Raw genomic sequence first — 106,422 nt, 5'->3', positions numbered from 1 at the left:
CAGGGTATACGCTGCACCTTGAAATAAATCGTTTTTTAATTGTGTTCGTGTCTCTGGTGGTAACAATGTGTTCTTAGAGATGAAATGACCCTATTAGCGCGCGTGTACCCGTTCCAGCGCTCGGTTAATACCCTGTTACCTATTCGTTACTTATTCGTTACCTATTCACTGTTAATACGTTTGTTGTACGTTGCACCTTTTAGAAAAGAATTTTCACTTGTGTTCATGTCTCTGGTGGTAACAATGTGTAATTAGAGATGAAATGACCCTATTAGCGTGCATGTACCCGTTCCAGCGCTCGGTTAATACCCTGTTACCTATTCGTTACTTATTCGCTTTTAATACGTTTGTTGTACGTTGCACCTTTAAGAAACGGATTTTCAATTGTGTTCATATCTCTTATGGTAATAATGTGTTCTTATAGATAAAATACCCCTATTAGCGCATATTACCCGTTCCAGCGCTCGGATAATACCCGGTTACTTATTTGTTCCTTATTCGATTTTAACGCGCAGGGTATACGTTGCACCTTGAAATAAATCGTTTTTTAATTGTGTTCGTGTCTCTGGTGGTAACAATGTGTTCTTAGAGATAAAATGACCCTATTAATATGCATGTACCCGTTCCAGCGCTCGGTAAATACCCTGTTACCTATTCGTTACCTATTCACTTATAATACATTTGTTGTACGTTGCACCTTTTAGAAAAGGATTTTCAATTGTGTTCATGTCTCTGGTGGTAACAATGTGTTTTTAGAGATGAAATGACCCTATTAGCGCATATGTACCCGTTCCAGCACTCGGATAATAGCCTGTTAAATATTCGTTACTTATTCGCTTTTAATACGTTTGTTGTACGTTGCACCTTTTAGAAAAGAATTTTCAATTGTGTTCATATCTCTTGTGGTAATAATGTGTTCTTATAGATAAAATACCCCTATAAGCGCATATTACCCGTTCCAGCGCTCGCATAATACCCGGTGACTTATTCGTTCTTTATTCGCTTTTAATGCGCAGGGTATACGTTGCACCTTGAAATAAATCGTTTTTTAATTGTGTTTTTGTCTCTGAAGGTAACAATGTCTTCTTAGAGATGAAATGACCCTTTTATCGCGCGTGTACCCGTTCCAGTGCTCGGTTAATACCCTGTTACCTATTCGTTACCTATTCGTTACCTATTCACTTATAATACGTTTGTTGTACGTTGCACCTTTTAGAAAAGGATTTTCAATTGTGTCCATGTCTCTAGTGGTAACAATGTGTTCTTAGAGATGAAATGACCCTATTACCGCGCATGTACCCGTTCCAGCTCTCGGTTAATACCCTGTTACCTATTCGTTACCTATTCGTTACCTATTCACTTATAATACGTTTGTTGTACGTTGCACCTTTTAGAAAAGGATTTTCAATTGTGTTCATGTCACTGGTGGTAACAATGTGTTCTTAGAGATAAAATGACCCTATTAGCACATATGTAGCCGTTCCAGCGCTCGGTTAATACCCTGTTACCTATTCGTTACCTATTCGTTACTTATTCGCTTTAAATACGTTTGTTGTACGTTGCACCTTTAAGAAAAGGATTTTCACTTGTGTTCATGTCTCTGGTGGTAACAATGTGTAATTAGAAATGAAATTACCCTACTAGCGCGCATGTACTCGTTCCAGCGCTCGGTTAATACCCTGTTACCTATTCGTTACCTATTCACTTATAATACGTTTGTTGTACGTTGCACCTTTTAGAAAAGGATTTTCAATTGTGTCCATGTCTCTAGTGGTAACAATGTCTTCTCAGAGATGAAATGACTCTATTAGCGTGCATGTACCCGTTCCAGCGCACGGATAATACCCTGTTACTTATTCGTTCCTTATTCGCTTTTAATGCGCGGGGTAAGTATACGTTGCACCTTGAAATAAATCGTTTTTTAATTGTGTTCATGTCTCTGGTGGTAACAATGTGTTCTTAGAAAAGAAATGACCCTATTAGAGCGCATGTACCTGTTCCAGAGCTCGGTTAATACCCTGTTACCTATTCGTTACCTATTCACTTATAATACGTTTGTTGTACGTTGCACCTTTTAGAAAAGGATTTTCAATTGTGTCCATGTCTCTAGTGGTAACAATGTCTTCTCAGAGATGAAATGACTCTATTAGCGTGCATGTACCCGTTCCAGCGCACGGATAATACCCTGTTACTTATTCGTTCCTTATTCGCTTTTAATGCGCGGGGTAAGTATACGTTGCACCTTGAAATAAATCGTTTTTTAATTGTGTTCATGTCTCTGGTGGTAACAATGTGTTCTTAGAAAAGAAATGACCCTATTAGAGCGCATGTACCTGTTCCAGAGCTCGGTTAATACCCTGTTACCTATTCGTTACCTATTCGTTACCTATTCGTTACCTATTCACTTATTATACGTTTGTTGAACGTTGCACCTTTTAGAAAAGGATTTTCAATTGTGTCCATGTCTCTAGTGGTAACAATGTCTTCTCAGAGATAAAATGGCTCTATTAGCGTGCATGTACCCGTTCCAGCGCGCGGATAATACCCTGTTACTTATTCGTTCCTTATTCGCTTTTAATGCGCGGGGTAAGTATACGTTGCACCTTGAAATAAATCGTTTTTTAATTGTGTTCATGTCTCTGGTGGTAACAATATGTTTTTAAAGACGAAATGACCCTATTAGAGCGCATGTACCCGTTCCAGCGCTCGGTTAATACCCTGTTACCTATTCGTTACCTATTCGTTACCTATTCACTTATAATACGTTTGTTGTATGTTGCACCTTTTAGAAAAGGGTTTTCAATTGTGTTCATGTCTCTGGTGGTAACAAAGTGTAATTAGAGATGAAATGACCCTATTAGCGTGCATGTACCCGTTCCAGCGCTCGGTTAATACCCTGTTACTTATTCGTTCCTTATTCGCTTTTAATGCGCGGGGTAAGTATACGTTGCACCTTGAAATAAATCGTTTTTTAATTGTGTTCATGTCTCTGGTGGTAACAAAATGTTCTTAAAGACGAAATGACCCTATTAGAGCGCATGTACCCGTTCCAGCGCTCGGTTAATACCCTGTTACCTATTCGTTACCTATCCGTTACCTATTCACTTATAATACGTTTGTTGTACGTTACACCTTTTAGAAAAGGATTTTCAATTGTGTCCATGTCTCTGGTGGTAACATTGTGTTTAGAGATAAAATGACCCTATTAGCCTGCATCTACCCGTTCCAGCGCTCGGTTAATACCCTGTTACTTATTTGTTACCTATTCGTTACTTATTCCCTATTCCCTATGCGTTACCTATTCGTAACTTATTCCCTATTCCCTATTTGTTACCTATTCGTTACTTATTCCCTATTCCCTATGCGTTACCTATTCGTTATTTATTCTCTATTCCCTATTCGTTACCTATTCGTTACTTATTTAATTTTTGATATCCTCACCCTTTTTAATTTTTGTCGAGCCTGCAACTTTTGTTGCAGAAAGCTCGACATAGGGATAGTGATTCGGCGGCGGCGGTGTTAGCTAACTTTTTAAAAACTTTATATTTTAGAAGGTGGAAGAACTGGATGCTTCATACTTTGTATATGGATGCCTCATGTTAAGAAGTTTCTGTCAGTCACATGTCAAATGTCCTTGACCTCATTTTCATGGTTCAGTGACCACTTGAAAATAAAGTTAAGATTTTTTGTAATGTTGAATTCTGTCTTATTTTAAGTAATAGGATAATTATATTTGGTATGTGCGTACCTTGTTAGGTCCCCATGCCCGTCAGACAGTTTTCACTTAACCTCGACCTCATTTCATGGATCAGTGAACAAGGTTAGGTTTTGGTGGTCAAGTCCATATCTCAGATACTATAAGCAATAGGGCAAGTATATTTGGTGTATGGAAGGACTGTAAGGTGTCCATGTCCAACTGGCAGGTGTCATCTGACCTTGACCTTTGTTTTCACGGTTCAGTGGTTATAGTTAAGTTTTTGTGTTTTGGTCTCTTTTTCTCATACTTTACATAATAGATCTACTATATTTGTTGTATGGAATGATTGTAAGGTGTACAAGTCTAGCGTGCAGATGTCATCTGACCTTGACCTCATTTTCATGGTTTAGTGGTCAAAGTTAAGTTTTTGAGTTTTGGTCTTTTTATCTTATTCTATATGCTATAAGTCAACTATATTTGGTGTATGGAAATATCATATGATCTGTATGTCAGTCGCGCAGGTTTTATTTGACCTCGACCTCATTTTCACGGTTCATTGCTCAGTGTTAAGTTTTTGTGTTTGGTCTTTTTTTCTTAAACTATAAGTAAGAGGTCAACTATATTTGTTGTATGAAAGCATTGTTAGCTCTACATGTCTGACCGGCATGTTTCATCTGACCTTGACCTCATTTTCATGGTTCATTCAATTTGGTTTATGTTATCTTGGTTAATGTTAAGTTATGTGACAGTTGTTATAAAGCTTTATACTTAAGACTATCAACATAATATCAATGATTAGTAAAGAAGGCGAGATATTTCAGCGTGTGCACTCTTGTTTATATTCTTATCTCTTGTTATAGATCTAAATTTGTTGAGGTAAAATGACCTTCTTATGACCTATTTATATGTGTTTGTGCTCAACCGATCCTGTTGCTTTATGTTAGATACTTATTTGTTTATTATTTGATTTTTATACGTTCTACCTTTTAAATGTTTTATATTCGTATGTTTGAAGATCTGGTTCTTGGTTTTAAGAGGTGAGCGCTTGTATAAAAATGAACATTTTAGAAAATGATTTTCAATTGTGTTCTTGTCTCTGGCGGTAACTATGTGTTCTTGGAGATGAAATAACCCTATTAGCGTGTATGTACCCGTTCCAGCGCTCGGTTTATACCCTGTAACTAATTCGTTCCTTAACCGCTTTCAATACGCGTGGTATACGTTGCACCTTGAAATAAAACGATTATCGATTGCTTTCATGTCTCTGGTGGTAATTATGTGTTCTCTGAGTTGAAAAAACCTATTAGCGCATATGTACCCATTTCACCGCTACACTGATACCCTGTTACTTATTCGTTCCTTATTCGCTTTTAAAACGTGTGTTATGCGTTGCACTTTAAAAAGAAATATGTTTGTGTCTCTGGTGGTAACTGTCGGTTCTTAGAGGTGAAATAACCCTAATAGAACATATGTACCCGTTTCAGCGCTCGACTGATACCCTGTTACTTATTCGTTCCTTATTCGCTTTTAATACAAATACAAATACAAATACAAATACAAATATTTTATTGGCACAAACACAATTACAATAATTGGCAATGGCCCATACAACTGGTATACAAATAGTAATAATGCATAGAATATCAATAGGCATATTTAGAACAATATCATCGAACGATATCAATATCATCAACAGTAAATGATTAAAAAAAAATATATCAATTACATAGTTGGTCAAACATATTAAGTATTGAAAATAATGACAATATTAATATGTAATATTATGAACAATGATTATTAGCAATTTTATAGAGTTTGTTCTGCTTTACGCAGGTTCAAACTGTCTGAGATGAAAGAGGAAGTTAATTTTAGGATTGTGTATGAATTATTATTTAATAAAAAGATTATATTATTTTCATGTTTTTGAAATTTTGTAGGATCAACGATTATATTTGAAACTTTATGGTAAAATATGTCCCTCTTAGTTGAGTATTTTTCACAATGTAAAAGAAAATGTTTTTCATTTTCAATTTGACCAGAATTACATACAGAGCAATATCTCTCATTTCTGGGAATATTTAGATGTCTCCCTCTTTCAATCATCAGTGTATGAGCGCTTATACGGATCTTACATATTGCAGCTCTGTCACTTCTGTTTTTTAATATATCAACATAGGGTGGTCTTCTGCCCATTATGTAGACACTTTTGAAAAAGTCTAACTTTTTGGATTCAAATATATTTGCATTTTGAACTTGCAAACATTGGTCATTAATTCTTTGTTTAATAGAATTTAAATTACCTTTAACATAATTAAAGTTATTGATGATATAAGACATTCCAAGTTCATTCAAAAGACTCTTGACCTTTATGACCCAAGGGTTTGAATCTACAGATTTAGTGAATATATCATATGCCAAAGAATTTTCCGAAGAAACTATATGGTTCAGGTAGTTGAATATTGAATATAATATTTTATTTTTCAAGGGAATTCTATTAAGTTCAGCTCGACATCCATCATTAGATGCCTTACAGTGAACCCCTAATATGTCTTTGATAAATTTAACATGAAGTTTTTCAAATGGATCAGAGTCTTTAAAATGTGAATCCACCCCCCAAATTTCACTACAATATGTAAGAATGGGAGTAACTAAACAATCAAACAATTTTTCAAGAAGTCTACATGGGTTGTTGAGACCTATAGTTTTCTTTATTTTATAGTATGCCTTCCTGGCTTTTTCCATTAGAGTATTCACAGCAAGGCAAAAATTGCCATTATACTTTAAAACAATACCCAAGTAACAATAATTTGTTACTGTTTCAAGATATGCATTATCATAAGTAAAATGGTTTAACAATGTCTTGCCATTAGAATTAAATATCATAATTTTTGATTTATCAGTATTAACTTGTAGTTTCCATGTTGAACAATATTCATGTAAAATATCAAGAGATTTTTGTAGACCCTCTTTGCTTTCAGATAGTAAAACAATATCATCTGCATATAAAAGAATGTTCAAAGAGGTATCCCCAATAGCAACTGGATCCGTATGTTTGTTATCAAGATTACCTACTAGATCATTTATAAAATAGTTAAAAAGAAGGGGACTCAATACGTCACCTTGTTTAACACCCCTTTCTGATAGGAATGGAGGACTCAACCCATTAGAGAATTTTATTCTACTTACTGTATCAGTATACATTGAATAAATAACATTAAACATTTTTTGGGGGATATTATGTTTTATGAGTTTAGAAAATAAGCCTAGTCGCCATACAGTATCAAATGCCTTTTTTAAGTCTATGAAGGCAGCAAAAACTTTTTTCTTTTATTTTTTTTAATACGCGTGGTATACGTTGAACCTTGGAATAAATCGATTATCTATTGCTTTTATGTCTCTGGCGGTAATTGTGTGTTCTCTGAAGTGAAAAAACCCTATTAGCGCATATGTACCCGTTTCAGCGCAACATTGATACCCTGTTACTTATTCGTTTCTTATTCGCTTATAAAACGTGTTGTAGCGGTTAGTGCATCGGACTACTAACACAATGGTTCCTGGTTCGATTCCCGTTCGGGATGAAAATTTCAGGAACTCAATTTTCGGCTCTCCCATGACACCATTTGCGACTATGGTCTTCAGGAAACGATGATAGCCCGTCGGAAGGGGACGATAAATGGCTGACCCGTGTTAAGAGAGAGCCATATCTCTTGCACGTTGAAGACACCCTTGTAGATTTCGAAAAAGAGTAGGCTGATGCCGCTACAAGGCAGCACTCGCACCCGAAAAGTGGAAAGGGGTACATATAAGTTGCAAAACTTGTTTCCCAATCCACTATACATAAATATGTTTAAATTAAAAAATAAAACGTGTGTTATGCGTTGCACTTTAAAAAAAGAAATATGTTTGTGTCTTTGGTGGTAACTGTCGGTTTTTAGAGGTGAAATAACCCTAATAGAACATATGTACCCGTTTCAGCGCTCGACTGATACCCTGTTACTTATTCGTTCCTTATTCGCTTTTAAAACGTGTGTAATGCGTTGCACTTTAAAAAGAAATATTTGTGTGTCTCTGGTGGTAACTGTCGGTTCTTAGAGGTGAAATAACCTTAATCGAACATATGTACCCGTTTCAGCGCTCGACTGATACCCTGTTACTTATTCGTTCCTTATTCGCTTTTAAAACGTGTGTAATGCGTTGCACTTTAAAAAGAAACTAGAACACACCCGCGAAATCGCGGGCATTCAGAGCGGAGTTAAAAGTATGTAAAGTGTTGTTAGAAGTTTTATACCTCCTCCTTCATTTCCAAAATTCCCAAATTTTGGTTTTCTATCAATTTCAATATGAACATACATTTAGTATGTAATGAACATTTAAGTAAGGAGCCTGTAGTTCAGTGGTTGTCGTTTGTTTGTGTGTTACATATTTGTTTTTCGTTCCTTTTTTGTACATAAATAAGGCCGCTAGTTTTCTCGTTTGAATTTTTTTACATCGTCATTTCGGGGCCTTTTAAAGCTGAGTATGCGGTATGGGGTTTGCTCGTTGTTGAAGGCCGTACGGTGACCTATAGTCGTTAATTTCTGTGTCATTTTGGTCTCTTGTGGAGAGTTGTCTCAACATGGCAATCATACCACATCTTTTTTTTGTAATCAATGAATTTTGTAAAATATTTAATGAATGGAGAATTTCAGAAAAGGTATCAAAAGTTCACATGAATAATTTTAGCGCTTATCTGTATATTACCAATGACGTATGTTAGTTATACGTCCTTGATATTACTATATAAATAAAGTAAAGTGTATTTACTTTCAATTCTTAGTTTAGTAATCGATCCATGGTGGTCAATTGACATAGTATACAGACCCTCTCCATTTAATAAACTCTGAACAGAATTAAAATATACTTTATTCGTACTATTTGTTTGTTCAAAGTATACAGAAAAACGCAAACCGGAAGTATAATCTGACTTAAAATTTCGTCCAATGACGGGACAATATCCGGATGCCTTTTTTCTCGTTTTTCTCCCAAAATAACTCAATCTGAATAATCATATGAATGGATGACAAATGCGACTATGCACTGTACATATAGGACACAGAGTCGTGTTGATTAATTTATTGTGGAAAGAAGAGAAGCGACACCAAAAATGAGGTCTTCTCGTTTAATAGTATAGATATTTGTGCGTTACCTATTCGTTACCTATTCACTTATAATACGTTTGTTGTACGTTGCACCTTGTTTAGGGGTGGGGATGTTGACCGTTTACAAGTTTTCAAACAAGAGGGGGTGGGCTGACCCCTAAGGACTTTACTTTTATTTCATTTCATTTGTTTTATTGTCCCCTACAAGAATATATATGGTTTAGGGGTTGGGATCTGGACCATTTACAAGATAATAGTACATTCTCAAATTGAACGGGGTGCGGGTGACCCCCAGGAACTTCCATTTAATTTCATTTGATTAGTTGTATTGTCCATTACAAGAATATATATAGTTTAAGGGTGGGGATGTTGACCGTTTATAAGTTTTCAAACAAGAGGGGGTGGGGTGACCCCCTAGGGACTTTCCTTTTATTTCATTTCATTTGTTTTATTGTCCCCTACAAGACAATATATGGTTTAGGGGTGGGGATCTGGACCATTTACAAGATAATAGTACATTCTCAAATTGAACGGGGTGGGGGTGACCCCCAGGAACTTCCATTTAATTTCATTTGATTATTTTTATTGTCCCCTACAAGAGTATATATGGTTTAGGGGTGGGGATCTGGACCGTTTACAAGATAATAGCACATTCTAAAATTGAACGGGATGGGGATGACCCCCAGGGACTTCCATTTAATTTAATTTGATTTGTTTTATCGTCCTTTTCAAGAATATATATGGTTTAGGGTTGGGAATCTGAACCGTTTACAAGATAATAGTACATTCTCAAATTGAACGGGGTGGGGGTGACCCCCAGGAACTTTTATCTAATTTCATTTGATTAGTTTTATTGTCCCATACAAGAATATATATGGTTTAGGGGTGGGGATCTGGACCGTTTACAAGTTAAAAGCATATTCTCGAATTGAAGGGGGTAGGGATGACCCCCAGGGACTCCACTATATTTCATGTGATTTGTTTTATTGTCCTTTAATCATTTCTGAAGACTGCATGTATCTATCACTTACAGTTTTCAAGTTATATTCATTTGAAAATTTTAGAAAATAAAATCCCATAGGGTTCTATAGTAAACCCCTCCCTTTTTTCTGCCCCCCAAAATACCCCTTAATAGACCCCAATGCACAAAGGAACGATTGATGGCTCACCTAGACATATTAGTCTAACATTTTATGAAACCCTAAGTAAATCTGACAAGTAATTTTGGAGAAATGCTGCGGACAAGTTCATTTTTAAAGTGGCGGAAGAAGAAGAGGAAGAAGAGGAAGAAGAAGAATAATAAAAACAAGAAGTAATTGTAACAGGATGCTGTTACGAAGTCTCCCAAACAAAGCACCGATAACTCCCCATTCATATGGTCTCATGTTCATTTGATTTGATTTTTTGTCCCATACAAGAATATATATGGCTTACGAGTAGGGATCTCCACCATTTACAAGTTTTCAAACAGGAGGGGGTGGTGGTGACCCCCAGGGACTTTACCTACATTTCATTTGATTTGTTTTATTGTCCCCTACAAGAAAATATATGGTTTAGGGGTGGAGATCTGGACTGTTTACAAGATAATAGAACATTCTCAAATTGAACGGGGTGGGGGTGACCCCCAGGAACTTCCATCTAATTACATGTGATTTGTTTCATTGTCCCATACAAGAATATATATGGTTTACTGGTGGGGATCTGGACCGTTTACAAGTTTTCAAACAAGAGGGGTTGGGGTGACTCCCTAGGGACTTCCCTTTTATTTCATTTGATTTGTTTTATTGTCCCATACAAGAATATATATGGTTTAGGGGTGGGGATCTGGACCGTTTACAAGTTTTTAAACAAGAGGGGGTGGGGTGACCCCCTAGGGACTTCCCATTTATTTCATTTGATTTGTTTTATTGTCCCCTACAAGAATATATATGGTTTAGGGGTGGGGATCTGGACTGTTTACAAGATAATAGAACATTCTCAAATTGAACGGGGTGGGGGTGACCCCCAGGAACTTCCATCTAATTACATGTGATTTGTTTCATTGTCCCATACAAGAATATATATGGTTTAGGGGTGGGGATCTGGACCGTTTACAAGTTTTCAAACAAGAGGGGGTGGGGTGACCCCCTAGGGACTTCCCTTTTATTTCATTTGATTTGTTTTTTTGTCCCCTACAAGAATATATATGGTTTAGGGGTGGGGATCTGGACCGTTTACAAGTTTTCCAACAAGAGGGGGTGGGGTGACCCCCTAGGGACTTCCCTTTTATTTTATTTGATTTGTTTTATTGTCCCCTACAAGAATATATATGGTTTAGGGGTGGGGATCTGGACTGTTTACAAGATAATAGCACATTCTCAAATTGAAAGGGGTGGGGATGACCCCCCAGGGCATCCCCCTATATTTCATGTGATTTATTTTATTGTCCTATAATCATTCCTGAAGACTGCATGTATCTATCACTTATAGTTTTCAAGTTATATTCATTTAAAAAATTTTGAAAATAAAATCCCATAGGGTTCTATAGTAAAACCCTCCCTGCTTTCTACCCCCCAAAACACCCCTTAATAGACCCCAATGCACAAACGAAAGATTGATGGCTCACCTAGACATATTAGTCTACCATTTTATGAAATCCTAAGTCAATCTGACAAGCGGTTTTGGAGAAACGCTGCGGACAAGTTCATTTTTTAAAGCGGCGGAAGAAGAAGAAGAAGAATAATAAAAATAATAAGAACTGAGCAAAAACAATAAGTCTCCAAACTTTGTTTGGGAGACTTAATAATAAGAACTGAGCAAAAACAATAAGTCTCCAAACTTTGTTCGAATAGGTAACGAATAGGGAATAGGGAATAGGTAACGAATAGGGAATAGGGAATAGGTAACGAATAGGTAACGAATAGGGAATAGGGAATAGGTAACGAATAGGTAACGAATAGGGAATAGGGAATAGGTAACGAATAGGTAACGAATAGGGAATAGAGAATAGGTAACGAATAGGTAACGAATAGGGAGTAGGGAATAGGTAACGAATAGGGAATAGGGAATAGGTAACGAATAGGTAACGAATAGGGAGTAGGGAATAGGTAACGAATAGGTAACGAATAGGGAATAGGGAATAGGTAATGAATAGGTAACGAATAGGGAATAGGGAATAGGTAACGAATAGGTAACGAATAGGGAATAGGGAATAGGTAACGAATAGGGAATAGGGAATAGGTAACCAACTTGACGTCCATAACAATTTGTAAATAGTTTAATCAAAACACAACCTGGTTACAAACTTGAACTGAGGGAAACACATCAACTATTAGAGGAAAACAATGGAACAACTGATTGAAAAAAACACCAACATACATATAAACGGACATTTCTCTGGCTATCGATGACTTCTTTACACTAAATCCATGGGATGTTGGACGTGTACGGATTGATAGTTTAGTCTTAGTTGCATGATTTTTTTATTAGTTGTTAGTGGCTTTGAACTAGCTGTCAGATAACTGCGAGTACTCTCAGATCTGTTAATTGTGTCTTTTTGTGTCGGGATGTATAAGTACCGGGCCACGTCCACTTGTATATTTGTCCATCTGATGAGTTAAGCCATTTTCAATTGATTTTTATAGTTCGTTCTTTTGTTGTACTGTTATACCACTGTCCCAGGTTAGGGGGAGGGTTGGGATCCCGCTAACATGTTTAACCCCGCCACATTATTTATGTATGTGCCTGTCCCAAGTCAGGAGCCTGTAATTCAGTGGTTGTAGTTTGTTTATGTGTTATATATTTGTTTTTCGTTTTTTTTTTACATAAATAAGGCCGTTAGTTTTCTAGTTTGAATTGTTTTACATTGTCTTATCGGGGCCTTTTATAGCTGACTATGCGGTATGGGCTTTCCTCATTGTTGAAGGCCGTACGGTGACCTATAGTTGTTAATGTCTGTGTCATTTTGGTCTTTTGTGGATAGTTGTCTCATTGGCAATAATACCACATCTTCTTTTTTATATATGTAACAACTGTCATATTCCGGACTTCAGTCAAAAAAAAGTACAGGATATTACATTTAAGAAATCCTGATAGCAATAATTAAACATTGCTTTAATGTATAATGTTCTTGGAGGATGCCATATCTTTCTTTAGACTATTACAAGTAGAACAAAAGTGCACACGCTGAAATGTCTCGCCTTCTTTACTAATCATTGATATTATGTTGATAGTCCTAAATATAAAGCTTTTATATTTCAACTGTCACATAAACTTAACATTAACCAAGATAACTAAACAAAGACCAATGAACCATAAAAATGAGTTCAAGGTCAGATGAACCAAGCCAGACAGACATATATACAACAAATATAGTTGACCTAATGCTTATAGTTTAAGAAAAATACCAAATCTCAAAAACTTAACTTTGATCAATGAACCATGAAAATATGGTTAAGGTCAGACAACATCTGCCCGCTTGACATGTACAACTTACAATCATTCCATACAACAAATATAGTAGACCTATTGCCTAAAGTACTAGAATAACAGACCAAAACACAATAAACAGCTGTGCCATGAGCACATGATTTGCCCGTCGTCTTGTGTGAAAGTTTTATGCAACAATCATAAATAGTTTCTGAGAAAGTTTTAAGCAATAACCATATATTGTTTTTGAGATACGGCAGGACATATGACCCCCCACCCCTTGCTTTATTTTTTTCAAAAAATCTAAATATCACTAAAATAAAATTTTGAATCAAAACCAAAAAGTATCAAAATATCTAATCTTTAGATTAATGTAACAAAGAACTATGTAAAGTTTTAAGCAATAATCATAAATTGTTTTTGAGATACGGTGCCACATGTAAAAAACCCCTCCCCCTTTTTTTTACAAAATACTCAATAACTCAAAAATGAAATTTTGAATCATCACCAAAAAGTTTACAGATCTTAAGATTAATATAACTAAGAAGTGTGTAAAGTTTTGAGTAATAATCAAAAATTGTAAGAAAAAAAAGGTACGCACATACCAAATATAGTTATCCTATTACTTATAATAAGAGAGAATTCAACATCACAAAAAATCTTAACTTGTTTTTCAAGTGGTCACTGAACCATAATAATGAGGTCAAGGACATTGGACTTGTGACTGATGGAAACTTTGTAACATGAGGCATCTATATACAAAGTATGAAGCATTCAGGTCTTCCACCTTCTAAAATATAAAGCTTTTTAGAAGTTAGCTAACACCGCCGCCTGCTCACTATCCCTATGTCGAGCTCTCTGCAACAAAAGTTTAAGGCTAGACAATAAAAATCTTGGTCAGCCTGTTGATCTTGTACCTTTTATGAAGCTTTCCTCAAATAAAAAATTAATGAACTATATCTTTGATATGTTAATAATTATAAATTAACTGTTAACAAAACTTTGAATTTTTTAAATACTAAGGCTTTTCTACCTCAGGAATATATTACCTGAGCTGTATTTGGCAAATCTTATAGGAATTTTTGGTCCTCAATGCTCTTCAACTTCGTACTTTATTTGACCATTTGACCATTTTTTTATGTGAGCGTCACTGATGGGTCTTTTGAAGACAAAATGCATGTCTGGCGTAAATATAAAATTTCAATCCTGGTATCTATGATGAGTTCATCAGTAATTGGTATTTTTGTGTAAAACCTAAGAAATCCGTTCTACATGCACACATCAGTGTCTTTGTAACTGTTTTACAAATAAATAATTCTACCTTTAAAAATTAAAAGTTCCACATACAAATATGCTGCTCATTTTGTATGAATTACCAAGTATTTTGATGAAACAACAGTTGAAGAGTAATAGAACCAGAGAGTGAAGAACTGAAATTCTATAAAGTCCTCAAAACCAGAACAAATGTACAAAAATCAGATGAGATAATGCCTCAACGGTAAGGTAAACCCGGTTATTCATACTAAAGATACTCAGCCCTCTGATAGAAAAAGCCTTACATATCATGTACAACAAGCTATTTCATATTTTTATTTCTTCTAAAATCATTTTGCATGTGCAATTTATGCACACAGTACATATTAAAACAGTCTGTGCAAATGGTGTAAAATACATAGATAACTTATGATATATATCACCCCTAGTGTTTCCCCATTCCCATTGCACAATCAAATTTGCCTGGGACCCTGAACAAAATACAACATTGCTTATATAAGATTGATATGTCCTATATTGTAATAAGAACAAAGACATTTAATAACAAACATTAACATTTCGCATCTGTCACAAATACAAAATTTCAATCCTGCTATCTATGGTCAGTTTAATAATTTCCATTTAATGGCTATATTACCGGTACATGTATATCTATTGAAATATGGAAGGGATAATACAAATGTAAAAAATTTAATTAACACTAGTGTTGAATGTAGCGGGAATACTATTAAAAATTAAAGAAAGAAATTATAAACTTTAGATTAACCTAGACCCATAATGCCAGGAACACATGCAAACTCAACAAATTGGCACAGTAGAATATTGTTAAATCTTATATAATATGAGTAGCCTCCCTTTAATAACTTGGCACAACCAAGTAAACAATAGTAAGGAAATTAAGATAAATTAAAACTTTGGCATTGCATGTGTACAATAATTAATAAAATGTCCTTGTTTTTGCTTTGTTAAAAGTCATAAATGTTTTTAAAAATAAATTTGGTGTAAAAGAACAAAAACTAAATCCAAGAAATTCTTAAAATTATTTAAGGTCGAAAAAGGCAATCATCTATGTTCAAATATACTGGCTTTTTCCATTAAAAGAATAAAAGTGTTCTATGAAAAGTACAAGAGTACCCTCAAATGTATTATTCTCATTTAGGTATATTAAAATGTCCTTGAAATAAGCTTTAGATTGTTGGATTAAAAGGTCATTTTCCAACCTAGATTCTATATCAATCATGTGATTTTAAGGCCAGGATTCCAAGCTTATATATTAATAAAAAAACAACTTATGATAAAATTGCTGACGTCTGTAATGAGATGAGAATATGCTATATTTCAATGAAATAATACTTCTTGCTGATATAACCTTATGAACACCATTCTTGTATCATGTCTTTAAGAAATTGAATCATTTGCCAAAATGATATTATTTCTTCGTACTTTCCCAATATTTTTTTTCTAGAAATTTTTTGTTGTTCAAACAAATAAACAGAATAAAATTCTTTCTGTTAAATTGTATCATCCTGATTAAACTTTTTTGGAACAGAAACAAACAAATGTGCTGTAAAATCGTTAAATTCTACATGATTCTTTTATATTCTTAATTTGTTAATTCTTATTTTATTTTGATATGGTTATCTACCATTGATTATTATTATGCTATTTACCTAACATAAATGGCTATAACTTATCACTATTATACAGTTGAATATTACTTAAAATGCGTTCACACCATACACAATTAACTCTGCTGAACATGTGTCCTCCCCGTTGTCATTGGCAACCTTACAAGTGTAGTCACCCTCATCTGACTCACATATGTCACGAATAATGAGAGAATGGAGACCATTATGACTTGCTATAAATGAATGTCTACTATCTTCTTTTATTACACTTTGGTCATGCAGCCATTCCACATGAGGTGTGGGATGACCTTCAACTGCAATGTCAAATCGTACAACATCCCCTTTTACTGCTTCACAGTCCACCATATCTTTAATGATTTCTGCCGGTGCAGATGTATCCCCTGAAGACATTGTTTTGATGTGTTTATTATTGTTTTCACAGTTTACACAATTGTCATCTTCACAATCTTCATCCTCATCTTTTGATTGGTTAAAAACCTCTTCATCTGTTTCTGTAGTATCAGAACTTTCCAAATTCTCTCCCTTGAAATCTGTTTCTCCACGTGATGTAGACCTTGATACTGGCAGGACAGACAAGTCACTCTGTGAAGCAATATCGGAATCACTAGTTATAGAAGAGTGGTCAATTGATTTACTATCACCACGCTGTTTTTGCCAGACTGACATGCGTCCTATTGCCCGAATAGCAGTTCCCATTTTCTACACATAAAAATAGAAAGCCATACAAATAGCGTGAAGACTAAGACAAACACAGGGTGAATGCAAATACTAAATCAAAGTCATCATATACATCGTATTTTCAAATCATTTAAATGCAAAAACATGTTATTAATGTTGATTCTTTCAAAGTATAAACTATGGGATATTTATTAAAGCTTTTAAATAATATTGTAGAAATTAAACTATTTTTTAGACATTTCTTCACATCTCTTATCTTCCTACATGGTAGACTTAAATGATTTAAAATGGCTTTGTGCAAAATATGACCCACATCCAATTTCAATAAAATTTGTGTTCTATGATGACAATGATTTTCTAGCACCTTTAGCTCTGGAATGTGTAAATACAAACAATGTCTTATTAAACACAATTAATTTTGTACAAGGCACAGAAACAGGTAGAATTATGTGATGTTTACCAAGCATTGTTTTCCTTGTCCTGACAAAGTACAAAATTAAATTGTATACCTGTATGTTCTTCATGATGTAAGTTTGAAAGTATTCAATGTAAATGCACAGATTAGGGAAAATAATTTGGTGCACTATATGCACATAAAAAATAATGTTTAATATGTCTGGTTCATAAACAAACTTAATCAAATGCCAAATTCCATAACCAACTATTTAAGAAACAAATCAAAAAGTGGCCTGTCAGAATTTTGTGAAAATTCAAAGATCTCCAAAATTGAGAAAAAATCAGCTTATTTAGATCTCTAATGTCATACTTTTGTAACATTTTTTTTTATATTAACATTCCAGCCTTACACATACTATGCTCCAGTTCATGAATATCACCTGTAACTGTTTGAAAATGTGGCAGACCAAATAAAGTAGATTTCAGTAGATGTTCATCCTTATCAGAGATATTGTCTACCAGTCCCTTTTTTCCTTTTTTTCATGTATTTACTCATCTTTATCCTTTTTAAGAAATCAAATTCATAAATTTGTGTGGATATCAAATTAATATTTGCTTGTAATAATGTAAAAATAATAAACAAGAAGATTTATGATTTTTAACAGAAAACAAGATGGAATTTAAATCCCATGAAATCTTCATATATCAATATTTGCAGATATGGATGGATATCTACTGACTAAGTATACTTGGTCTGTCCAGATATGGATGGATATCTAGTGGCTAAGTATACTTGGTCTGTCCAGATAAGGATGGATATCTACTGACTAAGTATACTTGGTCTGTCCTTATATTTTTCTTGATTAATAGAATAAGCCCTTTTTCAAAGAAAACACATGCTAATATGTTTTTTTGTTGGTTTTTTTTGCATCTGCAAAAGAGTTAAAAGCTGAGGCTGAAATTTAATTTTAGCGATATGAGTGTTTATATGTGAAACCATGCAAGATAAGTGTAACTAAGCCTAAACAATCCCTGATACTCTCCAAGGGCTTTGTCATATAAACATACACTGCACCTAGAGATAAGACTCATATCTATAGGTATGTACCTAAACTTTAGAAAACAAATATCTATAGGTATGTACCTAAACTTTAGAAAACAAAAATATTTTGAGAAAGATCAAATTTTTGTATGGAAGAGTGATTTTGATAAAGTTTAAATTTCTTGTATGGAAGAGTGATAGTGAGAAATATCAAATTTCTTGTATAGACATGATAGAAGAGAGTTCTATTTCTAGGCACCATGTATGTTTCAATTTAATTAGCCCTAAACATGCAACATTCAGAAAAGAAAAAAAATATTAAACATAAAAATATGCATAAATAACAAAATGAGTGAATGAAAATTATTATATGTCAAAAATTAAAAATACTGGACTCATTTTGTAATGAGGAAAGTTTAGCAAAATTAAATAGAACGTTCTAAACTTATATGAATAAATAAAAATAAAAACTTATACAAGAAAGAAAGAAAATAATAAACTAAAAATATAAAAGTGAGTTGAAAAGATTATAATTTTTATTTAACCTCAATTATACATATATAATAATGTATACAAACCTGCCACTTGCGTCGAGCCATAAATTGTTTTAAATTGCGTAGACTCTGTCGTAACTTTTTAGAGCTGTTTCTCTCTGAATGTGCCAACCATTTGTGCTCTATACATTCTGATATTGTTATCCTCTTTCTGTATTAATTTATAAAACATGTTTAAATTAGTCAAGTACTCTACATTTGGATCATTCCTGAGGCCAAGAGTATCCATTTATTTACAAGTTCCTGTATTTTGCTGGCAAAAAACATCTACATACCTATCTTTAGTTCCTTAAATTTAAATTCCCATTTTCTTATGTGGTCTGAAAGTTTGTCAAATAGTACATGTCACACTTCATGTTTAAAATTGTGTTACTTCTCATGCATTTAGCTCTCACATTTCCTATAAATATGTATGCACATTTTTCATAAAAGTTTCAACCCATTTTTCTACAAACTTTTTTTTGGGTGTTTCCTTCTGAAAATTTGTAACCCCATGTGCTATATGTTTTACCCAGTTAGAAAAAACCTCATATATACATATATATCATATCAAATGTTTAAATAATGAAATAAATTAATAATTTAATAGACGATAGTAAATAGTATGAAGAGGTAACAAAGACTACTAATCAGATAATTTAATAGACGATAGTAAATAGTATGAAGAGGCAACAAAGACTACTAATCAGATAATTTAATAGACGATAGTAAATAGTATGAAGAGGCAACAAAGACTACTAATCAGATAATTTAATAGACGATAGTAAATAGTATGAAGAGGCAACAAAGACTACTAATCAGATAATTTAATAGACGATAGTAAATAGTATGAAGAGGCAACAAAGACTACTAATCAGATAATTCATTCTGTTTAAATTATTGACCTTCATTTTCCAAATTACTTTTTTTTCTTCTAAATAATAAGTTATTTCCATGACTACAAGTCACTATTCCGAGTAAAATATATAACAATATATTTCAACTTACTTCATATTTTTAAGCAAGCATTTTTCAATAAAATGACGAGCTTCTTCTGATATTTCCTCGAAGGCTTCATCATCAAAATCAAAATCTCCTTGTGTAACATTGGAAAGTGTCTCACCGTCAGAATCACCCATGAAGGGAGATAATCCAGACAATCTAAAATACAAAATCAATAAAATAAATAACTTGCAAAAAATTATGCATATACATGTTCATTAAAAGAGCAATCCTATAAAAGTAATTGAAACTCAAATGGAAAGTTACTCAACATGTGGCAAAATTGACATAAATCATTTTTTTATTTTTTTTATCAAAAGATCGAAAATGAAGCAAACAAAGATTGTATTTTGTTGGGGTTTGTGTTGCCAAGTCTATATATTTCTATGTTGTGTACTATTATTGTTTGTCTGTTTGTCTTTTTCTTTTGTAGCCATGGTATTGTCAGGTAATTTTTTATCTGTGATTTTGAATGCCCCTCTGGTATCTATCGCCCCGTTTTTATGTGGGATTCCAGATGCAGCATCTAATTTCAGTATAAATAAGACAATATTTAAGAACATCTTTCTTTTATGACTTTAAACTAAAGCTTGCATCTTTTCAATTAAATTTATCAGCACAAAGTGAAATGAAACGTTTTACACACAAAGGGAAGTAACTCAACCTTAAAATAATTTCAGAAAGTTTTTGGTGGATAGATGTCTCATTGGCAATCATATCACATCTCCTTATTATCATATGTGTACTGAGTTCAAGTTGATGTGGCAATAAAATGCATGGCAATAAACTACCTCATTTCCAGCCCAGTAGTCAGCACTTCTGTCTTGACATGAATTATCATTGATATAGTCATATTTATAAATTAACAGTTTACAAAATTCCTGAGTTTGAAGATGACAAATTATTTGAATAAATAAGAAATTTTACAGTGACTTTCTACTGTGCTAGTGTGAAGGTATATATCATAAGAAAGAAAGTTCTGCAGAATCTATGGTCATCTTTATCAATTTCAAAGTAGTGTAACCTGCCTAATCTGACACCTGAGTATTCCAACATCCTGCTTTAACCAACATATTTCCATGGTTTCAAAATATGCCTATCCTTGCAGAAAATCCCTGAGTATTACAACTCCCTGCTTAACCTGACATTTTTTTCTGGTCCCCCAGTGTGTCAGATTAGTCAAGTTACACTGTATCACTAAACACAGAACTACTTACAGGACATAACAGATGACTCCAAGACTCCATATATCTGTTTGTAATCCAATCTGTTCATAGTTCACAACTTCTGGGGCTATAAATTCTGGAGTTCCAAACATTACCTTTAGACTTTCACCTGGTGTAAAGCGACGTGCTAATCCAAAGTCTATAATTTTTATCAAATTGCTGTCTTTACGAACACATAAAATATTTTCTGGTTTGAGATCAAGGTGCATTATGGACTTCTCATGCATGTACCGGACACCTTCACAGATCTGACGCATGAAATGAACACAGTCTCTTTCTGTCAACTCTAAATCTTCATCGGCAACACGATCAAATAGTTCACCTCCACCAACACTGAAAAATTAGTGGTTATACATGTATTAATCTAAATTTAAAACAAATGGATCGAACACAAGCTTTCCAATTTACTAAACTAACTTATTCTTCAAAGGAGAGATATAAATAGTAAACATTAGTCAGACTTTCAAAACATACCATATTTTCCAACAGACTTATCAATATGGTAAAGAAATCTTGGACTCAATAATTTACCAGCTAATCATACATCACGTTCATAGATATACATGATACAGACACTGGCATAGTAATCTGAGTAACTATGAATTGTCATATATATGTGATCAGTCTTTTATTTCAAAAATATTATTATGCTGGGAGGGACTAAATTTAACTTGTACAATTATTATTTATTTTACAACTATAAACATGTGTTACAATCCAGAAGTATAGGCATAGACAATTTTATCATTCTAAAACTTGACTAAGCAAAAACATTTTGCTCCAGGGAGATAAAATTTCCGGTATCTAGAAACCAAAAATTTTTACAATACTTTCTTCAGAGTCCCAATCAAATATACAGAAAAATCCTTATTGGAGCATAAACTTTTAAGAAATTGTGCAGGTTCCCATCCCTACAGGTGTGAGGCAAATGACCAGATTTTGTTTTGTTTATGATGTAAAAAAAAATCATTTGAAGGAAAGCATTATTATCCAAAAAGTTACTCTGAACTATTGACCCCAAATCTAATAAACTGTTTCCCCCTTTCCTATGTCTTTCATTCCGATCAATCAATGGAAACTCAAATATACTGAACCTGAATATCATTGCTTCAGACACAGACAGAAAGAAAGATATACTGATGGGAAAAATAAAGTGTGGGATCAGACAAGGACTGTGTGTAGCCTTCTGCCCCCAATTAATATAACTAAGCAGAAATTACAACTTCATGTTTCAGTATGGGAACCACAAATATCAATGTAGCATGTCAAAATAAGACATCCTTGTAGCTTAATAAAGACAAGATTGTTTCATAGGGAAAATTGCAAGTCTATTTCTAAGAGAAACAAAAAGTTTTACAATTGGCTCTAAAATAGTCATTATTAATAATTTCTTTATTGTTTGGTAGTTCCTCCTTAAAGAATGAGACAAAAGTTATACCTAAATGCACTACTGATAATTAAAACTTACTATTCCATAACAAGGACCATGGACTTTGGTGTTTCATAAGCGTCCCGTAACATCAGAAGTTTTGGGTGCGTCAACTCATTCATAATACTGATTTCATTTTTTACATTTAATTTTTCATCCTTCTTTCTACATTTGATGACCTTTGCTGCCCAAGTTTCCTTTTCTGTCTTATGTAAGCACTTGTACACATTTCCAAACTTCCCTCTGAAAAAAATTATGATTTTCAATACACATATAAAATAAAGTGTATTATGTTACTATTAACATTCATTTATATATTTGTTAAAATTATTCCACCATATCTTATTATCAAGGTAAGACAACAAAATAAGAGACCTAAATGCTTATATTCACTTCATTTGCACTTTGGTGGGTAGTTGTCTCATTGGCAATCATACCACATCTAATATTACATTTATAATATTATTTATAAAATTTCAATTTTGAAGTATTTTTTTACTTTTAGACAATGCTGAATTTCATGGTGCTTTTACTTGTTGTAGTTTATATGTAAAACTAAATTGTTTCTTCTACTTGTAATTTGTTGCGACTGTCATACAAGTGAGAGGGTTAGCGAGCTATAAAACCAGGTTTAATCCACCATTTTCTACATAAGAAATGCCTGTACCAAGTCAGGAATATGACAGTTGTCATCCATTCGTTTGATGAGTTTGAGCTTTTGATTTTGCCATTTAATAAGGGACTTTCTGTTTTAAATTTTCCTCAGAGTTCAGTATTTTTGTGATTTTACTTAATACCATGCTAACTTAAATATCATAATACTTACTTGCCAACTTCTGCAATCTTGTCATAGTGATCCTCAAATATTTTCTCTGTAGCAGGAACTACTGTCCTTGGAGTAAAGGGAAGCTCTTCTTCTGTAAACATCAAAAATCAGATTGACTATCAATCAAAAAATAGAAATAATATCTTATATTTCTAAGAAGTAGCACATTGAAATTCATAAATCCAGTTTTCTTTAAACTTGTTTGAGGTCCACTTTTAAAATAGTGCACAAAACCTTTCAAGAATATCTTAATAATTCATGCCATCACAAATGCATACATCACACAGTAAGCAAAAGTCACCCTTTCAGTTAGATAAAAAAATCTTGAACCTGAAACCTGTTAAAATTTAAATGAATATAAGATCATAAGATTTAAATCTTTGATATGTAAACATACTGAGAGTTAAATGTTGTTACTGATAGATTATGAATACTTTAGTCGGTAAGACCTGCAATGTATCCTCAGTATGTCAGACTTACATTTAAATATTATAAATGGTTATGAATATAACATGTGGGTAAGATCTGCAATGTATCCTCAGTATGTCAGACTTACATTTAAATATTATAAATGGTTATGTATATATTATGTATCATACTGAAAATGATAAATGACACAAGATATGATTTCTTGTCTGATAACATTATAAAAATTAAGTTTCTGTTACCAACTATGTCACGAAATCCTTTCATTAATCAATCTTGATACATTTTTCTCTCTTCTTAAGTAGGAGTTCTGAATTTTGACACCATCAGGATTTCTTAATCATTTGACAAAATTGACCTTAACATCTGAATTTATCTACTTGAAACTACAGTTATTGATGTTAGGTAAAAGGCACCAAGAAAGAAAAGACATTCCTTATAAATTAAGCTTGTCATTTGAATAAAGGTAATATGGAAAGTAATGTCAATATCTTTATTATATAACTTGTGTGCATGAGTATAAATACAAGGGGACCCCAATACTTGATGATGGTTCCTATAGAAACAATTACTCACTCCTTATTTGTCCTGTTGCCATAGCATACTTTGATAAATCCAGTTCAGATTGAAAGAGAAATTGCCAAATCTAATGTTTGGATTAGAACATTCTTAATTGCATATTATAAGTCTGGGGATTTCCCAGAACTTGAAAAACTTCCCAGAACTTGAAAAACTTTAAAGTTATTTGTCTTCCTCTACAGGTCACCGTAATTAGTTTTGTTTATATCTCTGTTTCATTTTTTTACTTTACCAACAGTTGGTTAAAATTTGTACACTTTATCCAAAGTTAGTTTTGTTTATATCTTTGTATACTTTTCCAACAGTTAGTTTTCTCTATGCCTCTCTATACTTAACCCAAAGTTAGTCTCGTTTTAACAACATGCACAGAAGAAAGAATTATGTTAAGATATCAAATGGAGTTTCGCAAGTTTCACAAAAAATTAGGACTATAGTCTAAGATTTCATAAGTATGCTGAATTGTACATGACTTATGATCAATCTTATTCTTAAGTTTTTTTTGAAAACCGACTCCTGGACTGTGTAATAATCATAACAGGCACTTAATTTACAAATTTTCTTCTGAAAACTATTTGATGATATGGAATTCAATTTTCTTAAAATCCTTCACTACATGCATTATAATTTAAAGGTACAATTATGCATGTTAGGACATTATTTTCAGTTCTCTCAGACTATACAATCCTTTGTTAATAGAATCACAACAGTTTAACACAATGCCACTAGCTTCCACAAAAGGACAATAGATTAATAGGTTATATAATTCAAATGTAGTTAAATCAGATAAAAACACCAAATTAGATATAGATTAATTCCGTATCTAATTCTGTTAATTACACAATATCATCCACCAGCGATTTGTTAGGCTGGGTATCAACAATCAGCAGTGCTTGTACATCCAGTCTTAAATTCTTACAAAACATCAAAACTTTAACCCATTAATACTCGTAGTATAGTATTTTATTTACAACACTTTGTAAAACATAATAGTCGAGTTGTCATGGTTTTTATTTGCTTAATACCTTGTACCCCAAATGATTTGATATTTTTAATTTTGAACAACAGCAGCGTTAAATTACAAGAATTTCCTTCTGTCTTAAAGCTGTTAGTCTTTTTAATTATTAATTTTTAATTCACCTCTTAAAAGTGACATATAAATGACAAAATTATTTAACAGTGTTTTCTTCTAGTTTTAATATATACATGTATATCATATGCAATAAGTAAAAATAAGAAATCCAAAACTTAAAAAAAAAAATCATGCATACAGAGTTCTGATTTGGTAAAAGGAAAAGAACATGCAGTAAAAAGAATTCTGTCAAAATAGATTATGGATTGATATTGAGACTTGATGAATGAATTTATCGATAAAAGAAATAAATGAATTCAATTTTTAATACTTTTTTAATATCTAAGGTTAAATTATTCAAATATCCCACTTTCGATATGCCTAAACTTGATTTAAATCAACAAAACTTAATTAAAAAAAAAACCTATTTTTTAGCCTACATACTAAATAACAATGAAACAAATATCAAATAATTACTTTGCCTTCACTATGATAAGAGTACGACCCAACCCCATGAAATTCTACAATAAAATATGATACCTTCTTCTTCATCATTATCGAAGCTGGAGTTCAATTTTGATAGAAACATGCTCGCCTCCAACATTTTTTTCTTACAAATATAATCCTTAAATTTTGAATTAAATCTGTCATGTAGTATGGTGCACAGTCCCAGTAAATGTTTTGGTAGTTTAACACTCGATTAATAAAACAGATAAAAATCAATGCATGACAAAAACCTAAATAGTTTTTATAACAGGTGTAAAAATCCAATATAATATTATATACCTATGGCTTTATTGTACTATTGATAGTTTATTCAACCATAATTACTTATATTCACCTTTTGACCAGAAACCATGAAATATTCATTGAAATAGTACTATGTTATTTACGGGATTAAAGTAGTTTATAACAGATTACAATAGAACTTATATAAAACAGAAAACGTAGAGATGACAGATGCCATTTAACAAGAAACTAATTATTTATTTGTTTGTTTCTGCTGTTGTCAACTCAATAATGTAATTCAAGGAAGTAAGAACAAAATTAGACAAAATGAATGACCATGATTTAATAATTCTTACTCCCAACTGATTTCTTGGAATTTTAACACAATTTAAACTAATTAATTAAAATTTTATAATTATTTCATTTCAAAACACTCAATTTAAATACTAAAAAAAGTAAAATATGTCTTAGGTGCATGCATGTTTAGTTTTGAAAACTATTATGTTGTAAGATTTAAAAACCATAAAGAATATGCATATCATGTTGAAGACAGAAACTTTTATAATAAAGCTGACAAAGTAAACAGGTTGACCAGCTGAAATAATATTAAAGGGGACATGATATTTTTTTAATCATCATGACCTACTTTTATATTTATATATTTATTTTTTATCCTTTTTTTTTTAAAATTATTTCTTTACATGATCATAAGTTCATTATTATATGAATACAGCAAATATCTGAAAACATGAGCAACTGGAAACTAGCAACACATACAATGATGGTGATTTGTAGCTAGCGCCTATATGTTTGCGTAAAGCACTGCTGACTATTGGTGCTGTAAAGCATTTCTATGACAAAGACATACTACCTTGCATTGCCCGAGGTAAAAATGGAGAAATAGGTGAATCGTTATCTATATAAGTACCGGTGGTACCAAAAACATCTGAAAATCAGAGAGGTGGCATTCAAATATTAAAATCAAATACATTATACAAAAATTCAATTTTTGGTGGTATTCTGTCTAAAAGTTTTATCATATATCTGTGTAATATATAAGAGAGAGTCCATTTTTACTAAATATTTCTTTTTCATTAATGTATGAAAATTATGACATCATAGAATCCAGAAATGCAAAGATAGATCTAGGCAAAAGAGGTGGTGTTAGAAGAGCAATTACTTTACACTAAAAAAATAACCTTTTCATATTCCTTTATAGAATAGGCTTTGAATTACCGTCCTGGTTATATACCATTATGGTTTTGTCTGTATCAATTTTTGATATAACAGTTATATCTTTAACAACATCTTTTCAATGATTGAAAAGGAAATACAAATGTAATGTCAGCCAAGTAGTTGAGAAGAAAAATAAAGAACTGAAGAAGGCCAATGGCGGAAACGTCTCAAAAAATTGGTTTATTGATACAATTATTTAAAGTATGTTCCCTATTGGAATTTTGAATACAAAGATATTTGATGTGGTCATAATAATTTTTTGACAAAATTTCAAAGCTATTTGTAAGACTTCTTTAGAAAAAAATCATTCAGAAATTACTATTAAGGATGGTCATATTTAACTTTAAACAGAAAATAGTAAATTACTTAATATTCAGCAGATAAAGCCTAATTTTCTGTAAGAGCATTAAATTGGTGACCTAGTGCAAATATGAAATAACAGATCTGTATATAGACATATAGATATTTGACTTTCATGTCTAATTATTATCTGAAGATGATGAATTCTCTACTCAAGAAATTAAGGGGCCAGAAGGGGTGATATTTTTTAACATAAAATAGAAATTAAATAAAAATTAGTCAAATATTTAGGTAAACACAGTAATATGTCAAGTCTGTGTACCTAACCATAAACTTTCAAAAATCATTTATGATGCCAAAGATAATGTCAGAAACTTCGCAGACAAGACAAAAAAACTATGAATTTTTATTTTCTTTTTAATAAGAAATATTTATTCGACAGAGCTTTTCATTTGTATCAGAACTGGTTAATGACATCATAAAATCATGCATAACTGAAAAAAAAAGTTTAGTAAATCAACTGTTTTAAATTTCTCTCTTATAAATTTTTCATGTTTTTTTTTAGTTATTCAAATTAAAGTTTTTACGTTAGAACTTAGTAAAAAAGAAATAATGTCTTGACAGTATATTCATCTGCATGCTTTGCAATGTAATGCTTCAAGCATAATTATTTCTATAAAAAATGGACTATTCAAAGAAGCTTCTATAAATAAATAAAACACAAGCAAAACATGCACTCAAAATAATCTCATTTATAAAACCAAAACTGTGCATGAGTGCTAACCATCACACATGCACACACTATCTTATAGCAGTGTTAAAAAGCATTACTCTGCCTCATTCATAAAATCATATACATATACAATAGGTAATACTGATGCCATAATATTTCACAATGCAATAGGTAATATAAGAGTGTAGATTTGAAAAAAGCAAACTGTACATAAGGGGATATTTGCTAAATATATTTCTGGTTTCCAATAGTATATTGCATTGTGAAAACATATTCATCATATTACCATTTGTGTCAATAGACGAAAGATATAAATATTTACCATCAGAATCGACAGAGAGACGGTGTGATGGATGGTTGTCTTTGGTTACTATGACATCAGATACAGGACTGGGCTCACTAAAACCAATCTTGTTTTTGGCACTGACTCGGAAAAAAAATGGATTGTGACCGGCAAGGTTTGTGGCACAATATGAGGTACTCTGTAAATAAAAAAACTGCTGTGCAATAAAAGGTAACTAGAAAATTAAGTGTTGTTTGCAGGTCATTTTTAGGCACAAAATGTTCTACTTATCTGGGTCATCATGACAGTTTTAAAATCGCAAAATTTACTTAAATATTTGACGTTTAAATGAACCAACACCTGAAAAGGTGATGGTGTGGAAGGGTAAAATCATATGAATACCTCAGAAAGAGTAAAATGATCTTGTTCTATCAGGGGTAACTGTTGTGTAGTTCATGACAAATATATATAAATTCTGTGATAAGCAATAGTCAGGTCGAACATTCTACAATAAATCTAAATATCATAAAAATGGTTTTTAAACAAGGAACTACTAATTTCCCTTAAGTAATCCTTTAAAAATAACTTACAGAACAATTTTCCGACAAAGTTTGCCATTCTTCCTCTTCAGCGTTACACATCTCTACTCTATAAGTTTTGACTAGACTTCCCCCGTCACTGTCTGGCTCAGACCAGGAAAGGATCACAGTAAATAAAGTTGTTTCTGTAGCATATGGTTTACTAGGAGAGCTTGGCACATCTGTAATAGAAACAAAGAAAATACAATGATACATCATTGAAACTTTATGAATAAGACCAACAATGAAAGTTTTCCTTTGTTTTTTAGTTTTGTCAAGTGCAGAAAGGAATGTTGTGGAAAGAATCAACATCATTTCTTGTGCATTATAAAGGAAATTAATATTATAATTCTATAAGACAATCGAAAATATACAACAGAAATAAATTACTATGGCTTGTCATGATATATCCAAAACAAATGATTTTTAATCCCATCAATAAAATTAACAGGTTGAATATCTTCTTATCAAGTCTTATATATATAACTCTTGAAAATTTTTGTTGATACCTGAAAAAGTGTTTTAAATTTAAATATTTGATGACTCATATGCATTTAACACCCAGATATTCTCATAAAATACTGATAGAATACGTGGTTAAATCAATGTCTACAGGAGAAATAATTGTCAGGTGAATTTATCATCATGTTTTAGTCCCACGTAAGATTAAAACAAATACAACATTTAATAACAATGCAGCAAAAACAATGAATAACACCAACTACTGAACAAAAATTTTAAGCAGGGCAATTTAGAAAAAATGTACACGTAATAATTTAGTAACTTAAAAAAAAAAAACAATTAAAAAAAGTCAGTTTGTAGAAGCTATGCATTAACCATATGTGTAGCTCCATAAGAGGAATCCATGCCTTAAAGGAATGAAGATTTTACCTTGCTATAATTCAGAAACCAAAGTATCTTTAGATGAACTTCTGCAAAATTTAAAATTGTTAAAATTATTATCAGACGTATCTAGGACTGTGACTGTAGTATAATGATAGAGTCTGATCCAACATCGTTGTCCACCGTCACAATATATTTTCCACTGTTGCCCCCATCCACCTGCTCTATAATTAACCTACCTAGGACTGTGATTGTTGTATCGATAGTCTGATCCAACATTGTTGTCCACCGTCACATTATATTTTCCACTGTCGCCCCCGTCCACCTGCTCTATAATTAACCTACCTAGGACTGTGATTGTTGTATCGATAGAGTCTGATCCAACATTGTTGTCCACCGTCACATTATATTTTCAACTGTCGCCCCCGTCCATCTGCTCTATAATTAACCTACCTAGGACTGTGACTGTAGTATCAATAGAGTCTGATCCAACATCGTTGTCCACCATCACATTATATTTTCCACTGCCGCCCCCGTCCACCTGCTATATAATAAACCTACCTAGGACTGTGACTGTAGTATCAATAGAGTCTGATCCAAAATCGTTGTCCACTGTCACATTATATTTTCCACTGTCGCCCCCGTCCACCTGCTCTATAATTAACCTACTAAAATGTTCTGTTGTATTTATGGAGTACAATTTATCTGAAAAACAAACATATTTAGAAAATTTAGAGTCTGATCCAACATTGTAATACTAATATATTATATGCATAAATTATTCCCAAGTTTTATATACTTTTTCTTATAAAAATATTCTGTTCACACTTTCTTAAACAAATGACATACCATGTTGCTATTGATAATGCACATTTCAACATTAGCCATGCAATGCATTTTTAAAGGAGATTTAAACTTATTGATTCAGATTGTATATTAAGCAAATAATTAACTGTGCACATTAAAAAACTCACACAAAAAACTTACACAATTTAATAATATTTGTATGTACCTATGTTATATTTATATAATCATTATGTTTTCATGAATTAAGCGAAAAGTAATTTACTGGAAATCAATCCCAATTTACAGAGTAATCTCCCTTACACATATGTATGAGGACTTTTTCTCTAAATTTCAAATTTTGAAGCGGGTCTTAACTTAAACTCTCACAAAAATATTATTGCAAATCAGTTAAAAGTGCTGTGTAGGAATACTAAATGAATTGCAAAAGTTATTTTAGTAAGATTTTGATGTACATGATGTAAGCAACTCCACTTATTAGCATTACTTTTTCCAGTAATAAAAAAAATATGAACAAAAATCATTATTGCATTTATAATGTTTCAACATCTTGAAAATTCACAATTGAGTCAGTGTATTAGGAACTGTTTAGAATGATCTTTAAATACAAATGTAGAGAGAGAGAATTAGAATTCTTATTTACCAAATATACAGTACTTTGAAAAATTTGCGTCATGGATTTAGTTTTCTGTTTAGAAACTATTTCATTTCAAGTCCAATGTAATCAATCCACTATACATGTTACCTTCCCTTGTAGGTACATCATATTTATTTTAATAATTTGAATTTTCTAAACAAAAACAACCAATTTATGTTTAAACAAATATGTATTTATTGACTGGTGTTAAACATTTAAACAATGTCAAAAGTGTGTGTATTTTAAACAAAATCAAAACATACTTGAAATAATTTCGAAACTGTCTCTAAACCATCGGACAACAGGTTTCGGTTCCGCTGTAAAAGAAACTTGAAGTTGTAATTTTTGTCCCCGTTCAGTCACAACATTCCTTGGACTTATTTCATGTATACGAGGGGCCTGTTTCTGAACAGATTCAAAGTCATCTTCAAATTCATCATAGTTACTCTCGTCTAAACTTGTAGAAACAGATGGCATGCTGGGAGTTTTATGTTCATATTGCTGTGACACAGTGATTGGTTGCTGTTCAAATGACGGAGTATATGGTGTTTCTGTGGATGAATAGGAAATTTTCCGTACAGGGTTGTGACTGGAAAATGTAGATGTTTGATTGGATGAGAGATCAGAAGGTCCTTCTTCATCAGTTACTTCATTGGATGGGTTGCTGCTGCATTCTACAAAAACAATATAAAAAATTTAATGTCACATGTACTCTAAATAATCAATGAAGCTAACATATTGCAATGAAAAGTTGTTAAAAAATGCTTTAAACACAATTTTCTAAGTTGTTGAAAAAAAGATTGCCATCCATCTTACTGGATTGGGACAGACACTTTCAATATATGGGCTGAGTATAAACGCTGCTTAAATAATTTTCAATAAGTATGATCAGAATAAAAAAGTTTGAGAAGAAAAATACCTAGAATATTAAAGATTTTACTTTATTGAAGCTACATTGAACTGTTTTAATGAATAATCACAACAAACAGATGATAGTTCTTGTTGCTGATAGAATTTGTGTTTAGACTTTGATTTTGAGCTTAACATATTGCAAAGATGCTTGTCTATAGCTATAGTTGGACTGAATGCTGACTTCTAGATGTATTTTAGTTTTTTAAGGTCATTGTTTTCTGTCTTGTTGGTGCATTACCCACAACTCATTTTATTCATTTTACAATAGAAGACCAAGAATCTCAAGGTTTATTTCTGAATTCTAATAACTAGAGGCTCTAAAGAGCCTGTGTCGCTCACCTTGGTCTATGTGAATATTAAAGGAAGCAGATGGATTCATGACAAAATTGTGTTTTGGTGATGGTGATGTGTTTGTACATCTTACTTTACTGAACATTCTTGCTGCTTAAAATTATCTCTATCTATAATGAACTTGGCCCATTAGTTTCAGTGGAAAATGTTAGTAAAAATTTATGAAAATTGTTAAAAATTGACTATAAAGAACAATAACTCCTAAGGGGGTCAATTGACCATTTCGGTCATGTAGACTTATTTGTAAATCTTACTTTGCTGAACATTATTGTTGTTTACAGTTTATCTCTATCAATAATAATGTTCAACATAATGACCAAAAACAGCAAAATTTCCTTAAAACTAACAATTCAGGGTCAGCAACCCAACAACGGGTTGTCCGATTCATCTAAAAATTTCAGAGCAGATAAATGTTGACCTGATAAACAATTTTACCAATGTCAGATTTGCTCTAAATGCTTTGGGTTTTGAGTTATAAGCCAAAAACTGCATTTTACCCCATGTTCTATTTTTAGCCATGGCGGCCATCTTGGTTTGATGGCCGGGTCACCGGACACATTTTTCAAACTACTAACCCAAAAGATGATTGTGGCCAAGTTTGGATTAATTTGGCCCAGTAGTTTCAGAGGAGAAGATTTTTGTAAAATATTACTAAGATTTATGAAAAATGGTTAAAAATTGACTATAAAGGGCAATAACTCCTAAAGGGGTCAACTGACCATTTCAGTCATGTTGACTTATTTGTAAATCTTACTTTGCTAAACATTATTGCTGTTTACTGTTTATCTCTATCTATAATAATATTCAAGATAATAACCAAAAACAGCAAAATTTCCTTAAAATTGCTAATTCAGGGGCAGCAACCCAACAACGGGTTATCCGATTCATCTGAAAATTTCAGGGCAGATAGATCTTCACCTGTTTAACAATTCTACCCCTGTCAGATTTGCTCTAAATGCTTTGGTTTTTGAGTTATAAGCCAAAAACTGCATTTTACCCCTATGTTCTATTTTTAGCCATGGCGGCCATCTTGGATGGTTGGCCGGGTCACCGGACACATTTTTTAAACTAGATACTCCAATGATGATTGTGGCCAAGTTTGGTTTAATTTGGCCCAGTAGTTTCAGAGGAGAAGATTTTTGTAAAAGTTAACGACGACGACGGACGACGGACGACGGACGACGACGGACGACGGACGACGCCGGACGCCGGACGCCAAGTGATGAGAAAAGCTCACTTGGCCTTTTAGGCCAGGTGAGCTAAAAAATTGACAATTCAACAATACGTAAAACTAAAAGACTAATTGATTGATCGTGTTGCTTGCTAATGTCCAATTGCAAATATTTCATGCATACACTGGACAAATAATTACATTAGATGTATGTTTCATTATAATACGTTGTTCTGATTGGCTACCTGCACATCATGTGTTATTCCTTAAGCAATTGTATCACTCAATAAAACTTATCATTCATGATAACACAAGGTCCCACAATAAAGTGCACAGGTGAATTAAATAAAAAAAAATATAAAATTCGTGTTTTCATCATACTATAGCTAAAAAAGAGAATTATAAGTATTGAATGCTTCTTTTTTTAACTTCCTAGGGTTGTAAAAGCGTTGACCGTGCATACATTTTTAGAATGAAACGCTTTTACATCCCAATAAAGTTACAAAAAGAAGCATTCAAGTTTTAAATAAAAACAGCAATATAAGCATATAAGATGTCAAAAGCAAGATATAGATACATTTGCTTGATGTTATTTTAATTATTCAATGTTGAACATAGATTTTAACTTGTAAAATATAATCTATTGAAAACTTTGCCAAAAAGACATCTTTCTGAGTCCACACTTACCTTCTACATAGAGATGACAAGAACATCTTGCAGTACCAAGACTATTTGTAGCAGAACAGACATATTCTCCATCATCTTCAGGATAAGCCCCGGCTATAACTAAAGTTGATGTGTTATCTTCGTAAGTCATACGGAAAAACTTAGAAGGCTACAAATATAAGGTCAAGTGAATTAACCCACATGTCAGACCTTATTTATATAATGATACTTACATTGATATATGATGGACATTAAAACAAGTAAACACCTATAATTCCATATCTCCTGTACAAACAAATGTAAATTAAATTGAAGAATAATCATAGTCTATATTTAAACATCACATTAATGCCCTATTTCAATTTCCTTATCCATACATCATGTAACAAACATCTAATACATCAAATTATGGTGTTTAAATTAATTATGCTAAATACCAAAAATATTTTTCCTACATACTTCCCATACTGATTTTTTCCCAGACAAAATTATCACAATTTCCTCGATTTTGTAAAGTTACGGTTTCTCAATTAAATTGTTTACTTTATAAACTATCAAAATTTAAAAGTTTAAAATGCATATATTTAGTCAACAGTGTTGAATAACCATAAAATCATTGAACAGAAAAGTTAATCAACTGCAAAACATATTTAAGTTGTAAACTTTAAATTATTGAGTAAATATTGGTAGAAATCATGCATTTAATTGCATGACTGATAATAGGGCATTCAATCTACATGAAGGAAATAAAACTATTCAAAAACCCTAATGTCATTGGATATCCTGCCTTATTCCTGCTCAACCATACAATACGATCTCTAAATTACAGAAAGACCCCCTCCTAAATTGCTGAAAGCTATCATTTTGCATTAACTTTAATATTATGGTAAAAATTAAATACATTAAAAACATTATAAACCAAGCAGATTAATCCCTTCACTTGTGTATCAAATACAGAATACTTCAAATATAGATAAATGAAGTCTAAAAAAAAATACAAATAGAAAGTCCAGGGTATGTTAATCTTAATTTATTGAGAATGGAAATGGGGGATTTTTTAAAGAGAAAACAACCAGACCAAAGAGCATTAACACTCCTAGGCCACCAATGGGTCTTAAACACAGCAAATAAATCCAGCATCCATAGGCAGGCTGCATCCATAGGCAGGCTAGTCCCTGAACAAAAATGTGTATTAGTTCAGTGAAAAAGGAAGTCACACTAAACTAAACTGAAACATATAAATAAACCAAGATTTTAAAATAAACCAAACCATTCAAGACTGAGTAAGGCAAGAGGCTCCTGCCTTGGGACAGTTGCAAAAATGTTGGGAGTTAAATATGTTTTGTGAAATTTCAATTCTCCCCATATACTTCTAGCCATTGTAGAATAAACAAAAACACAGCAGTAGGCATGTATATAGAAGTAACACTAACAGGACACATTTTTCTATAAATGGACTTAATCCTATATTTCCATTTCTTCATTCCTGGTCTAATAACCTGTCATCAAAGTGTCATATTGTCCATAATACTTGTTTGATTTTATGACAAACTTTGACAGGACAATCATAAGACAATCATAACTAAAAGATAAATGATTATAGGTACTTACAATGTAGGACACATACTGTTAAGGACAGATATTTTTGGTTTTTTTATGTGATTTATTTCATTTTATCCTCAGGTGCAATTTGTCATTATAAGAATATACCCACGAAATCAATGGAAATTGGTATCATACTAATAAAATACATCCTGATTCCACAGTAAATTGAAATAACAAGTGAAACTGCGAGCTACTGCTCACTGATGATACCCCCGCCGCAAGTGGATAATTTTAATAGTGTAAAAATATGCAAGTGTTCAGTAAACAGGAAGTTGTTGAGTGATGAATCTGAAAACGCATTACACGGTATAGCTGACTTGTATAAATCCTGAAACCAAATTTCAGAAATCCTTGTATAGTAATTCCTGAGAAAAATGTGACGAAAATTTTCAACTTGGCTATCATATGTAAAATCATACAAGTGTTCGGTAAACAGGAAGTTGTCGAGTGATGAATCTGAAAACGCATCACAGTATAGCTGACTTATATCAAGCCTGAAAATTTCAGAAATCCTGGTAGTGTAGTTCCTGAGAAAAATGTGACAAAAAATATTCATGGGACGGACGGACTGACTGACTGACTGACAGACTGACGGACTGACAGACTGATGGACTGATGGACTGACGGACTGACGGAAGGACAGACAGAGGTAAAACAGTATACCCCCCTTTTTTTCAAAGCGGGGGTATAAAAAGTGTTTAGCCTAACCAAATCTTAATAATAACCCACAGATAGAATGGACTTTCTCCTTTTACTTCGTTGACCATAAAATTGTATGTCAGCTCTAAAGGAAACAACTCTCTTATGTCTGGATCAAATACAGAATTGGCAGCAAGATTATTAGTTATGCAAAAAATATGTATCCACTTGAACAGTTGCAGTCAATAATTTTTGAATACATCAAAATTCGTTTCATTTCTTCTCTTCAATCTTATTCTCATGCTTTTCATAATGTTATAAGAGACTTAAGCATTGTCCTGAATGATAAATTAAAATGCAAAAGACATAAAAAAAACAAAAAAACAAAAATTTCATTTTCACTAATAGACTAGTAATTTTCCCAGCTACAATAACAAATTATACTCATTTAGTTCATTACTTAAACCTAACATCCCACAAGTTGTAGATTTGTTGACTTCAGTCTTATAATTTGACTAGAAAGGCCTATTTTCCCAAGGAGAGTCAGTATTTTTCTCCAGGCATTTTTGTCACCTATATCTGGTATAAGGGGCATATTCAGTGAGAAGAAGGGTGGGGGTTGTCTATCAACCAATAGCAATATATTTTAGTTAACAGGAAAAAAAGACAAATCTAATATACCAGTATAGGCTACTAAAGAATTCAAAGTGGGTCAACGAAGATAAAAAGAACTAGAGAAAAAAGTACATGTTAAGGACACAGTCATCAGAATAATTTATTTTTGAGCAGAACTAGATATTTTATAACAAGCCACCTACAGCCTAAGAATGTATGCAGTTTATAAGTGGAGAGATTATATATGGAACTCTCCCAACATGCAGCTGTGGTCATAGAATAGAGGCTACATATTTTAAAAGATGTCTACATTTTACATTCATTACAGTCAAACAGAAACCTCTATATTTTCAATCCAATAATACAAAAATAAAGCCAAAAGATATATATTTAAGACCATTTGTATTCCTTTAACCTAGATATTGTATGGATCTATAGTGTAGTACACTATTCTTTAAAAAAAAATTAACTGTAACAGACTAGCACACATCAAAAAATTTAAAATATAAGTACCTCCTCTGAAATCATTATTTTTTAAACAGTTTATAGATCTTCAAGTGATACTTCAAAGAATTTAGAAATAAGTATCAAATATTGAAATTGATCCAATCTGATAATAGACAAATATTATAGACAACTTCAACTTTTCCAAGACAGAAATGTCAAGTACACCTGTACTTTAATGCAGAGGACTATAGTACACATGTACATACACATTGAGGACTAGTACTTTGATTAAAAAAAATTAAAAAATCTTATCTTATCCATGGATTTGTATAGTCTTATTATATGAATCCTTGTCTTATCTACACAGAAAAAATAAAATTCAAAAGAAACAACACCTTTTACCAAACAAATTGAAAATCAAATTTTACTACAAATCTTTATCACTGATGAAAAATTCAAACATATCCTATCTACAAAAACAATCAAAATGTCATAACGTTAGATTTTTCTTGTATTTTTGTTAGATCACTCCATTAGACACTAGCAAAGATCTACTATATCAGTTTATAAGCAGTTTGTTAGCTTTCCGACAACACTCACCTGTATACGTTTTGATGTCTGTAAAAAGTGAGATTTTTATCCAAACAATGGGAGATAACTCTTGTCAACTTCATTTTCTTGTAATAGTCAAGGATATTCAGAACTTTTCCTTATAACCCAAAGATTTCAGCACATCAACGATTCTTTCCATTTCTAAATGTTGTTTTTTTTAATTTTGTTTACAACAAAAACCCTTTCCTTGCATAATTCAGCAGAAAAAAGTATGTCACCAACTCAGTAACTCTGACAACACTTTCTTGGATGAAACTGTTTTATTTCATCAATGTATAGAAGTTTTGTGAATTTTGAAGTGATTTCCTGTTTTGATATCATACCTTTTTATAGTTGGATAATACTTTATCTTTAGTCCAAAATCATTATATAATCCATGACAATGATGCAAAATAATTCTTCAAAGCTTTCTTAATTCACAATCTTTTAAAGTATTACATGAGATTTCCTCTTGCTATTGTATTGATTAGTAGAACCATCATCACTACCTTTTTTTGGTCGTACTAAAGTACCCATACAATACAATACTTCCTGAACAGGTTTGGACAAAATCATGTTTCATTATCTTTAAAAATTACCCATTATTCTGAAACTTTTACCCACATTTTTTCAAAATTACGTAAAACCTTGGTGTTGATGACAGCTGATATTTAATAGTTACTGTTTAAAGAATAAAGAATATAGGAGGTATACATCAATGAGAAAGTCATCCAATGCCACATAAAAAACCAAAAGACATCTACAGGTTGCATATGGTTTTCTACAAGAGACAGTTGCTATACAATCTGTCAATGCCGTAAACAACAAGGGTCTTAAATGTTGTGAATAACTATAACAAGGACTATTAAGATTTTGCCATCAACACCAAGTTCTCAAAATAAAAATAAAAAAAATAGATATAACAAAAGACAACCACTTAGTTTTCTTTAACATTCACCAGTTCATAATAACTCTTTTTTGTAAATAATTTGCTACAGTAAGAAATTTTATAGGAGGGAAAATTCCTTCCATACCCTAATCTCACAATAGTTGGTTAAAAGGGATTAGATTTTTTAATCAAGAATATATCTCTGTACACCCAAGACCAAAGACTGGCAAAGAGCCTTTTCAAGTAACATTACACCCTTACTTAGCCCCATTCAATCTAGTTATTATTGTCAACACAGAACTTCAGACACCACTATGTAACTATACGTAATACATATATAAACTTCTCTATATTATGTATTAGTATTTAGTGAATAAATAAATTTAATGATTAACTTTCAGCAAAAGATAAAAAAAAATCACATTCGACAGCAAAACTTACCTTAATTCTTTTGTTGTTCATTGCCCAAGCTACATCAGGTCTAGGAATACCTGACACTTGACACTGCAAGGTCACAGACTGACCTTCACTCACTCTAACATCTACAAGGTCGGCAAGGAATTTAGGATATTGACGATGATGAGGTTCAACGTGACGTTTCAAAACATGTCTGAAATCCAACTGTTCAACAATCGCAGGGGATTTCTCAAAATCAAATTTTTTAGAGTATTTTGTCTGCTTTTTTGACGGAACACTTCTTATATCATCTGATGGAGAGCTGGTAACGTCATCAGCTAAATCTGAACTAAGACCTGAAATTTTTCTGAGAATCTTTTTATCTTCATCATCCACGTCTAACTTTTCTATTGGACCATATCTTGGGTTTCTTTTCAAACTCTCAAATTCTCTATCTATTCTAGAAAAATCCTCAAAAAGTTCTTCTACTTCACTGAATTTAGTTCTTTTTAAATTCATCATAACTGCATGACCCGGACCTAAATTTTCAGGTATATTTTCTGAAGCACTTTCATGAACATCACTTTCTGAGTTAGAACCATTCATGTTTTTATATACATTTTTCCTATCCATTTCTCTGTGTGGCTCATTATTTTGAGAAGAATGATGATTATAAGACACAGAGGAGATTTTTCTTTCATATTTATCCAAACTACCTCCATTATGATTTTCTGTATTTTCAATTCTTCCATTTTGCTGCATGTTAGTCCCCTGAATATTGATTTCATCATCGGCTTGTTCAGCATAAAGCTCAGACAATGCATTCCATTTCTGTGCTCTCTCACTTTTTTGCATTTTTAATTTTGTTTCAACAACTTGATGATCACTTTTCTCTGATGAGTCAGAAAATTCTGAAACACCATTATTACTCTCAAAGTTATTCACAATTTTAGCATGATGAAAATTGCTAGGTGAAAATTCAACACTATTTTTCTGTGGTAATGCAGACCTAGTGATTTCTGGTGAACTTACTATTTTTGGCTTTCTATTTGTAAGAACAGCATTGTCTTGACTGTCATGATAGCGAGTATTTTGATCATTCGTTTTTGGTTGTGGTGAACTCTCCTGAATTTTAGTTTTAGCCTCAATTTGATTTAAAACATTCCTGAAATTAGGTGAACTTTCTCGACTTAGTCTACGTGTTTCTCCTAAATTTCTTGATCGGTTCATTCTTTCAGCTGACTTTGGCACAGATTGTGTTAAAGAAGATACAATTTTTTGTTCTGGTTTTGGAGGCCTGTCTTTTAAACGATCTAAAACTTCATCAACATTATTAATCCGTTGTACACTTGTTTTTATAATTGGAGATGGATCACTTTCTTTTTGACCAGACATTTTCTCAAGAAAACTTCCTGTGCTATGTAATTTTGCAGGAGAACTTGTTGCTGGAAGTGAATTTCGTTTCTTCTCTAACATTTTTTTAAATTCAATTTGTCCTGTCACTGGTCTTTCTACATCTGAAGTTCGTTTTTGTTTTTCTGGCATTGTTCTAATTTTATCTGTTTCAAACTTTTGTCCAAACACAGCACCCATTTCTACTGCACTATTCTGTGCAGCTTCTGCCAAGAAATTTCTTTTCGTACGACCTTCAGAAGTAGGACTTGGCAAAGTTTTTGTGTGACCTTCAGAAATAGGACTTGGCAAAGTTTTTATATGACCTTCAAAAGTAGGACTTGGCAAAGATTTTGTATGACCTTTAGAAAAAGGATTTGGCAAAGTTTTTGTATGACCTTCAGAAATAGGACTTGGCAAAGTTTTTGTATAACCTTCTGAAGTAGGACTTGGCAAAGTTTTGGCACTATTTACTTTCAATCCCTCAATTTGCTGTTCTTGCAATATCATTGTTTGTTTTTTCCCTATAATTGTTTTTAAGTCACTGTGTAAAACAGCTTGTCTTTCTTTTACTGAAAATTCAGTTTTTGGTTCTGTTTCCTCATTTTCACATCTGTTAAAAACACTTGTTTTATTCTCACATAAAGTTTCACTTTCATTTTTAACTTCTGACATATTCAAATTATGAGGTGACCCAGACAAATCATTTGCAAGCTTTCTTACATTTATCCTTGAACTTCTAGCTCCAGATACAATTTTTGGCGACTCTGCTGTTCTACTTGAATTTAAATTTCTATTATTTCTCGAAGTCACAAACATACTTTGATCAGTTCCAGGCGACTCTTTTGAGAATTTTCTGACTGCGTCTGATACTTTAACAGGAGATTTGTCTCTCTGTCTTTGACCTATTACAGAATGTGTGTCAACTCTAGATGTTGAAAATTCTTTATTTCTTACTGAGGCCAATCCATGTTCTGTCCTTTTATCCTTAGGTGTCTTAATCTTATTCAAAACATCCCTAAAATCTTCTTTTTTCTGATGACTATGACCTTGTCGACCCCTGGATAAATTACTACTAAATGTTGTTGGTAATTTTCTAGCAGGAGTTAAATTGTTAGATAATGGAGAAGTTTCTTGAGGTTTATCAAACATTTCAATCTTTCTGTTAATGACTCCTCTCTTTGAACCTTCCGGTGTAAAACGCTTTGGACTGTCTGGTGTAGAGCGCTTCGGACTGTCTAGTGTAGATCTCTTAGGACTTTCTGGTGTATAACGCTTTGGACTATCTTGTGTAGACCTTTTAGGACTATCTGGTATAGATCTGAAATGAAATGCTCTAATGTTGAAAAAAATCAATGAGACAGCAACTCAACAATATAGCTTAACAAAAATAATCATATAAAGACATCTACATTTATATAGACTTCGGTAACAAAGATATATAGATATACATGTATATATTTTTTTAAGATTTTAGACACAATGTAGGTAAACTCTAATTTGCCAATGCTCTGCAAAAAGACCAATCTTTCTCTGTGACATTATCAGACATGGTCTCCTTAACTAGGGAAAATAGCAAAATCAGAGGCAAAAGAGAAAATTCAAAGTCATGAAATCACATGATCAACAAAAGTGTCTCAGTATGTTTCTGTTGTTTCTAAAAATAATTAAAACAAGAATGTGTCCATAGTACACGGATGCCCCACTCCCATTATCATTTTCTATGTTCAGTGGACCGTGAAATTGGGATGAAAAATATAATTTTGCAATTAAATTAGAAAGATCATATCATAGGGAACGTGTGTACTAAGTTTGAAGTTGATTGGACTTCAACTTCATCAAAAACTACCTTGACCAAAAACTTTAACCTGAAACTCCCATTTTTATTTTCCATGTTCAGTGGACCGTGAAATTGGTGTCAAAAGTGTAATTGGGCTTTAAAATTAGAAAGATCATATCATAAGCAACTAGTGTACTAAGTTTCAAGTTGATTGGACTTCAGCTTCATCAAAAACTACCTTGACCAAAAACTTTAACCTGAAACTCCCACTTTCATTTTCTATGTTCAGTGGACCGTGAAATTGGGGTCAAAAGTCTAATTTGGCTTTAAAATTAGAAAGATCATATCATAAGCAACAAGTGTACTAAGTTTCAAGTTGATTGGACTTCAACTTCATCAAAAACTACCTTGACCAAAAACTTTAACCTGAAGTCGGACGAACGAACGAACGAACGGACGGACGGACAAACGAACGAACGGAGCCACAGACCAGAAAACATAATGCCCCTCTACTATCGTAGGTGGGGCATAAAAATGAAATTTAAGATAAGATATGTGGGTGTTAGATTGATGACATCAGCTTGTAACACTGCCCATTAGGGCTAGGTTAGTTATATGTTATATTAGGGTTAGATCAGCTAAAAAAGATGTGTCAAAGCAACACGAATGGCCCCCTCTCAAAAAGTTGAAAAATCTGCAATTTCAATAACACATGTGCACACAAACATGATGGTAGTCTCACATATCAAAAATCACCTCAAAATCTGGAGGCGTATAGAAAAAAAGTCTGTTCTAAGTTGTAAATCCTTAATTTTGGCAAAAATTAGCGGACCGGAATGCGGAATGAAACATAAACTTGATCTGTAACTCATCACGAGTAACTCACATACCAAAAATTAGCCCAATATCTGAAAGCTTTTACAAAAAAAGTCTGTATATCTGTTATTTTCAACAATTTATCAAAGTTTATAGCCTGTAATTTCGGCAAAAATTAGCCGAGCTGAACAAAACTTATACTTGATCTGTAACTTATCTTGGTTAACTCACATGCCAAAAATCATCCCAATATCCAATATCTGAAAGACTTTAGAAAAGAAGTCTGTATAAGTATGATTTTCAACAATTTATCAAAGTCCAAAGCCTGTAATTTCGGCAAAAATTAGCGAAGCGGAATGAAACTTAAACTTGATCTGTAACTCATCATGGTTAACTCACATACCAAATTCAGCCCAATATCTGAAGGCGTTTAGAAAAAAAATCTGGATAATGGTTTGATGCAAAATGACGGAATGACGGAATTACGAAATTACAGAATTACAGAATTTGGACAAGGGTAAAACCATATGGCACCGACAACTTCATTGTGGGGCCATATAAATATGTTTTACCTCTTTCTGACTGCTGAGGTTTCTGCTGCTTTAAACTCTGTATTGGGTTTACCCATTGTCAGCTCAATATCAGTTGATACACTTCCTGATGGATTTAGTAAAAGACAGGTATACTTCCCACAATCCTCTAAAACAACATTTCTAATCTCTAAAATGGAATCATCACCATGTGTAACCTGAAAATTTATTATTACTTTGATATTATTGAACATTTAATTATTACATCAAATACAGAAATAAAGTACTGAAAATCTGTTGGACATTATTATTTTAAAAAGACATTGTGATTTGGTCCAGTTTGAAAAGACAAAAACTAGTATGTCTGAAGCTGTCAAACCGTATTACAGACCGTCCCTTAACATAAAATTATCCATATATTTTGAGTTACAGCTGATGAACTTTTCTAAAATTTTGATATATTTTGTCCCAAAAGTAGTACACTATCTTTTTTGGATAGAGCAGGTGCAGTCCTTTTAATTTTTGTTTTATCGTCCAAAAGAAATATGCACTACAAATAACTCTGTTCTTGGCCATATCTTTTTCAATAGGAAGTGGATATTTGATTTCATTGTTTCCAAAAGTAGCATAAACACCTATAGAATATTTGTCGTCTGTTTATCATTTAAATTCATGGTTTACCTTTAACAGCAACATCCATGAATTTTTACTGAATAGATAGTTTAGAAATGAATGAATTTGATTATCTCCCTTTAACATGTTTGACAGGGATTATATTCTATTTTGTTCATCCTTGTGTAGTGTACTTATTTTCCTATATATATGTGAATGTATGTGGTATATAGTTTTGTCTTCATTATATTTCTCTAAAATTCATAATATGTTAAATTCATGGTTAAGAGAAGGCCTAAATCCTCACAAACATAGTTTGAACATTCTTTATATTTCTGTTCCAAGTCAGGAACCTGTAATTCAGTGGTTGTTGTTGTTGGTTCCCATCTTCAGTATTTGTTTTTTGTGTATAATCTTTATCATACATCCAGTTGTTGGTTTTCTCATTTCAATATGTCATGTTCTTGCTTTTATAGTAGTTCATCAAAAAAAGGTTGCAGAATTTTGTTCATATGTTACACCAGATATTGAATTTTGAGTAAACAAAAATTGTGCCGAAAATTTTCTAGACTCATTATAGAGATTATGAATATAATAATACATTATATACCTGATATTTATCACCATTTTCTATAATAATGCCCTGCTTTAACCATTGTACACTTGGTCTAGGATTCCCCTCAGGTCGACATAAAAATATTGCACTCTTTTCTTTTTCCACCATTGCGGAGCGTGGCTTCAAAACAAAATCAGGAGGTGTGCCCCTGTCACTACAATTAGAATCCTCTATTTGGATTTTCCTGGCCACTGCATGGGTCACTTGTGATAACGCAGCTTTATTTTCATCAATGGTTTCCATATCAGAAAGATTTTCTAAAACAATAAATGTAATTCTGCTACATTATGTAGTTTTGAATAGATTTCTTCTTTGGTAATACTGAACATTAAGTTTAATATCTGTATCAAGGTTTTATTATGGAGGCCAGTTTTCATTAAATGGGAACCCAATGTACCTGAAGAGAAGCACCAACCTTCAGCAATTAAGATAGGAATCAAACACACTTCACCCTGAGCAGAGTTCAAACTCTCACAACCTCACAACCTCAGAGCATGCATAGTTTACAGTCAAGTGATTAGTGTAGATGAACAACTTTTAAGGTCTACTAATAAAAGATAAAAATGTCATTTACACATCAACACAACTACCATGAAGATGAAATATTGCATTCATTTTGCTGTGGTACTAAAAGTTAAACAGTGCATTAAGGCAATATTTTGAATGCAGATAACTTCTTTTTTCCTGTAATTACCGTATGAAAAAAGGAAGATAACTCAAATTTTAAAACTATCTTTAATGGCTATAGTTTGGATTCACTGACAAGTGTGGTTACACACAAACACATCATTTGTTACTTGAATATCTTGAATGTGTATAAGTTTCATAACATTTGGTTGAGGCAAATTTTAGTTGGAAAACAGAAACAAAAATTTTTAGCAATTTTTCCAATTGTAAAGTGGGATAACTAGAGAACGGTTAAAGTGACACCTCCAAAGTTAAACCTTGAACTTGTTTTATTAGAATTAGCATCGTGTTTAAGTTTCATAACATGTGGCGGAGGCAATCTGAACTGAAGTAAGGGACATATGGAAGGAGGGACAAGGGTATGACTTAATGCCCCTCTGCTATGGTGGGGAATAAAAATGTATCAATCTTGCTTGGTTTAAATGACTATAGAAATAAATCTGATGAACATTCTATGACTATTTCTGGACCTTTTAGATAATTTCTGACATTGGAAATCCATTGTTTTTAATGAATAAAACAATTGGAAGAGTTAGCTTTCTTTTGAAATAGTGACAATTCTTATAGACAATATAAAAATAATCCCAATACTTGGATATTGACCTTACCAATGACACTTAACCGACAGAATGTATCGATCTCTCCATATTCATTGTATGCCTCACATACGAACTCTCCGGCATCCTCTGTTTTACAGCGTGGAATGACAAGTTGATGGATGTTGTTACTACATGTTGTTCTATAGACAGGATGGTCCTCATTTACTTCTGAGTTATTGTGTACCCATACAATCTCCACAGGAGGACTGCCTATAATGTAAGTTTGAATGGTTTTACAGTAGTAATTTTTGGGGCCCTTTATAGCTTGCTGTTCAATGTAAGCCAAGGCTCCAAGTTGAAGGCTGTACCTTGACCTATAATGGTTTACTTTTATAAATTATTACATGGATGGAGAGTTGCCTCATTGGCACTCATACCACATCTTCCTATATCTACTATAGAATTTCTACAGTATGCTACCTGGTGCAATAAAAATAGTAAAGTTAGTGATAATGACAATGTCTGTTTACCTTAATTGAGTTTAAATATTATTGTAATTGACATACAGATTGATTGATTCTTGTAAGTGTTTCTTAACACCACTTTTAGCTCTATTGACCTTATCATGGTGACCAGCTTTCATTGGTTGAGGAAACCTGAGAGAACCACCAATGAATGAAAACTAGCAATCCTAGTCTTTAAAGATAAAAACCAAACACACCTTTCACATACGATTTTAGAACTCACAATGTCAGTTTTGACAGGCTAGTGATACAAGAGATTAACAACTTATACCATTCTGCCACCAAGGCCCTGTTTGACATACAGAAGCTGATTGCTTTTCTAAGAATTCATAATCAGGTGAACAATCTTACCTTTGACCTCAACTAAAAGTTCAACTGGGTCACCAGTTTTAACTCTGACATCCTGCAGCTCCTGTACAAATGTAGGTGGTTCCCTACTGGTTTCCCTAGAAGGTAATGCTGGTTGTTTGTCTACACCAGATCTTGTTGTGGAGCGAACAGAAATATCATGTGACTTTTTGTGTGATGATAATTTAGTAGCTGATTCCGGTTTTAATGCAGGTCTCTGATTTTCTGGTGAGACTGGCTGTGTATAAGATGGTTGCACTACATCTGTACCATTATCTAAACAAACATAATAAAAAGATTTAAAAAATCAGAATCCTACTCATTAATTAAACACCAAATTCCCTGGCAAATATGGAACACTTTTATCAGGCAAATAAACTTTGACATGAAGACACTATGTTTTTTGTACTGTTTGTAACTTTTTGTTATGGTATTGTCAGTTAGGAGATAACTGTATTGTATTTAAAGCTCCGACAGCATCAATTGGGGATTTGATGGTCACAAATTAAGTTTACTGGCCACACATTAGCGGAGACAGTAAACTGGTATTTGCGACCATCAAATCCCCAATTGATGCCGTCGGAGCTTAAAATACAATATTTTTATCTCCATTCTAAGGAAACTGACAGAAAACACATTAAAACATGTAATTAAAATCTGTCATATGCTGTCTGCGCTTGCGCGTACGTCCCATAGCATCAATTGTCAATTGATGCCATGTAAAAAAGTGACATTATCCAATCAAAATGAACGTTACAAACATTGTTGCATTAGAAGTTGACATTGAATATCCCTTTAAATTTGAATATCCCCTTGGTATTTTTGCCCCTCTCTTTTCTAACAGTTACATATCCATGAATCTTATCAATACTCACAAGCATAAAAACACAATTGTGTTACTCCATGAATCTTATCAATACTCACAAGCATAAAAACACAATTGTGTTATAATAACTCTGCTGAAAATTTTATAATATCCAACAAGAATAACTTAATTGATCAACGATACTATGTAAACATGTACTATTAGACCGAAACCCCTGGTTTTACCATTGGTAAGTGTGATAACCCTACTTACAGTGTATATTAATGAATAAGCTCCATATCAAGAAGTATTTTAAGCACAACTACTTATATTTCATTTACCAACCAACAAGAGACAGGAAAAGAACAATTTGGTTCATTTCCTTTCCATGTAATATTTAACATTTACACAATATTGATTAACAAAATAAAAATAGTTTCCTAGAATATGTTTCCCTTCATTCATTTAAACATAAATTTTATATTTTCTAAATTTTAAAAAACTTACTAAGCAAACTCGTATTACCCTCATGTCCTAATCTTATTTCTATCAAGCAACAGCTTTATATTGGTATAATGACAACATTCTCCGCCTCAAAAAAGAGTAATTATGAAAATATGGACACAATCCAATATTTTTTATCTATTTCATTATATTGTGAAAAAGATATATTTCTGTCATTGTATGGTATTATCACTTTTATAAAAAAATATTTCATTCTATTACTAGTATCTATAATTGAGTTGACCTTGGATAATTCGAGCTGGAAATCTATAGAGATGTCCTTCTCTTCAATAGGTATAATTACCTAATAAGGACCATCCTTTCATTATAATTACCTAATAAGGACCATTCTTTCATTATAAACTGTAGATTCATTTATTTTCATGGGTATCAATTTTCGTGGAGTGAGGAAAACTTGCATTTGGGTTTGATGCGACTGTCATGCAGGTGGGGGGTTTAGCTAGCTATAAAACCAGGTTCAATCCATCATTTTCTACATAAGAAAATGCCTGTACCAAGTGAGGAATATGACAGTTGTTATCTATTCGTTTGATGTGTTTGAACTTTTGATTTTGCCATTTGATTTGGGATTTTCCTTTTTGAATTTTCCTTGGAGTTCAGTATTTTTGTGGATATTTAATTTTGTTGTTTTGGCAAAGTCTGTATACATTCCTTTAGAAAATATGCAATTAAGTTGAACATTAAAATCCACAAAAATTGGTATCCAACATACATGTATATAAATGAGTCCACAGTATAATGGACTATGCAAGTTTCTGGGGTTATTATCTATAAACTCCCTCTGAAATGTGGCTCACTTTTCATATCTACCGTTTTGGTTTTTTTATTCAGTTATATTGGAAAAAACGTTTCTGCTTTCTAGATTTATGTCCCTTTACCAAATGTTTTCCCCTTTTCCGCTTGTGCTGCATATCTAATAATTTGAATTTTTTTCTAATGCTTTGCTTGATTTGTAATATACAGAGATTACAGTGGAGAGGGCTATGCCTGTTGCCCAATCCAATTTATTTAAATAAAATATTGTTTAAACTAAAAACAAAAATTAAACTAGAGATTACAGGGTTAATTTTAACAAAAGTTAAATCACAAAAATGTCCGTTTGCTATATTTCATTTATAAAGAGGAGAAATGTTATTATTCTCTATAGTTCTTTATTTTCTGATTAATATATAACCATGTCACCAACATTGTGTGCCTAATCAACTTACTGGCAGAACAAGAGAAGCCCAAGTGATATTATTTCTTCACCCAGTCAACCAGTTCAACAAAGATCAAATTTTCAATGAATAACTTTTTTCCCGTGCAAAGAAATCCAATTTCAATGGAAATACAAGTTATCTTCCATCCACAAATAAGTGGTACCCAAACAAAGTTTGTAAGGGTTCTGTGGAACCCACACGGAACCCAGTGGCAGTGTCTTGCCTAATTTTGCTGTTGATTGCAAGCTCAACAAATATGGAAAAAAAAAAATAAAAATATTCCTCTAGATACTAATCTTTTGATTGTAAGAAGCTTCTATCCAAGTTTGGTAAAAATCCAGGATAGTTTATGAATCTAGTAAATGTTTTTAAACTTTAACTTTAATTGTATTTAATGTTAACTGGATGAAAAACTAAGTCCATTAGTATAAAATAAGGAAAACGGATACAAAATTTTATCAAAATTTCCTTCTAGATACTAGCTTTTGATCATAAACAAGCTTTTGTCCAAGTTTAGAAGAAATCTAGGATAGTTTAAGAAAATAATTAAAATTTTAAAAACTTTAACCACAGAGTGAATGTATTGTTTCCTGGTAGAAAAACTAAGTCCATTTATAAGTAAAACATGGATAATCAGGATTTTAGTTTTACAAAATTTACTTCTGGATACTAACCTATGATCATAAACAAGCTTCTGATCAAGTTTGACAGAAATCAAGGATAGTTTAAGAAAATTATTAAAATTTCAAAAACTTAAATCACAGAGCGAATATTTGTGTTTGCGCTGCTGATAGCGATGCCAACGATGCCAACAATGCCAACAATGCCAACAACAGAATGTAGGATCGCTATGTCTCGCTTTTTCAACAAAAGTCAAAGGTTCGACAAAAATGAATACACAGTAGTGATGGCAAATGAGTTATATTATCCCTGTAATGTTTCCTTACCTGTTTTTCTGATTACCTCCCTTTGGACTGTAACCTTAGCTTTAATCTGATCAATACCAACATCATTTTCGTACTGTTTACTTACCTGTTTTTCTGATTACCTCCCTTTGGACTGTAACCTTAGCTTTAATCTGATCAATACCAACATCATTCTCATACTATTTCCTTACCTGTTTTTCTGATTACCTCCCTTTGGACTGTAACCTTAGCTTTAATCTGATCAATACCAACATCATTCTCATACTGTTTCCTTACCTGTTTTTTCTGATTACTTCCCTTTGGACTGTAATCTTAGCTTTAATCTGATCAATACCAACATCATTCTCGTACTGTTTCCTTACCTGTTTTTCTGATTACCTCTCTTTGGACTGTAACCTTAGCTTTAATCTGATCAATACCAACATCATTCTCGTACTGTTTCCTTACCTGTTTTTCTGATTACCTCCCTTTGGACTGTAACCTTAGCTTTAATCTGATCAATACCAACATCATTCTCGTACTGTTTCCTTACCTGTTTTTCTGATTACCTCTCTTTGGACTGTAACCTTAGCTTTAATCTGATCAATACCAACATCATTCTAATACTATTTCCTTACCTGTTTTTCTGATTACCTCCCTTTGGACTGTAACCTTAGCTTTAATCTGATCAATACCAACATCATTCTCATACTGTTTCCTTACCTGTTTTTTCTGATTACCTCCCTTTAAACTGTAACCTTAGCTTTAATCTGTTCAATACCAACATCATTCTCGTACTGTTTCCTTACCTGTTTTTCTGATTACTTCCCTTTGGACTGTAACCTTAGCTTTAATCTGATCAATACCAACATCATTCTCGTACTGTTTCCTTACCTGTTTTTCTGATTACCTCTCTTTGGACTGTAACCTTAGCTTTAATCTGATCAATACCAACATCATTCTCGTACTGTTTCCTTACCTGTTTTTCTGATTACCTCCCTTTGGACTGTAACCTTAGCTTTAATCTGATCAATGCCAACATCATTCTCAGCTATACATTTATACGAGTCTGAATCTGACAGGTCCACATTCTCCATCATTAAACGTACTGTTGATCCATCAAACTCTGTCCTTAACACTCTTGAAGTTTTAATTTCCTGCTGGTTTTTGTACCATTTTATTGAGGGTCTTGGATAACCTATAAATAAAATTAGCCTGAAGTCATCTCATTATGAATGTAACCATAGTTTTATACAATTATAACTATTCTAATCCTTTTAAAGTACTTTCAACAAATGATTACTGGTCAAACTTTACATTTTATTTGTGGTTATATACAAAATAATAAATAATTTCAAATTAGAAATATTTTCAAAATATATTTTTGAACTGGTTGAAAGTCAGGCCTTAAAGCAATGTGCTTAAAAAAGCTATAAAAACAACAAAAGACTACAGTAATTCAATTAAATATTAAAAACTTTGTTGCTGCTTATAAAAACACAGAAAGAGAAAACTTATCATATAGTATACCTGTAACTTTGGCTTCTAGCAGCAGATTGTCCCCAACACAAAGGGTCTGATCTGATAAAGGATTCACAAACTTGGGAGGGATGCTTCTGGTTCCTGGAGCTAAAAAACAAATAGTTTACAAATTATAAACTTTTCACCTTATAGCAATGAATTAACAATACATAAAAACATACAGGTTAAATGATGGTTTTGCTGATTATTACTTAGGTTATGCTATATAGCTGCCTCATTACTCCTTCGTATGGTCATATATGTATTTACAATTATGTTTTAAACTTTAAAATCATCAGAAATGTTCAAACTTCAGAAGGTTAATGAAAATTTATCACAATAAATATCAAATTAGCTCTTTTTCAAAAATTAAAATCTTTTTATTATTTTATTTGTATTTCTTCTATCATATATTACCAAATAACTACACACCAAAAAATCTGTGTTATTTTTATATCTAATGATTTAAATTTTCAACAGTCTAATATTTTATTATCAAATATTTTAACTTTTTAAATTTAGAATTTACTCAAAATAAAATAAAAGAATATTACCTCCCAAGAATTGACAAATGTAACATGGCTTAGAATCCATCTTCTTTGAGATGTTATACAATAGCACAAATGTAATTATTGATTAGAGGAGAAATCTATTGCAATCAGGATAATGAAATTGAATTACTAATTTTGTCATGAAAGGTATGTAATACATTTAATATGTCACTTGGGAAATGTCTTAATTGTAAAAAAGACATATATGATGGCATAGTTTGAAATGTGGAATGATTGAAATATCTGGAACTTCTCTTACAACTAGTTTTTGAACATGAAAATATATACCATGCATCAATCTCATGAACCAAAATACCTTTCATCTAATGCTACCACAAACTTCATAAATCAATAGGCTACTTCAAACTTCAATAACCAAAATACCTTTCATCCAATGCTACCACAAACTTCATGAATCAATAGGCTACTTCAAACTTCAAGAACCAAAATACCTTTCATCCAATGCTACCACAAACTTCATGAATCAATAAGCTACTTCAAACTTCAATAACCAAAATACCTTTCATCCAATGCTACCACAAACTTCATGAATCAATAGGCTACTTCAAACTTCAAGAACCAAAATACCTTTCATCCAATGCTACCATGAACTTCATGAATCAATAGGCTACTTCAAACTTCAATAACCAAAATACCTTTCATCCAATGCTACCACAAACTTCATGAATCAATAGGCTACTTCAAACTTCAAGAACCAAAATACCTTTCATCCAATGCTACCACAAACTTCATGAATCAATAAGCTACTTCAAACTTCAAGAACCAAAATACCTTTCATCCAATGCTACCACAAACTTCATGAATCAATAGGCTACTTCAAACTTCAAGAACCAAAATACCTTTCATCTAATGCTACCACAAACTTCATAAATCAATAGGCTACTTCAAACTTCAAGAACCAAAATACCTTTCATCCAATGCTACCATGAACTTCATGAATCATAATATCTTTCCTCCAATGCTACCACAGACTTCATGAATCAAAATACCTTTCATCCAATGTACTACCAACAAGACTCAAATTCAATTATTCCAGACCGTAAAGTAACTGTTCTCCTTACTTTTTGGTTGGTTGGTATGTTTCTATCAGATCTTATTTTAATACCAGATTGCCTCACAATGATTGCAGCTTATTTTGATCTCACAAAGCCTTGTTGCTTTAGCCTAAACTAAATGTATCTCAAATTTTCAAGTAGAAGACACCCAAACAGTCTTGAAAATTAAGAAATATTCTCTGTCCACTGACCAAAAACTAGACCAACGATTTCTTCAAAAAAAGATAATTCATAGTCCATTCTTAGCAGTAAAACAATCTTTCAGTGATGCCTTATACAAATACAGACTGTCAAACCAATAAATATACAATATGCTTACAGGTAATTATGTAATGGCAGCATAATTGTTAATTTAATCAGCATGAAATAGACGGGACTTCAACAAAGAATGGGACCATAACAATAGATATATTCCAGAAGACAGTTATTCCCTATGTACTGTAAAATCTATTAGACTAAGTGACATTGGTACGGATTTATTTTACTTAAGCAGCCAATAAACTATATTTTTTTTCATATTAGGGCAGTGTTAGGTAATTTTATTGGAATGATGAGGACAATATGTCTGAAAACCAAATTCTGTACTTATATCTACTCTGTCACCTGTACTTTCTAGGTATTTAAACTGTCAATACATACACTTTGCATTATAAAGAACCGTTAAAACCTCTCCAAAATAATTCAACAAAAATATTTTAAGCTAACCAACATTTTTTCAATGTCTAGAGGATATCAAGATTTTGGGCCTTTTCTCTTGTCCTCCGTAGAAGCTACTATTAGTGTAAATTCAGAAATTTGGGCTACGTTTTTGTCACTGCAAAATTGTAATCGGATAAATATTGCACTTATTTGAACTCACATTTAAATTCTTATCACATTATCATATCCGGTGCATGCAAAATGTCATTTAAATAAATTCATTGATGCTCTTTTATCAAAAATCACAACCATACAAATATATGCATTTATTGCAATTTTTTTCTTGATTTGAATACGGACAAATTATAAAAAAGAAGATGTGGTATGATTGCCAATGAGACAACTATTGCTTACCACTAAACTGTAAGCAAACAGATAACAGTCAGTTAGTGCTCAATGGTCAGGAAAGAAAAATAGTTTTATTACAGAATGCTGCATAAAGAACAGATGTACATCCACATTGAAAATAATGCTATTTGAAAAATAGTACATGCTCACTCCTCTTTTACTAAATTTCGTTAATGTCTCTACAGTCACTAGTCCAGTTTTACCCTAAAAGTTCAAGGACAAAATTGCCAGTATGGTCTGGAGGTTATGTTATCAGACAGTGAATTGAAAATCACTTTGAAACCTGAATAAAATCAGCTAATTTTTTAAAACTGACTTTTGCATATATCTGGGGCAATAACTCCAAACAGGTCAGTAGCTTTTCCTAAGTTTTCAGAGTACATACTTCTTGTTGTGCTGTTCCTTTTTGCAAATATTTATAAGTTTAAAAAGAGGAAATTTGCTAAAACGAAAAACGTTTCTGACTCAGGTAACAGCATCATACTTTGGAAAACTGCAGGTAAAAAAGTAAGTAGGAATAATAGGTAAGGAAAATTACAAAGTTATTATAATCAACAAATTTGAATGCAGTGAAAGAAGCATGCTATATCATAAAACTTTTTAAAAAGTAGTGTGTCTTAAATGGCATCCTATTATCAAAATACAAAAATAAATAAATCAAAAGATTTTAACAACCCTGGTTTTACTCAACAATCATTTGTGTCCTATCTCTCAGATTAAAGCCAAATTTACAATACATTTTACAGCATTTTGAGTACCTTATCGAATAACCTTGAAAAGGTGAATTCTATATTTAATCACTTTGAAACCTGAATAAAATTTATATAAATCTATTATATATTAATCATTTACTGTCACTAATATCACAATTTCTGTATTGAGTTACATCAAAAATAGAATTTAAATAACAAATACATTTTCTGCACTGTTATACTGTTATGTACAACCTATTAAATTCACTACTGGAGATGGGAACTAACCTTTGTGTTGTACTTTTCTATGTTTAATTGAAGTGTTTATACAACATATTTACCCTAGTCCAAATAACAGTTTTTCAACTATCCAATCCAAGGAATTTTGAACACTAGATCAGCATGCTATGAATGCATCATGACCTTTTCAGCTTAAAAGCATCTCTATTTTTTTAGAAAAAAAAAATTACAAAACATTACAATCTTTCATTTTTACCTTTTGGGCTTATATCCCCAAAATACTTGTGCTAAAAGATCCAATAATCTCTTGATTTTACCATAACTTTAAGTGATTGAATATATAACTGATTTTCTAAATATTTAGTGTAGGAAGTTAAGGAACTATCCTATTTTTTCTGCTATATCTCCTCTAACCAATGGGGGTTGCTCATTTTTGAAGGTTGTGCATTGCCCTATAGTTGTTAAAATCTTTGTTCTAGTCTTGAGGATTAAGCTTTTCATTGACCCCTTGGTATTTTCTCTTATTTTTCAGACACTGACCCCAAGAAATTCAAGGGAATAAAAAGGAATGGTGCTTTTACCATGTTTGTTGTTACTCATCTTGACAGTTTTATAAATATATTATAAGGACTACAAATGCAGGTGTTGTCAATATAAAAAAGAAGATGTGGTAATGATTGCTAATAAACCATCTCTCCACAAGAGACCAAATGACACAGAAATAAACAACTATAGGTCACTGTACAGCCTTCAACAATGAGCAAAGTCACTTTTTTACAAGTTATATATTGTGGATCCATTATTTTTTGTCAGATACCAATTTTCGTGAATTTTGTCGATCTGTACTAGAAATCTACAAACTCAAAATTTCAACAAAAAGCAGTTTCTTTATGCTTCTAATTGCATACTTTGGTTAAACCCCATCATCAAATATCCAGCAAAATACAGATTTTATTAATTCACAAAAATTAATATTCCCGAAAATAAATTAATCTTCAGTACGACATATTGAAGAGAAGAAAAATAATTACAGTATAATTTATATATAATAATTTCCCATCATTTTTTCCATATTCTAATCCAGTTTGAGGGGCTTTTTTTTTGTTCAGTTTCTCCTTCATATAACATAACATGTATACTTATACATCAACCATGCTAACAAAACAACATGAATTAGTTATGAAAACTATTTCACAAAAGGATAACAAACCACAATACCTATAATTGAATGCTTACTCAACCTTAACTAATTCTCTATTTATATGAAATTCGGGTCACTGAAATCTCAAGAAACTTACAAAATATAGCTATATATTAAAGCTGTAACTACAAATTAGGCTACGCCTTTGCAGTAATATATTCTTATACCCAGGTCCTTGGTAAAAATTATTGTATCAAGAAGTGAAAGGGTTACAAACTTCATGTTGAATAGAATAGTGCTCATGGCTGTAAAATATGCATGTACTAGACTGAAACTATATATAGTACATATCTTGTGCTTGAAATTCCTTAATTGTTTAGATTTTTTCTTCTCCTATGGTGTTTAACTTTCATTTCTTGAAGAATACAAATGTTTGTTCAACTCTTTAAAATTGTCATAATACTTCCAACTACAACATTTGACAAAACACACAAAAAAAAACATAAAGATTTTTACTAAGTCATTCTGAACTTAAAGATGAATTTTAAATGACCTAACAACGACCCTTAGACAGCTAACCAGTGTCTTCAACTTTCTTTTAACTGCTATTGTCATATCTGGAATATGTAAAAATGCCCAGTAGTTTTTTTTTTCAAATTCTTTCCATCATTCTCAATTCCAGACAAATACAGGGACTGTGAAAAGGGATAAACAAGTTTAAAGTCTGTTCCCCCTACAATCACCTGATAAATATAATACAGTCACTGTTCATTATAATTTGTATGATATCAATATCGTTTCCATTCAATATATTCAATTACATTATTAGTTTTTATTGCACACAATTTTAATAGCTGTGGTGACTTTCTGTACCCATTTCACCTCATGAAGTCAATAACTCCTATTCAATACTAAATTATAAGGAAATTTCAATCAAAAATGTTGTTAAAAATTTGATTTCCTTTAAAATAAAAATAATGGTTTGTCACAAGGGAAAATTTGAAACATTTGATAATTGAATTATTCGAAAATGTTTAAGGAAAAATAGTTGAAAGTATTACATTAAATGATATTTTAGAAGACTTGTTTGGTCAATGTCCTTTGGCAGCTAGTATATAATCTAAATAAATATTCATACCAGAAATATTTTTTTTCAAATTATACACATATAAGAAGATGTTGTATGTGTACCAAAGAGACAACTCTCCATCCAAGTCACAATTTGTAAAAGTAAACCTTTATAGGTCAAAGTATAATATACATGTATTTTCAAAATTAATAGGTGCTGAACTTACTCTATCTGTCAAAATACTGTAAATATCTCAATAAAATCCATTCATTATTTAAATAGAGCCTAAGATGACCAATGAAACCAGGAAGTTAAATCAAGGGTCTCCCCAGAACTACTAGTGACTGACTGTCCTTGTTAGGTTCAAAAGAATTTTATGATATTGAACATGTTCATAGAACCAAATCTGTTCATCTATAGTAGGACTTGTTCATGTTTCTCAAACTGGGAACATAATAATTTTCAGTTTTAATAACCATTAAGTCAAAGAAAACTGGTACTGCTTGAATATGTAAATTTTATAATGTGTTTTAATCTACAGATTAAACAGTGATCAATACCTTCTTCTCATTAAAGCAGTCAAGGATTTATATAGATTGACTATGTGAATCTTTGAAGCAGCTAAAAATATTTTTGTAGATCCATAAAATTATATCTGATAATGAAAAATAGGTATTTTATCAAAATTAAACATGAATAATTCGTTCTTACCTTAAAACAAAAGTAATTAGTTCCTATAAAAAATAAGCCACCAGAAAGTTTAGCCTGAATCATAGCATCACTAAAACACCTGAGTGATTTTGACTAATCATTGAATATCTTAACAGGAAAAGGTGATCATTATTTGACCATAACAATACGCCTATTATATAGGGATACTTAATAGATAGATTTAAATAAATTATTCTGGAAGGTATTCAAATAACCACAAACTCATGTCAAATATACTCTTCAGTTAAAAATTCAGTCGGCAATGTTTCTATAAAAAAACTAGAGGCTCTAAAGAGCCTGTGTCGCTCACCTTGGTCTATGTGACTATTAAACAAAGGAAGCAGATGGATTCATGACAAAATTGTATTTTGGTGATGGTGATGTGTTTGTACATCTTACTTTACTGAACATCCTTGCAGCTTACAATTATCTCTATCTATAATGAACTTGGCCCAGTAGTTTCAGTGGAAAATTTTAGTAAAAATTGTTGAAAATTGACTATAAAGGACAATAACTCCTTAGCAGGTCAATTGACCATTTCGGTCATGTTGACTTATTTGTAAATCTTACTTTGCTGAACATTATTGCTGTTTACAGTTTATCTCTATCTATAATAATATTCAAGACAATAACCAAAAACAGCAAAATTTCCTTAAAATTACCAATTCAGGGGCAGCAACCCAACAACGGGTTGTCCGATTCATTTGAAAATTTCGGGGCAGATAGATCTTGACCTGATAAACAAATTAACCCCTGTCAGATTTGCTCTAAACGCTTTGGTTTTTGAGTTATAAGCCAAAAACTGCATTTTACCCCTATGTTCTATTTTTAGCCATGGCGGCCATCTTGGTTGGATGGCCAGGTCATCGGACACATTTTTTAAACTAGATACCCCAAAGATGATTGTGGATAAGTTTGGATTAATTTGGCCCATCAGTTTCAGAGGAGAAGATTTTTGTAAAAGATTACTAAGATTTACGAAAAATGGTTAAAAATTGACTATAAAGGGCAATAACTCCTATATGGGTCAACTGACCATTTCGGTCATGTTGACTTATTTGTAAATCTTACTTTGCTGAACATTATTGCTGTTTACAGTTTATTTCTATCTATAATAATTTTCAAGATAATAACCAAAAACAGTAAAATTTCCTTAAAATTACCAATTCAGGGGCAGCAACCCAACAACGGGTTGTCCGATTTATCTGAAAATTTCAGGGCAGATAGATCTTGACCTGATAAACAATTTGACCCCCGTGTCAGATTTGCTCTAAAGGCTTTGGTTTTTGAGTTATAAGCCAAAAACTGCATTTTTCCCCTATGTTCTATTTTTAGCCATGGCGGCCATCTTGGTTGGATGGCCGGGTCATCAGACACATTTTTTAAACTAGATAACCAAAAGATGATTGTGGATAAGTTTGGATTAATTTGGCCCAGTAGTTTCAGAGGAGAAGATTTTTGTAAAAGATTACTAAGATTTACGAAAAATGGTTAAAAATTGACTATAAAGGGCAATAACTCCTATATTGGTCAACTGACCATTTCGGTCATGTTGACTTATTTGTAAATCTTACTTTGCTGAACATTATTGCTGTTTACAGTTTATTTCTATCTATAATAATTTTCAAGATAATAACCAAAAACAGTAAAATTTCCTTAAAATTACCAATTCAGGGGCAGCAACCCAACAACAGGTTGTCAGATTCATCTGAAAATTTCAGGGTAAATAGATCTTGACCTGATAAACAATTTTACCAATTGTCAGATTTGCTCTAAATGCTTTGGTTTTTAAGTTATAAGCCAAAAACTGCATTTTACCCCTATGTTCTATTTTTAGCCGTGGCGGCCATCTTGGTTGGTTGGCCGGGTCACAGGACACATTTTTTAAACTAGATACCCCAAAGATAATTGTGGCCAAGTTTGGATAAATTTTGCCTAGTAGTTTCAGAGGAGAAGATTTTTGTAAAAGATTACTAAGATTTACGAAAAATGGTTAAAAATTGACTATAAAGGGCAATAACTCCTATATGGGTCAACTGACCATTTCGGTCATGTTGACTTATTTGTAGATTTTACTTTGCTGAACATTATTGCTGTTTACAGTTTATCTCTATCTATAATAATATTCAAGATAATAACCATATAACGGCAAAATTTCCTTAAAATTGCCAATTCAGGGGCAGCAACCCAACAACCGGTTGTCCGATTCGTCTGAAAATTTCAGGGCAGATAGATCTTGACTTAATAAACAATTTAACCCCCATGTCAGATTTGCTCTAAATGGTTTGGTTTCAGAGTTATAAGCCAAAAACTGCATTTTACCCCTATGTTCTATTTTTAGCCATGGCGGCCATCTTGGTTGGTTGGCCGGGTAACCGAACACATTTTTTAAACAAGATACCCCAATGATGATTGTGGCCAAGTTTGGTTAAATTTGGCCCAGTAGTTTCAGAGGAGAAGATTTTTGTAAAAGTTAACGACGCCAGACGACGACGGACGACGGACGACAGACGACGGACGACGGACGCCGGACGCCAAGTGATGAGAAAAGCTCACTTGGCCCTTCGGGCCAGGTGAGCTAAAAACAGATGATGAGAAAGAAGAAAATGTTTTCAATTCACTAAAAAGAAAAATTCATTCATTATCATCAAAGCAATATATTTATACAGATTACTTTTGTAAGAAAATTGTGTTTTTACGATGTTTAAAAACTTCTGTATTTTGGAACTGCTAATCTTATAATAAAGGATAAAAAGTGAATTATTAAGTCTAGGAATCCAAACTAATTTAATGTTTCTTTGATGCTCTACTGCAATGAGGGATCTATGTAAAATAGTTTACCAAACTCTCCATCAGCATCTTAATTTGAATTTATGAATACAAAAATTTAAATGACCATATTTCTAAAATCAAGTTCCATAACTCTGGACACATATTCAAAGTATACTTTAACCACCCGTATCAAAATTATATGGGATTCAGTGAAAGCTTAAATAAGTTCCATTCTGGCAAATGAAATTTTTCTTCATCTTACATAATTTTTGTTTACCTAGTCCAAGGACGTATAACTAACATAATATACGTCCTTGCCTAGTCCAACTTTTTACAAGAAGAACATTGAAAAATTGTTATTAACAATAAACAAAAGATTTGAAGAAAATATTCCACATAAAGAGGGGACTATTGATTTATAGCAGTTGTTTGGTAAGTAAACTTCAACAGAATGAAAAACTTTAGTACAATAACCACAAACAACCGAGAAACAAATAAGTAAAATCAATCCAAAATTATGTCATATACAAACATTAAACACAGGGGATAAGTTGTAAACACCAAATACAGTTACAGGGGAGGTAATGACTTTGAATTCTGTGGCCTCAAACAGCAACACATTAGGAAAAAATGCATTTTTCAAGCAATTTTAATAATTTGCTAAAAAAATGCAAACATTTAAAAGGACATTTAGCTTGATATTGTATGAAGATTATTTGTACCAATTTTTATGAAAAAGATTTTTTTTTATCAAATTAGATTAAAATGCACCAAAAAGACTTTTTTTTCCTCAAAATCATGAAATTTTGATAATATGAATCAATTTCACATAACTGTTACACAAATGAAGAGCATAATTTTGTAATGCAGATATTTCAATTTTTTTACAAAAAGCCATATGTGTTTATCCTTTGAAACAAAAAAGTTAACTTTGACCCTTTAAAGTACCTACATTCAAACATCTAAGAACACACAAAGTCCATTATACAGCCTTTAAAGTACATGTACTTACAAACAAACATCCAATGTGTATACGTTCTTGGAGTCTGTACCCCAAAGTACAGTTTGGATGTAAACATTATCACAGAGTTATTCCAGACTATAATATTACTGACTAAGTAGAATCATTCCATTGTTATCTACACATATATATGCTACTTATAAATCAAGTCTACGCCAAATATTGTATATCACCATGTATCAAGTTAAACAAAGATATAAAGTAGCATGTTTTTTAAATCACAATCCAATAAAGATATTCTGAGAGTGAAGAAACTATTATCTAGCTGTCTGATTGAAGTTGGTCAAATATGACGCTTTTTCATTACCAAATAAACTTTTAGAAGGCTATTAAATTGGACACTTTTTTGCATGTACATGTATCTTTCTGCAGTATTTTGAAGAAAATTATTTCATATCTTCTCATTTTTGTGGAAGTCAAGCACTATATAAATTTTGGCGACAATTTGGTTCCCGTTCCATTATGAAAACTACATATTCCCATCAAACCCCAGTATAACTTTTAGAGTTGATTGACACATTATTACGGAACCATGTAAATATCACATATTATAAACAACAATTGGCAAAGCTATGTTTCTCAATTAATCATTTAGTCATTGAATAACAAAGGGAGTTAATCCATTAAACTATAAGACATAATCCTGTAAGTTTAATCAGTTTATACTATGTGTAATGTTGTGCATTAAGGATAACATCCAATATGTTTCTTTTCAAGTTAATCAATGCATTTTAATACAGTAAATAAAGTAAATTTAAATACTTTTTGAGGCATTTCACTTTTATTTCTATCTAAATGAAAATTTATGACTATAAATTTATTTTTATGAACTTACGTTTTTTTCTATCAATCAATGCATTTAACATGTTTAAAGTTAATGAAATGGATTTTATCACTTTTTGAGGCAATACTCTTTCATTTCCAACTAAATGAAAATTTATGACTTACAGATTTTATTTTATAAACTTATCAAGTTTATAAAAAAACAAATGAAGAGAAGTTTAAAATTATAAAAGAATAAAATGAAATAATCAGCAGAGTGTAGAAATTTTATTGCAACTAAAAAAGTCAATTACTCATGAGGAAGGCATTCAGGTTATTGTCACTTTGACACATTCCCCATTTCCCATGTTTCCATGGCATTCTCAATTTTATTTCTAAAACTTTTTTTATACAGTATCATAAGCCTTAACCCATCTTTCAAAAAAGATATCAACAGACTGTAGAAAATTTTATAACAGCTGAATCAGTCAATTACTCATGAGGAGGAGACATTGAAAATTCCTGATTTTTTATCCTGTACCATAACCTTAACCCACCTTTTACAAAGAAATTCAGCAATCCATTAGTACATACCATTGTTTAATGTAGCAATGTTTCCTTCCATTTTGTCCTTATAAAAGAATTGGGACACTACACAAAATGTTTACAAACTGTCCCCCTGTTATCTCCAAATATCCTGTGTTTACTTTTTCGTGACTTCAAGGGTGTATCGTAAAATGTCAACAAATGTATTTTTATGCAATTCTAAGTCGTTTGTCTATCACATAAGTAAAGTCCACATGAATCAATAGTAGAATCTTTCAAACATTGAACACAAGTCGATATACATCCATCCAGAATGGAATATAACAAACATCGGGGTGTCAACGAAAAAACTTCAATTAGGTGTCATCAAATGGTGATAAATCAACAAAATACCTGTAGTTACGTGTTCCTTAAGTTATCCAAAGTTGTTCGGCCTATTGACAAGATATTTTATTAAACATCTACATTCTGATAAAAATATAAAAACCACTCAAATGTAGCGGCAATTCATCATACACTTCTAATTTTCATATCTGTCCTTTCTATTTTAAATTATGAAATTTAAACTGTGATCGTGTCATTTATATGTTTTAAATAAGAATTTAGAATCTGAGAGGAGACTTTATAAATAGAGTGTCTTTATTACTTAAACTTCAAAGTTTGTTCAAAGGATATAAAGTTAAATAAATTTTTCACAGATTTAATCGAATTTTGGTGAGTTAATTTAATATGACTAAATAAAACATTTTTACATAGTGTTGTCAAAAGTTTTGACAAGACATCTTTAAATGATATTAAACATTTCATTTAACAAGTGATTATGTAGGACCAGTTTTCAAAGCAGAAATTTTGATTAAATTTTAAAGAATGTCACTCTAACTTCCCTCCTGATCATAGTTCTAACACTATAAAAAGTGAGGACCTAGTACATGTACCAGCTTCAACAGAGGTAAATAATTACTCCAGCCACAGATTTGTTGAATCCAGGGCGTGATCTATGATAATTTTAGAAACATGGGTAGACATTTTATTTATAGTTTCTTTCTTTCAAGGCTAGCAAGTTGTAAAAAAAGGTCAAGTCAGTGTCAATAACGACCAGCATTCAATTCATAAATTTTATCATCAAGCTTCTGAAAAATTATACAGAAGCAAGGGAAAAATAAAAAGGTTAAGATGACACAGATTCCAAAATAGGGCAAAACATATACTCAGTAATGGTTCTACACACAATATAAGGGTTATAATAATCTAAATTTGTGCCCAATATAAACAAAATATACATGTAAAAGCGCTTGTTCAAGTTCTTTCCTTTCCCACTCAAACATTTTTCAAGCTTTGTTTTTTGTGATATTTCATTAAATCTAAATTATTAAAAGAGTAAATCTTCATTCAAATTTGAAGGGTATTATAAAAATAAAGATGTATAAAATGATGACATTCAAAGAGATGGTAGACTGACATATGAATGGGTCTAAAACATTGAACTAATATTATGCTAAATAAAAATTCATTAAATGCTTAAACAGTCTTATTTTTAAATCAGTTATTGCTATCTTATTCCTTGAGTTTTTCTTGAGTTGTTTACTTAGAAGCATTTTAAATTTTCATTATAATACATTTATTACTTATTCCTATCTCTTACTAATCTATGATTTATTGTTCGTAGATGTTTTAAAGCCTCTCTATATAGGACAAGTTAGGTCACATTGTAACGACATAAATCAATCTTATAGTCAAGATATTTAAAACCATTCTCAATTTTATTTTACCCTACTTTACACACTAAATGTTACTTATTTTTCTCTAATGTAAATGGTCCATTGATTAACAAACAAAAGAAATAAATTGTGTCATTGGTACTGGAAGTCACTATTGTTTATTACAACTTTACAAACTGTTGACAAAAAATTCCAAATTATAACTTTTGTTACAATAAATATTTTTTATATGTCAAACCTAAATGAAACCTTTAGCTGACAAAAGTTTTCACTCTTTTCAATTAAATCAATAAATGTCATTGGATGCTTTTGCCATTTTAGCCACACACAAAAAACAGACCAGGTGCTCCGCAGGGCACAGCTTTATACGACCGCAGAGGTCGAACCCTGAACAGTTGGGGCAAGTATGGACAAAACATTCAAGCCTGATACAGCTCTGAATTTGGATTGTGATCAAATTTTTGACATTACATGGGTTTTTTTTACACAAAACAAATGTCAAGATTTTACAAATCAATTAAAGATTTCTTCTTCAAACTTTTTAAATCTAAAATTTTTGAATAGTTGAACATTAATAATGTGTTTTAATGTGTTTTAACTCAACGCATTTTGCTGTAATTATTAAAGTCATGGTAATCAATTTACAAATATCGTTAGAAAATATAGGCTTTAATACTTCATGTTAAAGATGATTTTTAATTAAGTTGGACCCCCATTTGGACCAACTTGAAAACTAGGCCAATAATTAAAAATCTAAGTACATTTCTAAATTCAGCATATCAAAGAACCCCAAGGATTCAATTTTTGTTAAAATCAAACTAAGTTTAATTTTGGACCCTTTGGACCTTAATGTAGACCAATTTGAAAACAGGACCAAAAATTAAGAATCTACATACATAGTTAGATTCGGCATATCAAAGAACCCCAATTATTCAATTTTTGATGAAATCACACAAAGTTCAATTTTGGACCCTTTGGGCCCCTTATTCCTAAACTGTTAGGACCAAAACTCCCAAAAACAAACCCAACCTTCCTTTTATGGTCATAAACCTTGTGTTTAAATTTCATAGATTTCTATTTACTTATACTAAAGTTATGGTGCAAAAACAAAAAATAATGCTTATTTGGGCCCCTTTTTGGCCCCTAATTCATAAACTGTTGTGGTCATAAACCTTGTGTTAAAATTTCATTGATTTCTATTTACTTATACTAAAGTTATTGTGCGAAAACCAAGAATAATGCTTATTTGGGCCCTTTTTTGGCCCTTAATTCCTAAACTGTTGGGACCAAAACTCCCAAAATCAATCCCAACCTTCCTTTTGTGGTCATAAACCTTGTGTTAAAATTTCATTGATTTCTATTCACTTTTACTAAAGTTAGAGTGCGAAAACTAAAAGTATTCGGACGACGACGACGACGCAGACGACGACGACGCCAACGTGATAGCAATATACGACCAAAAAATTAAAATTCGTATAAAAAAATTGTTTACTCCTTCAGAAAATAATACTTTGCTGAGAGCAGCCTGATAAGACTGCAGAGTTTGACTGACCCTTGAACAGTTTGGGCAAATTTGGACACAATAGTGAAGCTTTATAATTTTATCTGAATTTGGATTGTGATCAAATTTTAAAAATAAAATTGTTTTCTGACATGAAATTCATGTGGTCAAAGACCTTAAAAATGTATTGCGCAATACTGTGCATTTGAAGATTTCTTCTGGAAATTGAAATATTTAAAATTTTGAAGAAAATAATATTAACCCCTTCCAAAAATTGGGACCCCCCTTCTGAGAAATATCACCAAACTCAATCCCAGCCTTCCCTTTGTAGTATGGCACCTTATAGTACACTTTTAGAGAGAATCATACACTTACACAAAAGTTTTTGTCTGGAAACTCTAAAAATGCGTGTTTTTGTTCCCTTTTATGTTGCTGATTCCTGCATGTTTGGCACAATTACCCCCAAACTCAATCCCAGAATTCCTGTTGTGATATGGAACCTTGTGGTACAATGTCATAAAGATCCATACACTAACACACAAGTTACTGTAAGGAAACTTCAAAAATGCTTGTTTTTGGCCGCTTTTAATTGTCCCTAATTCCTAAACTGTTGGTACCATAGTCCCCAAAATCAATCCCAATCTTTTGTGGTATTGAACCCTCTAGTAAAATTTCATTGAGATCTATTTATTTAAACTTAAGTTATTGTTCAGACACCAAATTACAGAATGACAGATGACAAACCTCTCAACTTTTACAAATCAAACAGAAATTCAACTGAACAAATAAATTTTCAAGGTTGACTTATGCAAAGGTATATAGATGTATAGTTCTTTGGATTCTGATGTTATGTCAAGTTAGACTGTGAAATGAACTTATTAATAAGCAACACTATCTTTTGTCATTGTATATAAAATTGAAATCATTGAGTTTAAAATGTCCAAAAAAAACATCAATGCTGCAATCTACACTTCAGTAAACAACATTATCTTTACATCCATAGAAGGAAGCTGAAAGGATACTTAAACTCATAAGTCTGAAAGATGCAGATAATGCCTTGGTAAAAAAAAAAAGTCTGAAAAAAAACAACAGTAGACAAAACAAAACATAAAAATCTAAAGACTAAGTAGCAATTAGTGGTGGATCCAGAGGGAGGTTCCAGTGGACCCCCCTTTTTTTTGGACGATCAATGCATTTGAAAGGGCCATATAGTTGGAACCCTCCCTTTATCCTGGGTTAGGAATCCAACCTTTTAAAAACGGCTGGATCTGCCCCTGTCAATACACATTAATACACCTACCCATGACAGCTACTCTACAACAACTTCTAACTTCTCCTCCAGTGTTAGCAGCAGCACATTCATATAATCCACTGTGACTGTCTGTTATTGTTGTTAATATAAGTTTAGATAGCTTGCCATCAAATATCTGCCTCGTAAAAAGTGATTTATGCAATGGTTGACCATTCTTATACCAGCATACTATAGAATCTACTGCATCTAGGGAAAACAAACAGAAAAAAATGATACAGGATAATCACATTCAAATGGTTTATTATAAACCAAGTTCAACCCTATTGTTATGTGAAAGTAATATTTTTTCTATAAATACATTTTTAAAGTTTTCTTTTTTGAATATTTTTACATTTGTCATTTCCCGGCTTCTTATAGCTGGCTATGCGGTATGGACTTTGTTGAAGGTTGTACAATGACCTGTAGTTGTTAATTTCAATGTCATTTGGTCTGTTGTTGAGAGTTGTCTAATTGGCAATCATTCTTATTTTTATATTATACATGTTTTTCTTTATTGGTAGCATAGTGCAATATGTTCCATCTACAGTGAATTCAGTATCATTCAAGATGCACATTTTGTACAATTTTTTCATGATTTCTTTGAAATTGAGAGTGTTTTTTTGAACCCATGAAAAAGCAATTTTCCCCAATCTGTCATAACAATATTGCATGAGGAAAAAACAAATCCAGAGTATAAGTATTCCCTATGCTTGCAGATTATTCACAATCAAAGGAAGAACTAGAAACATGATTCAAGTGTAAGAGTAATGATATGAATTTTCATGTTTATTCCACCTCTATATAGAAAACCTCTGTATTTTAATTAACATCAACATCTATATGGTTTTAATGTCTTCATCAGATCTCCATAATATGTATTCTTATACACATTTGAAACCATACAATCATATAACAAAGACTTACTAGAAAATTTACACTCCAATACAATGTTTTTGTCTCCAGGAAGAACTGTGATGTCTTGGAGTGGGATGTCTACAGAAGGTGCAGCATAGACTTTTTTCTGTGATTTTTGTGGTTTGCCTATAAAAATAAAAAACCTTAGATTAATGAACAGTCATATGCACAGAAATAAAACATTGCATATCAAAGAGTTATTCAGGATACAAATATATATTATAAACCAACTTATTTTCGTGGATACTTTATTTGCGTTATACCAAGTTCAAGTCCATTTTGAGGCTTTTAAAATTCTCAATTTTCTTATTTACTTGATGTAGATTAATAAAGATTTATTTATTCGCTCGCGAAAATAAGTTAATTTACAGTACTTATCTGACCTCCAATAGATGGGGATATGATTGGTTAAAAGACTACAAGAGGGGACTATATATATTTGATAATGGGTTTGCTAAAAAATATGGGGTAATGAGTTACTTCTCCTTTAAAAAAAAAAGAAATCTAAAAGTTCAACATACAAAGAAATTGATTGAAAGATTGACATAAATTTATAAACAAATTTAAAGCTAACAATTGAAAGCTGTTTCTGTTGGCATTTGTTTTTGTAGAGACAAATGGAAGTAGGTTCTTTATACTCAATATTGAAGACTTAATCACTTTGATAGGCTAGTCTACATACCACCACTCACCACAGATAGAATTTACTGACCCAATATATATCTTACTAGGTCACTAGCACACCATAAAAGGTTTTTATTTCATACATATGTTCTTCAGATATATACTTACTGTATTCACTATAAACCTCTAATTCTGCAGTGGTTTCAGCTGTACCTGCAGAATTACAAATTGTACAGGTATAAATGCCTCCATCTTCTGCTGAAACCTTTTTCACTTCCAAAATATGCAGAACTCCATCTGTGTAAATCTGCAAAATAATAATGTATTGCTTGACTTGAGGTTTGGTTGTACCATTATAACCGTAGGCAAGATGATTTCAATTAATTGTCTTTCAGAAAGACAGCCTTCTTAAAATCATCAAAATAAAACAAAGGACAATCAGATCTGTTTTAAAAAATTTGAATTATTGAGAAACTAAGATTTCAATTCTCTATGACAAAGATGGATTTGATTATTCTTTTATTTCCTTTTTAATTATTTAACTCATCAAATGCTTTGGTTCTTACACATCCTTGGTTAGCTACTGCAAATATTTGCTTTGATCATTCCTGAAGTAAATCCAGAAAAGCATCTCAGACCCATGATATCTATAAAGTGTTGTTTTCATTGCTTTTCTGTTGCTATATATAAATGAGTACCTTATTTTTCCTACTGGAATGTAAAACTGTTCCATCTTTACTCCAAGTAAGAACAGTGGATGATGACCCGTCATGTGATGCTTTGAACTTTGCACTTTGATCTTCATTAACAAACTGTCTTCTGGGTTTGATGATAAACTCTGGTGGGATTTCTGTTTTCTTTGATTCTCTGCTGGACTTTCTATCTTTTGTAATAGTTCTAAAACAATTTAGCCGTAGTATTTTTAAATGCTTTGTATACAAATTAAAAATTCTTATTTTGCTTAATTGCTGATTTGCAATATTAAAATTTGATTTGGCATTCATTTATATTTCTCAATTAAAGTCATAATAAACGAGTAACCGGTGAAAAATAAAGTTCTTCCAATTCTTGAACCAATGCATACAAACATCATAAACTTAGTCTTCTGTGCACGAATTTATCATTTTTTTTGTGTAAATTTCGTATAATTGTGATTTTTTTTCCAATCGGTCAGTGTTGTTGTCAAAATATGGCAGGTAATTAAAGTTCGTGTTTTGAAGCCGAAGTTTAACGATTGTCACCTGTTTGTCAACAATCGACAAATAATCAACAAAAAGGGATGGAAATTAAGCACGTGTTTAACATGTAAATTCAGATAATAGTCTATTTTAAGGACATCCATGCGCATTGTGATCAGCGGATTTTTACGAGATTGGTCACACTGAGGTCACTTTGCATACGGAAAATATGTCGGGGAATTGCTTGCTGGAAGGAAGCAATTAAAATAAAGTAAACTTCTTCTAAATATGAATAAATTAAAGAATTTTCTTCAGAAAAAAGTATATGTACACAAGTTTTATAATGAAAACTATCCATTGAGTTATAAAAAAAACATATGCATTATTTTTTTGATTTGAGGTTTCTTATTACTTTATGTGTTATAAGAATAAGGTACATTTTAGGCATATCTATCCTTGTGATTTCAGCAAAAAAAAACATTTATACAGATTCCATTGTTTAAGCTTTGGAGAGACTTTCAAAATGTGTAAATATCAGAATGCTTTAAGAACACTATTTGACAGAATTTGTCATCAATGAGATCTTAAAGATTTTTCTAAAAAAAAAAAAAACTATCAAGACAAGTACTTACTTTGTGACTGGATCAAAATCAAGTTCAACTGAAAAATATAAAACATTTATCAAAATGTTAAATCAAGTTACTACATTTTAGGTTTGACTGTATGCTTGATAATGGCATCTTTTTGGTTCTTTTCTTTTTATATAAACATTTGTTTAATTAAGCAGGCATACATGTTAATAATGGTTAGTTATCAAAGCTTGCTGCAAGAATAAAATCAGCAAATTATAATGTAGAAATCTCCTTAAATTTAAGTAATTATATGATAATTTTAATTAGTAAACAGCATTACAGCAGTGCATAAGGTCCTGTTTTTCTCTGACTGTTAATGATATTACTACTAAATCTATTGGATGCTGGATAAGTACTGATTGATATTGTAGTCTAAGATGTTTTTATAAGCTGTTATTCAGTCTTTGTTTTTGTTAGTTATTTTCCTGTTTTTTTTTTATCAAATCAACGAGTTAAGTCCTTTTCAACTGATTTTCGTAGTTTGATCTTTTGTTGTACTGTTACACTACTGTCTCAGGTTAGGGAGAAGGTTTGCGCTGGCAAACATGTTTAATATCGCCATATTCTGTATATGCCTGTCCCAAGTCGGGAGCCTGTATTTTCAGTGGTTTGTATTTGTATAACATATTTGTTTTTCCTTTTTTTGTATAGTACATAAATCAGGCAGTTAGTTTTGTTGTTTGAATCGCATTGCATTTGCAATGACAGACCTTTTCTATGCAGTATTGATTTTAGTCATTGTTGAAGACCAATATGTGGCATACAGTAGTCATTTGGTCTCTGTAGGAGGTTAGTGTCATGCGCAATCATACCATGTTCTTTTCTTATAATAACAGTTGAGCAAGAAACAATTGATGGTTCTTACAGAGAACACCCATAATGGAGGGTGATACTAAATGATTGATAGTCTTTCCATATATATATGATGCTTATAAATGTAGAGATTTAATGTACAGTCTAACAAGTAATAATACAAAACAAATAATAGTTGTATACTGAACCTGTTTTTACAAGATGTTCTTCATTCTGCTGTGTCTGTCCTACAAATAAAAATCACAATAAATACAATGGGTTTTAAATTCAAGTTTGGGAAATCAAAAAAAATAATACAATCAGCTAGAAATAGGTAGTGATTTTTAAATGCAATCATAAGACATGGATACTAATTATTGCTGAGGAAAAATGCTGAAATTTAGATATAAATGTTAAAATTATGTATTATGTGGAAACACATCACCAAGCTCTATTAGTACTATTTTTTAGTATAGTAGAATTTTTGGGTAAATTCGCTTTTACGGAGATCGAGTCGGGTCCATTCCAGCTTTGGGTTGTTGTTCAATTGTTAAATGTAGCATGGCTGCGTCCAGGCCTTATTTTTTGGATGGCAAAATTCAAAGCAATTTTTGTCATTTTTGGAAAACAAGAGAGTTATTATTTATACTGACAATGTCACAGCAAAAAGTGTTATAAATAAAATGACTAGTAGGAATCCAGTTGTGATGGTTTACATAAGATTCTTGTTTTATATGCAAGCTGTGTATAATTTTTCCAGTTTTGCCATTCATATACCTGGTAAATTTAATACATTAGCAGATGCATGTTCTAGATTACATGAAAAAGACAAACTTAGTCTAGTGTATGATTTGTTACCATTTAATCCTAAAGGTATTTTATCAGTGCATGAATTGCTAAATCATATGTCTTTTAATTTTTTTATGTACAGGTGGATGTGTGGAAGACACCCTCGTAAGGGTTGCGGCTGAGTACAGATCCAGGGGTTGGGCAGAGAGCACAAAGCGACTGTACAGATTCCAGTTAAAATGCTACCTTTCTTTTTGTGAGACTATGTCTATTCAACCAGTGCCAGTCTCGACTGATGATTTTTCTCTATATATAGCATATTTGGCTCATTACAAGAAATTTCGTTTTGTACAATCCAAAATTATTTAGCAGTAGTTAAGCACCTGCATAAAGCTAATGGTCTCAAGGATCCCATAACCGATAACTGGCATATTAAGCATTTATTGCTTGGTGTTAAACGAGATATAGGTGATGCACAGGTTGGAGCCACAGCTGTTACTCCAAATATGCTACTTATGATAAAGAAGGAACTGAACTTGTGTAGGCTTTATGACCTGTCCGTATACGTGGCATGCCTAATTGGTTTCTTTGGTTTACTCAGACCCGGCAATTTTCTATTCAAGGATAAGCATAATCCTATCCTACGGATTGAGCAGATTGGGAGTATTGATGATGGATTTATTATAACTGTTCATAAAACAAAAACTATTCAGTTCCGTGAGAAACAGCTAAATGTTGTGATACCACAGATTACAGGTCATCCTCTCTGTCCAGCCTCTGCATTATACCGCCTACTCAGCCTCCATCAAATATTAGGGTCTATGGTGAGACACCTTTATTGTGTGAAAGTGTAATTAAATCATTATCCTATGTGAACTTTATATCATTTGTAAATGACATTCTTGCCAATGTAGGTTGTGGTGATAAGTTAACAGGACATTCATTTCGAAGGGGGGGGAGCCACCTTTGCCTTCCAGGCAGGTTTGTCAGGGGAATGCATACAAGATATTGGTATGTGGAAAAGCAATGCTTATTTGAGATACATTGAACAGGGCCTATCTAGCAAATCTGAAGCTTATCAGAAATTTGGGGCAGCTTTACCTTTTTAATGTGGTAATATTACAATTGATCTTGTAAGAAGGAAGATTTTTGACAAATTTTATACTTTTATTCTTATTTTTTTTTTTTTTTTTTTTTTTTTTTTTTTTTTTTTTTTTTTTTTTTATATATATATATATATATATATATATATATATATATATATATATATATATATATATATATATATATATATATATATATATATATATATATATATATATATATATATATATATTTTTTTTTTCTATCTTTTCCTTTGGATCCTGGGGTAGTAGTTTTCATATTCTACTTATAGCAGTTAGCTTATATTATGCCTTTTTGCTTTTTAAGACATGCTTTATATTCATTGCTCTAATGTTATATGTGTAATTGTGTTTATTTGATACTTGTAATAAATTGTTGCACCCAGTACTCGTTTTATATGAAGTTCATAGTAAAACTGACTATTAATATTTGTTATAAATTTTTTTCTGCTGATACTATACAATTATTGACTTTTGATGCCAAGTCTCTGGGTTGATAAATCTTTGTATCAACTGAAATCAAGTCAACTATTGTTTTATTATATGAATTTTTATCCTTCTTTAATTTTCTAGTATCTAGATTTTTCGTATGCTTTTAGCCAATGAGAAAACTGAAAATTTTAAGTCATATAATAAACATAATTATTTTGGCTTCAAATAACGCAAGCCCAACTAGAACTATTGTGTTAGAGACCCTATTTTATTACACTTTCTATTACTCATGTATATATTTAACTATGTACATGTACTTTAATGTTATCTAACTGAACATGGTAATTTCCATGCACTTTGCATATTATTAACAAGCTTCCCCTCAGGCAACCACGAGAAAATGCATACTTGAGATTAACATGTAGAAATTTTGCTACAAGGCAAAAATAATATGTTATGGTGCAAGATTGTTAATTTACAATAGCAATGTACATTGTATGAAAAATAAAATTATAATCACTTTTTATAAACATTTTATCTATCAATTGTGCAGGTGGTTATCAATCAATATAAAAGAGTAATACAGAAACAATTTGTCAACGCCAGAAGCTATCTTTTCTTGCTATAACATGAAAGACTTTCAAATACCTGACTTGATGAAAAATAGCATTTTGATTTTTTGGGGGAATGTTGTCAAATATATATCTGCCTATATCCTTTCTGTTCAAATTTCTAATGCATGCATCAGGTTTTGACTTTAGAGGCTTGATTGCATAGATTATTTTCCTTTTTTTTAACTTTCTATGCAGACACAGGCAGAACTCTTTGTTAAAGAAGGAAAAACCAAATTGGTACAATGTTACTTGCTTAATCTGACACACTGGGGGACCAGAAAAAATGTCGGATAAGGCAGGGTGTCGGAATACTCAGGTTTTTTCTGCAAGGATAAACATATTTTTGGACCATGAATCTTAAGTGCAAAAGAAACGCAAGGATAAACATATTTTTGGACCATGAATCCTAAGTGCAAAAGAAACGCAAGGATAAACATATTTTTGGACCATGAATCCTAAGTGCAAAAGAAACGCAAGGATAAACATATTTTTGGACCATGAATCTTAAGTGCAAAAGAAACAATCAACTGTATTGTTTACTAATAGACATGATCATGATGATAGATAGCAATAAACTGTGTCATTGTATGAAGTCATAGACAGTAACTTAAATGACTGGTGTATATTACTGATGAACATCCTAAGTATACCTGTAAATATATTCACTAGTAAACAATATTGTATAGCAATGGCAAGCTCTGAAATTCCACTTTAAAGGTGTTTTATTACATAAGGCACAGGGCCAACATTCTCATCCGAGGACAGATCAACAAAAATGTCACAGCACTTAAAAATGTCAAAATGAACCATTTAAATTTACAACAAACAGGATAAAATTTCACGCCTGTTCAAAAACTACTATAAATGTAATTTTAATCATTTAGTATTTCAAGATTATCAAACAGAAAAGATTTGTTACAAGATCAAAATACTCAGCTCAGTAGCATTTAATCCCTGTAAGACTTGTACAGTCATTCAGTTTTTTCCAACTCTGGTAATTTAAAAGCTGTTTTGGATTAGGATTAGAAGTAATGAGATAGAAAATGACATATTGATGGGCTATGTCACAACAAAATGTTTATCTATATATCTGATCTGATTGTACTTGTGAGAATTAGGTTGAATTTGATGGTCCTGTAACATTTTCATTTTAGCCTTGTTATTGAATGCTATAGGTTCTTGAGCTCACATACTATAAGCATGATAAGCACCCCTATGAATCATATAAAGCTAATGGTTCCTTTTCTACTCATCTTTATTAATGGGATCTATGCTATTAGGGATAACAGTTTAACTATCATACAGAGGCAGATTTAGTTGGGGAACACAGGCACAGGCACCATTAAGGAGCTACATGTATGGTTAATGTATAGACTTTTTTTAAGTATGTACTTAGCATATAAATTTATCAATGAAGTAAAAATATAAATTACTATAATGTGGAAATACCCATATTTACTATCAAAATATCTAGTATTTTCAGCTAATGATCTAAATAAAGAACAAACTACACTAGTTTATATTTATATATGCCAGTTGTATTTTAAGTTTTAATTTGTTATTCTAATTACAAATATGTCACCTATTGTATTTTAAAGGTGTGTTTAATATTTACTTAATCAATGACATTTTTATGCATAGCCATTTTAAATTTTTAAAATACCGTTTTGGTAAAGATAATATGGCGTGCTTAGGTAGTATTAATAACAGAACTTGTGACATTTTATATTACGTGTGTGTAAACAACAATGTTAAAGTTCACTTTCTTTTATGGTCCTCAGATATAGAACAGTAGTTAAAAAGATTTAATCTCCAACTTTTTCACATTAGTATACTTAAGCCAGTGACACGGTTTTAATGTTCTAGCCACTGGTCAGTTATCTCTGGCCAATTGTCTATAGAACTTGATCCATTAGATTGTATTTTGACACATTAAGTCAGAGACTAAGCCCTACATAAACAGGGAAGTCACATTACATTTTCCTTTGGTTTCAAAGGATATCTACACCTTAAAAGAATATTGGCTGACAGTTTTGTTTGTTCTCTAAATAATGAAATACATTTACATGTTTTATCTAGTCATTTCATGAATATGAATGAATTTTATTTTCATATTTGGTAAATGATATGTATACAACATGGCATACATGTACTTACACAATATATTTTATCAACTTCATGTAAATCTAATGAATATAGACTATTCACACATTTGTATGTCTAGACTGTTTGTAATTTTGATAGTAAAATGCACATGTTTAAATTGAAATGGCATCATGAACACTATATATATGGTAAACATTCAAAGTCAATGAACCATGCCTAAAGGTGTAGGGCCCAACCATCTCTATAGAAATGAGATATGCCATCAAGAAAAAGAACACAAGCAATAGCTTAATTCATGACAAAAATGCTTCATGCACTAAAGCACAAAAGCCTAAAGCAGTGGTTGGTGATATTCATCTAAGGTCACAGCAAGGCCGTCAACACAAGCAAACATTCACATGTCACTGCAAGTTCAAAATTTCCAAATGCAAACTTTTAAGCAAAAATCTTCAGATTTGTTAATGCTTCATCTTAGTAAAATGTACATTGAAGTTGACAGCCTTTAGTTCAATATAAGGAATAGAATAACAAGGAAAGATAAATGGTAATTTTATTACATGAATTCAACTCATACATATGGGGTAAAAAAAACACTAATTTGGAGGTTTAAAGGCAGGTCATATTTAGAATAAATCAAGGATGACATGGCTTGTACTTTTTTGTTTTTGGTCATGAAATATATTCCAAACATGAAATGTACATAACAAGCGGAGGAGGAGTCATATGCATTATTTATTTCACACTTTCTACTATTAGATATTATTAAACTATTCAAAATATGTAAACCTTATTGGGACACTTCCACAATATCGGTTGACTTCAATCCAATGAACATTGTAAGATGCATATTTCTTATTTATAATCAATTTCATTTAAATTTGAAATTTAAATTTAAAATTTCACCTTTATGTGCAGAAGCTCTGTAAACAAATTATACTAAACTTAATGACATGAAAACCAAACCACAGACTATCAATAAAGACTTCTGTCTTAAAAACCACATAAATAGCCAACAGAAACTTTTGTGGCTCCTTGACTAAGTGCAAGTCTGGGACAGAAAATTGGAAAATAAATATTTTTGCAATGAAATACTTTGATCAAAGAAGAATATTCATACACTCCAAATGGGGAGATTTTCCAGTGTTAAATTGAATCATCAGCACATAATAGCAGAGTATGTCGATGAAAATAAAATTTTGACCAGAAAAAAAAACTGCAGATAATTCTTTAAAATTGTAGTCCTGAGCTAATTTGATGATAGTCCGACCAAAAGATATGCATAATAAAAAAAAACTTTAAATATAATATTTTCATTACAAATTACATAAAATTGAGAATGAAAATGGGGTAAATGTGTCAAAGGGACAACAGCCAACCATAGAGCAGACAACAGCTAAGGGCCACCAATGGGTTTTAAATGCAGCGAGAAACTCCCACACCCTGAGGCATTCTTCAGCTGGCCCCTAAACAAATACATAAACCATAAATATAATCAAAATGATCCCAGACAATGACTGACTGTACAGAAAATATAGATATATTTACAGTTTTTGTCAATATTAAGTCTATCAATTATGAAGTACTTGATATAAGTGAATTTAAAGTGGCCACTACTTGTTAAAGTAAATAAAACTTGTATTTATCAACACTGACCAACTATAAAATGTCTACTCAGTTTCAACTTTGTACAGAGATAATCTTGTCAAAGTAGGACCAATCCACTAATGTCAATATTGATATGTTTGTAAAAGGTAGATTTGTGTCACATCAGTTCACCGGTCAAACAATGAGAGAGATTAAACCATGTGAGGCTCAATATAAACAACATAGTTAAAACTTACAGGTATGTATATCAGATCAGATAAAGTCAAAGTATTGAAAAGAAAACTCAAATCTGTCCATTTTCTCTGAATAAGCAGGTGCCCCTCTGTTCCTGGACTTTCAAAAAGAGGACATATAAGAGTTTTGACATAAATATGAGGGGCACCTGCATTCAGAAATCAGAACATTAGGTACACCTGTACCTGTATTGCTCACAAAGTTGCTTGTTAGGACTATAATATGAACTGTACTTTATTGCTGATATTTTTTCAATTTACACGCTTAACCTATATTCAGTGTTTAAAAATAAGATCCAGGTGGAAACAAAATATATTATAAATCATATTTGATTATTATGAGATATGTTGCACATTTTTAATAATCATATAAGACACATGATGTGATAGGCTCTGATCCTGTCCATAACATGATACAGTTATATTAGGTTCTTGTTTTGGGTTTGTTCCAATCATTGTGTGCATATGATACACTTTATGGGTTCTGGATTAGAGTAATGAAGTCTTGTAGCTAGCATCTATATATTTTAGATAACAGCAAAAGCATAATGTAATGAAGTCTAGATGGAAGTTTGCTGTTTCAAATTTAAGATTATTTGCCTAATTTGGTCAAGGTTAGCATCAATTTCTTTTGGTCTAGGTGAGCATAAAGTTTCTTTTAGTCAAAGAAAGCATAAAGTTTCTTTTAGTCAAAGAAAGCATAAAGTTTCTTTGGTCAAGATAAGAATACTTTCTTTTTGTCAAGGTAAGCATAATTTTTCTTTGGTCAAGGTAAGCATAAAATTTCTTTTGTCAAGGTAAGCATCATATTTTCTTTGGTCAAGGTAAGCATGGTTTCTTTTTGTCAAGGTAAGGGTCAAGGTAAGCATAAAGTTTCTTTGGGTCAAGGTAAGAGCCAAGGAAAGCATAGTTTGTTTTGGTCAAGGTAATAGTCAACAAAAATTCGTACCCATAAATTTTCTCCTGGTCAGGGTATTAAAGCATAAAGATTCTTTTTGTCAAGGTTAGCATAACTCTTTTTTGTCAACTACACGTACATGTATGTTTTTTTTGCAAGGTATTTCAAAGTATAAGTCTCTTTTGGTCAATGGTAGGCATAAACTTCTTTGGGTCTAGGTAAGCAGTTTCTTTGAGTCAAGGTAAGGGTCAAAGTAAGCATAAAGTTTCTTTTGGTCAAGGTAAGCATGAAGTTTCTTAGGGTCTAGGTAAGCAGTTTCTTTTGTCAAGGTAAGGGTCAAGGTAAGTACAAGTTTCTCAGAAAGAAAACCAGAACTTGCAAGAGAGTTTGCCATAAAAGTCAATTTTGTTGACAAAAAGAAAAATTAGCTGAAAAGTACTCATTTTAATGGATGTGTATTAGTGGTTGTGTAACAAATATTATTACCTTTTTTTTCTATCATAGGCGAATCCAAAGGGCACTTATGCCCCCCCCCCCCCCCCCCCCCCACTTTTTTTGTGGGGAATATTTAGTTGGTTATATATAGGGAATCACTGAGGCATGACTGGGAGCCCCCCCTTTTTAAGTCAGTCAATTAGGCCCCCTTATGATAATTTCGGGATACATGTAAGTGAGGGTCTGCACCGAGTATACATGTAGTAAGTGAGGGTCTGCAAAATAAAGTATGTAATGCACATGTGGGAGCGGGCAAGAATGTATAAAAAAAATTAGAAACGTCAAATGAAGAATCATAGAAGAGATACATAAGAAACCTGAACATCATCACTCTTTTGGTGTTGTCTGATGAGTGAACACCTTCTTATCTGCTGGGTTTATTTACACATAATTCTGACCCTTAACTTCTGGGTATACCTAAGATTCATGAGACTAATTCTTTGAGGCTATCTAATAGTAAATGTAGCTTTCTTCATGGATGATAAAAGAGGGGCATAACAAAAACTGGAACACTGTTCCAGCCACAGAATTCTGATACCGGTAAAGGCCGTATAATATTCCATTCTTCAGCCTTCCATCCACTGTGCTTCCATCCTTAATAATATGTTGAATTTAGATTTTGAGGTTTTTTTTCGTTGTGTATGATACTTGTGTGTAAATAGATTAGATCAAAAGCAAATCTTTGGTTGACCTGAAATGTCTTTAACCTAAAAATCACATAAGGTGTCATAATGATACGAAGTAATTTACCTTTGCAACAGGTAAAAAATTTGTAAGGGTTCCGCGGAACCCAGTGTCTCGCCTACTTTTGCTGTTAATCACACACTCATCAAAAATGATGAAAAAAATCAATAAAATTATTCCTCTCAATACTATCTTTTGATTGTCAGAAGCTTCTGTCCAAGTTTGGTAAAAATCCAGGCTAGTTTAAGAATCTTAAAAATGTTTTAAATACTTTAACTGCAGACTGTATGTAATGTTAACTGGAAGAAAAACTAAGTCCATTTATAAGTAAAATACGGGAAAAATGGAATTTTATTTTTACAAAATTTACATCTGGATACTATCTTCTGATCATAAACAAGCTTCTGGCCAAGTTTCTTACAATTCCAGGATAGTTTAAGAAAGTTATTAAAATTTTAAAAACTTTAACCACAGAGTGAATGTAATGTTTCCTGGCAGAAAAACTAAGTCCATTTATAAGTAAAATATGGAAAAAATGGAATTTTATTTTTACAAAATTTACTTCTGGATACTATCTCCTGATCATAAACAAGCTTCTGGCCAAGTTTTGTACATTTCCAGGATAGTTTAAGAAAGTTATTAAAATTTTAAAAACTAACCACAGAGTGAATGTAATGTTTCCTGGCAGAAAAAACTAAGTCCATTTATAAGTAAAATACGGAAAAAATGGAATTTTATTTTTACAAAATTTACTTCTGGATACTATCTCCTGATCATAAACAAGCTTCTGTCAAAGTTTCGTACAATTCAAGGATAGTTTAAGAAAGTTATTAAAATTTCAAAAACTTTAACCACAGAGTGAATATTTGTGGACGCCGCCGACGACGACGACGCCGACGACGACGGAATGTAGGATCGCTATGTCTCGCTTTTTCGACTAAAGTCGAAGGCTCGACAAAAAGGTAACTTATTCAATTAAATATCTTTGTAGATTTGTAGGGTTTAAAAATATAAAAAAAAATATGAAATTATTGAATTCTTACCCAGTTTTACGAAAATAGAAGAAGTAAAGGTTTTTTGAGACATCTTTCGCTAACGAGAAGCGCATCTAACATTATCTCCTGTGAATCTCCAGTAGGATGTAAATTTCAAATACACATATGTCCCTACACTAAAGTATTAAAAGAATGTGTTATATCCCAATTGTAAGAATTAGTTTCCTCAACAATCAAATGTATGCAATCCTAAATAACTACACGTATACACGTTATTTCATTTACTGTTCCAAAGACACCATTAATCACTTCTTAGGGTGAAATGTCATTCCAGGTCAATTTGACGAAATAGTTGGTTAAAACCCCTACAGCACATATCCATCATGTTCCGATAATACTAATGATAAAAGATTATCAAATTTACTGTTTTGTTCGGAAGTAAATAACTAAAGAATTACGTAATCAGAATTTATCAACATTGGGGTGAAAGAAATTATATATTATCTATTCGAATGTCCCGATTAGTACATGAATAGTTTACACAATTAGTCGGATAAAGAATTTTTAAATTTCAAATCGAACAGAAACACATGACCGAGTTCATTATTTCACTAAAAGTGTGAACAATAAACCAATCTTGTGTTTTAACAAATAATAAAAACCATAGTTCTTTGTTTACAAGCTTGTCTTTTCAAATTCATTCCTCAATGAACAGAATAAGTTGTAATAATCAGTGTGTAACAATAAAACTAATTTTCACCGTATTTTCTTTATTCACAGCGGCACCTGATTATGTATAAAAACTTAAACTTTATAATAACACAAAAAAAGACATATCAATATAAGATATAGGGTCATTTTTTCATTTTTTTTAGGGGGGAGTGATCTCTATTCGCTCAGTGGTGTACAAATAGTTTAATAGAATTTCACCACCCGTTCAATTAAACTGGACCAACCTCTATTTATCAAATATATGTTCTATTTTATTCTCCCATTGAAGTTATTTTTGAACATGATTTTTCAAACTGCAGTACCTCTTTGAAGTTATCAGAAACCATAAGTTCACATTTTTGATGGGCACAGCAGCGTAACAGTTGCATTAACGTGTATTTTCTTCCATTTAATGACAATGCTCGCACTATACCACCGTGTAAAACTGGGGACTCATGACACAGCTGCTCCCCTACACTAACTGAGTAAAACAACCCATGATTCTCTAAAGGAGTCACGTTAGTGAATCATAGTTCCACATATTTACCAGTCAGTGAAATGAAGAGCATCTGAGGTATTACCTTAGATCAAGATCAGTTGACCGAAGAGTGGCGACTTACTGTGCAAGGATGATAGAGATAATATAAACGACAAAAGCATGCAAATTCTTCGTCAAAGAGTCAAAACCCCTTATTAGCATTTGGCGACATGTCTCATCTGAAACCAATTTTGCTCATTGTTGAAGCCGTACGGTTATATATAGTTCTTAATTGCTGTGTTATTTTGGTCTCTTGTGGAGAGCTGTCTCATTAGCAATCATACCACATCTTCTTTTTTATATTGAACATGCATTCACCGGCCTATCCTAACAGCAGTGTAAAGTTTATAGAAATTTGAGTTAAGTATATCATGCAGAGCTGCTGCGTGACATGTACAACAGTGCAGAAAAATACAACGGTGTAAGTCCTATAACTATGAAATGACAAATACACGGAAAGGTGTCTTAGTTTCTCGGGCTTAGTCTAAACATATTTTATTTTCATATACACAGACTACTGAAGTGTTCTCCATTTAACATATTTGACTATTCGATATACAAGCGCTTGCATACATATTATTTCAATATTTAAAAGGGTATCTTACAAGCATATGCTACAACCTTCGTGAAATATCTTAAATTTGACTGTACTGTCAAGTTTCCAACGGTACAAAATATGAAAAAACTAGAAGGGCTTCCTTTAATCAATCCTATAGTTCTGCGAAAACAAAAATTATCTTGAATGAGGTGTAAAAAATAGTATTGGATAGTCTTTGAATTTGATTAACCATGAGAAACAACACACATCATTTGAACTTGAGTATAAGAGGTGCCATCGTGTGTTTTAAACTTAAAAATATGGATACAAAGTGATATAAGGAACAAATCAATAGACTGTTACTCAACGACATTAATTTCAAAACATTTCGTCGTTGCATAATACACTTTGTCCATATCAATCTATGAATAGGGGACATAAAACAACTGTAACATCAGACGACCTCTAAAGGACACATGTCAAATGAACCTATCCTGCTGCTCAAAATATCTCTAAACAAAAGTCAAGAAAAACGCCATCTACCACATGACTGTAGTAGATAGAATGTATCCAATTTTCGTGACCGTTCTGCCCTATACAGTCTAGTATAGATAATTGATTTGATATCTGAACTAGGGTTAGCATTTATATCGCACTATTGATGGTAAAAACTAGCGGCTTTAAAAAGCCTGTGTCGCTCACCTTGGTCTATGTGCATATTAAACAAAGGACACAGATGGATTCATGACAAAAATGTGTTTTGGTGACGCTGGTGTATTTGTAGATCATACTTTACTGAACATTCTTGCTGCTTAAAATTATCTATACCTATAATGAACTTGGCCCATTAGTTACAGGGGAAAATATTTGTAAAAATTTACAAAAATTTACAAAATTCATGAAAATTGTTAAAAATTGACTATAAAGGGCAATAACTCCTATCGATAATAATATTGAAACTTGACATGGTTAATAAATTTATCCCGTCAGATTTATTAAACTAGATATCCCAATGATGATTGAGACCAACTTTGGTTAAATTTGGCCCAGTTGTTTCAGAGGAGAAGTTTTTTGTAAAGTTAACGAACGACACGGACGGACGATAACGACGGACGACTACTGACGCCAAGTGATGAGAAAAGTTCAATTGGCTCCTTTGGCCAGGTGAGCTAAAAATTCTTCTGTAAATGTCCGTGTAATTCATGAATAAAGTTTGAATCTCAGTAAAGGTTTACAGTGTATTGGCTGTATGACAAGTTAGCCTGAAACAGCCTTTACCTTAGTATACTGTTTTAGAGAGTGTAACTCCTTGTCTTGATTGTAGTTTTTTATTACAATAAATGAAAGCATGTGAGTGAAAGACAGACGAAAAATACCATGCAGAGGGACATTCAAACTCATAAATCGAAAATAAACTGAAAACGCCATGGCCGAAAAATAGAAGTAAACCCCCAATCGCATACAAACAATAGTACACGAAACACAACATTTGATACCCGTGACTTCGATTTCTTGACTTGAGCTGGCTTCTGTTGTATCCGTATGTCTCTAAGAAACATTAGTCAAGTTACCGATGTTCATGTTTTAAAACAAAAACTGGTGGAATTTCAAACATTTCAGTTCGGTTGTGTCAACAACATGAAACACGTGCCATGCTGTAAATCTAAGTGTTAATAAATAGAACACTGCTTGAACGCTTTTTTGTAACACTTTTTGAACGTGTAATGGTGTTCCAAATGTTTACACTAGTGTTCATCAATTGAATGTGTGGTGTTCAGTTTTTAATGCCTTTGTGTTTCATTTTTGAACACTTGATGTTAGAGACCTTAACATTAGTGTTCAACGATTTAACGTGTCCGAATGTTCAAAATCTTAATACGTCGACGCGTTCAACAGCCATGTAACACTTTTTGAACACACAGAACATGTTTAAAAATCAAAATGTTCAGCTTCAGAACACCAGACGTTTACATTCAGAACAGTTGACATAAGTGTTCAAAGTGATGGTGTTCAAATGTGGAACATGTTCTATTTTCAAGCGTACATAATTTTCCATAAGTACTAAACTTAATTAAACTGTTATAAAAACTATATTGAATCAGGCAAAATATAACAATAAAACATATTTTAACAAGTAATTCTTTATATAATCAAATGAGCATATATGTAAGAAAAGTACACAAGAATACCTTATTATATCACAAGTAACATTCAGTGAAATCACATACATAATGTTTTTAAACTGACTTAAATATATCACAAATAATGATTTACCCCTAATGACAAGATAGTTGCTACATCATGTGTATCCTAACCAATGTCAATGTGATAAGTAGATAGTTTATGATAAAGATATTTGTCACAATGGAAGTTTAATAGTTTGCAAATTCCAACAGTTCTTATACGATCACATACAATGTACGCTCCACTTTTCAGTGCATCTTCACTTAAAGCTATCAACTGGGTGGCATTTTATGTGTTGTTATCAACTTCCAATGTCAAATCCTCCACAACAAACAATTTCTATGAGCCTATATATCCTGCAAAATAAAATTTAAAATTAAAAAAAGAGAGTTTTTCATAAAGCATAAAAAAAATGCAATGGTTGTTATGCTTGAATTTCGATATACTAGAGTACAAATGATATTCTATGGCAGTGAAATGCAAGTTTTGACATTATAAATTACAAAAGTCGATTTCTTAACCTAATTAGGTATACAGATATAGAAATGATACACCCACATAAGCTATTAATATGCATAATTATATTGTCATACCTTTTTTTTGAACATCTTTCTTTTTTCAAACACTTTATAGCATGCAGAAATGACCTTTGTGTGATTATTGGCTACCGGTTCCTAATTAGAACATTCCAATCTAACGATTCCTGCAAATAAGAAAAAAACGAATGCATTTTATAAGTCAAAAATTGTGTTCCAAATGTTTACACTAGTGTTCGTCTATTGAATGCGTGGTGTTCAGTTTTTAATGCCTGTGTGTTTCACTTTTGAACACTTAATGTTAGAGTTCTTAACACTTAGTGTTCATCAATTGATTATGTGGTATTCAGTTTTTATGCCTTTGTGTTTCATATTTGAACACTTGATGTTAGAGTTCTTAACACTTAGTGTTCATCAATTGAATGTGTGGTGTTCAGTTTTTAATGCCTTTGTGTTTCATTTTTAAACACTTGATGTTAGAGTTCTTAACACTTAAATGTTCAGCTAATATACGTGGATGTAAAAAATCATCATTTATTCTGTATAACAGACACACCAGGGCCGTAACTAGCCCCTTTTAATACTGAGGCAAAATATATTCGCAGAGCGTAGCGAGGCGAAAAATTTTGGCGAGGGTAACTAAAGCTCTGAGAAAAATAACGCAAAATCGTGCATTCTGAGCGTTTCCCAGACTCTTTCTTACATAGAAACGCAAATCATTTTTAACTATTTTTTCGACAATATTTTGGTCTCAAAGCAAAACATAGATTCATTGTTATTTAAGACTTTAAAGTTTTAGGGAAATTCAAAACATTAAAAGACCGATATGTAGGATAAAGCAAAAATCGTAATTCTCATAATCATTAATCCCGGATCTGTCCGTCTTTTCTTGTCTTGTATTGTGCTGACTTGAGATTTTTTTAACTAGATTTAAATATAGTGACAGTCATGAGTGCAGTAATATACGTTAAATACTAGTACTGCTCAAGTCGACACTAGGGACCATATTGACCTTGTTTTACGGTATTTATGATTCTTTCATTATTGAAGACGTAACAACTATCAAGATGAAGAACAGGAATAAAAACTTTGACCCTTGATCATTTGTATTTTTTTCTATACATTGACATTGTGTGCGATTATCTCCCGTGCACGTGTACTTCATATTCCTTTATTTTCTGTTAAAGGGTCTGAACACGACTTAATGCAAATTTAACCCTTGAATGTAAAATGTCATATGGCAATACACTGATGTTTTTTCAACAAATGATTCGATACCGGGAAATTGGTGGTCTTACTTTAATTTAAACCATGTCAGCTATCTAGTTTTATCCACAGGCATATGATACAGTTATTTTTTTTTTAATTTTTTTTTTTATTAAGATAATCAATTTTCTATATTTATAATACATATCTATCACTTCTGTGCATATCTCACCTACAGAAAATACCTAAGTTTGCAATCCATACTAAGAAAAATTGGGTATGGTTTTATATACAAACAAGAATGTGTCCATAGTACACGGATGCCCCACTCGCACTATCATTTTCTATGTACAGTGGACCGTGAAATTAGGGTCAAAATTATAATTTGGAATTATAATTAGAAAGATCATATCATAGGGAACATGTGTACTAAGTTTCAAGTTGATGTAACTTTAACTTCATCAAAAACTACCTTGACCAAAAAATTTAACCTGAACTTCGCACTAACATTTTCTATGTTCAGTGGACCATGAAATTGGGGTCAAAACTATAATTTGGCATTAAAATTAGAAAGATCATATCATGGGGAACATGTGTACTAAGTTTCTAGTTGATTGGACTTCAACTTCTTCAAAAAATACCTTGACCAAAAACTTTAACCTGAAGCGAACGGACGGACGCACGGACGAACGGAGGCACAGACCTGAAAACATAATGCCCCTCTACTATCGTAGGTGGGGCATAAAAAGGCAGTTTCGTATTCTTTGATATCAAGTTCAATTCTCCATGCAGAAACGACCACTTTTTTCTGTGTCCAGTAGCATTGTATATTCTTAAAATATTTTCTCGCATAATGTCTGGACATGCAACATTACACAGTGTGACACGTTTACAAATGAAAATCAACAGTCAGACTAGTCATTAAGTAGGACAATAAATGAACATAAGACAAACCCGAGACACAGAAGTACAAACAATAGACCATCAACTCTGAAAACCAAAAGTAAAATAGAAACATGGATTACGAAAAATATGCAAGGGCGACATCAGAGAGTGAAGAGAACTTGCTATTGCAAGACACTTTCAATGAAAACAATTTGATATGAAGACAATCTTTTGTTTTATTTTATTTTTTTTTTAAATTTAAAACATGAGGCATTTGCCTCATTTGCCTCAATGTAGTTACGGCCCTGCACACGATTGGTTATTCATCAGTTTAGGAAATCACCAGAGCAAAGCTGACAGTTATTTACGTTTAATCTAAATCCTGTTCTTTAATTCGTCTTTTATGTTGAATATTGAAAATTTGGATATAACAGTTATGAATATTTGACAAATATATATCTGACATGAGAAAATAACAAGGAAGCCATCGAGCTACCTATGGAGATTATCCTACTGTCAGTACTGACTTGTTACTCACTTCTTTCGAGTTCATGTGGGATAGAAGTACCTTCTTCAGTTCTCTTCCTTGTGTGTATCCATTCTTCGTTTAACCGCCTAAATCACCAGCCGATATCTGTTTCCGGTATTTGGTACCCTGGTATATTTTTTTTAACGCGAGGTGTTCAAAATTTCGAGCGAATTGAACACTGATTGAACATGTAATGTTAATAAACTGAACGGATCATGAAATAAGATAGTAATAATAATAAAATAAGTTCAATAACTATACATATATGCCAACTTTGAAGTTTAATATTTCACAATTACTAAAATATTAGTCAAAAATTCACAAGATCATCAACCTGCGTATACATTCATATTTTTAAATTAATTTCTTTGTAAATTTGCTAATAATTAGAAGGATAGAAAATCGGACAAACAACTATCTTCTTTTATAGATCAGAATTTGAACACCGGTGTGCACTGTGTCTGAACACACATGTTAATATTTTTAACACAAACGTTAAAACTTTGACCACGTCTCTAAGCATGAACATCTGACGTGAAAATATTGAACATTCGGTGTACAAATTTTGAACGCGTCTGGACGCGTCAGGCGCCAGGTAGGTTTACAGTGTGCGAATCAAAATGATCAATTTGTTACAAACAGGAATAGGACACAAATAAATGGCAAATTTTCAGATCTGATACTTCCATCTGATATGAATTTACTAAAGCCTTTTCAACCGATTTTTATAGTTCGTTCTTATGTTGTACTGTTATACCACTGTCCAAGGTTATAGGGAGGATTGGGATCATGGTAGCATGTTTAACCCCGCCACATTCTGTATGTATGTGCCTGTCCCAAGCCAGGAGCCTGTAATTCAGTTGTTGTCGTTTGTTTATGTGTTGCATATTTGTTTTTTGATCAACTTTTACATACATGAGGCCGTTAGTTTTCTCGTTTGAATTGTTTTACGCTGTCATGTCGGGGCCTCAGTAAAGTTTTATAGCTGACTATGCGGAATTGGCTTTGTTCATTGTTAAAGGCCGTACGATGACCCGGTATAGTTGTTAATTTCTGTGTTATTTTGGTCTCTTGTGGAAAGTTGTCTCATTGACAATCATGCCACATCTTCTTTTTTTTTATATATTAGTAATAGAATATAAAGTAGAGAAGACAGTTTTCTGATAAACACTCACAGTTTCTTATATAATTCAACATTGCAAAGTGAAAGAAGACCGTCCATTTTTACAACGTTTGAATTATTTCTATAATACTAGTATTGTGGTAATTTAACTAAATATCTGTTTCTCTTTTCTACTAGTTCTGCATTTTCACAAATAAATAATACATGATATTCATCACCAATATCCTCGTTGCATAAATAACACATTATAAGATAACACTTCATAAATTTTATGCGTCCGAAGCGTCGTGTTTAGCTCATCTGGTCCAATGTTTGTCCATCGTCTGTTAACTTTTACAAAAATCAATTTTTAGCCATTTTTCGTATATTTTTGTAATCTCAGTTTACAAAAATCTACTCTAAAACTACTGAGACAAAAACCAAACTTGGCCACAATCATCATGATGGTATCTTACTTTGGCTTATACCTGCAAATCTAACAGAGTGTTTCTCGTTTCTCGTTTTTTATATAGATAAGACCCGGTTGGTAAGTTTTTTAAAAAGGATAGGTTGTTGGCCTATCGCTCAATCCCCGTCCTGGAGAGTACACGAGAATCTTTTCTCAAGGTTTCTTTCCTATAGATCCATTGCCGACCAAGGCTGACGGGTCAAATCTACCCGGAATTTTATATCAGAGTTTTCTTCTCCTGTATGAAATGCCTTCCAAGGATGACGACTTTCATCTAGCCGACTATTAACCTATAGCTGGGGCAAGGTTGATGAGTGCTAGGGCGTATCCACACGCCGGTGGGCCTACACACTTCATCTATATGGTCCGTGCTACTCCGAGATCCTCTACAGTTAGGCCTAGGACACAAGATAATAGTTACGGTGTGCTGTCGCGGGGAGGCACTGTAGAAGTCTTGTTAGTGTGGAGGCTATATGTACAGGCAGGAAAGACTATTTACGCACTCGGCTTTCTTTTCATAAGCTATCCAGCGGCAGTGAAAGAGTCTACGACTTCCAACTGCACTATAGGCGCATACAAAAACCTGTGGCAAAACCACCAGCACATACAAAGACGGACTAATGAATATAAAGTCAGGCAGACTATTGAATATAAAGTCAGGCAGACTAATGAATATAATGTCAGGCAGACTATTGAATATAAAGTCAGGCAGACTATTGAATATAAAGAAAAGACTAATGAATATAAAGTCAGGCAGACTATTGAAAATAAAGTCAGGCAGACTATTGAAAATAAAGTCAGGCAGACTATTGAAAATAAAGTCAGGCAGACTAATGAATATAAAGTCAGGCAGACTATTGAAAATAAAGTCAGGCAGACTAATGAATATAAAGTCAGACAGACTAATGAATATAAAGTCAGGCAGACAAATGAATATAAAGTCAGGCAGACTAATGAATATAAAGTCAGGCAGACTATTGAAAATAAAGTCAGGCAGACTTATGAATATAAAGTCAGGCAGACTAATGAATATAAAGTCAGGCAGACTAATGAATATAAAGTCAGGCAGACTAATGAATATTAAGTCAGGCAGACTATTGAATATAAGCCAGGCAGACTATTGAATATAAAGTCAGGCAGACTATTGAATATAAAATCAGGCAGACTATTGAATATAAAGTCAGGCAGACTATTGAATATAAAGTCAGGCAGACTAATGAATATAAAGTTAGGCAGACTATTGAAAATAAAGTCAGACAGACTAATGAATATAAAGTTAGGCAGACTATTGAATATAAAGTCAGGCAGACTATTGAATATAAAGTCAGGCAGACTATTGAATATAAAGTCAGGCAGACTAATGAATATAAAGTTAGGCAGACTATTGAAAATGAAGTTAGACAGACTAATGAATATAAGCCAGGCAGACTATTGAATATAAAGTCAGGCAGACTATTGAATATAAAGTCAGGCAGACTATTGAATATAAAGTCTTGAATATAAAGTCAGGCAGACTATTGAATATAAGCCAGGCAGACTATTGAATATAAAGTCAGGCAGACTAATGAATATAAAGTCAGGCAGACTATTGAATATAAAGTCAGGCAGACTATTGAATATAAAGTCAGGCAGACTAATGAATATAAAGTCAGTCAGACTAATGAATATAAAGTCAGGCAGACTATTGAATATAAAGAAAAGACTAATGGATACAGATCGTTGAAAATGTAGACGGACTAGTGGACATAGACAGACTTGTAAACATGTAAACAGATGTGTGGACACATTTATAGCAAGACTTATTAGAATGTAGACTATTAGAAAGACTGGTGAAAATAAAGAAAGACACATAGACAGACTGACGAGCAATTGTGCAATTTGAATGTAAATTGGCAATAAATATATATATATATTTGTCAGCATAAAAATCTGTTGGATTTAATTTTCAGACTTATATAAATATGATGAACTCTATCATATGGGGGAAAGATGGATATGGGGGAAAAGTGACAATATGTATACGAATTGCTAAATTTCTGTGGGGGAAGAACTGCAATTATCCAAAATTTCCCTCAGGGGAAAACCTGGCATGGGGGAAGAATGGCTATATAACACCAGCAACAATTTTACTATATTGCTAGTGCTGCTGAAATAGCAATACGCTATTTTACCGGCTTGAATTCAAATATTTAAATCAGAGGCGGCAAAGTAGTAAATTTGTTTACGTATGCTTTCTAAACTGGCAAGAGTTTTATTTTATGATACAGTCACTATTAAATTCATCATTTATATTTTTAGATCCTGTTTTTTTAGATCTTATAAAAAGAAGATGTGGTATGATTGCCAATGAGACAACTCTCCACAAGAGTCCAAAATGACACAGAAATTAGCAACTATAGCCTAGGTCACCGTACGGCTTTCAACAATAAGCAAAGCCCGGCCATACCGCATATAGTCAGCTCAGTATAAAAAGCCCCGAAATGACAATGTAAAACAATTCAAACGAGACAACTAAAATAAAAAAAAAATAACGAAAAACAAATGTAACACATAAACAAACGACAACCACTGAATTATAGGCCTCTGACTTGGGACAGGCACATACATAGGGGGGGGGGGGGGGGGGCTAGAGGGGTTTTTTCCCGGTTTTAATATCAGAAAATCCCGAAATCCCGGACATATTTTGTTAAAAATCCCGATCCCGATAAACAAGAAATACCCATTTATTTATTAAAGAGGTCCTCCACTATTTTATATGTAACGAATAGACACATCTGACACAACTTTTAAAGGAGGCCGTCCTGGTAAACTTTTAAAATTAAACCCTCCGAGTAATTTTGTTCTTAATTATTTGCTTTCAATTTGTGCATTTTGACCAAGTTCGGGTATTTGTTTTCTTCAAAATTGCAGAATGCCATAAATATTTTTATATGATATTCGATTATAGAGAAGACTGTGTCTGTGAAATTATCTGTGTAGTAAGGCCGAGAAAAAAATACATGTGTTTCAGGTAACATCCCCTGAAAACTTAGGATCGGTAGGAAAGCAAAATAGTTTTTTTTTCAAACGTTTTTGACTGGTTCATATGGGAGAAAAATTCTGACTTTATAAGTGCTTGTCCACATAACATCCAAAAACCTTTTAAGAGTAGAGTTAGATTATAGGTACTTAAAATTAGGATAGATATATATAGGGGCACCGGAAACACATGTGTTTCCTTTTAGGTCTTGCATAATCTTACTCTTCATGATTGAAAATATCCAAATCAAGTCTAACTTTTGGGAAGGGTTGTGAAGAGGCGTTATGCTTACGGACTAACGCGAAATACCATTCCAATTTCACGATGAACGAAAAATAAAAAAATTGCTTGCACGTTGCCGTTTTTACCAGCACGAACTTTTTTCACGGAATGTTGAAATTAAAAATGGCAAAACACGTTGCACGAAAAAAAAACCTTTACCACCCACTTTGGGTATACTGATCCTCTAAATCAGAGCGACACTAATACCAAGGAGCTTAGACATTTATCATGAATTTTGGTTAGCAAATCATTCGCATACAGTGGATATTAAATATGGCACTTGCTACAGTTACTTTAAAAAAAAAAACGAGCAGAAAAATAACAATAAGATCTGGATCTACTCTGTTTCTAGATGCGATTCTGATTGAAGTATAATGAAAATGGCACTTTTATCTGTCCAAGGTACAGTTATTTGTCAATCCCGATTTCCCATGGGGGCAAACTATATAAACTACGTGGGTTTCCCGTATCCCGATGTTTTTCTATCCCGAATTCCCAATCTTTAAACAAGGCAATCCCAATTTCCCGTTGCTCAAATCGGCCAATCTCGGCGTCCCGAAAATGCCCCCCCCCCCATACATACATAATGGATCATAATGTGGCGGGGTTAAACATGTTAATCGTTATTGAGGATTAAATCCTAATGAATCTGGAGTCAAAACACTTCAGGTATGTAGTTTAATATCCGAATTAAACGAACAGTTTAATATTATTTTAATATCTGCATAAAAGTACCTGTCCCACATAAAACATAGGAAGAACCTTTGTTTCATTCCCCTACACCAAATTATCCCCAGTACAGGATGTGGTACCTGGAGTGCGTGTGGTACACGTGCTATGTAATTATATTTGACATATTTTAATAAGTTGATACATAGGCGGATCAAGGGGGGAGGGGGGCGGGCCCCCCTTTCGTGGGAAAAATTTGGTTGATTATATAGGGAATCATTGAAGCATGACTGGAGCGGGCACCCCTTAGGTCAGTCATCGCCCCCCCCCCCCCCCCTTTTAGGAAACACTACACGAAATCCCGGATTTGAAGAGGTATGCAAATGTTATGTAAATGTATTCAGAGACCGACATTTACATATATTTATAAACCGCTGCATTTAGTTTATCTTGTCTTTACATGTTGTAAATATTAATATTTCTTGTGCTATACCCTCCTATGGGCGGTTATGAGAGACCGCGGTTTATAAAATATATTAACACCTAATCAAACCATTTTGCAGTTAAGAATTTATATATATTTATGACCGTCGCAAAACTTTTGCAAACTTATGTATTTGTATACCTCTGCAAATGGAAACCTTTGGCATGTATTTTTCTATGATGTAAATTTATCCGCAAATGTGTTTCTTTGTCTAGGTAGCAAAGCATCATCATTCAAATGATTTTATATGGGTTATAAAGTGTAAGGTGCATCTACATTTTCCTGGTATGTAAACCAATTCAAAACGAGAACTTTATAGGGGGGTGTAAAGCATCATTTCCTTTAATCTACAGAGACCTGTCAAATGTATTGTAAAGGAATACTTTTGTTAGTCTTTATTGTCGGCTGAAATGTATGTCAAATCAGAACATATCAAAAGCCTTTGAACATATTTTGAAATGTATGGTAAATACATGGATTTGCAGACAATTTGTTTAACTGAGAAATGTGGTCAAATGATAATATCAATGACATGTGTAAATATATTGGGCATATGTAACTTTAAATACATATGCAAAGAAATGATAAAGAAAGATATTTCAGACAGCTAAAAATGTATGTGTAAATATATTGGGCATATGTAACTTTAAATTCATATGCAAAGAAATGATAAAGAAAGACATTTCAGACAGCTACAAATGTATGTGTAAATATATTGGGCATATGTAACTTTAAATACATATGCAAAGAAATGATAAAGAAAGATATTTCAGACAGCTAGAAATGTTTGGTAAATAGATATATTTGCTTTTAATTTGCTACTATATTTGAAAGGTGCAGAATATATTGACAAATATTTCCATAGCTTTAGTGGTTAAGCTATGATATGACAAATATAGCTGCTTTGGGATTGGTTTTGGCATATTGGTAATATCATTTATTATACATGTATTTTAATAATTTCGTTTTAATAAAAAAAAAAAAAAAAAAAGTCGGTTCTACATAATCGGTTATTGATCTCTTCTCGAGCTCTGTTTGGTGTACTGCGTAAATTTCTTTATCCATCAAAATCTTGTTTCTCGGTAAGTTATGAAGGTTCATTCACATAAAACGATCGTTTCCTTCGAGTATCGCTTTGAAACTTCTGGAATTGCACGAGTCATAATTCACTCTCTTTATAAAACATATAATTTTTTTAAAGAGACATATACTACAATATGTATTATATATGTTACTGCAGAGACATATATACTATATATATATAAGTACGTCTGAAATTGCGAAAGCAAATTTACAGATCTAACAATGTTGGGTTGATGTTTAAGACGAGTTGTACTATATGTATATATATATATACAACTCGTCTAAACATCAACCCAACAATGTTAGATCTGTAAATTTGCTTTCGCAAATTTTTGGTTCTTCCCTCGCCGGGATTCGAACCCATGCTACTGTGATATCGTGACACCAAATCGCCTGCACTGCAGCCGTCCCGCTAGACCACACGACCACCTGGGCTCTCTAAAAAGAGCTTTCGGTGGGCATGTGTTACCTTTCCACGTCAGTTTTAATCTAGCGGCGTACTACAGTACATGATATATAAGGCATGAAGATGTTATTGTTACAGATCAGCTAATGTGTCTCTGGTTACTGGTAGTTATAATACATATGTGTCTCTGGTTACTGGTAGTTATAATACATATGTGTCTCTGGTTACTGGTAGTTATAATACATATATACAAATTAAGCCTGAACAATTTTAGATATGCGGCCTCATTCTAAATTTAAATCGGTACCATTCGGAAGGTTATCGATCGATTTATCAAGTTTTTATAAAAAGTCCAAGTTTCTGAAATAGAAATATTCCTTCATCGGTAGATTAGTTGTCACATAATACTTGACACAAAACACATCTTGAGAGAATGTTTTTTAAAAATCGGCTAGTTTGCACACATACTTAAACGTTAAATCTATTGACGAATATTTCAGTTTTGTAATATTAGTTTTCCTTATCCGTTAAGTCCAGTCACGAGATGTTGAACTCCGTGTGCTTCATGAAGCTCTCTCTGCAAAAACTTTCTTGTGTGTGAGAATGAAAGTTGAACACTACAAACAAAGAACCAGTGAGTCACGTGTCATAATTGACATACAATTTACCAATGAAATCAAACAAAATCGATAGATAATATCATTCCATCGACGAGATGTCGCCCTTCCTCCGATCAACGGGGTTTATCAGCAGTTAAATGTGACAATTATCACCTTTTACAGAAAGATCTGGTCCGAAAAGATCAATAGAAGACCACCGCTAGTATCAATATCCATCAATATAAGGCACAAACAATTATCATTTCTTTATGATTAATAACATCATACATTGTCTTAAAACAATGCTCCCGTTGTCATTTGATTGTGTTGTTTTTAAATACGCAAAACTAAAATAAGTTATCGAACTATCAGTCATTCGATATCTCATTTATCGCCTATTCCATCCTAAAATTTTACAGCTCCCATATGTACTTTGACAGGAATCGTATTTTTTCTGTCATGATCAAATAAGTTTTTATTTTTTTTATTTTTTATTTTTTCTGCAATAATTACATTCAACATACTTTGCATACTTTTTGATTGAAATAACATTGAAACAAGAATCGATGTGACAAAGTCATTTTGTTTTAACATAATTCAAGAAGATTTGTAAACGACAAATACATATTACAATTACTCTTCAATCTTTTGAATCTCTCTCTGGCAAATTTCAAACAAAAGAAAAGTATATAAAACATCTTTTAGGCTTGGATCAGCATCTCAAAAACTTACAGGTCTACAGAACATAAACTGTACACACAACACAAAAAACAAATGACAGTCATAATACAAGTACATGTAACTTACTCAAACAGAAGGTACAAAAACCTATCTTACAAAAAAAACATGGAAAACATATCTTTAAAAGATATAAGGCAATTGTACCCTGTACAACAAGACGAAGTCTAGACTTATAGTTTTAGCGGAAATGTATATGATTCGTGTTTGAACAAAGCAATATCTTGCACTTCTTTCTTAGACATATTTTACGCAAAGTCTTAAAATAACTACATGTCTTATTTGTCCTTTAACAGTGGAAACATATATCATTGTACTTGCTTTCCATACAGGCGGGAAAAAAGGAAAGAGGGGCAAAATACATAAACTATCGTTATAGTTAAATCGCATTGATAAATGTTTAAAACTTTAAATAAGTTGATATATTAAAGAATATTTTCCAATAAAAAGATAAAACAAAAAAAGTGACAAGCCTCTGTGTCTATGAATATATCAAGGCACATTTCTGATTTTCAATCTTTAACTTGCATCATGCTTTGGTACCTGGCGGATATAAGTATTCGTCCCATTGGCTATCATACAACATCTTCTTTTTTTACGTACAACTCTTCCGTTCACGATGTTGTAATACCTAGTATGCAGGTTGAACTTCAATTTAGAGGTTTATCTATTGAAGCTGTAGTTCTTTGGGTACCAAGCGTGACCTTTAGAATTTAATTACTATAATTTTTAATTAGTTAATTATGCAAGTTGCAAATCTGGCAGAATCTATCGATGCCAATGCCTATATATATTCAAATAACTATTCAAAGTGTTCATAAATTAAAAGTCACTGTAAAGAATGCTACCAAAATATAGTGTGTTCAATTGTAAAAAGAAATGTTAAAGTGAATTGCTTTTGGCAAAAGACGCACACTCATTTCACGATTGATATATCTACTTATAATCAATGCACATAAGTTATGGACTAGTACTGCACCCGTGTTAACTAGCATTGGGGTCGCATATCATTGTCCAGATACATTTGTACTAGCAATAGTGTTTTTTTTATTGTAATTTTGTGTGTGTGTTTTTTTTGTTTTTCTTTGAGGGGGGGGGGGGGGCTGTAAAATACTACTTTCCTGTGATGCATCAGCTTGTTAAGTTTGGTGAACTTATGGTCTAGTTTGTTAGGACAACAGTTGTGCGCTCGAAAAAAAATGCAGTTGCTATTTTCATCAACTAAGATAAATATTGGGATGCGCCTGACCACTATTACAATTTTTCAGTAAAAAAAGAATGTTGACACACATCATATGCTATGAGAATTCAAAGACGATTCAAGTAGATCAAATAAAAATTAACCGAGTGTTCCGAGAAGGATAAAGAGTACTCTAAGGGTTGCAAGCGCAACATGAGTTTAAGGGCTGTCAATCCTTCTAAGATTGCTACTAGATACACTCTTAGCAGATAAGAATAATCTTTAGCACTAAGATTGTGCCAAAACTAATTTATGACAGACTGAGTCATGTTTCATTAACCATTTACACAAAAAAATAAGTTTGAATGTTAACAACACAAAGACAAAAGTACAGAAATGAAAAATGCTAGAGAAAATAATATATTCCAAATCTATTTGTTCGTATGAATTACGGCGCTTCTTTCTTTAAAGAGTCATAGGATAAAAGAGGGTCTAGAAAAGGAGAGAGGTGGGTGTTCTTTAATTCTTAATATTATTTACGCCATGTTTTCTTTATTCTATACAAATTTTGCACGTTATTCTCTATTCTTTATATTCTAGAAGCCCACTATTCTTTATTCTTAAATTGTTAGCCTATCTTTTTCTTTTCTATTCTTTATTTTTTTTATTTTCAATGCAGTTTCGTGTTCCCCTGCAAGTGGTCAATTTTTCTTTGTATTTCACAGCTGTGTACTAATATCAAGATAACACGATACTGATTGGCATATCTCCCGATTTCTAATTTTTTTAACACACTTTTACTTTGAATCGAGTTACATCGGAATGAAACAGATATTTTGTCTAGTGCTGTAGACTACATGTATATATTTATAGTTGGGATCCCGCTAACATTTTAACCCCGCCACATTATTTATGTATGTGCCTGTCCCAAGTTAGGAGCCCGTAATTCAGTGGTTGTCTTTTGTTGATGTGTTACATATTTGTTTTTCATTCATTTTAAAAAAAAAATACGGCTCTTAGTTTTCCCGTTTGTTTTACATTGTCTTTGCGGGGCCTTTTATAGCTGACTATGCGGTATGGGCTTTACTCATTGTTGAAGGCCGTACGGTGACCTATATAGTTGTTAATTTCTGTGTTATGTTGGTCTCTTGTGGAGAGTTAATTGTCTCATCGGCAATCATACCACATCTTCTGCGGGACCCCAATTGCGGCTTCAGTTTTTCCCGACAACTGTGGGTATGGTTGCCTTATACTTCAAATGAAATTATTTATGCAGTCTTTGTAAGAACCAACCAAATAGTTTTCACAAGAATAACATGACAGGTACCTAATTGTCAATTAAGCATCGTCCAAAGATGAAAATAACTTGATACTAGAGACTTTTAGTATTAGGAACGATTTTAAAGATATTGTGTCACGATCTATACTCTCATCATATCTAAATATTTGGCGCTTACAATACAGTAACTTAGTGTCATTCAAATGTTTCCCGCAATATTTAAAAAGATCTGCCGCAGATTGTATTATTTCGTTCCCCCGAAAAAAAAAATCTATGTCTACTTGATTCTTTAAAAAGCCCCCGGCTGCGTCCTAAGGTTCCATTCACGAAAATTTCATATCCGCGTTTGAAACAAATGTCGGTTTACTAACATTCAAAAACAATTTCGTGACTTATACTGAACCGATAATATAAAGTGATAATACATGAAATATCCGGCAAACTTTCTACTCCGTCTATCTCTATGTCGAAAAATAACGGACACAAAAATACCTCGGTGCGCTGAAAATAAGTTTGTTGAAGTTCAAACTTTTCTTTACAAGTTTTTTTGTAGTTTTCACTGTAATATATTCGTTCATTAATGAATTGGCAGCATCATCCGAAACATATTTTGTCCGTAAATTTTAAAGAAGCCTCTTTAGTGCTATAAGATAGAAAAGCAAAAGAAATGCTGGTACAATTACGCTCCCAAGTTTTACTCGTTTTAAAACCTTTGCAAGTTCTGCACTTAATTTAAAATTTGCGAGTAGAAATAAAACATGCAATCTGTTCCGGGTTGAGAGCAATACTTATCAATATCACGGAATAACAAAAAGAATCCAAAAAAATCAGTAACATATATATATATATAGATAAATCAAATCGTAGTTTTAAAAGTCTCTCTATATATATGTAGTTGAACAATACATGCACCGACAATCGACTAGTTGTGCGCTTGTTCTGTGTGTTTTTATGGTACTGCGTTTCTGGTTGTTTTGGCTATTCGAAACAACGTCAGGTTTCCGCCGTAAGAAATTTGATGCGCGCGACATCTTTTTCACCAATCAACATGTGATTTTATATAATTTGATAGATTTCATACTTGCAATACTAAATATACTTATTATCTTTCATTTTCAAGAGACCAACGAATCTTTACTAAAAATATACTGTAACAGATTAGCAGTAAAATATACTTTATGTTGTTGTCCATCCTGCATTAGTCACGTGTTATCTATATGTCTTTGGTTTTGATTGTCGTTAATTGGCCGGTTGCTGTGTATATCCCACATTTCTATTTATGTAAATAAAGAAATAGCAACCCTTTTGATTGACATAAACACTTGTATACTTGTAAGAAAACTCCTTATAAGAGATTGTGAATACTCTCTTGCTTTTTCTGACGCCTATGTGACCAAAATTCCTCCCACAAAAAGGCAACTTTGCTAATCGTCTGTGACTCGTTTTGCCTCCCCATTTTGTGAAAATGTGCGTTTTTAACCAGCTGTGCCAGGCCTGTTCATTATGTCTAACTCAAAACACCAAAAACACACACATCCCCGAAGACCAAAGTACAAATTAATATGAATCTAAATTCAAAATGATTTTAAGATGTCGTTGGATTTTTGTCACCCACGCGACGCGTCGATGGGAACATAGAAATACAGGGTGTCCGTCCTTCCGTCCAGTCTTGTTATATCAGCAGGCGCGGATCCAGCCATTTAAAAAAAGGGGGTCCCAACTATATTGCTCCCATTCAAATGCATTGATCGGCAAAAAAAGTTGGGTTCCAAACCCCGGACCCCCCCACCCCCCCCCCCCCTCTTTGGATCCGCCACTGATCAGTGCGGACACACTTCTGATGACATTGAGTAAAAACAAAAAGAGACTCAAAGACAAACACCAGTTTTAAAACAAGTATACTACATATACATGAGGATGATAGTAAACCGGATGTATTTTACCTTTATTTATGACTTGCTATTTTTTTTTCGGGATTTCCAGTCCCGTTATTGATTTATTGATGTACTGCGGACGAGCGGGCGGGCTGCTTCAATCGTTTCCGTTCGATAATCTACGAACCTTTCATTCAAAGGTTTTCAAATTTTAATATGTTGTTACTTATGACAAAATGGAGGTAGATTTCGATATTGGCGATTAACATTTACATCATTCAGCAACAACATTATATAAGTTTGAAATAATTAAATGTTAATCTTGATAAGAACATGTTTTAAAAATTTGAAGCCTTCGATTGGAACAAATACATGTACTGCATGGGAATATTTCTTGAGATCATTATATCTTTAAATAGGATAAAGTCAATTGGAAAACAAAAAGGACAAAGATTTTCTATATCTATTCTGAATTGAATAAATATTTTCATATATAACTGTATAATCAGATTAATATAATAGAAGGAAGTTTATGGAAATTGATGTATTTTTTTTTCCATTAATGTTGGTCATTTTTATTCTTGTTGAAACACGAAATACAGAGATTATATTCAATTTAAAGGTTAAATTATTTGCTTTGCATCGAATTTATTAAATCTGCTATATATGAGAAGCGAGGAAACAAGAATGCTTGTTTTTATATACAAAAGATAATTGTTTTAAAATACTTTTACTGTATATAATTTCAACATATTTCTATATAATAAGCTTGTAAACGTGTACATTCTACTTTTAAATATGAAATGGTGTTTATCCTCAACAGCATTCAGATACAATGCTACTGTTCTAATTTCTTCTTTAATTTTTTAGGATGTAAACTTTTAAATTATTTGCCTTTTTCAAAGTATTAACACATTTTCATGAATACAAACTGCATGTTTAATTATAAAAATAATCCCGATGTCTTTATCTGCCATATTCTTGGCTTGCGTATAATTGGCATGATTTGTACATGTTTATATTATTAATCTCTTTAGAACGTCTGGATTTTATTATACCCAATTAGCGTTATTAGATCAATTTTGGTAATTAACACATACGGTTTTCCTTTTAAGGAACCCTGTAGTGCTAAAAGATGAACCATTTCACAGTCGGAAAATCTATTCATTTACATACAAGTGACATATTTACCACCTATTGAGGGATACTTGATTAATGCTCTTTCTTTTTTTATTGTATTATTAGGCATTTTCAATTGTTATCATAATCATTCAGATAAAATACATGTACATGTATGTGCATACTCGTGTATTTTCAAATTATACGATCATGCAAAACATTGAAATAACACGCCTTGTCTTAAGTTATATTGAAGAAAAAAAATATTCAATTATTCTCTTGATTAAAATGAGAAAAGATCACAAATAAGCAGAAACTAAACTAACTTTTTCCACACCAATATTGGTACTTTACCTTGGGTTGAGAAAACGTACCGCTTTTATCGATTTGATCATTTATTCTGGTTTAGAGTTTATTCTAATAATTATAATGTCATTGAATTACGTCGTCTTTTTTTCATATTTGAAGTACAAAAAGTAATAAAGTAATGCTGCTTATAATGTAGTACAGTGTTATTATATTAGTGCATTTCTCCCTACACCTGAGATTCGTGTAGCATTTGCAGCTGGACGTTTTCACAAATCAATCCATCAACCCATTCATTATGTGTCTTTAAGCTATAAAAAAAGTATCAATTTACTATTACAATTCGTCGTATGAGTTAAAGTTTCCGTTCTGATACAACAGGCATATCGAATTGTAAACCCTGATGTGAGGAAAGATAAATACATTTTAAAGCATTTGTGTTTTTATACCAGCAAGATCTTAAAAAATCCTCACTCAAGTTTTAAATAGTTTCCTTGGTTCTGGATAAAAGCTTTGAAGATTTTCTTAACCATCCAAATAGAAAAAAATATCATCGGTCCGACATTTAAAAAGCACCCTGCCATTTTTAATATCATAACTTCAAAAAGTTCTGGTTTTGATTCGGGAAGAACAATATCTACTTAATCAATTCAAATATTTTCACGGTCTCTGAAACCATCAATACGTAAAATTTCTTATAATATATAAGACACTTTCTAATTTTTTGGGAGTTGATAAAATACATTTCTTTACATATATGAACGATATCAACAAACGTTTGCAAATATTACACAAACATTTGACAGCATTTACATTGGTTGTAAATGTTTTATAAACCATGGTCTCTCAAAACTTTGCATACGTCTGTAAAGATGTGTTGCAAATATTAATATTTATCAAAATAACTATAATACTGGAAAGTATTAGTAAATAAAATACATTTCGTTACATACGTGAACGATATCGACAAACGTTTGCAAATATTACACAAACATTTGACAGCATTTACATTGGTTGTAAATGTTTTATAAACCGCGGTCTCTCAAAACTTTAAATTCGTCTGTAAAGATATGATGCAAATATCAATATTTAACAACATAACTTTAATACTGGAAAGTATTAGTAAATAAAATACATTTCTTTACATACATGAACGATATCGACAAACGTTTGCAAATATTACACAAACATTTGACAGCATTTACATTGGTTGTAAATGTTTTATAAACCGCGGTCTCTCAAAACTTTGCGTACGTCTGTAAAGATATGTTGCAAATATCAATATTTATCAAAATAACTATAATACTGGAAAGTATTAGTAAATAAAATACATTTCTTTACATACGTGAACGATATCGACAAACGTTTGCAAATATTACACAAACATTTGACAGCATTTACATTGGTTGTAAATGTTTTATAAACCGCGGTCTCTCAAAACTTTGCGTACGTCTGTAAAGATTTGTTGCAAATATCAATATTTATCTAAATAACTATAATACTGGAAAGTATTAGTAAATAAAATACATTTCTTTACATACGTGAACAATATCGACAAACGTTTGCAAATATTACACAAACATTTGACAGCATTTACATTAGTTGTAAATGTTTTATAAACCGCGGTCTCTCAAAACTTTGCATACGTCTGTAAAGATATGTTGCAAATAACAATATTTATCCAAATAACTATAATACTGGAAAGTATTAGTAAATAAAATACATTTCTTTACATACACGAACGATATCGACAAACGTTTGCAAATATAACACAAACATTTGTCAGCATTTACATTGGTCGTAAATGTTTTATAAACCGCGGTCTCTCAAAACTGC

The 106,422-nt window shown here is 32.2% G+C and overlaps 1 protein-coding gene across 8 annotated transcripts; it reads right to left on the bottom strand.

Moving 5' to 3' along the window:
- Nucleotides 1-14,818: 14,818 nt before the first annotated feature.
- LOC143058357 (uncharacterized) lies at nucleotides 14,819-83,355 on the bottom strand. Of its 8 annotated transcripts, XM_076231855.1 has the most exons (28): nucleotides 82,899-83,353; nucleotides 73,085-73,123; nucleotides 72,084-72,111; nucleotides 70,972-71,170; nucleotides 70,442-70,580; nucleotides 69,659-69,775; nucleotides 68,744-68,941; nucleotides 52,606-52,704; nucleotides 52,089-52,273; nucleotides 51,885-51,918; nucleotides 47,645-47,917; nucleotides 46,839-47,039; nucleotides 45,538-45,800; nucleotides 44,358-44,533; nucleotides 39,843-42,510; nucleotides 38,522-38,539; nucleotides 34,637-34,784; nucleotides 31,779-32,189; nucleotides 30,636-30,779; nucleotides 29,244-29,413; nucleotides 28,693-28,852; nucleotides 26,973-27,047; nucleotides 23,299-23,389; nucleotides 22,512-22,715; nucleotides 21,035-21,376; nucleotides 19,824-19,976; nucleotides 18,861-18,987; nucleotides 14,819-16,865 (listed from the first exon to the last, which is right to left on the bottom strand). In XM_076231855.1, exons 1-28 carry the CDS (start codon nucleotides 82,939-82,941, stop codon nucleotides 16,236-16,238), a joined length of 7,335 nt encoding a protein of 2,444 aa, XP_076087970.1. In that variant the 5' UTR covers nucleotides 82,942-83,353; the 3' UTR covers nucleotides 14,819-16,235. The 8 variants fall into 8 exon arrangements, with proteins under 8 accessions (XP_076087970.1, XP_076087973.1, XP_076087969.1 ...); XM_076231858.1 differs by lacking the exon at nucleotides 51,885-51,918 and having other exon boundaries at nucleotides 14,819-16,748; nucleotides 52,055-52,273; nucleotides 82,899-83,355; XM_076231854.1 differs by lacking the exon at nucleotides 51,885-51,918 and having other exon boundaries at nucleotides 52,055-52,273.
- Nucleotides 83,356-106,422: the final 23,067 nt, after the last annotated feature.

This window comes from Mytilus galloprovincialis, chromosome 14, assembly GCF_965363235.1.
Source record: "Mytilus galloprovincialis chromosome 14, xbMytGall1.hap1.1, whole genome shotgun sequence".
Lineage (NCBI taxonomy): Eukaryota > Metazoa > Mollusca > Bivalvia > Mytilida > Mytilidae > Mytilus > Mytilus galloprovincialis.
This window is presented reverse-complemented; position numbering and strand designations above follow the sequence as displayed.

Coding starts and splice junctions, on each gene's coding strand:
- LOC143058357 (XM_076231854.1), bottom strand. CDS start 82,941: ATGTCTCAAAAAACCTTTACTTCTTCTATTTTCGTAAAACTGG. Junction 70,581..70,971: donor ATTCCAGTAGGAAAAATAAG/GTACTCATTTAT, acceptor ATTATTTTGCAG/ATTTACACAGATGGAGTTCT. Junction 52,705..68,743: donor TTGTAGAGTAGCTGTCATGG/GTAGGTGTATTA, acceptor TTTGTTTTTTAG/CTCCAGGAACCAGAAGCATC.